General features: G+C 44.9%; 2 protein-coding genes across 3 annotated transcripts; one reads left to right on the forward strand and one right to left on the reverse strand.

Annotated features, from left to right (window-relative positions):
- Positions 1–23,768: 23,768 nt before the first annotated feature.
- TIMM21 (translocase of inner mitochondrial membrane 21) lies at positions 23,769–34,445 on the reverse strand. The gene is made up of 6 exons (XM_012781218.2): positions 33,829–34,445; positions 27,728–27,790; positions 27,532–27,629; positions 24,473–24,546; positions 24,282–24,387; positions 23,769–24,184 (listed from the first exon to the last, which is right to left on the reverse strand). The coding sequence occupies exons 1-6, from the start codon at positions 34,136–34,138 to the stop codon at positions 24,080–24,082; spliced, it is 756 nt and encodes a 251-aa protein (XP_012636672.1). The 5' UTR covers positions 34,139–34,445; the 3' UTR covers positions 23,769–24,079.
- Positions 34,446–35,028: 583 nt separating this feature from the next.
- Positions 35,029–112,448, forward strand: FBXO15 (F-box protein 15). Of its 2 annotated transcripts, none has more exons than XM_075993802.1 (10): positions 35,029–35,208; positions 41,563–41,679; positions 45,817–45,921; positions 48,593–48,835; positions 49,661–49,870; positions 53,290–53,416; positions 54,902–54,984; positions 55,995–56,137; positions 74,629–74,753; positions 112,160–112,448. In XM_075993802.1, the coding sequence occupies exons 1-10, from the start codon at positions 35,069–35,071 to the stop codon at positions 112,172–112,174; spliced, it is 1,308 nt and encodes a 435-aa protein (XP_075849917.1). In that variant the 5' UTR covers positions 35,029–35,068; the 3' UTR covers positions 112,175–112,448. The 2 variants fall into 2 exon arrangements, with proteins under 2 accessions (XP_075849917.1, XP_075849916.1); XM_075993801.1 differs by lacking the exon at positions 112,160–112,448 and adding an exon at positions 82,987–83,390.
- The last annotated feature ends 31,731 nt before the right edge of the window (positions 112,449–144,179 follow it).

Genomic DNA, 144,179 nt, shown 5'->3' on the forward strand with positions numbered 1-144,179 from the left:
CACGCACGATTTTCCAGGTGACAATCCGGGGAAGCTCCTGGGGGCAGAAGGGGCTGAGCCAAGGCCCCCAGCTAAGGGGAAGTCCCTGCAACTGCTCCCTGGTCTGCTCTGGGCTGCTTTATCTTGGGCCCAGCGGCCAGGGCAGAGGGAAGCGGCACACAGGCCAGCCTGCAGATCTTCGGCCTGGCAGGAATTTCCGGGTTCACATCCTGCCCTCATTTGTTTAATGTGCCTTTCAGCTCCCGTTATGTAAAACAGGGGAGTCGTGCTTCGCTTCACCGAAACAGAGGGCCCACAGGGACATAGCAGGCCTGTTTCAGATGGTACTGGCTTCTCAAAGGGGCAGGGGAGGCACATTCCCTGCACCAGGCTACACAACATGGCTTTTGGAGAAAACAGACTTTTAAAAACTCTCAAGTTTAAAAATATCTTTTAAAGGGTCCTTAAAATATTAAGTTTAGCCAGGTGCTGTGGCTCATGCCTGTAATCCCAGCAGTTTGGGAGGCCAAGGTGGGAGGATCACTAGAGGCCAGGAGTTCGAGACCAGCCTGGGCAACAAAGGGAGATCCCATATCTACAAAAAATAAAAAAAAAAAATTGGCTGAGCCTGGTGGTGCACACCTGCAGTCCCAGCTGCTCAGGAAGCTGGGAGACAGGAGGATCTCGTGAGCCCAAGAGTGTGAGGCCGCAATGAGCCACGGTTGTACTCTAGCCCAGGAGACAGAGCGAGGCCTGTCTACAAACAAACAAACAAAACCAGGCAGTTAATTTTCTTATGTGGGAGAAACATTATGGCAAAGTTCACGGGTCCCTTTAGATTCTAATGTGGTTAGGCCTCGCAGATCCCCTCCCCTCCTCTCCTTTTATTTATTTATTTTTTTGCTTTTTTTTTTTTCCTCTGATAAATCCAATGGTGAACAAAGAACTTCCTCTGAGGGAGTGTGGGAATAATTTCACACGTCCTGCATTTCAAGTAATAAACACTGTAAGAACATACAGACTGCTGCACTTGTCATAGTAAGCGTGTGTCACCTTACATGCGTGTCCCTTTTCTGCTCAGTGCGAGGCGTGTCTAGCTGCACGCCCTCCCCCAGAACTGATGCCTCCCCACCTTTGCTGCCTCTTCCTGTGGAGCTCGACTCAGGCTTCTAATTACTTTTTTTGTGCTTCCAATTCTTCTGTTGGACGGAAGGATTGCGTCTTCCAATTTTTTCCGGCCTCGCTGGCTAGCAGAGGCTTACGGAATGCAGGCTGTTATATTTAAGTATTTGTTGACTACTTGGAAGCTATGTAAATAATTTTCTATTTTAATTGGACTTACTAGGGGATCTTGAAATTCAAATAAACTATATAAAAATGAATCTTAAAGAAACAAAGTCTTTAAAAGAATATCACAAATAAACAATTGTCTTGAAAGAAAACCTTTCTAATGTAAGTAATGACCAACTTCCTCCTGCATTTCCTGACTCTCTTAGGCGGATTCTTTATGGTGGTGTCAGCGGCCCCCTAGTGGCCACGAGGCTGAAGCGCGAGTTTTGGGCTCTGGAGACGCGGGACTTCTTTCCTGATGGCCCAGGAAGAAGGTTTCACCAGCAGAGAACCAGTTTGGAGACAGAACAAAACAAACAGGGCAATCAATTCAAGGGTACTTGAATCAATTCAAGGGTACTTTGGCCTTTCATATAGAACCTTTAATGCTCGTCCTCTATTTACAAAACAAGACAGACACCACAAGCCATAGGTGCTGGGGGTGCAATGGCTGGAGCTCCCTCTTCTGATCAAACCCATTCATGAAATTCTGAATTTGGTGCCATTCCTTGAAAAGTTAAACACGGGGCAGCGAGCAGCAGAATGAGTCCTGTCTTCTGTGTCCTCCTGACTCATCCCTTCTTTGGATCAGTGGAAAACATTAGGATGACATTTATTACTCCGCATGTTTCAGGATATTAGGGACGTTTTTGGTTCCATTCTTCATCTTGAGCAATGGGGAATCAATGTATTATTTTAAGGCGGGCAAAGCCATGAGCTTTGAGTCCATGGAGACCAGACACAGCGCTAGGCGGAGCCGTGCAGCCAGCTGCGTGAGCCGGGCCGGTGGCCTGAGAGCGGGCAAGTTCCACACAAACGCCGCTCACACTTCTGCTGCTCCTCCTCCCATCATGACGATGGGTTAAATAACATCGATGATCCCTTAGTAATGCTTCCCACGTTGGGAATTCTGTGATCTTGGAAATAGGAGCATTTATTCCTGCCACCCCCTGCCTAATTTTGGATCATTTATAATTCAGTCTTTGGGATAGTGCGTGTGTGTTTCTCTCATATGTTAGAGATATGTGTGAGTGTGTGTGAGCATGTGTGTGACAGAGACACAGAGACAGAGACTGTGCAGGGGCCTATGCTGACATTGGAGAGACACAGAGACAGAGACTGTGCAGGGGCCTATGCTGACATTGGAGAGACACAGAGACAGAGACTCTGTGCAGGGGCCTATGCTGACGTTGGTAGAGACACAGAGACAGAGACTCTGTGCAGGGGCCTATGCTGACATTGGAGAGACACAGAGACAGAGACTGTGCAGGTGCCTATGCTGACATTGGAGAGACACAGAGACAGAGACTGTGCAGGTGCCTATGCTGACATTGGAGAGACACAGAGACAGAGACTGTGCAGGTGCCTATGCTGACATTGGAGAGACACAGAGACAGAGACTGTGTGCAGGGGCCTATGCTGACATTGGAGAGACACAGAGACAGAGACTGTGTGCAGGGGCCTATGCTGACATTGGAGAGACACAGAGACAGAGACTGTGCAGGGGCCTATGCTGACATTGGAGAGACACAGAGACAGAGACTCTGTGCAGGTGCCTATGCTGACGTTGGTAGAGACACAGAGACAGAGACTCTGTGCAGGTGCCTATGCTGACATTGGAGAGACACAGAGACAGAGACTCTGTGCAGGGGCCTATGCTGACATTGGAGAGACACAGAGACAGAGACTCTGTGCAGGGGCCTATGCTGACATTGGAGAGACACAGAGACAGAGACTGTGCAGGTGCCTATGCTGACATTGGAGAGACACAGAGACAGAGACTGTGCAGGTGCCTATGCTGACATTGGAGAGACACAGAGACAGAGACTCTGTGCAGGGGCCTATGCTGACATTGGAGAGACACAGAGACAGAGACTCTGTGCAGGGGCCTATGCTGACATTGGAGAGACACAGAGACAGAGACTGTGCAGGGGCCTATGCTGACATTGGAGAGACACAGAGACAGAGACTCTGTGCAGGGGCCTATGCTGACATTGGAGAGACACAGAGACAGAGACTCTGTGCAGGGGCCTATGCTGACATTGGAGAGACACAGAGACAGAGACTGTGCAGGTGCCTATGCTGACATTGGAGAGACACAGAGACAGAGACTCTGTGCAGGTGCCTATGCTGACATTGGAGAGACACAGAGACAGAGACTGTGCAGGGGCCTATGCTGACGTTGGTAGAGACACAGAGACAGAGACTGTGTGCAGGGGCCTATGCTGACATTGGAGAGACACAGAGACAGAGACTGTGCAGGTGCCTATGCTGACATTGGAGAGACACAGAGACAGAGACTCTGTGCAGGGGCCTATGCTGACATTGGAGAGACACAGAGACAGAGACTGTGCAGGTGCCTATGCTGACATTGGAGAGACACAGAGACAGAGACTCTGTGCAGGGGCCTATGCTGACATTGGAGAGACACAGAGACAGAGACTCTGTGCAGGGGCCTATGCTGACATTGGAGAGACACAGAGACAGAGACTGTGCAGGTGCCTATGCTGACATTGGAGAGACACAGAGACAGAGACTCTGTGCAGGTGCCTATGCTGACATTGGAGAGACACAGAGACAGAGACTGTGCAGGGGCCTATGCTGACGTTGGTAGAGACACAGAGACAGAGACTGTGTGCAGGGGCCTATGCTGACATTGGAGAGACACAGAGACAGAGACTGTGCAGGTGCCTATGCTGACATTGGAGAGACACAGAGACAGAGACTCTGTGCAGGGGCCTATGCTGACATTGGAGAGACACAGAGACAGAGACTCTGTGCAGGGGCCTATGCTGACATTGGAGAGACACAGAGACAGAGACTGTGCAGGGGCCTATGCTGACATTGGAGAGACACAGAGACAGAGACTCTGTGCAGGGGCCTATGCTGACATTGGAGAGACACAGAGACAGAGACTGTGCAGGGGCCTATGCTGACGTTGGTAGAGACACAGAGACAGAGACTCTGTGCAGGGGCCTATGCTGACGTTGGTAGAGACACAGAGACAGAGACTCTGTGCAGGGGCCTATGCTGACGTTGCTGCTCGAGCGACTGGAACCCCCCCACAGGGGAGGCCAGCCAGGGAAGGCACTTTCTGAAACACAGATTTGAAGGTTGGAAGGACTTTTATTTTTAAAACGCACAGAGCACCATCAGCCTGGCTGAAGGTGCAGTGTCCTGGGGCGGGGAAGAGGGATCCCTCTGTCGGGCGAGAGGCCGCGCAGGAGTGCCCGGCTTCAGCGCAGCGACTCGGAGGCCGAATACTGTGGGAAACAGTTATGCGCGGGAGAAGGGGTTAGGGGATTTCAGAAATATGAGATAAAGGGTTGTGATTTGATTTTGAGAGGCAATTTGGAACCACAGCATATTGCTGAGCAGGATAATAACATGCTTAGAAGGAAAATAAGCAAGTTTATATTTTGGGACCCCCTGGAAAATGCTTGAACTTTATAGATTCGATTCCAGCCATACTTAAAATTTTCAACTTCCCAGGCCCAACAAATAATGAGTGCTCGAATCCGAGCATATCATTTGAAGATAAACCTCTGTTCGTAGGAAATGATTTTGTTTTCTCAGGTACAGACACAAACTCAGACAGCGGAAACCAACATACTGCATGCACAGAATTCAGTGGAACAAAACCAAATATTGGACTTGCTAAAGGCGCACGACAGGTCAGCGTTGCAGCAATTTAATTTTTACCTAACGAGAACCAGTTAGGCACTACTCACAGAAGGCAAGGAGACAAGCTGTAAATCTGGAACTGAGGCTCTTGGAGAAGTAGCTGGTAATGAGGACGCGTGAGCTGTTACTTTGAGTCATACTCGAGAGAGTCTGCCCAAGAGGTTTAAATCACCACCTGAAGCTCATCAAAGAGACAGACTGTGATTGCTTTAGTTGCTTCCGCCTTACTTCACGGTTTTAATCAGGGAGTAATGATTTGATTTGGACTTTAAAAGTATCCCAATGCTGTGTGGGCAACAGATGACAGAGGGGAAGGAGGCGGTGGGGACCAGGCAGGAGGGGACTGGGCAGGAGGGGGCCAGGCAGGAGGGGACCATGCAGGAGGGGACCAGGTAGGAGGGGACCAGGCAGGAGGGGACCAGGCAGGAGGGGGCCAGTAGGAGGGGACCAGGCAGGAGGGGACCATGCAGGAGGGGACCAGGCAGGAGGGGGCCATGCAGGAGGGGACCAGGCAGGAGGGGACCATGCAGGAGGGGACCAGGCAGGAGGGGGCCATGCAGGAGGGGACCAGGCAGGAGGGGGCCAGTAGGAGGGGACCAGGCAGGAGGGGACCATGCAGGAGGGGACCAGGCAGGAGGGGGCCATGCAGGAGGGGACCAGGCAGGAGGGGACCAGTAGGAGGGGACCAGGCAGGATGGGGCCAGTAGGAGGGGACTGGGCAGGAGGGGGCCAGGCAGGAGGGGACCATGCAGGAGGGGACCAGGCAGGAGGGGGCCAGGCAGGGGGGACCAGTAGGAGGGGACCGGGCAGAAGGGGGCCAGTAGGAGGGGACCAGGCAGGAGGGGACCAGTAGGAGGGGACCAGGCAGGAGGGGGCCAGTAGGAGGGGACCAGGCAGGAGGGGACCAGGCAGGAGGGGGCCAGTAGGAGGGGACCAGGCAGGAGGGGACCAGTAGGAGGGGACCCGGTAGGAGGGGACCAGGCAGGAGGGGGCCAGTAGGAGGGGACCAGGTAGGAGGGGACCAGGCAGGAGGAGGCCAGGCAGAGGGGACCAGGCAAGTGGGGGGCCAGGCTTGCTCTCCCTGCAGGCAAAGGGCACTGGTGGTTTGGCCCCAAGAGGTCACAGTGGAGAAACTGAGAAGCGAAGACATCTGGACGTTACAGCTGGTAGAACTCAAGTTGAAAAATGAGACTGAGGTACAAACAGGGAGGATGGCGATGTCACCTACCAAGGCAGGGAAGGCTGGAGGAGGAAATGTTTTGAATGGTGGAAATTCAGTGTTTTTACTTTGCAAGTGTTAAGATTGAAGATGCTCATTGGGTATCCGAATGGGGACGTCATAGAATCAGCTGCAAAAGTCATCCTCAGCGCCGAAAATAAATGAGACTCATTTACTGATGTTATTAAAAGCCACGGGACCAGAGATCAATTGCGGAGAGAGTGTAGACAGAGATGAGAGAGGGCTGTTGGCCAAGGCACGAGGTTTTCCCGCCTTTACAGCAGCAGGGGCGACGGGGAAGGACGGCAGAGAGGTGCAGGGAGCTGGCGAGAACAGCCCTGCGGAGGCTGAGAAGAAGACAGCGTTTCAAGAAGCTGTCACCGGCCACTGTCACTGCCAGTAGATCAGGTATAATGTGGGCAGACAGGTGACAAATGCATTTCACTATACAGAGGGTGGCGATGGCCTTAACAGGCACAGTTTCAGGTTGGGAGTGACGAGGAAAGAAAACTGAACGGAGTGGACCAAGAAGAGAACAGGCAGGCCCGGGAACAATTTTATGATCTCTTAAGCTGGATGATGGGCACGTGGGTGTTTATTATGGTAACACTTTTGTGGGCCTGAAGAAGTCCATAATGACATAGTTTGAAAACAAAGACTGTGTCACTTATTCTAAGACTTGTAAAAAAAATTGTGTGAAATTCTGAGGGTTGGAATTAATGTGAGATGTATAATATAAATTTTCCATCTATGAGATGGTGAGAGGAGGACCAGAGGGAAAGAGGCAGAGCGTGAGGGAGAGCGAGGCAGACGGGGCCAGGGCTTGGAGAGAGCAGTTATCGTCAACTCCAGCATCAGGAAATTACATCTGGGGTCTAGGCGGCCTAGGAATGATTTTTTTAAAAAAAAAATATATATATATATACAGATGTGCAGAGGTGGAATGGGGGGTGGGTAAAGAACGGGCACACTATTAAGGGTGTCCATCCGCACAACCCGATCATAAGCCTGATTCTTGTGCTCCTTGCGACTCTCCCCTGCAGAGACTCAGCGCATCGTTTCATGACTCACCTTTAACAGCCTCGAGTAAACTCTCTAAATGATCAAAATAATCCAAAAGAGCCAGCAAAGGAGAAACATAGGAACAAAAAACGGGGGAGATAAGAAAGAAGGCTGGATGTATTAATATAAGATAACGTAGATTTCAAAGCAGAATGAATCACAAGGGATAAATGAAGTCACTTTTTGATGATAAAAGGGCCAATTCATCAGGAAGACACAACAATCATAAATGTACATGTGCTTGGTGACAGAGCTTCAAAATCCATGAGGTGAACACTGGCAGAATTCAAGGGAGGAGGAGACAATGCCACAGTCAGAATTCTAGGTTTCACAATTTTTATTATTATTTTTTAAATTTTTGTAGAGACGGGGTCTTGCTATGCTGCTCAGCCTGGCCTTGAACTCCTGGCCTCAAGCAATCCTCCCGCCTTGGCCTCCTAAAGGTAATTTTAGGTTTTAATGCTCCTCTCTCAAGCAATTGAAGGAGTAACTGGACACAAGTCCAGCAAAGACACAGCAGACAGAATTCGGCAGGGCCATCAGCACCTTGGCTTATTTGGTGTTTATACCAGTTATGGAAGCAGCAAGGGTGGGCCCTGGCCTCGGTGATCAGCCACTTTGAGGCCCTGGGCTGTGTTCTGAAATCACTGCCCTGCGACTTTCCCTGGCTGCTTCATCGCTCCGCGCCTGGTTTCCCATTTTTAAGGTGAAAATGATGCCGGCTCTGGCATCACCTATTTGTTAAAATACTTGAGATGATGAATAAAAGTCAAGTCGGCGTATGCCTGGACCATATCCGGTGTTCAGTACATGCCAGTGATTATCGTGGCATCAAATAGACACCGCTTGGCTGCCTGGCAGAGTCTTAGGGGACTTTAAAATTATTCAGTCAAAACCTGGACATGGGTCTGCCGTGGGAACATCGTCCTGCCCGGGCCTCTCTGGAGGCTGTGTCCGTTCCCTGCATGCTACGGTGCCAGTTTACCCCCAACACCAGGACACACTCCTGGTACTTTCAACATTCGAGGCAGCCCTGGGTGCCCCAGGCCGAACCCCAGACATTGCAGGTCACCTACGCGTCATCCTAGGAGGAGGGCACATGCTTTTCACCTCTCCCACCCTCCCTCCCTGGGCCTGAAAGGACCCCAGATCACCACCCCCAGGCCCTTCTGGAAGTTTCCACTGCACTTGGCAAAGGGGAGACACCAGCTGCTCCCTGGGATGTCACCCGGGACGGCCCCAGGTCAAACCTGAATTTTCTACCTTTTGTGTTATCAGGACTTTTGAAATTAATACCATGCTTTTGTGTGCCTAATATCATTATTATTTTATAATTAGTGTTCTGTGGTACAAAAATCGTGATTGAATTTAGTCAAGGGTGTTGCTTTTTAAAAGAAACTAAGATGAAATCTTTGGTGAAGGGAGGAATCCTTCCTGTGTTGCAAATCTTCTCTCCCTAATTGGCCCATTTGTATTTCCTTAGAGAAGAACAGTAAATAAAAGAAGTAAATAAAGTTATGCAAATTGCCCCTTTCCAGTCTGCCAGCTGTCAACACCCCCAGAGTGTTTTCTTCCTGTTCTGAGAATCAAGGCTCACTTACTTATAGGTATGTGCTAAAGAGTAATGAGGCAAGCTGAAAAAGATCTTCCAAAATACTGCTAGCAAAATAGAACACATTACCATTACTAAGGACTCGCAAAAATTTAAAGCCATTTCCTTTCATTAAAAAACATGAGCAGCGAAACCTGCTACATTGGCTTTCCACAAACCGAAGAAAAGAGCACTGCTTGGCTAAGTTTCCGTTAAGACCAAAAACACCTGGTGGATTGGCCTCGTTGAGCCGGGGTGGCCGGAGATGTCCCCACAGTGGCAGCTTAGGAAGGGTGAGCCTGCAGCCCGCGTCCGAGCTGGCGCTGGTGGGAAGTTGGAAGGGCCTCGCCCCCAAACGTCCTCCCCACTGGCGTGTGCCTTCTCTCCCACAGTCTAAGCTCCGGTTCTTTGTTTTAAGATTTTAATTTCCCAAACACAAACCATGGGCTTCTTACATGGAGCTGTCCATACACAGACGACAGAACGGTGGCCAGTAAGTAATGTGGAACTCATTACAGAGAAGGAGGTGTAATGACAGCTGGGAAGAGAGACTTAAAAATTCAAACAGGTTTTAGAGGAAATAAAATAGAAATGTAATCATCTAAATTAATTTCAATTGTTGTTAAATTTCCAATTAATTAACTTTAATTAATTTAGCATTATGACCTTAAAAAGAAATATTGTCCCCAGTTTTATTAGGGCCGTGGCCCACTGAGAACAGCAGCCGAGTCAGTGCTGCCCGCCAGCTTCTGTGGGCGCCCAGGGCCCAGGCCACAGGCTCCGTGTTACCACCCCGGAATCGCGCTCCTGCAAAGACGATATATTCCATAGTCTGGCTCTTTCAGTGCTCCCAGGACATAGTACCTAGCATACAGGGCTTTCTGATGGTTTCATTACAATAACTGGAGCTTAAAAAGAAAACGACAACCCTTCATTTAAAGAAGATACCTTTTGGAAAGCCCGTGAATTTGTAATGATGCTGCACAGGAAAGAAAAGCTAATTATCAAATGTACCAAAGAAGCAATGAGAATGCAGTAGGCACGCTTGGTTTTTCATTGGTTTTGAAAAGTAGAGGAATGTTAGCGCACATGTGCATGTGGGGTTTATTCTTTTAAGTTTGCGTGTCTGTTTGCGAAGTATGTACGTGTTAGAGCAGGAGACGAAGGGACGGGGCCGAGACCGTGTGCAGGGGCTCTAAGATCAGGTGCGGGAGTTAAATGAACAACTCGTAAGCAGGGCCTACCTAGAGGGGCTGATACCGCAGACACGACCTGGCTTTGACCCATGTGCATGTGGGGTTTATTCTTTTAAGTTTGCGTGTCTGTTTGCGAAGTATGTACGTGTTAGAGCAGGAGACGAAGGGACGGGGCCGAGACCGTGTGCAGGGGCTCTAAGATCAGGTGCGGGAGTTAAATGAACAACTCGTAAGCAGGGCCTACCTAGAGGGGCTGATACCCGCAGACACGACCTGGCTTTGACCCACTCGTCGGCTCTCTCTGCCGCCTTACACGAACTTTAGCTAATTGCAGTATCATCTCCGTTGTGGTTTTAAAGTCTCTCTGCTCTTGAAATCACCACGACGGTCCCTAGACAGCCGTTTATAAAGTACGAAATGGGAGGGAACCCAATTCTAGGAATTGCCACCCAAATACTTAGTAAAAGCCAACCTCTTGGCCTCAAGTATTCCTCCCCTCAGTTAGTAAGACTACAAAAGATCTAAAACCACTTCTCCCCAGGGCTCTTTCCAGCCTTCCCGCTCTCCTCCCAGAGAGGGTACTTTCACTTTTAATAAAAGCTGTCGCTTGCTTGGCTCACGTGGTGTGTCCTGAAATTCTTTTCTCGGTGAACACCAAGAACTTGGACAAACCTCCACTTGGAGGCTGGCAACAGAGGTGTTCCTGTTTTCTCTGTGTGGGTTGAGGATGGCGGACAGAAGGCACTGAATCGTCTGGTGGAAGGAGGGCCTGTGTGTGGAAGAGGAAGGGTGGCCAGGCACGCGGGGTGGGGCCCGGAGGAGGAGAGGGAGGGGGAGGGGAGAGAGGGGGAGGGGAGGCGCAGGGGTGAGACCGGCACTCAGGAAGGACGCAGTGGGCAGAGGGCCCAGCGGCCTCCCAGGTCAATGGAACAGCTGATTGTCTTAAAGCAGAAAGTGCAGACCAGTCACCCGGGAGAAAGCATTTCTATGCTACCATACCAATTGCCATGAGATGTTAACAAGGCCACCGTGCATTTCTACAGGGCTGACACACCAGGTTGATGTGTGATGGTGGCTGAGCCAGCGTCGCCAGCAAAGCTCTCCTGGGACGGAGCCCATGTTGTCACCAGTCCCCAGGCTGGAGGGCTCCTGCTGAGCTCGTTCGCCTCCCCTGGAGAGCTCAGCCAGGCTGGGGGGTCTTGGGGGACACATCCCCCAGCCCTGCCCCCACCTCGGAAGCACGACTCAGACCCCTGAGGTGGCGGCCTCCTCTCTTACACACCCTGGGGCGGCCTCCTGCCCTTTTCCTTCTCACTTCCCCGCCCTTACTGGTGCCTCCTGGGACCACCTCCCTGATAACCGAGGGCCACCTCAGAGAAGCTCACACCAAAGGTCTCATCCATTTGCGACAAGGGGGTTAAAGAACGCAAGGATGCTGGGCGCAGGGTTGAAAGGCGTCCCCCACCCCTCCCGCGTGCTGGGAAGCGTCGCCGGGCGGGTGAGCCCGAGAAGCCCAAACGTAGCTCGTGTGCTGTGGAGCCTCTGACGCTTGTGCCTGGGGAGACTGCAGTGGCGTCGCGGCCGGGCAGACCTCGGAGAGTGAGAGCAGGAGGAGGTCTTGCGGGGGGCGCGGGCAGGGCCTAGAGCAGAGGAGGGCGAGCAGAAGGCCGTGTGTTCCTCTGGACTGTTCGCAACAGAGAAATGTGTAGGTGGCCTCTTCATTAAAGTCGGCCTCCCTGCAGGGCAGAGGGGGATAATGATGCCACAGCTATATCATGGTGTTCCTGTCGGATGATCCCCCGGGAAGGCGGTGTGTGCGGTGGAGCCTTTTCTGCCGGGCGGGGCCGGGCAGGAGACGTGTGTGGACTCCGAGCAGTGGCGGCCGGAGCCTGCGGGCTGAGGCTGCAGCGCCAGAGCCAGCCCCGCGTCTGGGGACAGAGGGACGCCGCTGCCCACGGGGACGGCTCTGGGACCGGCCTTGCGCTCCACTTCCTCCTCCTCATTTTTCAGTCCTTTTATTACTCGGCACCATCTGTTCCCCAAAGCTGAAGAACATTTGTGTACGGATGAGAATTTCCCTCAAGTGAGGCAGAACAGACAGCGGGCTGTAAATATTTTACACTCGCCAGGATCATTTTCTTTCCGAATATTAAGAATCCCATGCCAGATACGGTGACGGATCGCGGCGGGAACGCCTCGCGGAGTGAAGCGTTTGCCTTGGATAAAGAGAGAGAGAGAAAGAGCTCGGATAAACCTGCAGCTGAGATTTCAAAGCTGCACATCATTTAATTAAGTGTGGGTGAATCGCCTACCCAGGGACAAATATATTAAATGCCCCTCACTGATCATTTTTCTTTAACAGTTTTTTTTTAAATAATCTCCAACTTACAGAAAAATGGCAAGTATTGTATTTCCTACAAACAAGGACGTCCTCCTACTTTTATGGCCTGAGTTGTGCCCTCCCTTGACATGCTGGAAGTCCTAACCCCTGGTGCCTTAGCATGTGACTGCATTTAGAGACAGGGCCTTAAAGAGGTAATTAAGGTAAAATGCGGTCATTAGGGTGGATCCTAATCTAATACGATGGGTGTCCTCAAAAGAAGGAGATTAGGACATGGACGTGCACAGAGGGAAGACCACGACACAGTAAGAAGGTGGCCATCTGTGGTCAAGGAGAGAGGCCTCAGAAGACGCCAACCCTGATGACACTTGATCTTGGACTTCTAGCCTAAATGTTTGCGGTTTAAGCCCCCTAGTCTGTGTTGCTTTGTCAGGGCAGCCCTAGCAAACTGACACACCTACACAGACAGCCACAATGCGGTACTCAGAGTCAGGAACTGAACACTCTGTACAGCTGTCTGGTCTTCAGACGCCCTCAAGCCTTGCCCGTTGTTCCAACACTGTCTGTTGTAATAAGACAACCCAGTTCAGGATCAGGCGTTGCGTTCGGTTGTTGTGTCTCTTTCGTTTTTCTCCATCTGGAACAGTTTCTCAGTGGTTTTTTGGTTTTTTTCCCCCCGTTAGCATTTATGACCTTGATAGATTTGAAGATCCCAGGCCAGTCATTTAATAGAATGTCCCTCAATGTGGGCTTGCCTGATTTTGTGCATCTTCGGTGGGGAATAGTGCAGAAGTGACACTGTGTCCTCTCTGCGTCGTGTCAGGGGCCACGGGACCTCGAGTTGTCCCTTACTGAGCTGTTCCGGGCCAGGCTTCCCCCTGGGAAGTCGCTCCTCCCGCTGTGTTACTTGGAAGTGCTGCATTTTGAGGGACGTACTTGGAGGCTGTGTGCATTTCCCTTTCTTCTGTAAATGTCCCATTTCCTCCTTTGCTTATTTATGTCACTGTGGACTCAGGGTTCTCTGCTTTGTCCAGTGGGTTGGATTCTGCTGCTGTTGCTGTTCACCTTCATGTGCAGATTGTCCCAGATTTGGCCCGGGGGAGTCCCTTCCTGCTGGCTCCTGGGTTCCTTTGACATGTCCCCACCATTCTCTGAACGCTTTCTTGTGTGTTGGCATAATGTGCTCTCAGCTCATCTCAGACCCCGCCTGCCCCAGTCTGGGAATCATCCATTTCTCCAAGAATTCTGGTTCTCTTTAGCCTTTGGTGGGAATCGGCAGCTGGAACCACAGACTTAAACACCTGTTCTGCCCATTACTCCTCAGTTTCCTCCCAGTGGTGCAAGTGAGCAAGTGCATATGTGCATGCATAGGTATTTACGTATTCGATTGCTTTGAATGAATCAAGTGATACTGCAGACTCAGCACAGGTTTTATACTTCATTCCGTTCATAACAGAAGATTTTATTTGCCACGAAGAGTTACTCGCTTTGGGCACCCTTGCAAACAGAACTTGGGGAATAGATATCTTCAACAATATCAAGATAAATGTTGTGAAGTTGGACTGAAGTTGGTAAATGTAGTGAGTGTATGTATAGACAGTGCACCTTCCAAGACAGGAAAAGATGAAGGGTTTGTTGCACAGATAAAAAAAGCATTAATAGATCCAAATGTTCTCATTTCCTTTCATTGTATCTTGGATCAACAAAATCTCTGTGCTCAAGCTACTTTTTAAAGCGACACTTTGCAACAAGTTACAAGTATTGTTAACTATATTTTTGCAAATGTAACACAACATCATCAGTTTTGTAACATGCTAACCTTGAACGATGAGGTATTCAGTATAATTTGCTGTATTATTTCAAAGTCCATTGGCTATCGCAGGGACAGGAATTAGGCAAAATTTTATCTCTGTGAGAACAGACAGTTCAATTTTATGAAGAACAGAACAGCAATGTGGATTATTGAAAGAAGATTTCTATAGGAATGCAGCATTTCTGTGTGATATCATGTCAAGTCAAAATGACTTGCATATTTCTTTGCAAGGTAAAAAACTAGGTCTATGTATGACATGTGGCAAAAAAATCCAAGTATTTAGAAAAAAGCCATCTGTTTTCAAAACACTTCTTCTTTAAAAGGAAATTTCAGATGAACCTTTTCCCCAGTTAGCAAAGGTCATTGATGAGCAGGATGATATATGGGAATAATCTGAAGAACATGCAGCTGTTACAGATCTATTAATTGGAGGACACAACGAAAGGCTCGCTGACTTTGAAAATCATGACATCACACTCAGATTAGCATTTCAGCCTCACCTAGATGATGTCACCAAGGCTCCTAAAGAACTACAGATGGAATTGATCGAGCTCTCAGTAGATGACACTTTAAAGTCATTGTTTGATGCTAAGAGAGATCTGGTTGAAATATGGAAAAATACAATAGAACACCCACACCTTCAGCAACATGCCGGAAAAATGCTTTCTTGCTTTTCAAACACTTATTGCTGTGCATCTACATTCTCCTACCTGACCCAAATCAAGGCACCCGTAAGGTCATAAATGGCTGACACCCAGCTAGAGGGTCATCGGACACTGCGGAACTCCACGCTGCAACAAGGTATTCTCATGCTTTCCAATGAAAACCAGATGCAACAAAGTCATTATAAGATTAGTTGACTTTCAAATTAACAAATAGTTTTTTCACTTTTTGAAATTAAGTACATAGTAGTTAGATTTTTTTTTTTTTACAAAGTAATGTACATTTTTAAGTATATCTAATTGAAGTTTCCTGAATGCGGCCCTTATTTGAATACAGCTGAATGAATGCAGCTCCCAGCATGAGACGTTCCCCACCCCTGATGTATACGATATTCCTGCAGCGCGCCTAGAAGAAAAGCCTCAGGAAGGTGGCAGCTTCACACCTCGGCCTCCTGGCTGGCTCAGCCCTCACGGCCTCAGGTCCAGCACCCTGGGTGAGCGAGTGAGAGCAGAACTGTCTGCTGATGTTCTCTCACACGGGGCAGCAATGACAGGGCAGGGGAAGGCAGGACTCCCACAAGGGAGATCATAGCAATGACCAAGGGCAGGGGAGACGAAGACAGTCGGTGTTACATCCAGAGCACAGCGTATGAGAAGAGACTTCGTGGCATAAAGAGTCCATTTCTCCTCTCAGTGAACAATCCAGGCAATAACTTCTAAAACAATGGTGAACTCCATGACAAGGTTTTAAAACAGGCATTCAGAGTCACTTCAGTACTTCTCCAAATAGTTCTGCTCAGTATATTATAATTTCGAACAATGTTCGCAATGGCACATTAAAAATGCTTTGGAGCTAGGGATTTATTTCCTTTTTGCCATGTAAATTATTTTGACCAAAAAAAAGACAGAATCCAATTAAACTGAACCCTTTAAGCACATTAAACAATTCAATCTTCCTTCTCGAGGTGAAAATATGCTCAAATTTGAAGGCGGGTCTCGCATGAATTGTAATGGACTCTCAGTTTCTGTGAGTACTTCTTCATTTCCTAATCTCCATGAAGAGCCAAAGGCTATTCCAGGGTCCTTTTCAGGTAAGGGGGGGAGGGAAACCACGTCTGGGATTTCCCTCTGGCAATGATGTCAAGAGGAGTTTGTAAGTAGCATCTGTAAAAGGCACCAAGGTGAACAAAGATCTGAACTATCTTGTTGAACAGGAAATTCGCTGCAGCGTCCACCTTGAGCAGGTGGGGCCTGCGGCTGAAACACTGATGAGTCCCTTTGCTTGTTCCTACTGGGGCTCCTAACGTCCCATCAGCCGGATCACAGAGCACCGTACTTGTGGAATATTGCCATCTCTGGTTTTATGGTTTTCAGGAGAAAGAAAAGAAAAGAAAGAAAAGAAAGAAAGAAAGGGCCCCGAGAACAAGGTTTTTGTCATACTTTGTTAGTTATGGGCTGCTCTCTTTCACTTCTCAACACTGGTCTGGAAACGGCTTTTCCATGGGGGGCACAGCGGGGCTGGACACCGTGTTCTCACCTCCACTTGCATCCTCCCTCCGGGCACACGGGCGCCCGGCAAACGCTGCATTGCTCTCGCCAGGCAGAGTCAAATAATGTACCTCTGCGGCAGGTTAACCATTCTCCCGACACGGGGTCGCCTTCTGTGTGCCTGTGTTTGTCACACCGCCGTGCATGTGGTGTTGACAGATGGGAGCGGACGCCTGAGGAGTGTCGCCATGGAGGGGACTAGACTCAGCTAACTGGGGTTCCCGAGAGATGGCTGTTTACGTTCAACCCGGTGCAGCGTCCTTCTTGCCATCGTGCGTTCATCGAATCCCTTCTAGGCCCAGGTCCCTGGTGGAAGGACAGTGCAGTCCGAGAGCCAACGCCAGCGGCAGGACGCAGAGAGCAGCGAGATCTGCCGCATTGAGAGCCAGCGCTGTGCCCAGCCATCCGCGTCACCTGGGCAAGCCGTTAAAACGCGAGATTCTCGGCCCCGTCGTGGGTGAAAGGGTGAACACAGAAGATGACGTCTGCGTTCTAATGTCCAGGCCCCTGTGAATGTGACCTTATTTGGAAAAAACAGTCCTTTGAGGTATAATTAAATTAAGAATCTTGAGATGGGATGAAGCCGGATTAAAGGGTGGGCCCTAAATCCAGTGACAGGTGTCCTTGGAGGGGAAGTGACAGGGAGACACCGAGTGGAGACGGCTGTGTGGCGAGGGAGGCGGGGACTGCAGAGACGCTGCCGCAAGCCAAGATCGCCTGGAGCCACCAGAGGCGAAGAGGCCAGAAGGACCCTCCCCAGAGCCCTGGGAGCCAGTGGGCCCTGCACACACCTTCATCTCACACTGCTGTGCTCCAGCCTGTGAGGAGACGAGTCTCTGTTGTCGTAAGCCAGGTGTGGATGTTTGTTTCAGCAGCCACGGGAGGCTAACACAAGCCCTGCCCCTGGCCTGCTGAAACCACTTTTATAAAGCTCTAAAGTGCTTCTGAAGGTCAGATCTGTCAGGGAGTATCACCGAGTCACAGATCTGACACCCACTGCACACTGAGTTACCAGGAGCTGAAAAGGTACGGACCCAGGCCACACCTCCAGAGGTCCTGCCTCAGGTGACCTGGGGCAGATGACTGCAGCTACAGGAAGTTTGAGAACAGCCTTGGGGGTTGAAGGTCTAGGACGGGGAGCCCCTTGTGCTTCAGGCAGAGTGTTGGTTCTTCTCGACCCTCGGCCCCAACTTCTCTCCGGCTGCTGACACTGGAGGTGGCCGCTGTCCTTTGTCTCTGAGGCTTTTTACCTGCATTGATCACCCCTTTTTTCTTGACATTTCTGTCTGCTGACATTTTTGTTTAAACTGAGGCCCATGCTGCAGAATGCACCGCCTTGCGTATTCAGTCTTCGAGTTTTGTCAGCTGTGGATATCTGCAATCACCCGGAAGGTTCCTCACGCCCTTGCAGCCCGCAGCCCCCGGATGCTCACAGCCTTGCGGTTTCTATCACCGCACGTTAGTTTTGTTTGTTCCGCTAACATAATGTCTGCTTTTCTGTGGCTATTTTAAGACTTCTTTATTTTTGGTTTTCATCAATTTGGCCCTGACAGGCCTAGGCATGGGCACTGCCGGGCACTGCTTGCTGCAGAATCTGACCCTCTCATTAGCTGTAAGGTGGCAGCCAGGCCGGGCACCCCTAGCCTCACCGCGGGCTGATTCCCTCCGTGGACCTCACGGTCTGGCCCAGGGATGGCGTAGAGCCCCTGCCTGGGCCCCGCTCATGGAAACAATCAAAGTCTTCTCCAATCCTGCCCTTATAATAAACCACTCCTTTTTCTTAGTTCCACGGAACTTGCCTTCTCTGTTCGTGACGGTTTCATCCTGCTTTGCTTCTCAGTCCCCGTCTGCTCCGCTGCAGGGCCCCTGGGAAGCCGGGTCTTGCCGCGTGGGATCCCGTCTCGCTGTCAGGGTCTCTCTCACTTACCGAGTGCCGTGTGTGCAGGCCCGGCGGGGCGTCTGCACTGAGGAATTAATATGTTTTCCGAAGAATAGCATGTGCCTCTTCCTTTATTCAAGTCTCTTTTGTTCCCCTCTGGAGAACGTTAAATTGTTCTTGCTGAAGTTCTCGCGTGCTTCTCGATGGGCTTCCCCTGGGTGTGTTATCTCCTGAGCACTCTGCATGCAATTATTTCTCAGAAAGAACTGCGGGATAGGTACTATTATTATCCCATTTTAGAGACAAGGAGAATGCTAGGCAACTCACTGGAAAGTAAAGTGAATTACCTGTCACAGTGGCGGAGCCGGGACTTTAACTCAGCCAGAGCTGTCTGAGTGCCGAGGCCAAACGCGCACTCCGAAGCTGTTCTGCTTCTCTCGAGGAAAGCCGGCTGAGTCTCTGGATGTATTCACTGCAAGTAAAAAAAAACGCGAATGCGAGGAGCTTGTCTGAGAACGAGACAGGGCCCTGGTGCCACCGTTGGGGAGGCCTGGGTCCCCGGTGACTCCAGCCGACTTGACGGAAGGGCCCATTTCCCATTCTGTGCTTCCTGCAACCGGCCAGGCTCAACCTCACCTCTCCTGATCCGCGGAGACCTAAACCATGTGTCCTTCTCGGTTTGAAATCAAGAAGGAACAGAAAGATTTGTCAAGATGGTCTGTAAGTAGGCGTCACAGTCTGTTAAGGAGAGAGAGGGAGTGGAGGGAGGGAGGTGGGGAGTGGGCCCTAGTGACACAGACAGCAAGAACTTGGCAGACTGAGGCTGGAAGGGCTTACATGGGTTAGTCAGAGGCTGCACCTGCTGTTTCCTTGGGACGTGAGCATCTGTGCGAAGGCACTTGGATCCGGAAGTGCTCTGTCCTGTTTAACTATTGTTCAGAGCTCTCCACACACCAAAACCCTGATTCTCTAGTAGACTCTAGGAGTCTGCGCGTGCCCTTTGCATAGGAGGACTGCAAGCTGCCCATGTGAAAAAGCGTCCCCAGGGTTGCAACCACAGGAGCCAGGTTAAGCGTGCTTCAAATACCGGATACGATCAAGCCAAGAGGTCCACTTGTTTCCGAGGCCAGACCTGCTCCCCTGTGCTTGCAAACCAAGCGCACTACGGAGCCGCCGCGGGGGGCGTCATCATGAAGGACAAAAATCTTCCGCACGAGTCTTAGCCAATGCATTGGCGTTCCCGGATTGAATGAGTAGAAATAAAGTAAATAATGAGGCAATCACATTTGATAATGACAAAATGAACATTTTTGTAATTCTTTGATATGAAAGATAATGATCCTATTAGGGTCCAATTATATTATTTGAAACTACTCGAAATGACATTGTTATTTTTGTTATCCCATTTCATATATCTATAGGCTCACTACAAATTGATATCAATGACTGTGATATTTAGCGTAATAAGTTTATGACTTTTATCTGATTGTTCCTAAATAAAATTGACAGCATTTCCTGGCAGCCCCTAACCCACAGCAGCCAGTGGCTTCCAGGAAAAGCAAGTTGATTTTCATCAATCGTGCTAAAGACAAGGGGTCCTGCTTGGTTCATCTAGACATCAATCCGTATTCCTTTAGAAATCTCCTCTATAAGCAGAAAGCCATGTGCCTTGCTGAGCATTTATTCGTTGACAGCTACTTCTCTCTGAAACAGTGCTGATGAATTTGTTTAAGTAAATGAACATTCCCTTTTCCACATTCACACATGGCAGGAACAGTAAGTGAATGTGAAAAATGAGTTCTCATAAATGTGACTCCTGTTTGGACTAGAGTGTCATGACTGACTCAGATCATTTTGGACTTCTCTGCATTCATCATTGTGCCACTCTGCCCCCGAGCCCATGTGACAGCATGTAACAAATAATAGTGACCGGGAGCAGTAAATGCAGCTATTGATGCCACCTGCAAGGAATGAAGTCAGGACTCTCTTTGATGAATTTGCTCTTTTCTTTCTTTTTTTTTTTTTTTTTGAGACAGAGTCTCACTCTGTTGCCTGGGCTAGAGTGCCGTGGCGTCAGCCTAGCTCACAGCAACCTCAAACTCCTGGGCCCAGGTGATCCTCCTGCCTCAGCCTCCTGAGTAGCTGGGACACAGGCACGTGTCGCCATGCCAGGCTAATTTTTTCTATTTATTTTTAGTTGTCCAGCTAATTTCTTTCTATTTTTTAGTAGAGACGGGGTCTCACTCTTGTTCAGGCTGGTCTCGAACTCCTGAGCTCAAATGATCCGCCTGTCTCGGCCTGTCTTGGCCTCCTAGAGTGCTAGGATTACAGGCATGAGCCCCCGCGCCCGGCCGAATTTGCTCTTTTCAACTAAACTTTAATTTGGGTGTGCTTTTTTTCCCACTTTTTATAAATTCCTCAGATCTTAAAGTAACAAACATGTAAAGTAAAACCTATTAAGCATCTTATGATATATTTGCATTTCTGTGAACTGTTTTTAACAAAGGATCATCCCAAATGCCATGAAGGAGACAGGGCAGAGAGAGAGGAGGAAGGAGAGGCATTTTGTGATTTATCAGATTTCAGTGTGGCGATTGCAGATGAGGGAAGCACTCACTAAACTTTCCTAGGCAGGGCGAGAAATCTGGAAACAGATAATGAGGCAGGGTGCCTTGGCATGTTTTGCGGGTATTGGGGAAGTGTGGGGCGTGCCTTTCTTACGAGCTGCACACAGATAACTGACTGCGTGTAGCATCATGTCCCACACAATAGAGAGCAAGGGGGGGCCAAGATGCCACGCTGGACAGTCAACGGATAATCGAGGAATATCCGTTGCATCTGATTAATGCAAATGGTTATTCTGAGCTGTTAAGATGGAGCTTTCCACGTAAATGCCTATACCACTTTGTGGTCAAAGAAATGTTTTACCATGAAAACACTCTTTTCTAAACGTGAGCAAAATCCCTAGGGTCAAATCAATAGATACAAATCATTTACCATGGTTCTAGCAACTATTTGATCAGAACATGATTCTTTTCTTTGCATTTTTGTTTTGTCACGTAATGCAGTAAGTAAGTGGTCTTACAAGGTTCTTACTGTAATTGCTGAAGGCACAACAGTTGAAATGATACCTTCTCTATCTACAGTCTGAAGGGAGGACAAGAATCCACTGGTGGTTGCGATGTGACCGTGTGCTGGCAACCGCTGAAGCATCTTCTGTGTGACCTCGTGTAATCCTTACAAAATCCCTGTGGGGGAGATACTGTCCTCATCTGAGAGGCGAGGAACCTGAAGCATAGAGAGGCAAAGAAACGTGGAAGCAACATTAGGGACTGCTTCCACACCCAGAATTTGAGAATCAGACAGGTCCGGGTGCAAGCCCCTTGTTCCAAGCTCACGTGAAGCATGCGTGACCTTGAGCCACTTACTGCTGTAGCAGACGCTTTCGGTTGCCTCCTGAGTGGTGGCCCCCCAAAGGTGGGTCCCCGTTCTAATCCTGGAACCCGTGAGTGTTATCTTATATGGCAAAAGATGTGATCCAGTTAAGGATCTTGAGGGGATGGGTTATGCAGGTGGGCCCTAAATCCAATCAAGCGTATCCTTGTCAGACACACACACAGAGGAGACACGTGCAGAGGTGAAGGCATGTGACGATGCAGGCAAAGGTTGGAGTGATGCGGCCACAAGCCCAGGAACACCTGGAACCAGCAGGCACTTGAAGAGGCAAGAAAGGAGCCTCCCCTGAAGCTTCCAGAGTGAGCATGGCCCTATGGACACCTTGATTTCGTACTTCTAACCTTCAGAGCTGTAACATAATAGGTTCCTCGTTTTAAGCCACCTGGTTTGTGGCACTTGGTCTGGCAGCCCTAGCAATCCAACAGGCCCCTTTGCTGCCCACTCCTGGCCTCTTCCTTGTTGAGAGGTCACCAGTGCTTTTCGGGTGTCACTCCTCCAGGAAGATGATGCCACCTCTAGCCTAGATGTAAATTCTGACTAGTCCAGGACAATCACGGACACCTCAGTTCCTCTCGGTGAGTAGAGAGCTGGCTGTGTTGTTGCTACTGAGGCTTGGGGAGACGTCAGAAGACCTGGCTGGTGTTTGGGAAAGGTTTCATTTCTCATGTTGCTGTGCAAAATGACCAAAGATGGCAACCTAAGGGGGTGCCGGGTCAAAGTCTAGGAGGCCTGCAAAATGGGGCCACCAGAGCCATGTGGGCAAGGGAAAGGAGTGCTGGTTAAGAAGCTGGGCAGGGTGGGCTGGGGAAGCCCACGTAGGAGCCTGTTGAAGCCAGTGCGGGGCTGGGGGGGATGGAGACCAGCCCCAGCCAGTCTGACCTGAGGGCCAGGGTCTGAGGGGGTGTTTGGTGTTCTTCCTAACCAGCGGGAAGAACAGAGGATTTGCACCAGAATGTGTGCCCGGAGCGGACACAAACACAGAAACAGGCCTTAAAGGCCTGAATGGTAGCACTGCTGTTACCGGGCCCATTTAGACTTCCCGCACGTAGGATGCAGGTGAAGTTTTACTTGTTCTGCCATGAGCTATATGATGGATAATTTTTAGAAAATTTTATTATTGTTCCCTTAGACATATGACTCCCTAAAATTTTCTATGGATTCAATGCAGACACCAAACAAAACCCCAAGAGGGCTTTCCATGGACCTTGATCAAAATGGTGCTAAATTTTATGTGTTGAAGGGTAACATTAGCTTGAGTATTTCCGAATAAAAGCAGGAAGTGTGGATTTGTCTATTAGATGTAAGTATTTACTATGAAGCTTTATACTAGATCTAAATGCTTTTAATTTTCACTATAAAAACACTTAGAACAAGCAGTTAAACCAAAAACTTAGCTAAATAAGCAGGGAGATAAACTAAACAGGGCAGATAAGACTGCTTGGTGGTCTTTGTCACCTGATATTCTAAAATTTTAAGAACACATCAGAAATTCCTCTATGGACAGTTCTGAGGGGGAAGGAACAAACACTTTACAGGGCCTCACACACATACTCAAATGCCTCTCGTTTATTCCCGAGCGCCGTTTGGCAGTGTGAGGTGCCAGTGCGCATTCTCAAGGCTGTCTTCCAGGGTGCAGGCACATGTCCCTCTCACTGCCATCCTAACGAGCCACACAACAGGGAGGCTTGACGTGGCCGCGGCACCTGCACAGGCCCACACCTGCTAGAAAAGGCCCGCGCGGATGTAGAGTGTATGCTTTCCCCACTGCGTGCCATGGCCTCAGTTCACACAGGGGCATGTGTGAGCTAGATTCCTGAAAACCATACGCTGCCTACACCCTTCCATGACGGTGGAAGGACGGGGCTCACCACGTCCCCACGTATCTTTACATGCTCAACTCCAGTCAGATTCCAAAGTACGTGGAGGGAAGCTGCTTCTGACACTTTTTTGTTAGTTTTAATTTTATTCCGCAGCCTTTATACAGTTATATAATATAAAAAGCATAAAATACTAACATCTATTTTATTTACATGATGCAAAATTTTCAGTAACAAATTTCTCATCATGAAAGATGATGTTTAATAGAGCAGAAATATGATTGACAATTCAATAACATAAAATATGCTCTATTTCCACATTTTTTCACAAGAAAATCTCTAGTTTGTCTACATGTAACAAATACTTGATTAAATTCACTTTTATAAGCTGTATACTCTTTCCTTCTTATTCTTTTGAACAGATTCCGGAAGAGAGCTGTGAAGATCAGAGTAGTGAACTGGCACCAATCCACACCCGTCCGGCAACAGCGTGCTTGCTTCTTTTAGTTTTCTTGGAATCGATTATCTTCAACGACAATAGTTCTTCTAGGGTAGGATTCAACTTCTACAAATATGTATCGAATATCACATTCACCGCTTTTTGGGTTCTGAAAAAATGTAGCATTTCCAGGTGTTACTTTCCTTACCAGCGCACAACGACACCAAGCCCAGAGCCACCAGCTCCCCACCCCGTGGTTCTCACACCTCTTTCACTTCCACGTGCACCGTTCCCTGCTTCCTGGGCTCAGAGCCTTCAATGTAGAACTTCACACGCGAGTGTCTTAGCCCATCTTTCTCATATTCAACACAACTGTCAAGAAATGAACGGGCATAAGTCTAAGTTCCTTTCACTTAAGAACGACCCTGAGCTTTCTGGTTCAGGGCGCCTGCAGTACCTGACGTGCTGTCTCCGGCCTCGCCTGGTCACCTCCCCGTAGCCTTTAATGGACTCACCGAAGACGCTGATCACCTGCACAACAAAGATGGGGCTTTACCTCGTGTCATTTTTCTAAGCTTTCCAAGGAAACATTTTTTGACAAAGCTATTTTTTTTTTCTTTATTTTTTTAAATTTTTGAGACAGAGTCTCACTCTGTTGCTCAGGCTAGAGTGTCGTGGCGTCAGCCTAGCTCACAGCAAACTCAAACTCCTGGGCTCAAGCGATCCTCCTGCCTCAGCCTCCCAAATAGCTGGGACTACAGGCATGCGCCACCATGCCTGGCTAATTTTTTCTATATATTTTTAGTTGTCCAGCTAATTTCTTTCTATTTTTAGTAGAGACGGAATCTCACTCTTGCTCAGGCTGGTCTCGAACTCCTGACTTCACGGGATTCTCCTGCCTCAGCCTCCCAGAGTGCTAGGATTACAGGTGTGAGCCACCGTGCCCAGCCAAAGCTATCTGTTACAGGATTTAAAAAAATCAGTAAGCCTAGGACCCTTTCAAAAATGAAGATTCCAATGATGAGAAAACAGAAAAACAAAAAGAAAAGATTATGCAAAAATCATCCCTTAAAAAATTTGAGCCAATATTTCATTCCAAGATGAAAACAGGCAACTTTATGTGGCTTGTAGTTTCAGAACAATGTAGGCTGAAGTGAAGCTGTTCCCACTTCCCTTACAAAAAACAAAATAAACAAAATGTTCAAATATTTCACTACTGACATCTTACAGTTTGAAGATAAAAATGAACATTTTTAATAAAATTTATTAATGGGATCTAATACTATTAATAAAAGCTACGAGATCAAAATGACTTTTTAAGTCACTAAAAACAGTGAGAAAAAAACAAGCCATCATGACATTTAAAATAATCCAGAGCTATGGGTGTGAAGCAATTATTCCAATGGAAAAATTCACGATATAGAAATGTAGTTTTTATTTAATTTAAAATGTAAATACTATGGAACTCTCTCTAAAAAATACAGATTTGACATCAAACTAAACAAACTTGACTCTTTACAAAATTTTTTTTTTTTTTTTGTAGATTCAGTATCACATTTTCCAGGATAAATAAAAGGGCATAATGTTTACGATGACAGATATTTCAGAACTGGGTAGCTGAAACAATGAAATGAGTATCCAGATATACTTGAATAAACAAATCAATATCAGAACATTAGGATTTTCTATTTTTCAAGCAGGCACTGTACCAGCAAAGAGAAGGCCCTTAAAAAATGTTGACAAAATTGTTTAGGTCTAATTATTATTTATGGAGCATTTTAGGCAGCAAATTAAGTTGTAACTTTAAATATCTCACTGTTTATTCTATGCAGTTTTGTTTTATTCAAAATGAGCAAAAAATCTATGAAAAGCTGAGTTTATGAATAACCCAGCAACTCTTTCCGGGGAGGCAACCTAACATCTAATTATTATAGGTTACCACCCATGTGTTTTTTTGTAGTCTGTAACGAGTGATTTTTTTTTTTTTCAGATATAATTTGGATTCCCAATGGCTATACTGGGAAACTTCCTTATTTCCCTAATGATTTTCAACTCACTCAGTGATACGTTTCCCTCCCTGCTTCTTTCTCCATAGTAACTAGACTGCCCAGAGTCCAATTTAGAGAAATCAGTGGATTTAAAAAGAAAGATGCCAGGCCGGGCGCTGTGGCTCACGCCTGTAATCCTAGCTCTTGGGAGGCCGAGGCGGGCGGATTGCTCAAGGTCAGGAGTTCAAAACCAGCCTGAGCAAGAGCGAGACCCCGTCTCTACTATAAATAGAAAGAAATTAATTGGCCAACTGATATATATATATATAAAAAAAAAAAAAATTAGCCGGGCATGGTGGCGCATGCCTGTAGTCCCAGCTACTCGGGAGGCTGAGGCAGAAGGATCACTCAAGCCCAGGAGATTGAGGTTGCTGTGAGCTAGGCTGACGCCACGGCACTCACTCTAGCCTGGACAACAAAGTGAGACTCTGTCTCAAAAAAAAAAAAAAAAAGAAAGATGCCAGAGACTGTTAGCTTCTGAGTTTCCACACGATTAGAGAAACTAATGAAGCACTCCGAGCCAGTGCCCCAGGAAAACCAGTTCAGCGTCTCCTGAGAGCGATCTGTGGGCTCACACCCTTCCCCTTGCCCGAGACTCCTTATTCTTTGTGTCTTTGACGTTACTGCTTGGTCTGGGTGAAGAACAGCCATAATATGTATGATGCTGTCATTACGTTTCAATGCGCAAGACTTAGGGTTTCAGTGAGTGGTATTTTCAATGCTGACACTTCCCACCCAGGGAGTGAGAAAGCTGGCACTCCACGGGCCACACTGGCTGGTGATCCGTGACTAGAAAGGTGCTATGGACCCTTCCTTGTAGACAGTGTCCTTCAAAGAACTGAGGCAGCTTTTCCACACGTCCCCCGGTTCTCCAAGGAACGGCTAAGGCAGGTTGTGCTTAAGCACATAAGATTTGGATCAGAAAAACTCGGATTCAGGTCCTGGCTCTCCCACTTGCCAGCTCAGTGGTCATGGTGAAGTTACTTAATCTCTTTAAGTATCAGTTTCCCCTTCTGCAAACTGGAGATAACGTCGTACCCGACACAGATGATTTCCCTGGATCTTGATACAGACGATGTGCTGAGACACTGAGTGCCTGGCGCACGACACACGCTTGTGAAGTGTTAGCAATTACTAGTATGGCACGAGGCCATGAGTCAGGCTTTTTAAAGACTAGAAACTTATCACATGAGTTTGATATTTTGGTTTATTCTAGGCATTTAGTATCTATAAAAAACCAGTAAAATGACTCTCTCAGGAAAACATTCCTACACTGACCTCTGGGTGCTCTTAACCAAAATGCTTCAAGAACAAAGACGTAATCACATCGTCACAACCCAACCCTGGCGCGTTACCACATGAATCTCACGGGTTCCATAACTCAGGTGCTGGAATTCTGCCCACTTCCTCCTCTCCAACGTTTTCTCCCTATCATCAGAGTCCATGCAACTCGATCTCGAGAACTCACCTCGGGATGTGTTCTGCATTTTTCTAAGGCTTTCCCATATATCTTATTAGGACTGAAGGAAGAAAAAAGTTCTTTGAAAACTGTGTAAAACAAGCCACCTGAAATCACAGAAAAAGAAGATGAAGCAAGGCAAGAGCAGCATGAAAAGGGAAGTTAAAAAGCTATTTGGGGTGTTATACTTGCTGTTTTTTGCAACCTGTAATGCCGATTCCAATAAGCACCACTATTAAATAGGTAAAATCTCTTCCTGCTTCTTTCACTGCAAAGAGAAAATACCAGTCTGTTACACACAGCAGCTACTAGCAGGCAAGCCCTGCTTCTGTGTCTCTCGCAGGTGAAACAGACTGAGGGGCGAGGCGAGGGCTGTGTGTTCCGGAGCAGCTGTTTTAAAACCTCCCTGTGCATCCGATCCGCTCAGAGCAGGGCTGGGGAGTCTATACTTTAATTTAATTCAATATTATACTTCTATTACTGCCTTAATTTCTAGTAGGAGGAAATCCTTTTAGCAAGTGATCCAGTCCCTCACAGTGAAAACAACTGCCACAGACTAGCAGCACCAGATGCAGGTCTGCCATTCACAGATGAATAGCGCTGGCTTCGTCAACCAAAGGGACAGGGACCAAAGGGACAAAAACAGGAGCCAACTCTTAATGCTAACTTTCCCAAATGCCATCCCCTGCCCTGGCACTGACTAGGGGCATAAAAGAAACACAGAATTGAATTCAGAACAACAATGTGGTTGGCCAGAAAGATTTATGAATCAAACGAACTTAGGAAATGAAGAACCTGTATGGAGATCTACACTATTTGTCACACTAATAGAAGACGTGTATATGGATTAAATAGAAGTTCTGAGAGCTAAAGAAACTCAAGACATTGTTACGGCCGGGAGTGGTGGCTCATGTCTGTAATCCCAGTACTTTGGGAGAATGAGGAGTGAGGATCACTTGAGGCCAGGAGTTCAAGACCACAATTTGAAAATTGTGTAAAACAAGCCATAATAGGGCAATAGTGAGACCTCGTCTCTACAAAAACTAGAAAAATTAGCTGAGTGTGATAGTATGTGCCTGTGGGCCCAGCTACGTGGGATGCTAGGTAGGAGGATTGCTTGAGCCCAGGAGTTTGAGGCTGCAGTGAGCTATGATTTCACCACTCCAATCTACCCTGGGTAACAGAGTGAGACTTTGTCATAAAAAAAAAAAAAAGGACATTGTTACAGGACAGAGTAGTTGTGTAAGTATAGCTATATACATTGTATACGTATCTTCATGTCTGCCAAGAGCTGTAACATTTTGATTATGCTACCATAACACTGAAATCACAGCTATGTTTTTTTTACTGATGCTGAAAAAAATGGATATCTTTTGGTATTGTATTTATAGATTAATTTGTTCACAATATTAGAAATCCCAAGTTCTTAAATATAAACTTTTTTTTTTAGAAAAACAACAAAATTTAACAGAGATGATTGTTTTGTTTTTCCCACTTCTTCCTTTTGTATAATATGCTTCTATTACTTTTATGAAACAACACTTGTTAGCCCTGCAAAATCCTCAAGTTTTCAGTATAGGTTCTTACAATAGAAGATATGATTCAAATAATAATTCAAATTACATCTGCCAAAATCTGTGTAATTCATGGAATTGATTCAAATAATTGTCACCACAAATCCAATCTTCTTACCAAGGTTCAGGAGTTGAGGCCTACATTACATTTCATTCTGTTCTCTATTAATGTCACAAAATACACTTCAATAAATATTAATTTTTAGCTATGTGATTCTATCCCAAATTGAGAATACAATATCAATTATACTAACAGGTAGCCACATCTGTCCCTATTACAAACCAGGTCATTGTCCCCAACACCCTAGATTTTTGGCTGTGCCTCCCAACACATTCCTTCTCGCCTTGCTAAGGGTATCCGATAGGTCTATTTGTTTTACCATGAACAGGCACTGTGTGTCTACTGTGTGTAAAGCCCTGTGCTAAGTCCATATCCATATTCTATACATTTTTAAAATTTCTGTTTGTTACTTGATAGCTGTCTCCCATGGAAGCTGCTCATTGCCTACCTTTTTCTTCTTCACTCTTGCAGACCTAACACCTTCATGCAAAAACTCTCATGCCATTTGCTCCTGCAATTCTCTACCCTCCTGTAGTGGGGGCTGTGCTGCAGTGTGCTGTGGGTGCTCCTGGCTGGGGGGGTGTGGGTGGCTGACAGTTCCTCTCGGGTATTCCTGCATCTGAAGAGAGCCTCCTCAGCTAGGTCGGGGCGTTCCTGAGAGGATGAGGGTAACTAATCACCAATGAAGGCGGAAGTGTGAAAGGCAGAAGGCTCCTCCATGGCATGACAAGAGGCTCATCTGTTGCATCCAGAGGGCAGAAAACACAGAGGGTCAGGCTCAGGGCTTAGGAGCAGCAGAGAGGTTGGCATTTCAAGTCCATCAGGGCTCCTAGGCCAACCAGGGCCCTGCAGGGAAGGAAATGGAACCTGAAGCTTGGCATGGGGACAAGAGGGTCAATGCTCTCAAAAATTGTCCTGAATGTCCTGGGCCTGAACAAGTGGCTCATTCCTCTTGCTAAAGGTCAGCGCTTCCATCTTCTTGACAACTGGGGGGCAGGGTTCTGCCTTGCAAGTCAGGAGCTCCCCTCAGGAGGCCTCTCCACCTCCCCTCCTGGCCACGTTACCACGTCCCTGGGCAGAAGGAACAACACAAACACTACTCTGAGGGAAGGAGCCGGAGGCCCACCAGCAGGAGCTGGGAGAGCATACACACGACTGTCTCTCTAGGGTGGGGGGTCAAGGGCACAGAATGCAAAACCAGCTGAGCAAGAGTTGATCGGCTCATCAGCATGGGCATCCTGGCCGAATAGGTTTGCTCTTCGAAGCTTGGGGACAGTGATGGCCCACATTAAGGGAGGTAAAAATGACCGAAAGTGGCAAACTGTGGAGGAAAGTCTCCACAGGCTCAGAGGGTGGGCGTGCTAGAGATAAAGATGCTGTGACATTAAGTAATTAAAAATCTAGGCTGTTTGAACTCAAAATTACTTTGAGCCTTAAAGGAATGTGATTATGGGGTCTGAGTCAGGTGGCAAGCAGCTGTAACCTTTTTCTCTGATTATAGGCTGACCTCCTTCCTGACCTGCACTGCATTGTTTTGTAAAATGTTGTAAATGACTAAAAGGCCCAGGGAAGACCACATCCTGATCTTCATTATAGGTTAAGACACAGCTGATCTTCATTGTAGGTTAACCTCCCTTTTACCTTTCTCACACAAAGATATATGCTGCTATCACACTGTCTTACAATGGAATGTTAAAGATACTCTAGGAAATGAAAACGAGCTATATAATTCATTAGATTGCTGTAACTCATAAACCAGCCATGTATAGAAAATGTTATAATCCTACTAAGTTTATTTTCTGCCTACACAAGCCAGAACTTTACTTTTAACTTTGGGACGCTGATACCATTTTTCTGGAGCCTGTCTCCCAAATGGACATTCCCAGCTTTTCACTTGAATACACTCTTTAAAACTGAATTCTGATCCTTTCAGTTATTTCGGGTTGATAATATAAAGCCTGAAAACCCACCAGCTGCCTACATTCCTATGTTCCATGGGAGGGCTTGAAGGACACTGTTTTCCAAAGCTGTGAAAAGCCATAGTTAAGTCATTACAGAGCAGGATTTCCTGACAGCAATGAAAGAATCCTGAGATAGAGACCAGGTCCTGGTGTTTAACCATCAGAGGCCAAGGTGGGTGCAACTGTCATAATGAGTGGCAAGGCTACAGCGGCAGCCAGGGGTGTCCTGCACAGAGCAACAGAGATGGTCACTAGAACTCAGCGTTCCCAAAAGCAAGACTGGTGGGCAGCTGGCAAGGATATTATTCAATAATATGTTCAAAGAGAAATTAATACTGTATGATCAGGAGACTGAAGGCAGCTGACCTAATGCAAAGTCCTGGTCACTGCCCCAGTTTCTGGACCAGAACCACTTTTCAGACCAGGAACCCATTTACTGAAAAAAAGGCCAGGTCCCTCTGAGAGACGTGAGCAAGTGTGTATGATTCCCCTGGTCCTTTACCAAAGGGACTTATGGTTATCAATGTGCACACAGAGTCTGTGCTGACGGTACCCGAGGATCCAGAGTCATCAAAGGGCTTTGCTGCATAGGAGGCCATGTAATAAGAGTCTAGCTCATAAGTTCACAGCTGGGTCTAAGGACTCATAGTCATTTCCCTTATTTCCAAATGTATAAATGAAAAGCATACACCCAGTAATTGGCAATAACAACCTCTACTTTTAGTTCCTTTGGAAATGGGTTAAGAGCTATCATCATGGGAAAAGTCAAATGGAAGCCTCTGAAACTGCCCCACTGACCAGATAGTACATCACAAACAATATCAAATCTAAGGGGGAATGGCAGAGATAGTGCTATTCTTAAATATGTAAAGATGCAGAGTGGTGGTCCGCAACATATTTCTACCAGTGTTCCATTTACAAAAACCAAGTAGAGGCTAAAGAATGATAATGGTTCACTGCAAACTCAACCAAGTAGTAGCCCCAATTCAGATGCAATGCCAGATATGATAACTTTATAGGAAAGTCACAGTCTCATGGGATTGGTCATTGGTGTGAAGAATGCCTTCTTTTCTATCTCTATTGAGGAGGAGGAATGGTAGTTTGTAGTAACAAGAAACAGATAATAACAGTGTATATTATGGTCTTGCCCAGAATCTACTAATTCTCACACCATCTGTCATAAGAGAGTCTTAAGGGACTGGAACCCTCTGGACTGAGGCTGTTCAAACAGCAGCCACTTACCACTCATGGCTATTTTAAGTTTGATTTGAAATTAATTAAAATTAAATAAATTCAGTTCCTCAGTCACACTAGCAACATTTCAAGTGCTCAATCGCCACAGGTGGCCCATGGCTACCATACTGGACAGCAGAAATATAGAACATTTCCATCACTGCAGTTTTATTTGGACAATGCTGTTCTTGATATTCAGCAGAATATCACATTTGTCAACTCTATCAATGCCACATCATGTTAGAACCAATAAGTAACAAATGGCAAGTGTGTTGGAAGGCTTGGTAAGACATGTGTTCTAAATATGAGAGAGGGACCCAACAAAGATTCAGAAGCTCACTAATCACATCGGTGAAACTAGTAGGGGTACACCATGTGAGACATGCCAGGACATCCCATCCCAAGTAACAGACAAATTATTGCATCCTATACCTTCTACCAAAATGGCTTCTTTAGATTCTGGAGACACATATTCTCTATTTAGGAATACTGCTCCCATACACTGAGTAACAAGATAGGTTGTCACCTGTAAATAGGGTCCAGATTAGGAAAGGGCTCTGAGCAGGCCTAGCCTGCAGTGCAAGTAGCACTGCTGCCTGACCCAGGTGATTTGACACATGCTACGTGAGGCTTCTAGGCCTTTCACCTGTGCATAGGGGCTTTTCCTTCACGCAGAACTACTATTATAAATGAAAAACTAGATATTGTTTTCACATATTTAGATTACAAAACTATTGGCAGGATATAATTCAATTCTTTTGTTAAAAATTATTAAAATGCATGTACATCAAAATGACATAAACCAAAATGTTAATAGTCATCTTTGTGTTGGTATAATCGTGGCTGTCTGAATTGCTTTCTTTGCCTTTTACTTTTTTCTACAAACTAGTTAAATGAAGAAATAAACCACAGAAAAATGAAACTTAAAATACCTATGAAAACGCCTATGACTTTCTCTGACAAAATTACATTCCCCCATCCTCCCTATTTTATATGTTCTTTCTATTACTGCAGGTAACATCTGAGGGCAAGTGATGTTTTGGACATCTTTAATTCTGTAGTCTATACAATCTAACTACATATCTGGGGATAACAGCAGTTACTCAACAGATGTGTTTATTGAGTTGAACTACATAAAGTTTTCTTATTGATTATGGCTGAATAATCTCTGTCTTTTGTATTTATCCTATCCAATTACTCTTTATTATATGTATCAGAACTAACAGAAATTGAAAAGAATTTCCTAGACATAATGCAACAGTTATATCGAATTCAAGATCAACTTTCAAACCCGAGTTTAAATTTGTGAAGATTGTAGGTCTATATTCTCTGGTTCTCAACTGTTTAAACAGTTCCACCTTTTAATTCGTATGAATTGTTTTCCCATTTTTAGCAGCGAACGCGGAGTCATAGGGCATTGGCAGCTCTCACCACCTTTGTTGGAAGACCGATCATTACGTTAAGTATTCCTTTTTACCTTTCTGTGACGTTGAGACAGCAGTTTCCTCTCTCTGACTTCTTTGTACAGACACTTGTTTGCTACTATCCTCCTCCTTTGCTTTCCAGGGCCTCGGTCCCTGAGTCCAGATGTTTTTCTGGGTGACTCCAAGAACACATCTAGGTTGCACGGTTTTCTTCTGCTCTTGAAGCCCCCATCTCAAATTGGACTCAGTCTTCAAGCAAGCCTTGTTAAGCACAAAGTATGGCAAAAACAGTCGCCTTCCTGAGGACTTGTGCAGCTTCTCCGTATACTGTACAGCTCGGAGAAAGGTACAAATCATGTTCATAGGAAACTGCTCCGCTGAGGGACGATGTCAACTACAACCAGCAAAGCTTCACAATCACACTACACACCCAGCGGACAGGTTCACAAGTCAATACACTCACATTACGCAGCGTATTAGGTAAAAATGTTAGCTCCGATATCGTACATTAAGACGAAAAGTCTCCTCAGGGAAGCTGACGTCTACCTTCCCCTCTCTCCTCTTCCCACTTAAACTAAAATGCTCTTTGAGTACCTTCTACGCTGACATTCACATTCTCCCCGCCATGCCTTCGCAAAGTACCCTGGGAACCCTTGAGGTGGCCTGGGAATAGTAGTTTGATGACCTAGCTCCTGACTGAGTTGCCGCGCTGGAGAGAGCAGAAGGGCCTACACTTCCCACAATGCAAGGCGACGGCCCCACAGTTCCCAGACACCTCGGCGCGGGCTGACTGCGCATGCGCAGCAAGAGCTTGGCGCCCCGGGAAGGCGGGGCTGGGTTACTGCATGGTTCAAGAACTTGAAAAAATCAAAACAGCAGTTATAAACTGCATGTTTTCGTGGCCCTTCTGGAGAGCAGTGTGCAAACTAGGAAATTTCCTGTCTGACTGGGGCTTTGCCATTCCTTATGGACAAATGCTTGTTTTTACGGTTCAGTTCTCCAGACAACCAGACAATAGAGAGCCAGCAAGCGAGGTCCTCACCAAGGAGGCGCGACTGTCCTAAACCCCAAGCGGCGGACTTGCCGTCTGGCGTCCTTGGCTTTCTTGGGGAAAGAAGCCGGGACCCGGAAGTTTCTAGAATGCCGCTCCAGCAGTCGCTGTTAAGGCGGCGGGCCGCCCTACAGCACGCGCACGCGCACGCGCACTGCTGGCCGCGCGCCTGCGCACGCGCGCCGGGACCGGACGCGCCACATTTAAGCCGCGGCGCTCGGGGCTGGCCCAGCCTGGTCTCCATGGCGACCGGACGCGGTCGGATCCTGCGGCAGCACTGGCACTGCCTCCAGACGCTGCGCTGTTCCCTCCGCGGCGGCGGCGGCACGGGGCGAGCGAGCGCGGGCCCGGCCGTGGGGCGCGCCGCGGCCTCCGGGTTCAGGTGACGGTCGCGGGACTGCGCGCGGGGGTTCTGCGTGGCGGGGGAGCCCCTCACCGCCCCGCCCGCGGCCCTCTCCCGAGTGTGCCTTGTAGGTCCCGCCCTGGCGCGGGAAGGGGCCGAAAGCACGGGCAGGGGAGACGCTTTCCAGCTGGAAGCGTGGGGTTCCGCGGGTCAGGACGCAAGTGAAGTGGTTTCCCAAGGAAACGCCCTTTCTCCTCGTGCGTTCGGCTGGTCGGCGCTGCGGGGCCGCGGGGAGCCCTGCGCCCCCGGGCGCCTCGCGCGGGCCGGGATGCGCCGCCGCACGTGCGGGGACAGGTGCGGACCTCACCTGGGCCCCGCTCCTCTGTAACCAGGAGCCGCCTTTCTTCGTTTTTAGGGTCTTATAACTCAGGGGAGTATAGATTTTTCTCTCCCGCTCACGAATCGTGCACGCACCATCCCTGAGCAGACAGCCCGGGCAGGCAGGTTGGCCTGGGGCGGCTCCTCCTGGGCTGCACTTTGGATGTCAAGGCCAAGTTGCCTTCTAGACTGCCACACCTTGGCCCTCACCTTCTGACCCTACCCCGTCTTCCAGTCTAAAGGCAGGGGCCTGCGCTATTTTTGTTCTGGTGCCGCAGAGGCTCGCTCCCTTCCATTGCCCTGGGGGTTCCCTGGAACTGGGGAGTGGCCCTCTTCTAAGGCTAGAGAGGCGATTTCCAGAGGAAGAGAAAGGAGCAGGGAACAGAAGAAGCAGCTTCAGTTTAACTCAAAAGAAGTATAAGGATCCAGTGTTTCTCAAGTTTCGACGTGCTATAATGGTACCTTGTTAAATCCCTCTCATTTTATCATAGGAGTTCCTAGCGCTGTATTCATCGCTGTAGTTAGTTTACCGAGTGGAGGGATAATGCTGAGAATGGTTTACGTTCTTGAAAACCTTTTGCTCGTAAGGTTTCCCGGTTTATAGATATAGAAAGAAAGTCATGCACATTTTGCCTTCTAATAAACCATGTGTCTATGTTTAATCATTAAAAAAGGATTCAGTTACTTATTAGTTCAGCTATTTAAGTTTTGTTCCCCCCCCCCCAGTCTCCAGGAATGTCCCATGTCCTCTATAGGTCTCCAATGCTCCACTTACCCTGGTTTTGGAAGCACAGCTCTCTTCCTTAGTGCCATAATAGTCTTGCTTGAATACTTGTAATGCTAGACATACCACAAGCCTTGTGACAAATAAAATGGTGACAATGCCTGCAAAAATTCTATCATGTAGGAGAGAAAGTAGAAATTTAAATAGGAAACTTGAACTTTTAATCCATTTGCCACTAGTACTAAAATTAGTCTTTATGTAGTGCTCTGTTAGAGGGAAGCTGAATGCTTTTTATATGAATATTTTATTCCTTTGTAAGTTGAGTGAACTTCCTGGTGGGTTGATATAATTACAGTGATTGTCATTATGCCTGAAATGGGAACCTGAATTTCAGCCTGTGATTTGGACACGTATACAATCTTTTGGTAAGGAAAAGTCTGGTGCTAAGAATAGAATGATTGACCATGTTCTAAGCAGGTGGTTATTTTTAATGTCTCACTGTGGAAAATTAGATGTTAAGGAATCAATGGTTCCCTTTTGACATAAAATGTGAGTGTGTATAAATGTTATCAACTAAGAAAAATAGCAGAAGGCATATCAGGTTGGCTTGATTTATACCTTGTGTAATTTATTTGAGTTACCAGATATTAAAAATCAGGAACAGAAATTAGATTTTTAAAACATTAGACTTATTCAAAGCTGTCAGGCAAAAAGCTGTCACTTGAAAAAAATGTTTTTAAACTAAATTTGGCTATATCATTAAATGTCTACATTTAACTTTGTAGACATATGTTAATAGATCTGCATGAGGATATACATGGAACTTAATGATTTGTTAATTGTGTGGCCCTTAAAAATGTGCAGTTGTTTTATTTTATGGAGAAATGGAGATATGCTTTCAGTAGTGCCAAAAGTTACATTGGTAAGATTTATAATCTTATCTAAGATGTGGTACAAAGAACAGTTAGGAGATGACAGTCTCAGGGCCTGTCTGCCTCTCGCTTGGGACCTTAAACAAGTTCCTTTAGTTGCCTACTTAGAGCCTTAGTCTTCTAATCTGTGAAATGAGGGATTTTACGATATCTATTTTAATTGTGGAAAAACAAAACAGCAAAAAATAGGCTTTAACATTTTTAAAGTGTGAAAACATGTTTGTAAGAAAATAGCCTTCATGTTCCAATTAAATAAAGGAGGATGAAATAAGTTTTGAAACACTTATCATATTACCCTGCACAGAGTATATGGTTAAGAACTATTTGTAGAATTGAACTAAGTAAATAAACCTTGTCAAATGTTTTCATTAGGGACAGATGAATATCTATTTGTTATAGAATCAGGAATTCAGATTAGGGAAAAAGCCTTTGGTACTTAAAACAACTAGTACCAAACAGGATTTACTAGCTTAATTGTAACTTAATACTATCGTGGAGTGGGAGAGATACAGCATGATTTTGAGGAACCCACTAAGATTATTTTATTTATATATTTATATGCATATACTTTTACAAACCAGGTGACTTTATTTACAGTGTTTTCACAGTAGTCTTTCATAAGTTCTGGACACATAAGTTTTTCCTTAAGAACTCATGGATCAGTTGAGGCAGTAGGTGTTCTTGAAACATCTGGGCACACCCTAGCACTGTGCTTCTCAAATGGGTGGGTGCCAGCAGGCAGGGATGCATAGGGCGTCTTCCTCGTATGTAAAATTAACACAAAGCCTTTGGGGGAAAATGTTAAATAACTCAACTGGTAAGTAATGTAATACATTTTTATGATAAGACAAAGATAAATTATCTAGTAGAATACAATATTTGCATTAATTTTTAAGATCAAAGGAGAGTCTTCTAAGAAGTTTTGAGTTTGCAGGCTGTGTCTCTAGATTTCAGGGGTCCTGGTTTCAACTTCTTTAGGGGGTTTTGTTGCTGGGAATGCCTTTGAGAACCACTGCTCCAGTCTAAACGATTTTGCTGTCAAACTGTGATTCATAGCTTCTTGTGCATGTGCAGTTTTGAAATTAAAACAGTAACTCCCCATAATTTATTACATATTCCATATATTAAGAAAAATTAAAAAATATAAGTTTTGTCCTTTAATCCTCCAGTCCCCTTTTAAAGAAGCCACCACCACCACCTACAAATCAGATGTATTAACTGTTAATACCTTGTCTTTCCTTCTAGACCTCTTTTCTTTGTATGCAGGTGTTTACTTTTTCTCTTAAGGAAATACAAAAATAAGTTTATGTAGTATATACTGACTTTTTCCAATCACCATGTTGTTATTTCAGCAGATATTTATTGAATGCTGTCTGCGTGCCAGGCAGGTTGTGGGTGCTGAAGGATCAGCAGTGAACAAACTTGTGCAGTGTACCTGCCCAGGTGGAGCTTACATTCCAGTGATAGCAAACAGACAGATAAGTAAAATGTGTAGTGTTGGACAGTGATGCGTGCTAAGGAGAAAGAAAAAGAAAACCAAGGATAGGGCACAAAGTCTGTGTATGTGTTAGGGGCTAGCGTGCACTTTTAGTTAGAATGGTCAAGGGAGGTCTCAGTGAGATGGTGACATTTGAATAACTGCCTGAAGGAGGTGAGGGAGCAAGCCCTAGAGACACCTGGAAGACATCCCGGACCTATTTCTAATTCAGACACTTGAAAATGTATATTTTGATTGAACATTGTTAACTATATTAAGGTCATACAATTTAACCAATCCTGATACTGTTTCTGGTGTTTTTCCCAGTGCAGACAACTTTGAGATGGACACTTTTGAGTGAACTGTCTGGGGACATTTTCTCACCTTAGGATATGTTTCTAGAGTGGGGAACTCCTGAGAGATTATTATTTGATGGAAAAATAATAGAAATTCCTTTTACTTAAAGCTTAGCTGTTAGAAACCTTTGTCAGTTGAAGATATTTTATCTTTGAATATGTAATACAGATCAATGTAGACTTTATAAAAATAACCATTTAAAAATAAGTAATGCTTTTAAGTAATTTTAGAGTACATTCTTTATAAACTTAGTTTACTAATGCTTCCCCATCCCCACTCCAAATTTATGTCCACTCGGAACCTTAGGATGTGACTTTATTTGGATATAGGGTCTTTGAAGATGTAATTAGTTAAGATGAGGTCATGGCCCTCAATCTGACATGAATGATGTCCTTATAAGAAGAGAAGCCATTATAGACACACATGGAGGGAGTGAAGAGGCAGAGACTGGACTTAACGCCTCCATGAGCTAAGGAACAGCAAGGATTGCTGGCAGCCACCGGAGGAAATAAGGACGGATTCTTTGCTAGAATATTTAGAGGAAGCATGGCCTTGCTGACACCTTGAGTTTGGATGTCTGGCTTCTAGGGCATGAAACAATACATTTCTGTGATTCTAAACCCCATGGTTTGTGGTACTTTGTTACGGCAGCCCTTGGAAACTAATACAATTAGGAAATTTATTTTACTTCTGACTGCTGTGTTAGGGCCAGGTCAATGGAGTTAAAGTTTTCTCCTGTGGAAACTTTCATTTAAACAAAACTTTCAACAGAAGTACTATAAAAGTATACAACACAGGTAGAATTCTCTGATTGCAGGGAGAGGGGGCACTGTGAAAACTTCCCAGATTAGCATCTCTTCCTGTTCTCTGTCCCTCTCCTTCCTGCTCTGTAGAGCACAGATTGAAAACCACTGGTCTGGCCTAACTTGGAAACATGGGCAAGAAAGTCAGGTAAGACAAAAGCACATCGAGCATCTTTTGCTGAAGCTGGGATGGAGAGGCATGTGCATTCATTACCCTCCAGGGTCTGGGAAAGTTTACCTTCTTCAGCCTCTCCTGTGCTGAGATGCCAGTGGTGCAGATGCTAGCTAGTATTTATGGAGGGCTTACCCTGTGCCAGGGTTGGGCTTGTTTCTAAGGAGAAAAATCTGTCAAAGGAGGAGGAACTCGTGCTGTGGTTGCTCAGAGCATTGTCCCCATGCGCTTGCTGAGTGTGGCAGACAGGTGCTGGCAGGTGTTTTGCTTACTGTCATATGCAGGTTGTGGTCCTGTGGCCAGGGACCATGTGGCCTTGGGTGAGGTCCCTTATTTCACTGCATGAGTCCCCTGATAGCAGGCTGTGCTCTGAAGCATCCTCTGGTTAGATGCGCTCTGTGTGGGTTTCATAATTCCCCTTCCTTCCAAGTTCTTAGGACACCTCAGTTTTGCTCCCTGTTATTATTACTCAGTCCATTTTGAGTGTTATTCCAGATATATCTGGGGAATTGGCCTGGCATGGAAAACTGAGGGTGGTTAAACTCTCAATGAACAAGTATGTATTTGAAGTAATGGTGTTGGTAAATTGAGCATATGGATAACATAGACTCAGATTGTAGTTACTCTTCAAGTAGCTTGCTGGGTGGGAGGTGGGTCAGCAACCAGCATGTGTGTGTTGTACTTCCTTAAAGAAGCAGCTTCCAGACCTTTCCAAGAGAAGGGGCAGATCCACTAGGCACTGTCTGGGTGGGCTGCTGTCTAGATGTGGGGCTCTGTGACTTGCTGGGTGTTTGGGGTGCCCTCCAAGCTGCCGTTACTGGCTTTGAGGATTGATCTTAATGGAAGCTTAGGAACCTCTGAGAAGGACTCATAGCATAAAATATTATACCTATTTAATTGAATCTAAAGAAACATTGATTGTAAGATGGACTGTTATTTTATGTACCACCAAAATGAAAAGATAGCCGATTGAAATATATTTCATCGAATATGAGATGTCAAAACGCGAAAACATTTGTGGATGAGTATTTGGTACTTTGTGGCTGTGACTTAACTGCCAAAGTGAGAGTTGGGACCCTTCCTTATCCCTTAAAGGTCAGCAAAGTCATAGATTATGTTGACAGTTCCAATTCACTAATTTGAAGTTTTTAAAAAAATCTGTTATGCTATCCTTATTAAGTTTCTATTGGGAAACTGGCCAGTTGATACATTTAACTTCAGCCTTTTTGTTTCCATTAAATATATTTTATAGTACCTCTTTGGCATTCTGACAGCATATAATGAGGGCAGGTATCAGTAGACCTTAGGGTGGAAACACATCCGAGTAAGTCCAGTCTCCTTGTTTACTGCCCAGGATGCTGGATGTCCCAGCATCCCTCTATCCCTTTTCCTTCCTTCCTTCCCCTCCTCCCCTTCCTTTCTTTGCAGAGATGAAGTTTTTCAGCAAGTAACCTTTAAAGTTTATGGATCCTTTAGAATTTTGTAGAAGGGAACAGATAATTCACTTCATTGATAATTATATACCTTGAATTTCCCACCTTTATTTTCAGAGAGGAGCCCGAGGTCAAATGTGCTGCTGCGGGCGGTGCTGCTGCTCTGAGGCAGAATCCCAGAGGGGAGCTGCGCCGTGGGAGCTCCTCCTCCAGCTGCTCTGTGCTCCTGGATAGGTGAGCAGCAGAAGCGGACTGTCACTTCCTGGGGCGGGAGGTGGGGTGGGGTGGGGGCTGGTGTGTGTGCTAGGCATGGGGTTATTAGAGAAAGTTATAATGCTGTGTGTTCCAAGCTGCTATTTTGAGCTCTCTTAGAATAGGGCTATGTAGGAAGAATGTACACCATGGGGAGTTTGATGTGAGTCATGAGCCTGTCACCACTTTCCTAGTGAGACAAGTTTATGAAATGAGACTTCTGAAAGTGACAAGTAAATTGAGTTTTCCTTTTATTTAAATGTTCTTCAAAATTATTCACTTTACAGTTGATAAAGGCAAAAAATGATTAAAATGGGTTCTCCTAAAAGCTCGAGAGCTCTCTGAATTTCTTGGCTTTTAGTATTTGGAGAACTTATTTTGTTGTGGCAAGATTCTGGACTGTGACCCTCAGCACCAAGATCCGTAGAAGTTTTTTAAAAAAGCTATTATTTGAAATCGGTGCTTAGATGCCTGTGGATTCATACCGTAGTGATGTGTGGAGCACCAGCTATTGGGTAAGAGCTGTGCGGAGCCCTGAAAGCTTGTGATTATTACAGAGAGACCTTTCTCACTGCAGGAAGTAAGGCCCACGGAGTCTGCACATTGCGAACCATGATTCAGACACGAGTTGCCTGATTCCAAGTTCTGGGCTTTTAATATTAGATCATAACTGGCTCAGCTAACAATGTACCTATTTTTGTGTACATACTTTAATGTATTTTCAAAAAGAAATTAAAAGCCAAAAATAGATTTAATTAGGAATAGTAATTTAAGCTTAAAACCCTATGCTCTGGGAGGAGAGTCTGTCATACAGTTATCTGATATGAGAGGGGGCAAATATTCATTCGTTTGGTTCACCCATCCGTTATCTTCCTGCGGACCTCCTCCGCCAGATGCTGTGCTTGGTATTGGGACAGAATGGTGACCCACTCACATGTGTTCTCATGAAGCTGAGATCTAGGGGGAGAGAAAGATTTAAGTTAAAGCAAATCCTAGCAAATTGGGGTATATGCTGTCAAGAAAACAAATAGATTCCATAATCCAGAATTTTGTGGTGGGGTGGTGAGGAGAGACTCTCTGAGGAGGTGAGGTTCAGGTGAGAACTGGACATTGAGGAGAACGAGCTTGGAGGGGAGCATGCCAGAAAGGGGAGAGCACAGGGGCAGAGGTGGGCCCCAAATGCTGCAAGATCCAGGTAGGAGGGGCCCATCAGCAGGGCTGCCAGGCCCTGGTAAGGGGTGTGCACCTTATTCACAGTGTGGCATCATGTCATTTGGTTTTTACAATTATCTTGTTTACTTATTTACCTGTTCGCTCTAGAAGGAGGGGAGATGGAGAGACACAGGCAAATGCGAGATGTATTTGGAGACATAACTGACATGACTTCTTTGTGAATGACCTTTATGTTTGGGGGGAACAGAACAGCTGTGCAGGTAGGGACCCAGAACTGTGGGCTTAAGCAGCTGTGCGAGTGAGGTGCTGCTGGTAGAGATGGAATGGGGGTCATTGGGGGTCATGTTGATGACTCTGGACTTGCTTGTCACAGCTGAGTTGGTAGGACACGTGCAGAGGAGGGTGCCAGGTGGACAGTGGCTATGGCAGTCTGGTTCAGGGTGAGACCATGCGGGGCTCGCAGCCATGCAGGTCCTCCGGGGCTGGTGTGGAGGAAAGCAGAGGGGGCTCAGGAGCAGGCCCGGGGACCTGGGACAGGGAGAACCACCAGGCAGCCAGGGAAGACCCCCGAGGCCAAGAAATCAAGGAGGGGGGCTCTGTGTGAGCCAGAAGAGGAGAGGGCTGCAGGAACAGGAGCGGGGGGTTCCATGCCGCCCAGAGCGCTGGGCGGGGCAGAGGGCAGTGGGGGTGCAGGGCCCTGAGAGCGCGGTTTCGGGTACGTGGAAGGGAATGGGATGGGTACTTCTTTTCATATTTTGGTGTCATATTTCACACTGTAATGTGAAAAACAAAAGAAAGTGGGAGGCGTAGAAGTGGAGGCAGCAGGTGTAGACACATTTTTTGTTCTTTCCCAGAAGCTTGGCAGTGAGAGGCTGTGGTAGCTGGAGGCTGGGGGTGGGGAGCAGCAGAGGAAGAGCACACTTTCAGCGTGTGAGATCCTGGGAGTGTTTTCTGGGTGGAAGTGAGTGGTGCAGAAGGGTGAGGCAGAAACAAAACACCCTTGAGGACCTGACTGGGCACCTAGAGCACAGGTGCTTTTGTAGGGCCACCTGCACATTCTCCATTGGAAATGGGGGGGGGGGGAAATTACAAATGCAAGAATATTGGAATAGGTCCACGATATGGAAAAGGGGCAAGGACGTGTTCATATCTCAATTCCTATACTACTGAAAATGAACACACACAGATTAAACTTTCTTAGGAGAGCCCATTAGTCTGAAGCAGAGTTTCCTTGTTCTGATATTTTGAATGTCTTTGGTTGTTCTACCTCCCACCTTCCTCCTCCTCTCTCTCCTCCCACATCCCCTATCCCTGCCCCTTGCAACGTGAGGTAATTGGAATCCAGTAGAAAGTAACCCCATAGGGGTGCAGACATTGACTGTACCAGCTTTGAGGAAACCCTATGAACGATAATTGAGAATGTCTTTGATCTCTACTGTTTTAACTATAAAGTTAAAATTTCTTCTTTTGCCAGAAGTACACAGAGAGGATCCTCTTTTATTATGTTCGTCTGGTGGGTAGGAATGTAAAAACCTGTCTTGAGTAGCGTTTTATTCTGGTTAAGTAATTCTTATATTTGTTGGTTACCTTTCTGAAGTGTGGTATTTAAGCCCAACTCTAAATTTTTTTTGAATTACACTGATTTAAAAAATAATTGCTATGAATTTTTGTGAAATAGTTAAATCAAAATATGAGAACTATATACAATGGATAATTCAAATGTTCATGAAAATGAACATTTTCTCGTGTTTTCTTGTAACTTTGCCATCTCTAGCATTAGAGACCTTTTCTCATTGAAAGGGTTTAATTTATTGACTCAATGTAAGGGATTTCTTTAGGGGAGAGATTGATAATTAGGCAAAGCTTTTCGTTAAATTCTCGGAATGTCTCTGGTTAAATATCTCTTATCCCGGAAGCTTTGAGCAGTGGGAGGACTTAGTGACACGAGTCCCATGTGTATGGCATTAACCATCTTTTTTTGGGGGATCCACTTAATTCTTTCTCTTCAGAATTTTAGGACTGATTACTTCCTTGTGAAACATTTGGTAACCTGATTTTCATCATAAAAGAAAACATTTAAAATTGTTAAAATCGCAAGTAGAGAGTATGGGCAAGCCATTTTAAACTGGCTCAAGATCCCCCTGCCCCGGACTTCCTTCCTAGATCCCCTCACCCGGCTCTCGGCTGCGACCCACTGCAGCTCTCTCTTCATTGGCCCTGGTACCAGGGGTTCACAGGGGTCCACAGAGGCTGTTCCTGACTTCCTGATGCTAGTGATGCTTTCTAGCATCTTCGGATTCTTACTGTGTTTTGTAGAATTCTAAGATCATGGAAATAGTTGGAATATTGAGAATACATCTCAATGTCACATTTAGGCACATAAACGAAAAAGACACTTCAGAAAACTTTATGGGGCTTGGTGTTTCCTTGAAGCCCCAAAGCCATCAAAGGTGAGAGGGCATTCAGCAGGGTACACAGGAATGACATGGGTTAGCTGCGAAGTGAGTTGGCGTTTCCCATTACATTTATTTTCGACGGGGGTGGGGAAGGGTCTGTGTTTTTCTTATTAATAGCTAAGAAAGTGTTCTCTGCCTTTTCTTTTATTTCCTTTTATCTCACCAAAGAAAAATAAAATACATACTTTCACACAAGAGGTAGTGAAATCCTGCCTGTTGATTCATAGTGTGTGGACTTGATTAAAATGCTGAGGAAATTAGCTTTTGTACATTTGGGTTCACGTACATGACATAAACCAATAAAGTTTATGTCAGGAGAATTACAATAACTAGAGAATTTCAATCAAGAAAGTAATTGAAGATGAGGGTGCACTTTGACTCTTAGACAGGAGGAGTCTATTTATTTCCATCTATTTAGAGATGAACGGCCAGTCCTTTTCTGGATAATTTGTAGATTGAGCACGGGTTTCTGATTTTCCCCCTCTCTCAGAATGCCTTCGGAAATCTTGCTGAAGATATTTTCCTACTTGGATGCTGTGAGCCTGCTGTGTATTGGCTGTGTGAACAGGCGCCTTTATCATCTGGCCAATGACAAGTAAGAAGCAAACCAAATCTCTGTTAGGTTTTGATGACAGTTTGATGGAAGTCATGAAAACTACTAAGAACTTTTAACCATTTTCTAAAATGGAAGAGAATTAATTTCAAGAGTATTTTTAGATACACAGAAATATGTCTGTTGCTTTAAGTAGTCATGATATTTTCAAATACTTGCATCTGTCTTCTTAGAGAAAGGAATATTCTTTGCATGTACCAAAAATGATCAAACTTGTTATTGTTATTGCTGTTGGGGAATGCAACTTTAACCCCTCTGTTAGCCAGGAGGACTTGGCTGTGTTTGTCCCAGAATCAGACAGTCTTGTCCACACAGTCTCAAGCAGCAGCACTGCAGGGACCTGCCCACATTAACTGTGGCCCTGGCTGCGTGGAGCAGAATGAGTGCTCCCTACTGGCAGTCAGGCAGGTCCTAGAGAAGAAGAGGAAGGGGTGAAAGTAAACTTAGCTCCTCCTCCCAAACTCACCCATCAAATGTATTTGGGAAGAGTGAAAGGGGAGGAGAGAGGCCAAGACTATCCTGTCTTGGAGGCTGTACCCTTGGAAGCAGGGAGCCAGAGGAGAGGGAGTCACCTCCCCCACCTGGGCTTACGAGACATCTGTGGAGTAAAGAGGAGAAATGCTCACTTCGGTTTTGTCGCTGTGGTCTTAGCCTGCAACTCAGAATTTTGTCTTGGAGACATGGTGGAATCCTCCTAACTTCCGGTAAGAATGTCATGGCCTACAACTTAACATTGTGGTGTTTTAGGGGACTTCTCTCTTTCAACATCAAAAGGTCAGACAACTATTGATCCTATGTGGAACCCACATACCAACTAGGAAAGACATCAAGATTAGAGGGAATGCAGATTTTAAAAATTTTTATTTATTTATTTTTAGTAGAGATGGAGTTTTGCTTTTGTTCAGGCTGGTCTTGAACTCCTGAGTACAAGGAGTCTTCCCACGTCAGCCTCCCAGAGTGCTAGGTTTATAGGTGTGAGTCACCATGCCTTGCCTGGAATGCAGGTTTTAACTGGTGGTTTTGTTTACTAGATAAGGAAATGGAGGATGACAGAAGGACAGCCGTATATTATTATATTTAATCCTGGACCATGGTGGGCAGGGAATATTTTCTGGTATGGTGGTTCTCAAATGCCTGTCCATAGAGGATTTCATCAGAACCAGCTGGGAAAGTTTAAAAAATGTGGATCCCTAGCCTGCATTTCTAGAGATTGTAATTCAGTGCTCTGGAATCTGTATTTTTAAAATTCTCTAATGAATAGTCAAGTTCTGAAATGACTAATCTAGTGCATCTTTGATGATGGATGTCTGCCACTTAAGTGAGGAACTCAAAACAGCCTTCAGATCTCATTAAAGCTGTAATCAACCACTTTTATACTCAGAAGGGGATATATACCATTCTCTTGTTGGCAAGGGTGGTTTTTCTTTTCTTTCAATTTAAAAAGATGTTTCCTGCACGGAAGAATATATGTCTGTCTGTCCATCTGTGTCAATATGTACACACACATATCGTTAAATGAAATAATGAATCATGTTCTTGAAATTAGTTGTAGTATGAATGTAGAGTAATTTTTAAGTGTCTCTTTCCTATTGACCTCATAAGAGATGAAGGTGCTCACCGGAGCAAAGTACAGTGAGGCATTCGTCAAGGAAGGAGTCAACCAAATGTCTAAATCTGTAGTGTTCTCACTTTATTTAAGGATAGAACTCAGAATCTTTAGATAAGCTGATAAATTATAGATTTTCTAGTTTCTTTACATTTCACCTCTCTCCACTTTACCTTGATAGGCCCAGATGGTGCAGGAACTAGGCCTTTAAGCAGATTTAGACATTCTCTGTTGTTGAAGGCTCAGGGAATAAGAGTGTGAGCTCTGATTGAGGCTGCGTGGATTCAAATCCCAGCTCCCCCACACACGTGAGTGCACAGACCTGGGTCAGATCCCTTTGCACCTGGGCCTCAGTTGCATCATCTGTACCATGAGAACAGTAATAGTGGCTACTGACTGGGTCTGTTTTGAGGATTAGTGAGTTAATGTATATGAAGTGCTTAAACAACATTTGACACATAGTAAGTGCTCAAAAACCTTATGTTAATTGTCATCGTTAGTTGTCATTATAAATAACCTTCACTTTTTTCTCTTTGTGAAAGCAATGCATGTTCCTTGTTGAAAAATTAAAAAATAGGAAGCAAAAGTACAATTCAGTTTTCACTGTTATTAATAATACTTTGTGTATATATCCTTTCTGATCTTTTAAAAATCATGCATATATTTTAAAAAAACAAGGTAATAACCACATTGTATATACTTTCTATTTTTTTTTTTTGGTAATAGACCTCCTATTCAGTTATTGATGTAGGAAGGCAGTGGTTTGGATGATCCTAAATATTAATAATATAAGATTTCTCTCTTTAAACTTGACCCTGGGAAACAGGCTTTTCCTACTTTTATGTTTTTGGTATTAGTGAGTCTAAAACAATCAATCTCTAACTGCAGTTCACTTTAACACATGAACAGCTACAGATGTTCAGCTTGACTTATTCATGGAATTGGACTATTTAAAAATTATTATGCATTTCTTATTTAATATATTGCTACTACAGGTACATGAAAATGTGTCTTAGTTAACATATTTTTTCTCCCCTGCCCCCACAGTTTTATTTGGATCAGAATCTACTCAACTGCTTTTCCATCTAAAAAATCTAATTGGAAAGTTAATACAGTAGAGGAGACGGCTGTGTCTATGAGCGTACTGTCAGTTGAAGATAAAGAAGCTGGATATTGGAAGAAAGAATATATCACAAAACAAATAGCATCTGTAAAAGCCACACTAGCTCAGGTTCTCAAACCTGTCAACCCTTACACAGGCCTTCCGACGAAGACCACAGAGGCCCTCAGGTATGCAGTGTGCTCCTGAGCAGCGGCCATCGGCTGCTTGACAGCACTGTAAAATGTTTCTGTTTATAACCAAAAAAGGACGATGGTGTCAGCTCAGAGTATTGTATATAAAGGACATATGTGCAATTTAGATTGTGGGGGACTGTCTCTGATATGTTTGTGTTTTTGTGCATCTATAAAATATATAGTATTTTCCGATTCCACGTACCGTTAGCCTTCCACATCCACAGACTGAACCAACTTCAAATTGAAAATATTAAAAAAATCCAAACAGTAAAAAAAAACTACACAACAATAAAAATAATACAAATAAAAAAGGCAATACAGGGTAACAACTATTTACATGGCATTTCCATCGTGTTAGGTATTATAAATAATCCAGAGATGGCTTGAAAGTATAAGGGAGGATTCCTTAGGTTGTATGCAGATACTGCCCCATTTTATTGTTAGGGACTTGAGCATCCATGGACTTTGGTTTTGTGGTGGTCCTGGAACCAATCCCCCAAGGATACTGAGAGATAAATAGTATACAGCCTAAAGTTCTTAGGAAAAGCAGATAAAACCTAGTGATCTGCTCTAGTAAGGCAAGAATGTTCAAGGTGCCCTTTCTTATGTATGTATTGCCATACCCGGGGCATCATAGATGTCCAGTGAGTGTTAGGAGAAAAAGTCTAAAGAGAAAAATGTTGGTGAGATGAAAGTTATATCAGGCATGTTCTGAGAATTTTGACTTTCACTTTAGAAGTGATATATAAAATTGGCTTCAGCTTTTTTTTTTTTTTTTGCTATGAGGTAAACATTTTTAGCTTTCTTTTCTTTCTCCAGAAAATCTGGCTTAGGTTGGGCAATTATATTGAAAGAAAAAAGTGGAAAAGAATATATCATGGAGCATGTTGATCTTTCCATAAATGACACATCAGTTACTGTTCTGTGGTATGGCAAAGACTGGCCGTGTCTAGCGTCATTGTCAACCTTAGACTTGTGTGGTGTGACACCAGTTTTTATGGACTGGTATAAAACCCCCACCAAAAATAGGTAAGTACTAATTCAGTAGAACTGTTGGGTGAAAGTGTCTTGTATGTAAATATTAGTTGGCATTACTTTTGTAGTTCAAAAATACCACCATTATATTTTAATTTGACTATATCTTAAAGATTTTTCTATCATTCTGCAGCACTATAGAATAGGAAAAGAATGGGTTTATCACATTTCTGATTAGGTCTAAATTTAGGTTCCTTTTATTTTGGTTGTCTATAATGGTGGGGAAAGATATTGTAGTTAACAAAATTTCCTGGATGATGGCTAAATTTTTCAGGTTTTTAGTTTTAACCATTTTTAAGAGAAAGATACATAAAACGATTATATTTTCCTTCTTTAATAAATGGTACGCTAACTGTAGTCTGAATATGAGGTCTTGAAGTCATAATTATTACTTTGCCTTTCTCTTAAGCTTACTAGGTATGTGGCCTTATACAAGTAACTTTTTCTGTGCCTCCATTCTCTCATCTGTAAGATGGGATGATGCTGATGTAGTATTTAGTATGTGTGGCTGCTGTGAAAAATATCAAAAGATACCATTGTAAAATGCATAGATCAGATGTGTGTGCATCCCGCTGCTAATGCCTGTTGAGCCCTCAGTACTACTGTGTCATAAGGTGGCTGTGTGCCGAGTCCACACTCATTATACAGCTGGCACCTGCCTTTCCCAGCACATCTCTCGTGCTCACTTTAGTCGTCATTGGGTGTTTTTCCTAAAAGCTGGATTGTGACATGGAAACCTGAGCAGGCTGTCATTTCTTTAATAAAATTTATTGTAAATGCAAAGGTGGCATCTGCCTTCCCCAGTGTTGGTTTCACGTCCTCTCCCATCTCTGGTGTTTGACTTTCCAGCGGCATTTACCGTGTCATTTTTCTTAGCGTCCCTGCATGCTCTGGTCCCGCCCATTGGTTTCTCACATCTGTCCTTGCTGTGGACGGTGTTGAGACAGCTGGCATCAGTGCCTGCAGTCTCCATGGAGGGACAGGTTCTTTCATGGTTTCCCTGGATACAGATGCGTTTTGTGGCCCCTCTGTAACTGGGCCCCTTGTTTGAGGCCCCTCTCTGGGGTGCAGGCTCTGAGGGTTGTCAATTGATCGCTGAGCTCTCTCCCCATGCTGTGAACGTGAGAATATTCAGACCTCTTCGTTCTGTTAAGTCCAGGTCTTATTGTATTCTCAAAACATCCTTAATACTGTGATGAAAAAACTGTAAGTTATTTTTCCTGATTATATTACTGAAGATATTTTAGAAACAAGTTATCTTTTTAAAGTGGTATTTTTATTTGAATAAATCTTTGCAATTCATATGATATAATATGATAGATACCAGATTTTTCTAATGTAATAGGTTTTATGCATTTTGAAATTATGTTTGGAGAATGAACCCACAAACTCTGTACTAGTTTGAACAGTATATTACTTGGCATATCATGAAATGTTTATAGATGTTAGGATAAATGCTTAACAATTAAAATGATCATGAAAGACTAAGTTAAATGGATAATGTTGAATTGTAAAGTTCAGTTAGAGATGGTATATTCCTGAAAATTGTCGTCAAGGTCAGGAATGCTAGATACCACATAGTGACAAATGCTGGAATTCATTGGAAAATTAATTTAATGTAATTTATGTCCATCAAAACTCAATGGGCTTCAGCCAGCCTTTGAAAAATGGTGATAAACAAAACAAAATGTTTTTTTAGGAATCTATTTTGATAGGCATTTTTATTACAAGTTTATAAGTGAATGCTTTTATCATGCAGGCATATAAATCCTAGTGTGCATTTGTGTGACAGCCAGGAAGAGATTTTGTGGTTTTTATGTGGGTCCTTTTGTTTCCTCTAGGAGAGTTTTTTCAAGAACAGTGAAAGCCTTATTGGTGTAATTTGCAATTTGAATTTGTCTGTAATTTATATATACTTTTCTAGTCAGCCTCTAAATTTTCTTGCTTGTCAGTGTTTTCCATTCTGTAGTTTATGCTGTCCTCCTCCAGTGTGCGATAACTGTCGGGGAAATGTCAGCCTTAGTTTCTCTGCAGCGGCCTGTAAGCCCAGCACGTGAGGACTGAAAGTCCTCCTCAGGGTGGACTGAAACACCTCTACGGCCAGGAGTGTGTTCCAGCTTTGGACACATTGAAGAGTGAGGGAAGAGGATTTTTCATGTCCTTACCCTCCGTCCACATTAATAGTGATACTATCCACGACCACCGTTTATTGGGCACCTGCTGTGCGTTGTAATGCTCTCGTCCCTCTGAGGAGGCCAGTGATCTTTTCACACACAAAGAAACAGTCTGTGGTGGCGTGGAGTCACTGTAGTTTGGAGCTGAGGTTTCCCCGAGTCCACAGTTAGGTTCTTACCCCTATGTTCATCCTCCTCCAAGTATATTCTATATGCACTGAGTTTATTTTTAGTTTATACATCACACACATGCTCACCGACCACCTCTCCTTACCCAGTTGTGTTTCTCAGCACGAAAAGTTCTTTTGAAAAGTTGAACATGGGACTAGGGTGTTTTGGTAGCTGGGGATTTAGTTTTGATGCCTTACAGCCGCTCTTTTATTTGAAAGAGTGCCACAGCTGGTATCCTTTTTAATACTTAACGTACATTTGAACACCTGTTGCCTGCCAGCTTGTGCATTAGGTGCTGGAGGCCAACTCCTTAGAAATTTTGGTCTGTGTTGTATTCATTGACCATTGAGATCTCGTCTCCTTTATAATTTCCTGAGTGATCTCTAGGGTCCTGGGCATGACAGACACCTTTGTCTGCTATTATAGTATAGTGCTTATAAAAGGTTTCATTGTAGATGATTTTAAGTCTTATAACGTTGTCTTTTCTTACACATCTGAGTATTTACTCTTAGTCACTAAGATAGATTTCCCAATGTCTTTCCTTTATGAAAACACTCATGATTTTGAATTTATTTTCTAATGTTTCAATTTTCATCATCTCTGACTTACCCTTGATAATAGCTTTAAACGGCACATCTGCTTTCAGACAGCCCACTGAGACCACCTGCTTTTATGTCATGTAGAATACTTTGTCTTTGCTTGTGCATTGTGCCACTCACTGGTGAGGAACAGACTGTAGTGTTGTGCTGGGTTTGGGGGAAGGAACAGAAGATGGTTCTGCCACTTCATCCCTGTCCTGATCCTTCAGCTTCCTTCTGGCTGGGCAGAAGACAGCGAGAGCAACAGGGAGGGAAAGGAACAACAGTTGGATGGGACATTTGAATGTATCCACTTTGCCTTTTGTTTGTACCAGGCATTTGTGTCCCCACCTCACCAGTGTGCCTCTTAGTTGAGCACATTGTTAACAAGCTCTTCAAGTGTATTTTTAGATCTATTAAGGCGAACTGGCAACACTCCCCATAGAAAAGCTCATTTCTCTCTTTCCTCTTTTGGCATGAATGTTCACAGACCTCGATGGCATTCTTTAATTACAAAGTACAATCTGAGCCATTTAACTGAATCCACCATGCTTGGCTGGGACAGACTCGTTCGGATCTTCTGCCTAAGCCCTGGCCTTCTGGTGGGGCTGTGGAAGGTAAGATTCAAGCCCCTGTGTGTGCATCCTTTCCCCTCACAGTCAGTAAGAGATCAGATGGGAACTCCTTTGAGGCCTTTCAGTATTTGCATCCCATTTTACTGCCCTGCCAACTCCGTTTTCTGGTGAAAACAGTCCTGTCCATGCCATTGAGGTTGCTCTGCTGTTCTACTGTCTCAGATGACAGAGCATCTCTTCCTGCCTTCGTGGTTGTGTTCATGTTATTATTTTAATGTTGTGGGACTTTGCCCTTTCCCCTTCCAATCAGCCCCTGTTCCTTATTGTGTTCCTTTCATGTCCTTTCTCTGACAAAACCTGTTACTGTGTGTTCAACATGCTAGTGTCTCAAGCCTGTTTCTGATCCTGTAGATGTGGTGTTGGTTGAGTACAATCTACCCTTCAGGGTAAAATGTCTAAGAAGTTATCCTTTCTCTCTGCATAAGGCTCCTTGTTCCTCCAGATCAGGCTGATGACTAGGTCTCTTCTCTGGGGGCTGTTTTCTGGGCGGTCACTTCAGTGAAAAGTAGCACAGTAGGATGTCCCTCTCTGTACACTGTATAATGCAGGTTTAAGTCTGTGGCTTTGGTCCATGGATGTCTTAAGATAGCAGTTCACAAATTCAATTCTGAGACTGGGAGTGTGCACCTGTATGCAATGACGAGACAGAATCAAGACCTGCAGCTTCATTCAGCATCATCCTCTTTTACCTTTTTCTTCCCTCAACCTACGGTGTCAGTTTTCTTCCCTCCTTCCCTTCTGTATGAAGGTGACTTGTGGGTGAGGCCACACTTTGCCTGCTGTGTACATCATGACTTGAGTTCCTTGGTCTGCGCTGGCCTGCAGAGTGACAAGGGCTGTCCGGTTGATCGGTTGTCCTCTGCCTGGCTGTTGGAGAATGCACCTTCAGGTTTAGCACTGGGGCCATCTCTACCAGTCAGGGTCAGCTGTGGATCTGGGGAGAAATGATCAGTTCCTGAATAGTTACGTTTTCTGCTGTTCAACCTGATGGACAAGTGAAGAAGTTGAATGTAATTATTCCCACTGCGTTTGCCAAATCAAGCAGTTACTTGATAGAGGAATGTTTTGCCAGTAAAGTTCAGTATTTGTGGAATTAATCTGGGATCTGTGGAGGTTTTACCAGTGAAAAGATTTTGAGATGGCCTGGAACTAATAATGTATACTTTTGCAGTCATCATGTATAATACAGTGTTTTGATATTTCACAAGTGCTAGGATGTTAATTCTTCTGGTGTTGCATGCTCTGTGTGTTTGAGTGAACTGTGATCCCGCTGTCAATATGAAATACAAGCCTTATTAGATGGTAATAATATATTAGCAGTAATAATGCATTAGCACTGTGGAGATCTTATAGTTGTAAGAAACTGCATCTATCTGCAAGATGAATGTGCTGCAATCTTCACAATGACCTTGTGAAAAATTAAAATATTTCAGTTGAAAAATGTATTCTTTTTAATTAACTTTTCAGAAGAAGGAAGAACTGGCTTTTGTCATGGCAAATCTTCATTTCCATCACCTTGTGGAGAGGAGCTCATTAGGCTCGGCCACTACGTATGTATTTGTGGGTGTATTAATTTTTCGTATAGTCAATATTAAGGATTAGGAGTTGATGCCGTCTTAATATCCTGAGAATGGCTGCAGAGAGATTCTGTTTTTAATCAATAGACACAAGCCAACAGGCATGATTACTGTTATAAATAAATAAATTGCAGGCATAATTACTGTTGCTAAAATAATTGGATTATTCATGAGTACATATCTGCTTTACTTATTCCAGGTTGAGGGGTGTCTACCTAGAAGAATATTGTTTATAGGGCAGGATAGCTTCATTACTATAAGATGCCACTGCTGTCCCTGCATTGCATTTGCGGGAATTTTCATATCTGGCAAGGCGTGCAGACTCATAGCCCTCGGGCTGATTTTGGCCTGCAGACGAGTGTTGTATGGTCTGGACACTCTGTGACTTTTAATGAATTTGAACATCTTTGGGTGGGGAACATGCTTCCCATTTCACCACAGCTCTCCCCCTTCCCTTGTGGACTTAGACTCTCCTGAACTCAATTTTTTCTTACCTGAAAAGCTCCTGAATGTTTTTGAGTTTGTCTCCTTATGTAGTAAGGCTTTTCTTACTGAATAAAGCTTTATTTATCTTTGCTGTGGGTCTTCCGCCCAGGATGGTAACCTAGAGATGTGTTGCTTGGCGCATTTTCCTGCCGAGCACTTCTGTCCTCTGGACATGGAGAAGAATGCCGAGGGGCAGAGCTGCCTTTGTAGCACTGCCGTCCTGCGCTCGGAGCAGGAACTCGTTCACCTGTGGCCGTCTGTGCTGCCTGCAGACTCATGTCTGCCTGTGTTTGTAGAAGTTGCTAAAAGGAACATGGAGCAGTCCCTTTGAGTTCACGCTATTACGGGAATATAGTTCATGCTATTGGGAATCCTATAGAGTCGCATTAGTAGGAAGTAGTGCTTTGAATGGATGTTAACTTTTCTTTTAAAGTGTGTTCAATCCAAGTGTGTTGTCTCTTGTGCTGACAAATCTGTGTGTGCTGTTTGCTTTCCAGCCCCTACGAGCCGCCTCCTCACAGCCCCTTCCTGGATGACAGCCCCGAGTACGGCCTGCACGGCTACCAGCTGCATGTCGACCTGCACAGTGGTGGGGTTTTCTTCCTGTGTGGTAAATTTCATGATCTCTTCACCAAGAAAGGTGAAATTAATTAGATTTTTGTTTCATTGTGAAATTGAAAGGTTGGGGTCAGGGAACCAATTTTTCTGTTTGAGTTAAGGACTCCTAACTGGTCACTTTAGACTCTGTTGGCAGGTCTATCCTCCCAGACCCTGGATGGCTCCAGCACTGGTAGAATTCCTCAGCTGGCATCCCTTTGGTGCTTAGCCCTGCCTCCCCTCCGTCCCTTTCTACCCTCTGGGTATAGTCTTGCTCATCTTTTCTACTGATACTTCCTTGTTGTTTTTCCATGCCCCCCCCCCCCGCCCCCACCCCAAACTTCTCTGCTTTCTCAAAGCAATTTGGTAAATTTGCCAACAGGGCCAGGGTAGCACTGTCCAGGATGAGAATACAGAGAAACCTGCCTTCCTCTGTCTGCGCTGCATCCATGTTTGTCGCTTAACAGAGCTGAGACAGAGGCTGGGGAGACAGAGGAAAGGGGGGGACTTTGGCCAAGCGAGAAAAAGGAGGATTGTAGAATGCCCCCTGCTCAGATTTGTCTGATGATTTCTTCCTTGGTACCATTCTTCTGTGTCCTGTAAACTTGTAGTTTGGGTAAAGACTTGCTTAGATTCAAGTTTAACATTTTTGGCAGGAATATTTTACAGGGGAAACTAGGTACTTCATTGTATATCATACTAAGAAGCATATCATGTCAGGTTATCTTGCTCTTAGTAATGCCAGGTTCATCATTTGGTTAAGGTGGTGGCCGCTAGGTATCTTCATTGTAAAATATTCTTTTCCAAATACCCTGTTCCTCAAAAGTCTTTCACCTAATGAACTTGACATCCATTAATGATCTTTGCCTAAATCTAAAAAATTTTTGTTTGAATTTAGAAAACGTTTTTTCTAATTGTCATCATTTCTATATTTATTGGCTGAGCTTTTGTAAAGAACTTTCTGTCATCACCTGCGCGAATCCTATGAAGACATGACAAATACTTAATTCTTTTCCTTTTAACCACCAATTTTCAGATTAATAAATTGATGGTAATAGTTGCCTCCGGTGGTGGAAATGATTTTTCGAGTGCTCCTTTTCTTTCCTGTTTCTCCGTTTCTTTTCTCCCTTTCTCTTTCTTGTTTAGTGTCACTTTGGACTCTTGGATAGTTATTTATTCAATAATTTATAATCAGGTACAGAAATTATTCTTTTTGAAGCTAAAATTGTCCCCAGTTTGGTCTGTGGGATCTACTTCAAGCTGGCTTCTGAGCCCTTTAGATACACGCTAGTCTTTGTCTTTATTTCTTAGCTCAGGAAGATTTCTAGGTTTTCCAGTGCTTCTTGGTATTTTCTGTTAGAATGAGATCAAACATATATATTAATCTGCAGTGAATTGACTTCTTTGTTGTTGAATTGTCCCTCCAAGAATGTGGAATGTTTTCGACTTGTTAAAAAAATACTTTTATGTCTTTTAGGAGTGTTTCAGGATTTTCTTCCTGCTAGTTTTGCACATTTTTCTTTTATGTGTTTTTTTAAATTTCAGAATATTATGGGGGTACAAATGTTTAGGTCACATATATTGCCTTAGTCCCACCCGAGTCAGAGCTACAAGTGTGTCCATTACCCAGACAGTGCGCACCACACCCATTAGGTGTGTATATACCCATCCCTTCCCCCTCATCTGCCTGACACCTGATGAATGTTACTACTATATGTGCACTTAAGTGTTGATCAATTAATACCAATTTGGTGATGAGTGGTGGTGCTTGTTTTTCCATTCTTGTGATACTTCACTTAGTAGAATGGGCTCCAGCTCTATCCAGGAAAATACAAGAGGTGCTATTGTTTTTTATGGGTGAGTAGTACTCCATGGTATACATATACCACATTTTATTAATTCACTCATGTATTGATAGACACTTGGGTTGTTTCCACATCATTGCAGTTGTGAATTGTGCTGCTATAAACATTCTACTGCAGGTGTGTTTTTATAGAATGTCTTTTTTTCTGTTGGGCAGATGCCCAGTAATGGGATTGCTGGATCAAATGGTAGTTCTACTTGTAGCTCTTTGAGGTATCTCCATATTACTTTGCATAGAGGTTGTACTAGTTTGCAGTCCCTTCAACAGTATATGAATGTTCCTATCTCTCCAAATCCATGCCAACATTTGTGGTTTGGGGACTTTTTGATAAAAGCTATTTTCACTGGAATTAAGTGATATCTTATTGTGGTTTCGATTTGCATTTCCCTGATGATTAGAGATGTTGAGCATTTGCTCATATGTTTGTTGGCCATTAGTCTATCTTCTTTTGAAAATTTTCTGTTCATGTCTTTTGCCCAGTTTTTAAGGGGGTTGTTTGATTTCTTCTTATTGATTGTCCTGAGTTCTATATAGATTCTAGTTATCAGCCCTTTATCGAATGTGTAGCATGCGATATTTTCTCCCATTCTGTAGGTTGTCTATTTGTGCCTAGGCTGATGTCTATAAGAGTTTTTCCAACATTTTCTTCTAGAATTCTTACAGTTTCGTGCCTTAGGTTTAAGTCTTATCCACTGTGAGTTGATTTTTATGAGAGGTGAGAGGTGTCGATCCTGTTTCAGTCTTCTACTCTAGGGTATATCACACTAATGGTATAAATTTAAGTCAGCTAAGATAATCCTTCTCTGTGTGGTTATGTTATCACCTTGACATACAATGAGAGCAATTTGTTTTGATTCATCTTTTGTTCAGGATTTCTTTGCTTCTATTTTCGCATTAAAAAATTACACACCGCATTTATGTGGTTCCAGTGTTGAAACTGAAATAAGCAATTCAGAGAGGTTTGCCTTCTGTGCTTGTTCTCTCTCCCCTCTCCCTCCCCTCCCTCAAAGGGACCTGTTTATATTAGTCTTTGGCTGGGCTTGTTCTTCAAATGTTCTTTTTGTATATGCAATGCAATACATTCACATATTAATATTTCTCCCCAATTTATTTTTAAATGAGGCATAAGATACTCCTGCTTAAGTTCTTTGCTTTTTCTCAATTAATAAAATATTCTGGAGATGACTCTTCAGTGTAGTTTACAGTGATCTTTATAACTTCTCGTTTTAAACAGCTATGTGGGCAGTTTGTTAATGGCCTTTTCTTTGGTTTCCAACCTTTGCAATTACACATAGTGGCTCACAGTAAATAGCTTGTTCATATATCATTTTATATTTTGCTGGCTTATCTTTGGGATACCTTCTTAGAAATAGGAATACCTGGTGAAAGGGCAATTGCATGTATAATTTTGAAAGACACTGGAAAATTCCCCTCAATTGCATTTGAACCATTTTGTGTTTCCAATTTAATGGGGATATTTTAAATGTTTTGTTAGTGAGTATATTTGCTCAAGGTTTTTGTTATGTATTCTTATAAGTTAAGGAAGTTTCTATTTCTAGGTTAGTTGAATTTTAGTTTTTTTAAAAAATCAGGAATGGTTGTTAAATGTTATTAAATGTATCTTTGGGGAACTATTGATGATGTAACTTTTTTTCTCCTTGGCACTATCAACATAGTGAATTTCATTAATGTATCTTCTAATGGTAACTATCCTAGAATCTCTAAGATAAGTTCTTCTCATCATATGTATGTTTATTTATTTATTTTTATTTTTATTTTTTATTTTTTTGAGACAGAGTCTCACTTTGTTGCCCAGGCTAGAGTGAGTGCCGTGGCGTCAGCCTAGCTCACAGCAACCTCAAACTCCTGGGCTCAAGCAATCCTTCTGCCTCAGCCTCCCAAGTAGCTGGGACTACAGGCATGTGCCACCATGCCCGGCTAATTTTTATATATATATATCAGTTGGCCAATTAATTTCTTTGTATTTATAGTAGAGACGGGGTCTCGCTCTTGCTCAGGCTGGTTTTGAACTCCTGACCTTGAGCAATCCGCCCGCCTCAGCCTCCCAAGAGCTAGGATTACAGGCGTGAGCCACCGCGCCCGGCTGTGTGTTTATTTTTAAGCTGCTGGTTTCAGTTACTTGGTATTTAGTGTGTTCCCACTTTCATTCATAGATATTTGAGTGTCTATAGTTTTAATTTTTTCTTATTATTCAATCATAATCAAGTTTTCTACTTTTCAAATTTCATAATTATATGGCTTTCTAGAAAATCATATTTTCTTTAGGTGTATTTTGATCTTTTTCCAGCTTTCTCAGTTGATGGCTTAGATTGTTTAATTTTCAGGCTTATCTTTCTCCAGTGCTCTTTCTGCTATGCCCAGAATCTTGAACCCACAGGATTAGGAAGGGACTGAAAGGGAGTCTGGAGAATGACCTTTCCTGGACTTGAGTGTGCTCTGCAGCCGCCTTGGCCTTGGGTGGCCACTTGCAGGTGCTGGCAGCCTCCTGATTAGGTGCCCTGCCCTGGGAGCAGCTGCCTGGTTGTGCAGAGGTGTGAAAATTCTGCCTTTTAGTGAGCCCATATTGGTTTTGTGCACCTCAGTCCATTTGCCTTTATTCTATTATTTGGGGTCTCACAGACAAAACCTCATCATCTTCCAAGTTTATGCTGCCGATGGAGCCACCAGCATGCCCGATCTCTACCCGGGGTGCCCACGCTGTGTCCTCTGTGCTAGTGCTGGCAGAGAACTTAGTCTTGCTCTTCATGGCTCCAACCCTTGTGTCCTCAGGTGCCTCCAGACAGAGAGTGGAGTTGGGTGTCCAGCCTGTTCTGGCCCCACCTTCCTGAGCAGCCTGCCTTGGTGATAGGTGAGCAAGATGCAGTTTCCACAGTGACAGGGTGCGGCAGGGGTCCCTGTCACAGCTGCTTCCCAGAGCTCTCCTGGCCCTCCAACCTTGTGATCCCCCGTAAGTCCTGTGTAGCTCTACTCTGCCTCCCTGTGCCCCACGCTGCTGCTGGCTCTCTCTGGCCTATCCCTTTCATCCACGCCCCAGCTCTGCTCCAGCCATGATGGCTTCCTTACTGTTCCCAGACTGGGCCAGGCCTGCTGTGTCCTCGGATCCCCCTCTGCCTGCAGTGTCATTGCAGGACATCTGTGCCTAGGCCTGCTTCAGGCCCGGCCTTACTGCACCTGGAAGCTCTTGTTCTCCAATCTCCCAGCTCTGCCTGGCCTGATTTTTCTCCATAGCACTATCACACTATTCAATTTTATTTATTTGGTTGTAGTTAAATTTTACTTTAATTAAAGTAAGCTCTGCAAGGCAATATTTTTGCCTATTTTGTTCAGTGTTATCTCTCAGAATAACAGAATCAGTACCTGGCATATAGTAGGCATGCACGTAAGTATTACAAAGAGAGTGGATGGTGAGCTGCCTGCTCCCAGGGGCATGCAGTCGAAGGGTTCTTAGATAAACCGTCCTGGGCCTGTTATCTTAAGGCTCCCCTGTTTCCTTAGTCAAGGGATTCTGAGCTGCATTGGCAAGGATCTTTTGGGCATAGCTCTCACGGTTCTTTGTTGCCTCTAGAGGAGAAGGCACAACTTCATGATGCTGCAGAGCAGAGCTGCAGGCCGCCAGCCTCCTTGCTGGCAGAGCAAGGGAACAGCTAGTGGTTGGGCCTCTGCTGGGGCGTGAAGCCCTGCCCTCTTCCTCAGGCCTGGGTCTCAGGCTGCCTCATTTCCTTTACTCACAGCCCGGGAGAGGGGCGTCAGAGCTCCCCTTCTAAACTAACCCACTGTCCCCCTGGCTCTGGGAAGAGAAAGCCTCACACTTCACCTTCTGGCAGAGCACTTTGTATCTCTGTACCTAGGGTAAGGTACTTTGCTACATAAATAAAAGTTACTTGAAATCTGAATACAGATACTAAGTATCTTTCCCATACTTTCCTTACAAGATAAACAACTGGAACTTCTTATCCAACATGGTTTATAAGACACGGTTTTTATAAGTTACCAACTAATCTGTAAGAATTGCTTCTGATACTCATAAGTTAAAAATTTTTTTATTTTGAAATAATTTCACATTGCACAAACACAGATAATTGCGCTATACCCTTTATGTAGAAGTCACCAATTGATAACATTTTTGCTATATTTGTGTTGCCATTTTCTCTTTTTACATATGTAAACATACATATGCATACACACAGGATTAGTCTGATCACTCTATTCTTGAGGGTTAGGCCTGTTGGGTACTAGGTCTGTCTTAGGGGATATTTAGAATGCCCTTAATAATGATGAATGTGATAGTGATGTGGAACATTTATAAGTATTCATTATGAGTTCTTGCTAAATGTTTCATACTTAAGTTAATTATTTAACTTACTCTTATAGCAAGCCTGTGAGATAGGTACTCTTATCTCTCCTGTGTTATTTGATGAGGAGTCTGGGGCTGTTGGTGTGAGTCAGGTCTCTAATTCTGCAAAGCCAGCATGCGGCACAGTCCCAGTCAGCACTTGGGCCATGGGACTGAGCTGAGAGTCTTAAATGCCTGGATTTCCGTAATGCACTGCCTGCGTGTTTTTGCCTTTTAATGATATGCTTTTGGAGTGTACCTTCTTGTATGTGAGACTGTAACTGTCTTTACAAAGTGTGGGCAGGGAAAGGTGCCTCTCTGGTGATTTGCTAACGTAGCATTTAAGTCACTTCGGTATTAATTCGAATAAACCCCTTCGAAGGTTATATGATTGTTACTACATGTAAGAGGTTAAGTTAAATGAAGGAGAATGGGAAACCGAGATGCCTTTGTGTTTTTTTTTCCCCCAATAAGAAGACTTGATACAATAAGACAACTTCCAAAGTGGATTCAAATGCATTTCTTCTTCACATGGTTCTTCTATTAATCAGCAGAGGGCGATGTTGCCATCAGAGTGTCTTTGTAACATTTTAAAAAAGTACGAACAGAATGTCCTCTGCAGTTTTTGAGAAACTCTCTTGTGGTACCATGTGGTATATTTAGAAAATTTCAGCTATGTCATTGCAGTTGGGGATGACAGCACTTTGCCCCTATTTTTTTTTTTTTAAACTCTTTCTCCCCATCAAGGATAAAATGTTTTACCATCATGTCCCTAGAATTTTGGAGACCCTGTGTTCTGTTTGTGAGAGATGAGAAACCCGGCCTGACACTAATGAGGCAGTCTGGAGGGCAAGGCAGGAAGAAAAAGGACGAGGCTGGTTTGTTTGTTTGGGTCGCTCATTAACAAACAGTTACTGAATGGGGAGATGTGCTGCCAGGGGTAGACATGCCTCAGATGGGCTCCTGCCCTCCAGAGGTCAGGGACAGGGGCACCTGGTGATCCAGCACAAGCACATGCCGGGAGGGGCGAGGACACAGCGATTATTGCAGTGCCCAGACTGGTTGGTGGGTGTGTGGAGGGGGCCCTGTGTTAGCGGTAAGAACACTTTAAATGGGACATCATTTATAAACAGAGCCTGAATTTGGTCATTTTGTAGGGCCTTTTCCAGCATTCTGTCTTTGAATAAGGACTCTGTGTATGTACCATTTTAGCTCACAAAAATTCATTGCAATTCTGTTAAAAAAAAATCCCAATGGGAATTTATTATGAAACTTGAAAAGATGAGTCCAAAATCCATTTGGAAATATACATATGCATAGAAAATGGCTAAGAAAATTTACTTTAAAATTTTAATTATGAGATCATATAATCTTTTCTGTATATGATATGTGTACAGGTTACAGAAAAACAATAAAAAACCATGTTTAAGTTTAAGAAACAGGCCATCGCCTCAAATTTTCGGCCACCTGTGTGTGCCCGTTCCTGCTCTCCTCACCTCTCTTCCTGCCAGAGGGAGCCACTATTCTGTACATTGTGTTAATTGTTCGCCTGCTTTTCTCTCTTTTTTGGTAATTAATCCTCTTTGTTTAGTGAAATGACACTCAGAGAAATGCATAAAAGATTATTGTAAAGCATACACCTGTGTGATCACCATCCAGGTCCTGATAAAATCGTGGAAATGAATAGGGAGGAGGGGCCAGGCCCAGCAAGTGTTAGACACACTAAACTATGATAGCCACGAAGGGTACCGTTATCATGGTATCATTCAAGGACTAGATATCCAGGGAAGTTCAGCAAAACACCTTCATATCTTATGCAGTCCCAGATTATACATAAGTCCTGTATTCACATTCTGATAAATATTGGACTCATAGAAATGCAATTAGTAGCTATTTTAATTAATTGAATCATGATTTATCTGTATATCTATCTGTGTATGTCTTCATTCTTTAAAGGATATTTATTTATTTATTTAGAGTGTTAGGATATAATGCATTGTGTAGAATAATTTGCCTAACACTGGCTGTAAGGATCTCTAGAATTGAATATGCAGGAATACAGATAATCAAAGGATTTATTGTATGTTTATTTTCAGACAGAACAATCCCAGTGAAATATTCAGAGTAAGTTCTGGCAATTTAATGCTGTCTACCTCTTGGTCACAATATTTTCTCTGAACAAAATATCCCTTTGTTCTATTCACTTAACTCTGTCCCATGTACTTTTCTACAAGGTCCTTTGATTTTTTTTTTTTTTTTCCTTTCCAAGGTCTGTTACTAAAAACAAACCAGAAGAACCTAGTTAGCTCTTGGTGCCTGGGGTTAGGTTCCTGAGTCACAGAGGGGGAAGAGTGCATGCACACTGACTCGGTGGTAACTACTCAGGGATAGGCATCGCCTCATTGGCTACCGGCAGAGTACCCTGCTCAACCAGGGCTGCCTGGTCCGTTCTGATGCTCTTCTAAGGCTGCCTGGCTGTGAGCCCCAACACGTCTGCAGTGGGCTCAGCTCCCACTGGTGGAACTAAGTCGTGCTCTGCTTTTCTGCCTTCCCTGCCCTTCCCTTTCAGACCTGAGTGTGTTCTATTCTGGCGTGGTCAGGACCAGCCTACATCCTCTGATTTCATAGTCTGTTGCTCATGTTTCCATGCATTATTCTCCCTGAGTAAGAAGCTGTATCTGGGGGAAGGTTTTTCTACCTCTGAGTACTGCCTGCTAGTGAATAAACAGGATCTGTGTCCTTCCTTCTTTCCTTCCAGATTTGACTCCTTCCCCTTGGAATTTCCCTATGCTCCTCCCCCAAAGACCTGGGAAATTTTCTGTCTTTGTATTTTTATGTGTTCTGCCACTTTGACGAGTTGGCTGTATTGAGAATTTTTAAAAAGGATCTATCTAATCTCTTTTCAAAGAAAAATTTATCCCTGAACTTGCACATATTTGTTTCCTGTTTCGTTGTGTATTGCCACTAAAATTAAGCTAAAAGGAAGTTTAAGTGACTAAATATTTTGCTACCTGAATTGGATTTATGAGGGACAAAAAAAAGGGGGAGTGATAAACAGTGAAGGAAATACTGAAAGAGTAATTTCTAAATGAGTACTGGAGGTGGCCTTATAAAAGTGCCTGACGGGTTTTTCTATATATGTTTTGTTTTCTATTCCTTTGGAAATGTAAAGGGACTGTTGGTATTGGGTCCCCAAGACCAACTCAACTTCAGTGATTCACTAGGAGGACTACAGGCCTCAGGATGTAGTTGCATTCATGGCTAAGATTTATTATAGTGGAAAGATACAGTGCAAAGTCAGCAAAGAAAAAGTGCATGAGATGAAGTCAAAGGAAACCAGTGCGAGCTTCCCACTGTCCTTTCCCTGTGGAGTAACACAAGATGTGCTTAATTCCATAGCAACACCTTGGCCTTGCTACCACACGTATGAGATGTTGTGTACCATTAAATAACTCTAATTGGAGCTTGTTAGAGACTCAGCACCCAGGCTTTTTATTGGGGGCTGGTTACACAGGCAGTCTCTGCCTGGCACTACCAAAATTCCAGACTCCAGAAGGAAAGAGGCTGTTCAGCATTAACCACATGGTGAACTCTTTTCTGCATAACTGTCCATTAATCCTTTGATGTGATTATGGTACAGTCTAGTGAAAGAGAAGAAAGGAAATAGTCCAATTGTGCCTTTGATGTGCAAATTGAGCTTGCCAAAGGGCCTGATCAGCAATGCAAAGTATGAAGAAATGTATATTTATTTGATCTTTATATCAAGCTAATTATTACCAATTTTCAGAAGCTGAAGGAAAAGGTTTTGCATAGTATGTTGTAGTCTTTTTATCAGTTTTGAAAGGGAGAGTAATATTTAAAGGGAAATAATATTTAAATAACAAAGTATGCTGCTTTTATGCTTTCAAAAGAAAGTATGGTTTATTTATTTGACAGTTTGTGTTAAGTTGTTGAAAATAGAATGACTATAATTACTTTTGAAAACACTTTATTTTTTCTTTTGCTGGAATTGATTTTTTGTTACTATGTATAATCACAAACATTAAAAAAAGCTAATTTCTCATAGTGGTGGATCTGTCCATTTCTGATAGAGGGGTGTTGGAGTCTCTGACTATAATAGTGGGTTTATTTCTTTCTTTTTGCAGTTCTGTCAGCTTTTGTCTCAGATGTTTTGATGCTCTGTGTGGTTAGGCACATACACATTAAGGATTGTTATGTCTTTTTTGGAAAATTGATCCCTTTATCATTATCTAATGCCCTCTTTATCCCTGACACCTTTCTTTGCTCTGAGGTCTGCTCTGTGCGAAATGAATACAGCTACTTCCAATTTCTTTGATTGGTGTTAGCATGGTATATTTTCTTTATCCACTTACTGTTACTCTGTGTGTGTCTTTACATTCAAAGTGGATTGCTTGTAGACAACATATAGTTGGATCTTGTTTTTTTCACCATTTCTGACAGTTTCTGTCTTTTAATGGACATATTTATATTTAGACCATTGATATTTAAAGTGATTATTGATATAATTGGATTGATATCTACCATATTTGTTACTGTTTTCTATTTGTTATTCTTGTTCTTTATTTCTATTTATATCTTCTCTTTTTCTGCCTTTTGTGATTTGAATTGAGCATTTTATATTATTTAATTTTCTCTTTCTTAGAGTAACAGTTTTACTTCTTTTTAAACTTTTGTAAGTAGTTGCTTTAGAATTTGCGATATACATTTATAACTAATCTAAGTCCACTTTTAAATAACACTGTACCACTTCACAGTGCAAGTGACTTATAATAACATTTCTAATTCCTCCTTCTCACCCCTTGTATCATTGTTATCATTCATTTCACTTATTCACACCCACATATTCATACATATTTGAATACATTTTTGCTGTTATTTTGGACAGACTGTTGTCTGTTAGATCAATTATGAATAAGAAAAGTGAAAGCTTTTAACTTTCATTTACTCTTCCTTTGATGCCCATTTTGTTATGAAAATGTAAGTTCCTTGCCCCAATATAAAATTTCATACATGAACTTTTATAAGGGATTTATTGATTATTTTTATCTACATATGCTTTTAAATATATTTAATATTCACTTGGCTATGTTTTAAAATGTATTTTTTGGGTTTTGAGCAGATTCATATTAAATCTGTACATTAATTTGGAAGAAATTGACATATTTTTATTTAGAGTTTCAGTCTATCTCTTCCCTTACAAGCATACCTTGCTTTTTTGTGTTTTGCTTTACCGTACTTTACAAATACTGCATTTAAAAATCATTTGGAAATTACCTTTTATTGACAAAAATTAATTTTTAATTTAAGTGATTGGATTGTACGTATTTTCATAATACAGTGATAATTTAATACATTCATATAATTTGTACAGATCAAATCAGTATACTTGGGATATCAATTACCTTAAATATTTGTTTTTTCTTTATGCCAGAAACATTTGAATTATTCTCTTCTAGCTATTTTGAAATGTACAATAAATTATTGTAAACTATAATCACCCTGCTGATCTATTGAACACTAGGTCTGTCAAACACTAGGTCTTTTTCTTCTATGAAACCGTATATTTGTACCCATTAATCATCTTCTCTTTACCTGTCCCCCACCTTTCCTGTCTTCTAGTAACCACCCATCTATCTTCTCTCTTCATGAGATCTACTTTTTTAGTTCCCACATATTAGAATATATGATACTTATCTTTCCATGGTTGGCTTATTTCATTTAACATAATGACTTCCAGTTCAATCCATATTGTCACAAATGACAGGATTTCATTCTTTTTTTGTAGCTGAATAATATTCCATTGTGTGTGGAATATACCACATTTTCTTTATCCATCTGTTGATGGGCACTTAGGTTATTCCATATTTTGGCTGTTGTGAATAGTGCTGCAATAAACCTAAGAGTATAGATATATTTTTGATATATTGGTTTCCTTTCTTTTGGATATATAGCCAGTAGTGGAATTGCTGGATTATATGGTAGTTCTATTTTTAATTTTTTGAGGTACCTCCGCACCTTGAGCAATCTTCCCACCTTGGTCTCCCAGAGAGCTAGGATTACAGGTGTGAGCCACCGTGCCTGGCCCTTACTACAGTTTTGTAGTAAAATTTTGAAGTCAGGTAGTGTGATGTCTCTCGCTTTGTTCTTTTTGTCCAGGATTGCTTTGGCTATTTGGCTTTTGTGATTCCATATAAATTTTAGGATTTTTTCCTCTTTCTGTAAAGAATGTCATGGGTATTTTTATAGAGATTGCATTGAATCTATAAATTGATTTGGGTAATAGTGTCATTTTAACAATATTAATTCTTCTAATCTATGAGCATGGAATATCTTTCCATATTTTTGTGTCCTCTTCAATTTCTTTCATCAGTGTTTTATAGTTTTCCTTGTATAGAACTTTTACTTCTTTGATTAAATTTGTTTCTAGGTATTTCATATTCTCTGTAGTTATTATAAATGGAATTGCTTTCTTAATTTCTTTTTCAGATTGTTAGCTGTTGGCATATATAAATGCTACTGATTTTGTATGTTGATTTTTGTATGCTACAACTTTATTGAATTTATTTATCAGTTCTAACAGTTTTTTGATAGTCTTTAGGTTTTTTCTAAGTATAAGATCATATCTGTGAATAAGGAGAATTTGAGTTCTTTCTTTCTAATTTAGAAGCCCTTTATTTCTTTTGCTTAATTGCTCTGGGTAGGACTTCCAGTATTGTTAATAATATGGTGAAAGTGGGTGTTGTTGTCTCATTCCAGATGGAGGGAAGGCCTTTACTTTTTCCCCAAATCAGTATGATGTTAGCTGTGAGTTGTTGTTTATGGCCTTTATTATTTGCTGTATGCTCCTTCTTTACCCTGTTTGATGAGGGGTTTTATCATTAAGTCATCTTTAATTTTATCAAATACTTTACTTGAATATTTTAAGCCCACTGTTGAGACCTACTTCTCAGAATGAAAGATTCCTTTCAAAATATTACTGTTCATTGACAGTGCACCTGGTCACACAAGAGCCCTGATGGATATGCACAAAGGGATTCATGTTGTTTTCATGCCTGCGAACACAGCGTCCACTCTGTAGCCCATGAGTCAAGGTTAATTTTGACATCCAAGTCTTATTTTTTAAGAAATGCATTTCATAAGCTGTAGCTGCCAAAAATAGTGATTCCTCTGATGGACCTGAACAGAGTCAATTGAAAACCTTCTGGAAAGGACTCATCAGTCTAGATGCCATTAAGAACATTAGTGATTCACAGGAGGAGGTCAAAATACCAACATCAGCAGGAGTTTGGAAGAAATTGATTCCAACACTGATGAATAACTCTGGGGGGTTCAAGACTTCCGTGGAAGGAAGGGACTGCAGATGTGGAAATAGCAAGAGAACTAGAATTAGAAGTAGATGTGACTGAGTTGCTGCAATCTCATGATAAAAATTGAATGAAGAGTTGCTTCTTGTGGATGAGTAAAGAAAGTGGTTTCTTGAGATGGATTCTACTCTTGGTAAAGATGCTATAAACATAGTTGACGACAAAGGATAAAGTATATTACATGAATCGAGCTGATAAAGCAGCAGCAGAGTTTGAAAGGAGTGATTACAATTTTGAAAGTTTTGCTGTGAGTAAAATGCTATCAAATGGCATTGAATACTAATATATTATACAGAGAAATCTTTCTTGAAAGGAAGAATCACTGGATGTGGCAAACTTCATTGTTGTCTTATTTCAAGAAATTGCCACAGCCACCCCACCCAAGCCCTCAGCAACCACCACTCTGATCAGTCATCAGCCATCAACATTGAGGCAAGACCCTCTGCCAGCAAAAAGGTTATGATCATCTGAATGATCATTGCATTTGTTAGCAATAAAGTTTTTTGAATTAAGGTATATACATTTTTTAGACATAATGCTATCACACAGTTCATAGAGTATAGTTTCATGTGAACATAACTTTTATAGGCACTGGGAAGCCAAAAAATTTGTGTGATTGATTTATCGAAATATTAGCTTTATGTGGTAGTCTGGAAGTGAACCCGCCATGTCTCCTGAGGTATACTTGTGTTTATGTTTTCCTTTACTATCAGGAAAAATGTTTTAAGGTAGATCCTGCACCTTTTTCAATTATTAATAGTTAGCTTTTGTGTTGCCTTTGTGAACAAATTCTTCTTGTGTTTCCATTGTTTGCTAGATTTTCTCTATATCATCCTATAGAGTTTTGCAATATACTTTCCATCAAAATACCGATTAAAAAATATTCAGTGCTTATTCTGTAGGACACAGTAGAAAATGTTGAGGGGATACAAAGACAATATAGGCCTTAAAAGCTGCTTATTTTTAGTGCCAAGAATGAGATTGTTTAACTCTTCAGCAGCAGAGCCTGATAAGCCCAGATAACCTCTCTTTAAGAAATTCTTCTTTTAAAGTTTTTATTGTTTGTTTCATGTTTTTGTATGTGTCATATTATTTACTTTTTATTGTTGTAAGTCCAAAAACACATGGGTTTTTGTTTCTTCTCTTCCTTGATTTCTTTTTAAGTTTCTAGTTCAGATTATATTTTCTAAGCTTGTATCAGGTAAAGCATTAGAAACAATATAGTCCTTTTTAGGTGGTGATTACCTAGAAAACTTAGAACAGTTAATTCATGGTTGTGTCTTTGTCAGTGGTTAGTACATTTTTTCCTATTTTGTACATCTAGTGACTCATTATGGAAAATAAGCATTACAAATTACTGTTTCTCATTTGATAAAATATTCATTAAGTTTTTACTGTATTATTTTTAAAAAAACTTTTCTACTAGGTTACAAAGATATTCTCCTTTGTTTTTCTTGCAATATTATGCTTTTACATTTAGGTTTGTTATCTGTCCCTAACTGATTTTGTGTAGAGTATGAGCTAAGGGTTGAGTTTTTTTTCCTGGTGTGGATGGATATCCAGTTGTTTTTGTACCATTTGTGAAAAGACTTTCCTTTCCCTTTGAATTATGTTGGTGTCTTTGTCAAAAATCAGGTGTAAAGGTGTGGTCTATCTCTGGACCCATCTATTCTGTTGATCTATTTGGGTGTTTTTATAGGCAATACCACGCTGTCTTGATTGCAGTAGCTCTAGAGTAAGTCTTAAAGTCAACTTTTTTCTCCCTTTCAACATAGTTTTGGCTATTTTAGTAATTTCCATATGAAATTTAGAATCATCTTGTCAATTTCTATTAATATTTACTTACAAATATTATTTATAAACTAATTTTTAAAGTACTTCTGGGATTATGGTTGCGATTGCATTGAATCTATAGATCAATTTGGGTAAATGGACATCTTAACAATATTGAGTCTTCTGATCCACAAGCATGGTACATCTTTACTTTCTGCTTAGCATCAGACTTGGCTCTTTACGTAGGGTATTATTATTGAGATGATGCATATAGAGTGCTTAGCACACTTAGCTTGGCATATATAATATACTCTCCACTTTGTAATGTTAATATATATTATTAGTGCCTTTAATCTTCACAAAGCCTTATAAAGTGCTATTGGTATCCTTATTTTACTCAGTTTGGAACTTGACCATGGTTATCCAGCTAGTAAATGGGTTTGGAATGAGGTCTTTGTGACTCTAAAGGCCATGCTTGTAGGCACAGTGCCACTGGGAGCCAAAGATCATGAGCCTCAGATTGTATTTTGCTGCATTTTGTGGATGGTTTTATGTATTGGTAGATTAGGTTAGAGTCTCCACGAGGAGAAGAATTTATTCTGAACTGTGTAAGGAGCACAGGACTCTAATAAAAGATAGGCTACTTCAGAGTCTCTTCAGGAGAGCCAGACTCTGCATTTGTTATGCATGTGCACAGCCACACTGTGTGGCTTCTCTTGTGAAAATATCACCGTTCTATACTCAACAGTGGACTCCAGGGCTCTGCCCTGCCAGCCCAAGGAACAGGCCCCTCTGCCACTGGGTGTGCTAGCAGAGGGCTCTTCCCATCCTCTGCGCCTCCTCACAGTGCTCACTGCTGCCCCCAGGTCTACAGGGGCTTGTGTGTCATCACAGGAACTGATCACTCGTGACCGAGTTATGAGGCATGCTGGAATGAGAGACGGTGAGTGTGGGACTCACAGACCGAGACATTACCCAAAAGTTTGGGAAGCCATAAATGGTTGCCTAGTGTATCTTGTTTGCTAATTTATAAATAGGTTTTTCTCTTTTGGTAGTAACATGAAAACAAAGCTTCATGAGTTTTAATCTACATGATAAATTCTTAGGTAGTATGTAAACTAATAGGTGAGCATGGTTCCCCTGCTTTGCGTATGTTTTAATCTATTGTTACATAGACTCTAGACACAGGGCAGGGTTTGACTCATGTTTCTGCCACTTAGTTGGTGGCATGACCTTGGGCAACTTAGTGTCACTCTCTCTGCATCAGTTTTCTCACCTATGAATTCAGAAAATTATAATATCTAACTAATAGCATTATTTTAAGGTATTCTTTTAAAGTATTCTAAGCTACTATACAGAATGTGCTTAACTCAGTGCTTGGTATACAATGAGGACTCAAAAATACTACTTATTTTGTACATGCACACTTTCATATGTACATTCCATGTGCAGATTGTTTAAATGTGGGAAGAGCTTAACCTTTCTCTGACTTATAGATAGAAGCGGTTGGAGAGGGTTGGGGGAAAGAGCTCTGACCTTTTGAGATACAAGCGTGATAACTGTTCTGAAGTGGGAGAATATTTGGTAGTAACAAAACAGCAACATTCCTTGCTGCCTACAGGGATTTCTTGTTTATTAGCTCAGAAAATCGCCGTTGAAGGTTATTGGCTGTTGTACTTTGGGGTCCATTTTCAGCAGTGTCCTGAGGACAAGCCACATGGAAAATGGACTCCTGGTTTCCCGTCCTGCGCCGTTGGCTGCCTGCGCACACACCTGCCTTTGCTGTGCAGGTCGGAGGTCTCTCTCAGCTTTGCACATGGCTGGGCGGTAGCAGAGAGCAGAGCAGAGTCACATCTGGTCCATTTGCAATGTCATTACTGCACCTCCGCTGAGGCCTGGCTTTCACTGACTTCCTCCCTGCTTCCGCCAGTCCCTGCCAGGGGGACGGTAGAGCTATTGCCTGGGAAAGGCTGGTGTCATTTGGCATTCATTCCTACACCTGGGGAGAGTGGAGAGAGCGCTGCATGGTTCTTGCTAATTACTCCACAGCAGAGAAGAAAGTGTGGGCTGTGTCCGTCCTTGGAACAAAAGTAAGACTCTCAGAAGGCAGCAGTGTGGCCAGCGAGGCCGAGAGCGCCATCCCACAGGGCTAGAAGCCTGCCTGATGGTCTCTCTCGCTTAAAGCACATTATTTTGTCACAAAAGAGTCCCCTGGCAAAGCATTAGTTTTAACCTTTTGGCTACACTTAAGTTGGAGAACACTGTGGAATTTCTAGAACAGAGCTTTGGCTCCCAAGGCAACTTAGCTTTGGTTTTATTTTGTCCCATGAAATAAAAGGGCCAGAGTGCATTGCTGTTCTCTGTTCTTTTTCCATCTCTTTGCCTCATGACTTGCATCTTACCCTTATTCAGGTGTCTGTCTCTGAAGAAATCTTGCGTACGAGTGAGGATGCCACTGTGTTATCACACTTGATAGTTGCCTTTTGGGGTATGTTAAAATGGAACTGGGAGCCCGGAGAGTGCTTTGGGCTCCTTCCCTGCCCCTGTGCCCCCTGCCCCATCACCAGAGGCCCAGGAGAGCAGAGCAGAGTGCGGCTTGGGTGGAGCGGCCCCTGAGCAGTGTGAGGTTGGGGTTGCTGTAGCCGCCTTTGAGCGCATGCAGAGTGGTGTGTTTGTGTCCCGTGCTGGGTTCCTGCCCAACCTCCGCATGTCCGCCTGCTCTCTAATCCCGGGTTTCCTGGGGCAGCTTTCTCAGTGCTTCCTCTCATTTGATTTCCGTTCTTTGCCGTTTCTGCCTCTGCTTTCTTTAGTTCTGTAATTCTGGTTTTCTGTTGCTGTCACTGTTGGCTTACCCAAGTCAGAAGAATCTGTGTCTCCACACAGTCTTGGCATCGTGACAGGTGGGTGTCCAGGCTCCCCGCTGCTTTGCCCCACTCGCCTTTGGCGTCACTTTGCTGGAGCACATGTTGCTCTTTCTGTCTCTGGGGTTCAGATATCCTGGTCTGGCCTCAAGCGAGGGGCCGTTTCTCTGCGCCGTGTTGGCCCCACCAGTGAAGCCAGTCCCTAGCAGGCCGAGCCGTCCCTACGGAGCAGCTGCCCTGAGATGATTGTCGTCTGCATTGGCATATAGTAACTTAAAAACCCCTACATTTTTTCAGGAAACATTGAAAACGGATATGTGAAGCTCACTGTTATAAATTCGAAAATTAACAGAGAACACCTACCTCTTATCGGAAATGTTGGCCTCTCTTGGAGAACTAATGTTCTTGATGGCTGTATAAAGGTAAAAAACAGCTGTTTTCTTCAAGTAACCTGGTTTCTGTATAATAAAAAAAAGTCTGATGATATGTATATATAAGTATGCTTCCTTTGAAGTTCTGGGTTTATCATTCTGGTTTCTGAAGATTTGTGTACATTCTCTTAGCCATTGGCTGTCAATTCATTCATCAGTCCCTATTGAGTGCCTGTTGTTTTCCCTGAGTGGGTGGAGGGGGAGTGGTAGCAAACCTGCAACAACGTTTCTGGATAGCATCACCCCGCAAAGGCCCCTATCTGTGTGTGTTATGGAGAGAGAGGGGGCTGAAGGTTGGACCAGGCAAGTAGCATCTGCTCAGAACAACACCTTGATCAGTCATATGCCAATTTAAAATTCATCGCAATTGTAAGTTCTTGTTCCAGGATATAGGTGTATTTCCTAGAACAGTTAGGTAAAAACTAGCCACGTGGGTGGGAGAGTTGATTTAGAGGTTGGGAATTGGCAGGGGTGGAGGGAAGGGAGGGAGGAGAGAAGAGGTGTTCTCACGTAGTTTTGTTTTCTTCTGTGAACCCTGTTTCTATGGCTATGCCTGGTTCTCATCATTCTCCATGTTTGTTTTGTGGGATGAACAGGATTTTCTTAGTCACAGGAACCCATGGGATTGGTCTCTTGAGACTGGGGGCCCCCTGTAACATAGCTCTACTCTTTCCTACGTGTGCGGGTGCCTTGTTAGAACTATTAGTGATATGCCTGAGACCAAGAGCGTTATCTCTTGAGCCACTTGATCCTTGATACAATGAGATGTTTTACTAATCCTATTTGTAAGCAAATGTTTTAAACTTTGGCAAAAGTGATGTTTATCACACACACAAGAATATTATTCCATGCCTTTAAGAGCACAAACCTGACTTCTTTATCTTTCTTTGATGGATTTAGATAGGGCTTATAATAAAAATATGCACTAAAATAAAATATTAAAATCAAAATAGATCTTGAGGACCAAGAAAGACAGAATATAAATATGACAAACTTTTAAAGAGTCAGCATAATTTTTAAAAATAGTATGTGTTTTCTAGTAGTTTAGAGCAAGATGAAAGCAGTCATTTAGTTCTCATTGGGGAAAAAAAGGGAAGTGTAGTAATTATAGGAAGAAACAGAGCTTTATCCTAGCTCAGATCATTAAAAAACAAAGTCTCCAACGGGACTGTATATAGGGCAGACTGAGCTACATAATGGACCAATCCCACGTAGCATTTCAGTGGCAGATGCACTGTAAGATTTCATACAGCAGTTCTCATGGAAGCAGAGGATGTAGTTTCAAGATTGGACTCAAATGAGCTCTAAGTAGTGATTCTGTAGGTTGCTGAACATGTGACTTAAGTATATAGGCTTCCAGAAAAACAGCTTGATCTGAAAGCAGGATTTTAAGTCTTAATGTAGGGAATGGGTTGCCTGTCCCTGGACAATTTTCCCCATAAATTTCTCCTCCCAGATGAGCTTTGGGAGAAGACAGAGAATAGCTCAGAAGCTTGTGCCCTTCCCCTTGGCCTGGAGGGTGGTGTGGTTGATTTGCATTTTGCCATTTATACTGTTGGGTTCAGTATTAAGACTAAGCTGTCCTTAAAGTTCCTGAAAGGAAAAAGTCAGGTGAGTGATGTCGTGTTTCCTGTGCAGGTCAGGAATTTCCCTCCAGGAATCTGACGAACCTAAGTATAGTGAAATGATGACATTTATTTTAAGAAATTACTTTCAAGAAGTTAAAAACTTTTGTTTTTAATATAAAGTAAGGTCAGACGATAGAAAAGGTTTCTTAGGTGCATATGACTATTAAAAACAAAAATAAAATAAAATCCCTGCTTCTCTTGGAAATTGTAGAAACAACTTCTGGTGAGGATCTAATACTGTAGCTTAGAATGCCCATCACAGCAAAGGCTAGTAAGAAAGTATGTCGCCAAATCTGATTCTGGTCACAAGGACAAAAAAAAAAAGAAGAAAAAATAATAAATATTAATGATAATGACAGAGGACACTTGTGTTGCGTTGTATTGTTTGAAGTGATGTGTGGTCATGGAGGGGGTGTCTGGGGTCCACTGGATCTTATTGTTCCCATAAAAATCTTCTTCCCTGGAGCTCAGAGGAGAGTGACTCTGACACTTAGCTGGTATGGAGGAAATTTAAGTGGAAAGGGTCTTTAGCTCGACTCCCTGGAGTATCACTTCAGCAGCTTGTAAGTTTGTATGGTAGATTATTAGACTTTAAAAAAAAAATCACATTACATACAACTTCAGTTTTTTCTTGTTTAAGTCTGGTAATGATATCAAATATATTTTAAAGATGCTTCCAGTGACTGCATGTTAGTCGTGAATCCAGACAGGATGGTTGCTCTCTAAGGGGTTGCCCTGGAATTTTACAAAGTCATTTTGAATAGCTGGGCTACCCTATCAAGGTAGCCTTGCTATGATATTCAGTATAATTCAAAATAAAATACTCTTGTGCTCTGTCTTCTCTCAGTTCCTATCAGAATTTCTGATTGATAGATTTTCTTTTGGTAAGGCTTTTCTTATTGTGTTCCTTTTACTTTGTTCTTTCATGGTTTGGCATTTTTTTGATGTTATTTTGACACTACTTCTAACGCTATATAGGGTTTGGCATCAGTTTTAATTTAAACTAGGCATATCTCTGTGGTTCTGCTTTATGCGAGAAGAGTTGAGTTCAGCAGAGCCTGCCATGGGCACACCATAGTCCGGCATGCTGTGGGTGGCTGTGCCCATGAGGAAGGCACATTGGCCACTGGCTGCTAAGCACTGTGGCTGTGGGGTTATTGAGTGTGCTGATGCCACTGAACCAAGCACCTTAGGAAGAACAGGATATTCCTGCATGCCCAAGGGCCGTATTCTCCCCAGACACTGAATTTTGAAGCTGGTGCAGTTCATTGGTAGGTGGACATGCAGGTTTGGACAGTAGCCCATTCCTGGGGGGAAGCTGAGGTCCTCTGACTGCTCAGATGTGTACCTGCCGGATGTCCACAGTGATAGAGACTGATTTAGGAATGGATTGTTGGAAACAGCTTTCTGTAGGGCAGTAGGAGGAAGGTTTGAGGTAGGTTTAAAAATACATCCCCCTCCAGAAGGATGGTAGTGATATGTTGTAGAGGAGGAACCGAGTGAAAAGGAGATGCCTTGGACACGATGGGGGTGAGAACAAGGTGCTAGAAATGTCCCCCATGCAGCAGGGGTGGGTGGGTACCGCATATAGGTGAGGAGACCACTGGCCGCACGCCTGGTACCAAGGCTGTCCTTCCTGCCTCACTGTTGTGCCTGGCACCAGCTAGCCAGGGAAGCGGAAGGAGTGTGATGGAAGTGGGGCCTTGAAACCCATAGGGAAGAATTTGGGTTTTGGTTTAAGTGTCCCTGGAAGTTGTTAAAGGATTTGATGTGCCTGTTGTGTGCTAGGCCATTTTATAGGTTAGGAAGGAATTGGGGAATGCTGGGCTTTGGGAACGAGAAGGGTCTCGGGAGCTGGTGGGCTGTCTGCTCTCTCTGAGGCAGCTGCGGGCTGGGAGAGTAGAGGGATTAAGTTGCTGGTTGAAGGTGGAGGGCCACCGAGTGGTGTCCTTGTCAGGGAGTCCTTGTGCCTCTTTGACCATTCTGCCTTGGTTTCTATTAGGGCTGCTGCTTCTCAGCCATCTTGCAGACGTGGAGGCCAGGGGTTTTGCCTTCTTCCTCCATGGCTCCTTGCTCAGGGCTCTGACCACTGTCTCTCTGCTGGTGGCTTTGGGTGAGGTTTTAAGTAACAAAACCAGGTGACTGCTAACCCAGTGGTTAAGATCATGATGGGGTGAGAAGAGCTTGGATTCGTCCCACCACTGTACTGTCTTGGGACTTGCTTAGGCCACAGAGCCTTTTCTCTGAAATGCTGTAGTGATGACTCCTTATTCCAGAAGGGCTCTGGCTCCCTGGGTGCAGCAGAGACGTCTGCTAGAGCTCAGCCTTGGCCTTGACTCCCCAGTCTCAGGCCTGGCAAGGTCGCATCATGCGGGCTCCCTTCTTCCCCTCCTTCCTGGGCCCTTCTTCCCCTCACACATGGGCTCTGTGCTGCAGGGGTGCAGGGCGTGGGCCCTTGCTGGCTGGTCTCCACTGTTCTAGGACCGCCACTGTCAGTCACCTAGAAGAGGCCCAGGAGTGAGGTCAGGTGTCCGGGGGATTCCTGGGCATCTCGCTGTGCAGCCTCCCAACATGGGGGCTCAGGCTCGGGGGTCACCGCTGTCATGGATTAGGGGTATTTCCATTTGCTGGTCCTTCACTCAGGTCTCCTGCAAAGGTGGCAGCCAGTTCATATCACTTACTTACTACACCATCTCATGTTTTCAACTTTTAGAATGTTTTTGCTCCTCAAATTTCCTAAGATACACATTTATTCAGTCAAGACTCTTTGACCTGATTATACTTAGGTGCAAACGGTCAGCACTTTTGGCCACATTAATTAGTTATCACTTCTGAAACAGTGGTGTATAGTTGCTCAGTTTATGCTGATATCTAGAGTTAAGCATTTAAATTCCAATTAATAGAACAGTAATGCAGGGCAGAAGTCATGGCAAATACAGAGCCACACTGAAAAGGTGAGCGTTGAAAGATTTTATCCTTGACACTCCCTCTTAGCTTCATTAGAATTAAATAGTTTATGGAAACTGCTTAGGTTAGTGTCTGGTACACAGAACCTGTTAAAAGACAGCTCACATGGTAGTTCTTGGTTCATATAGGTATTATTCACAATATTCAAAAAATGGAAGAAACTCAAGTGTCTGTCCACAGATAAATGGATAAACAAACCGTGGTCTGTCCTTACAACAGAACATAATTTAGCCTTTAAAAGGAGGGAAATTCTGACACATGCTACAATATGGAAGAACTTTGAGGACATTATGCTGAGTGAAATAAACCGGTTCACAAAAGGATAAATACTCTATGACTTTGTTTATATGAGAGTCCTAGAATTGCCCAATTCATAGAGACAGAAAGTAGAATAGTGATTGCCAGGGGGTTGGGGAAGGAGAGTGGGGAGTTAGTATTTAATAGGTACAGATTTCAGTTTTACAAAATCAAAAGAGTTCTGGAGGTAGATGGTGGTGGTAGTTATGCAGCAGTGTGTATATATATAATGCCACTGAGCTGTACGCTTAAAAATGGTTAAGGTGGTTTGTTTTATGTTATGTTTATTTTACCACAATTTAAAAAGTAAATTTTAAAATGTAGCTCATTAATAATATTAATAATTATCAGTGTCTCCAGCTGTGACCCCTCCCCTGCTCAAGTCCCCGTATAGTCACCTGGTGGATTTAGGTGCTTGGGTGCCCCGTAGACATCTAGATTCAGCATGTCTAGAACCTACATGTTTCTTCCCCCCAAATCATCTTCTGCGATGGGTGAGAGACTAGGAGACTAAACCCCCTATTCTCCCATTCAGATGTAAGATTCTGCTCGGTTTATCTCGCCAGTGTTTCTACCATCTCTTCTTTCCTGTTACCACTGATACTGTGGGGTTTGCTTCGGGGTTTTCTCCATGTCTGTTAGTGTGTGACAATAACCAGTATCTCCGTCACTGTTCTCACTGCCCCTCCGCACTTTGCTGCCCCCACGTGTTCATTCAGCACGTGTTGGTGGAGGCCTGGTCACCGCAAGTAGGTGGCCAGAGGTGTGACCCTGTGCACAGCTGAAGCGGGTCCTGCCCTGGTGGTGCTCAGGGTCCTGCTCTGCGTGCCTGGCTGTGCTGACTAGTGTCAGTCTGCAACCCCGGCAGGTCTGCCAGGCTCTTTGCATGTGCTGCTCCCTATTCTTTGCTCTTTTGCTTAATTAACTCTTGTTCATCTTTTATGACAAGGCTTCATTTATCATTCATTCATTCATTCATTTATTCATCAGGAGATACTGGTTACTAAGTGCTAACCGAGCTAGGTGCTGGGGGACTGTGAGGTGACTCCTCCAGAAGTGAACACTCGGTGGTGTGTCTGCCCGCTGGGTGCGAGGCCAGCTGAGACTCGAGTGTCGGGGAGACTTCCCCAGGAGCTGACACCTGGATGACTCTGGATGCTGAGACAGACAACGGGGAGATGGAGAGGAGCGCTCTCAGGCTAGGAGCCAGGGTGGCCCTTGTTCAGGGGGCAGTGTGGCGTGTTCAAGGGACTGAGAGGTCAGAGTGGCTGGAGCACAGATGGCAGGAGGGCACATCACGTGCAGTGAGCTGGGATGGGCAGGTGGGGCCAGGCCTCACAGGCAAGGGGAAAAAATGTAGCTCTTTTCTGCAGAGCAGTAGAAAGCAGTCACAGGGTTTCAGGCTGTGGGTGACATAATTAGGCTTGCATTAGAGGTTTGTCTTCCAAATGTGGAGCATGGATGAGAGTGATTGGGAGCTCAGTCTGATGGCTGCCATTGTGGTGCCTTAGGGAAGAAAGGTAACCTGGTGCCTTAGTCCATTTGAGTTGCTGTAACAAAATACCGTAAGCTGGGTGGCTCCTAAATAATAGAAACATCTTTCTCCCACTTCTGGAGGCTGGGAAGTCCAAGACCAGCAGATTCAGTGTCTGTGGAGGTCCCCTTTCTGATTCTAGACAGTGCCTTTGCGCTCTCTGGGGCCTCTTTCATTGGTGCTTTAAACCTATTCATGAAGGTGCTGCCCCATGACCCAGTCACCCCCAGAGGCCCCTTCCTGACACCATCACATTGGTGACAAGGTTTCAACATATGAATTGGGGGGGGCACAAACATTCAGGCCCTGACACCTGGACTAGAAGCAGTGGCAGTGGAAATGGGACAAGATAAATGGACCGGAAGTGAGAATGGACAGGGTAGCTGGCACATGGAGGGAGAGTGGGAGGAGGTGCCTAGAATGACGCCTGGGCTTGTGCATGTGGACTGGACAGTCAGGGGGCTAAGACCAGTCCCTGGGAAGGGGAGTGCTGGGAGAGTCTCCGGGTAACGAGTGTACATTTGGATATAGTCGCACGGGATTTGATGGACTCTTGCATCCAGGATGTGGAGCAGCACTTGGCTATGTAGGACTTGAACTTAGAAAAGAGGTTCGGCCCAGAGATATACTTCTGGGAATCACAGGAATGTTGGTTATGGCTTAAGTTGTGGATTCCAATTAGGGAGAGGAATTATATATGGTGAAAATGGGCTTAGGACCAGGTTGTGAGGAGCCCCGACAGTGGGGGCTGGTGGAAAGCTGCCAAGTGGCTGGGTCTGGAAGCATTTGGGGAGATGGTTTTTCAAGAAAAGAGTGATGAGTGATGGACGAATCACGTAGGACAGCTTGGGAGGGGTCTGCCTGGGAAGGGAGGAAAGAGCAAGGGGCCTGTGGGGTTCAGGGAGGTTGTGTGTCCCCCCCTGTGAAAATACCGGGCGAATGTGAAGTACAGATGTAGTGGAGTCGTTGAATGAGGAAGTGGAAGACGAAGAGGCATGGTTAGAAAACGGGGCTGAGGTGTTGACTTTGGAAGTGATATATCCAGACGTGACACTGGGAATGAGTGACTGAGGAGATCGTGGGGTTGTGTAGCTCAGGAATTGCGAGTCCAGGGTATCGGGTGTCTCCACCGGGGTCCCCAGGGGTGTTGGAGTCACTTGATGGTGAGACGTGGGGGCAGATGAGAGAAGGAGAGAGGACGGAGAGCGAGACACAGACTGAGAGGGAGACGGTGAATCTGGGGCCAAAGTCTTGGGAATGGGGGTGGGCAGGGGGTTGGCATGTGACAGCAAGGGTGAGGGGCTGGAGATTCTGAGCCTCAAAAAAGCAGGTTCTACACAAGATGGGGAGGGATGGTCTGCTGGTGGCAGTGAGGGGCCGGGAGGACCGGGCTGCTGTCTGGGCGATGCCTCCCCTCACTGGGGAAGCAGTGGCCACAGTTGGTGCGAATTTGCGTAGCAACTGTTGCCTCTGGACCGACCGTGAATTCCATGAGGACAGGGACGATATTTATTGCATCTTTCTCTGAGATCCCAGCTCTGAATGCTGTGACTGCCCTGTGGGTGCTCGTATACTGTATTTGAATAGGAATGAATATTAGGTGATAAGACACATGGAATCCTAACTGTAGTCTACTCTAGAATATGAAATAGACCGTGAAATACCAATGACAGTTTTCTGGATTTTGATGCCACAGAGAGCATTTTAGTTTTACATCAAAGTTTTCTGTGAAAATCAGGCCGAATCGGCCATTTTATCCATATGCTTGTTTATTTTGTTTACTGTGTTTGTTTTGTAGAGTTGTTCTATAATGGACGTAACTCTTTTGGATGAGTTTGGGAAACCCTTCTGGTGTTTCAGTTCCCCGGTTTGCATGAGATCTGCCACACCCTCTGATGGCCCTAATTTCTTGGGACAGACGTTCTGTGTGGACTACGTGGACGCAGAAGGACAGGTGCACGTGGAGCTGGTGTGGATGGAAGAGACCGAAGAGTACTTTATTGTCAGCTTGGTCCTTTACCTTAGCATAGGAAAAATAAACCACTGGTTTGGGACAAAATACTGAATATTAGCAGTAGGTGGCAAGTTACTGTTGCTATTTAGCTGTTTATTTTGGACTGACTCGCTTTGTTCTTAGTGTTAGAAGTTAAAATAAAGCATATCTGCCGGAGTCTATTGGTGCCTTCTTATTTCGCATTAGAAATTAGGATTTGTGTGTCATTTTTAAGTTAACGTTTGAAGGATTAAGTTACCTTCTAAAAACGAGCAGCACAATCCAATGTAAATTCATATGAAATAAAAAGAAAAATATCTTCTCCCTGCCCTTAGTTAAAAACTAAGACTGTCTACTGGAGCATGTCGTCACTGGGGGGAGGGGGTGTGCGTGTGTGTGCTGGATAAATAAGAATTCTTTTGCTTAAATAGTAAGAAGCCCAAATGAGAAGATATACTTAAATGTAGGTGTTGTGGTATCCGTTAGAATTGGAAAGTGCTACATTCATGACATTCAGCAGCCATGTTAGTATTTAATAAAGTAAAATTGACAAGTGGCCTAATTCAGAGGGAAAGATGAATGTGAAATCATCATAAGGAAATTGTTATAACTTAAAATAGCAAGGTGTGGTGCAACTACAGTTAAGACTCCCAGCTCTACCTTAGAGGGCATAGAGACGGATGGGTTATCAAACTCTTCCTCTGCGGAAATACTGTCGGAGAACTGACAGATGCCTGGAGTTCAAATAGGTAACGTGTATCTAAGCATATGTAATTGGAGGGCATTTGGTAAATTTGGTTTAGATTGTATTGATTATGTTTTTCTTTTTTCTTTTTGAGATAGAGTCTCATTCTGTTGCCTGGGCTAGAGTGCCGTGGCGTCAGCCTAGCTCACAGCAACCTCAGACTCCTGGGCTCAAGCGATCCTCCTGCCTCAGCCTCCCAAGTAGCTGGGACTACGGGCATACACTTACCATGCCTGGCTAATTTTTTCCATATATATATTTTTTAGTTGTCCAGCTAATTTCTTTCTATTTTTAGTAGAGACAAGAGTCTCACTCTTGCTCAGCCTGGTCTCAAACTCCTGAGCTCAAATGATCCACCTGCATTAGCCTTCCAGAGTGCTAGGATTACAGGTGTGAGCCATCGATTATGTTTTGATCATATTTTTACCTCCCAGTTAAAAGTTAACTCTCAGCAGTGATTTTTGACGTCATGCAGCGTTTCTGCTGCTCGGGCATGCATGCTTAAACACACCCTCCTCTCTGTTTTCATTCTTCTATTGCATTATCTGGCCAGTTTTCTCTTTTGAGTTGTGTGTATGATAATGTGCAAGAATGTAGAATAAAGAGCTTGAAGACAGCAATAAAATAAAGATTTGGAGCAGATAGTGGGGTTCTTTCCTGAAGAACTGAGAGAGTAGAAAGGATTTCTGCGCTGGCACCATTCTCCACCCTCCGGTCCTCCAAGACCTTGGGCCAAAGCCTGTGGGAAGAGAGAAAATGGAAATCTGTAGCAACTGTTGAAGGCACAGGGCGTGTTATTTCATGGCATCAGCCAAGAGGGGGCGTAGAGTGCCTGCCCGGCTTGAGGGGGAGACTCGGGGGAGGAACGTTGGCCTGAGCAGGGAGCCCAGGCCTGGATGGGGTCAGGAGAGGGAGGTGGCCCCACTGAGGGCTCACAGGGCTGAGTCAGAAACAGCCTTGAGACACGATGTGTGTGTGTGAGGGGGGTTCCCTGCACTCACTGGGTTAAATTGTGAGGGACTAGATGTCCTGAAAATACTGGAGGCGTGGCAGGGCCAGGGAAAGAGTCCTGTTTTCTTTCTTTCTTTTTTTTTTTTCGAGTCCTGTTTTCTTTACCCCCTGTTTAATAGTGTTTGGGTGGAGCTGGGGAAAGGAGGAACTTCGTGAAGACAGTGCACTGGGGAGGCTTTTAGGCGGAGCTTATGGTGGCACTTGGCAACATGGATTTCAGTACATGCCTAACGCCTGCCTTTCCTGCCAGGCTGCTGGTCCTGTGAGCACGGACAGCGTCGTCGTCTTCACTGCTGTGTCTCTGGCACCTAACAGGCCCGTAATCAATACTCAGTAGCTATTTGTTGAGTCAGTAGAAGCTGTTATATAAGGAATATAAAATACCAGCAGCCGTGGGGGTCATGAAGGAGGCAGGGACAAATTCTGACTCGGATGAGTCTGGGAACCCCTCCGTGTCCCAGGTGGCATCTGAGCTCACCTTTGCAGGGCAGTTTGCAGGGCAGTGAGGGGAAGTCGAGGCAGGCAGAGGAGACAGTGTTCGCAAAGCCGTGCGTTTTACGTGTCTCTTTAAGGCGGGCGTGCACACCACACGACCAGTGGTGCTAGAAGGCCCGCCCTGCCCCCTTGTGCCTTTCACCTGTCCGAGACGATCAGCTTTGTAAAGCTGTTCCTTCTCATATTGACCTCCGTATTTCTAAATATATCTAAAATGTCAGATAATCTATGATTTCTACTTTTTGTTTCTCCCAGGCTACATCATTTTTCCGGAATTCTGCCTGCGTTTGCTTTAAACTGCCTGCTCTCTCACCTTGCTGGGCAGCTGCCATCCTGGGGTTTCCTGTGTAAATCCCCCTGTGCCCTCGGCCCACATCCTTTTTTCAGTGGTATACATTCTCTTGTAGCTTTCTAAGAAAGATGACATGGGAGATACATTGTGATTCTGTGAATTTCTGAAAATGTCTGTTAAGTAGTTTCATTGGTTACCAAATTGTAGGAAGGAAAGTATTTTCTCTTGCAACTTTGCTTTTTCTTCTTCTGCAATCTGTTCTTTTTCTCTGCTCTCTCTGGAAGCTTTTAGAATTTACTCTACTCTTCTGGTATTTTAACATTGCAAGGTGATGTGTCTTGGAATAGGTCTTTGCATTCATTATGAGTCATTTTAATCTAAGAACTTGTGTACTTAAATTCTGGATTTTGTTTTTAATCTGGCATTACTTTATTTTTTTTTTCCACTAACTTTTATTAATCAACCATCATTCTTTCTGTATTGATTCTCTTAAGTCTCTTTTCCATCCCATTTTCTATCTTTTAGTCTTTTGTTCTGCTTTTTGGAATATTGCTTACAATTTTGTTTTTCAGTTCTTCTATTGAATTTTCTTTTTTATTTTGATGATCAAGTTTTTACTTTATAACAACTCTCTTTTTTTGTCCCTTATAAAACATTTATCCCTGTTTTATAAATGTAATATTTTCTCTAAAGCAGGTGTTGGTGCACTTTTTCTATAAAATGCCAGATAATAGCTTAGGCTTTGTGGCACATATGGTATCTGTTGTAAGTACTCAACTGTGCCACCGTAGTGTGAAATCAGCTATAGATGATACACAAATGAATAAGCATGGTTGTGTTCCAAAAAAACTTTGCTTACAAAAACAGGCAGCAGCTGAAGTTACCCTCCAGACTGTGGTTGGCCAAGTCCTGCACAAGTCTCTAGGTTTGCAGTTTCAGTACTCAAAAAAGTTTTCATCTCAACCATTTGGCAAATCCATAGTAAGAATAGTTTTGGGCAAAAATAATCAGTGATGCTAAAATGCGTAGGTGAAAAGTATGAAGAGAATTGAGATACTGACATAGTTGCGAAGGTTCATGCCATCAGATACTTATCAGTTACAAAGGAAGGAATGGTTAAGTTCACAGTGAAGGAACCGGAAAAGACAGCGCCGCCACAAGTGGTTGACATCAGTGTCATCGCATCAGTAATGGACAAATGATTGCCTCCTGCGTACGCCATGGGACAGACACATAACTTCTGTGACATTCTTACTCCAAACGCACAACCCGAATTATGCATGGAGAAATGACAGACAAATAGAAGTTGGGGTGTGTTCTACACTTGTATTCGTACTTGTAGTCTACATTCCCCTTCAGAAGTGTCAAGGTCATAGAAGACAAAGACGTCTTCTAGACCGGAGGGGTCTAGGGAGTGGGGTGGACGAAGGCAACGTGTGGTCTCAGACTGGATCCTGGACCAGAAGATGACTCTAGTGGAACGAGAGGTGAAATTTGAAGAAGGGCTGTAGATTAGATGATTTTGATATCAAAGTGTGACATGTACACATTTGAGGAATCTGAATGAAGGGCATATAGGAAATCTTTGACATCTTTGCAACTTTTTCTGTAAATCTTAAATTATTTAAAAATGAAAAGTTAACATAAAAAAATCAAAAGTTTCCATGTCTTCCCATGTCGTTTGTCTTGTCTAATCTGTGTTATCTTTGTTTGCCTTGATCTCTGGCTTGCATGTTGGAGCCTTTGCTCTCTTGCTCATATTTAAGACTGAGGCCCTTAGATGCTGACCAAGGAGCTCTGCCATGGGGACTCGCTTGCGAACTGATGGCTACACTGGAGTAACTGGACAGTGTGCTGCCTTAGGTATTGGGACCTCCAAATGTGAGCATAGGAAGTCTGTTCTCTAGGGCGCCAGTGTCTTCACAGGAGAATTCTCCAACCCCGGGGCCCTAGCATTGTGCAGGAGCATGCCGTGTGAAGGGGAGGGAGAGTGTTCCAGCCTGGGGGAGGCAAACCTGCACTAGGTCGGCCTGGGCTGTGAGGGGACCGGTGTGTTGGGATAGAGCTGGACGGCATTCTTTAGGTGACCGGAAACCCTTAAATGCCTTGCTTCAGGCTGGGTGTTGTCAACCCAGCACTTTGGGAAGCCAGGGCAGGAAGATCCCTTGAGGCCAGGAGTTCAAAGCCAGCCTGGGCAACATAGCTGGACCCTGTCTCTACAAAAAATAATAAAATTAGCCAGCTGTGGAGGCACATGGCTATAGTCTTAGCTACTCTGGAGACTGAGGCACGAGGATGGCTTGAGCCCAGGAGTTTGGGGTTGCAGTAAGCTAACGTTGTGCCACTGCCCTGCAGCCTTGGTGACAGAGCAAGACCTTGTGTCTTAAGAAAAGTTTTGTTTTCATATGCAAAGGTAAGAAATTCAAATAGTAAAGGTACATATAAAGCAGAGTATAAATAAAAAATTTCTTTCTGCACTACCCCTACTCCCATTAGCTAGAATAGCCTGTTATTGGCTTGATGTGTGGTCTTCACACAGAAGGGGGGTTGGGTTGGAGCAGGAGGACGTGGAGGTGGGGAGGGTCACTGTGGGATCCACGTGGAAATAGAAGTTGTGTTCTTTCGGCCTAGAGGTGTGAGAAAGAAATGGACCAAGACGTGCAGGAAATGACCCTGTGGGAAAGGATTTACTCTGGTATAGATGTCTTGGTGACCAGAGTTTTCCAACCGTTATCAATTTGGGAACAACTAGTAAATCTACTTTGGGATACCCTTTAGAATGTCTTTTTCCAGGTTCCTAAAGGACAAGATAAAATTTTTTAAATCAAGGGGTTCAGTTTGATATTATTTTTAGTTTTTTTTCTTTTAAAACACCCTCAGACTTCGAGAATTGTTCCAACTACAGTTCAAATAACTTGTGTTTTGACTGAATCATTGGAGAGTAAGTTGCCAACAGGATGCCCATTACCCCCGAATGCTTCCACACATATTTTCCTGCAGACACGGATAGTCTCCTCATGCCGCAGACCCAGCCACTGCAATCAGGAAATTAACTCTGATTGACTGTGACTATCTACTTCTTAGACCCCGTTGCCAGTTGTCCTGACAATGACCTCAGAGCCCATTGCCAGTTGTCCTGACAATGACCTCAGAGCCCAAAGGTCCAGGTCAGGCTTGTCCTGCGGCTTTCTTCTCTTTCAGTCTGGAGCAGCTCATCAGCCGCCTTCGCCGTTGTGACCTTGGTCCTTTTGAGCATCACAGGCCAGTTATTTAATAGAGTGGTCCTCAGTGTGGGCGTGCCTAATGTCGTGCATCTTTGGCAGCAATGTCACAGAGTGGTGCTGTGTCCTATAAGAGGCCACACGATTTCAATTTCTCCTCTCGCCAGGCTGTTCCCTGCAGCCGCTGGATGATGGGGGTGTCTGCCAAGCTCATGCCTCGGAGCCCTACGACTCCTGCGTGTGCAGCCTGCTCGCTCGCTCTGGCCTGGAAACCTCACGCTAGGCCACAGCTCCATACACTTCAAAGATTCCGTTGATGCCCACAACACGGTGACGCTCAAAGGATGAGAGACAGAACTCTTGGCTATGCACGTCTCCAGGCAGGGCCACTCGGGGGTTGCCTGGGGTCGGGAACAGCAGGCTGGGGCTGTAGGGGCAGTTATGTATGGGGGGCGGTAAGCTAGGTTTCCCAGCCTCCCTGGGGACAGCTAATTTGAATAATTCTGTGGGATGGAGGCAAAGCATCTGTTCTCAGTGTCAGGTACCTGGCCTTGGGGCCATTACAGTGAGACTGAGAGCCATAAGGGAAGCGGTGGGGCGTGGACTTAATCAGCTGAAGGAAACTGACCACACTCCAGCCTCGCAGTGGGGTCAGGGTTGCATTAAGAAAACAGCAAACTCACAGCTACCCCTCTGTGTGGACGCCCTCACTCCCTCCTCGGGCCCGGCTCCCAGACCAGGCTGCCCGGGGGCCAGCGCCCTCATCACCCCACCAGGCTTTCAGGACCCCCTACCCCGCTGCAGGTGCTGCCTTGCTCTGCCCCACTCAGCAGCTTTAGGAACTGACAGTGGGGCAAGGGGACATTTCTCAGGGATTAGAGATACTAACGTTAGTTCTCTGTGTCATAAATGTTCACAAATTATGCACAGTATAAATAATAGCCCTTCTTTTGGAGCTGGCCATCTTAGTATTGTATATATTGAAATTCAGTTGTCAGACTCTAGAAATGAACTCATTTACTAATCATACTCCTTCCACAGAGAAAGGCTTTTGTTTGCAGAGCAAGAGGGATTCCTGTGCTGGGTGTCAGAACTACAGAGAGAACCATGGAGCAGCCTCACTGAGTTACATCAATTCGAGAAAAGTAACAGGTGCAAACTCTTTGTTCTGCAGCTGGCAAAGAAAATAAGTTTGCATTACACAAAAAAAAGTGTATCGACCACCAGTGTAGACTAGGGTCTATTTTTATTTTGACTGGGGTCAAAATATGACTGGGGTCATATTTTTATTCCCAGTATACTCCAGATGCAAAATCTCATCTGGCTTAAAATTAGGTTGAAGATCTGACCAGTCTTTGCAAAGTTGATTTTTATTTGTAACTTGATAGTTGCTTGTTGTTTTCATTAACATCTACATATAAGTCTAATAATTCAGAAACAAAATGATCACACAGGAAAATCTATGTAAACTGTTTTCCCCAGACTTGTAATGTGAAGAAATTGTGCCTCTCACACACTGTACATAAAAGGGTTGGTCTTAATCACCAGTGTACCTTTTGTGTGAGGAACAATATGGCATCTACCTGCAGCCTCAGGAGGGTCTTTTGTGGTTTCCTGTGGCTTCAAGGAATAACACCTGGATTCCGGTGAGCACCAGCCAGTGCTAGCCAGATCACAGCTAGACAAGTGCCAAACTGCAGAAGCCTCTGGGGCTGAAAGGCACAGTCCCTGAGTGCAGCTCGGTGGGATAAAACACTGGGTGACAAAGGGGGACTGTAGGACGCCCAGGGAAACAAGGGCTGCTGCGGAGAACCGAGAATCACTGAAATACACACTCGGGAGGGCTGCGGACGGGCCCTGCCATGCCCACTGCGCCGGGAGGTCCTGCAGGCTGGCCAGGAAGATCCTGGAAGAGCAGGCTGGTCTGGGGGCAAAATGGCATAAAGGCATGTCTAACAAGCCGGGGCCAGGCTACGCCGCTAGCAAAAGAGGAACAAGTGTAGGAACAGGGACGGGAGCTCACACACCCAGCGCCGCAGCTGCAAGGCATATCCCGGGAGTCAGTTCATTCCTGAAAATGATGTGCAGAGATGAGCCTGTGCTCTGAGAAATGCACAGAAGGTGGAGATTTGCCCTCGAATGTCAGGTTTTAGGGCCGCGTTGAACCGTGAGCCACAGGTCCTCAGCTTGCTTCTGCTGGCTCGGGCTGGACAGCTGCGTTTGCTGACCTCACTTTACCTTCTGGCCTCTCTGTGATTGTGAAATGAACTCTGGAATTGCCCCAAAGGCAGATGTGTGTTGACAGCTTGACATACAGTCATATGACTGGAGTCACAGTGTAAGGGGCATAAAAAACACTTTACTCTTTATGTGTCTAATTCAGAAAAGTGCCCATAGACATGAGAGGGGACACCTGTGATTTCTTGCTGACTTAATGCTCGTTGGGGAAAAAGTGAAAAATTCACCATAAAATGATAACAGTAGCCAATAATAGTAGCTTTCATTTTAAAAAACTGGGAGCTTATTGTGCGCCAGGCATTATGCAACAAGCTTTAGCTATGTATCTTTTAAAATCTTCGATAACTCTGTGGGTAATAATGATAATGACATGATTACAATGAGGAGCTGAGCTTGGAGAGGTTAAATAAATGCACGTCCGGTACTAGAGGAAGCTAGGATGTGCCTGGTTCCAAAGCCCGTGGAGCCCTAACTGTCGCTCCATCCCTGGACATGTGCCTGCAGCGCTGGGGAGGAAGGTCCATTCTAACACGTGACATACAAGAAAACGTAATCACGCAGGTCTTTAGCAGAGCGTAAGCAAACATGCAGCGAAGCACGTTCTGCCTAACAGGGAGGAAACTGCTGAAAGAAACTGTGCCTTAAACCAGCAGAGCCGGCGTGTGCTACACAAAGGACTGAGAATTAACCAGGTCACTTTGAAGAAGCACAGGCTCACCCTGCCACACGGAGGGCTCTGTAGCTCCGTAGGAAACGGGAGAGTGCCCTTTGGTGCAGGGGACGAGTAAGTCGGCACATGGAGCAGAACACAGCACTCAGACGCAGACGCACACAGACGGACGTGGCTTCCTGACAAAGGTGGCGTCGCAGAGCAGCGGGGGAAGAATGGGCCTTTTCATAATGATGTGGGGACAGTTGCGTAGCCATCTGGAAGACATAAAAGCAGACCTGCTTCACATCATGCGAGAAACGCATTCCAGGTGGATTATAGACCTAAATGTGGAAAGGAAAGCAAGAACGATTCTGGAAGACAGTATGGGCCCTCTACCACTTAGTAGCAAAGGGACAATTAACCTTTGAAAACGGGCAAAAGACTTGAATAGACATTTCTCCAAAGAAGATATGCAAATGGCCAACAGGTATATAAAAAGATCCTCAGCATTGCTAATAATCAGGGAAATACAAATTAGAACCACAATGTTAAATCTCATACCTGCTAGGATGGCTATTAGCAAAAGAACACAAGACAGCAAGCGTTGGTGAGGATGTGGAGAAATGGAAACCAGTGCACACTGTGTGACTGTAAAATGGTGCAGCTGCCATGGAAAACAGCCTTGGGGCTCCCAGAAAATCAAAAATTGCTGTCATGTCATCTAGCAGTCCTACTGCTGGGTATATACCCAAAAGAATTGAAGTCAGGATCTCAGACATCTGCATTCCCATGTTTATTGCAGCTCTGTTCCCACCGGCCAAGAAGTGGACTCAACCTCAGTGTCCATCGCAGCTGAATGGATAAAGAAAATGTGGTATATACACAATGGAACACTATTCAGCCTTAAAAAAGAAAGAAATCCTGTCATTTGCAACAACATGGACGAACCTGGAGGACATTAAGTTAAGTGAAATAAGCCAGGCACCAAGAGACAAATTCTGCATGATCTCACTTATATGTGGGTACTAAAAGTAGTTAAACTCATTCAAACTGAGAATGGAACAGTGGTTACCAGAGGCTGGTGGGGAGGGAGAAGAGGAAAGTTTCTGTTCAGGTATAAAGTTTCAGTTATGCAAGGCGAGTAAGTTGTAGAGATGTGCTGTACAACATTGTATAGCGCTTGTAGTTAATACCGAACTGAGCACTTACAATTTCATCATGAGGGCAAATCTCATGTTAAGTGTTCTTACCACAAAGAAAGAAATAAAAAAGGCAGTCAGGGCAATATCTCCATGTGCCCTGACATGGAAGGAAAGACCTTCACTTGTTTTTTTTGTTTGTTTGTTTGTTTTGTTTTTTTTGAGACAGAGTCTCTCACTTTGTTGCCCGGGCTAGAGTGAGTGCTGTGGCGTCAGCCTAGCTCACAGCAACCTCCAACTCCTGGGCTCCAGCGATCCTCCTGCCTCAGCCTCCCGAGTAGCTGGGACTACAGGCATGTGCCACCATGCCCGGCTAATTTTTTCTATATATATTAGTTAATTTCTTTCTATTTATAGTAGAGACAGGGGTCTCATTCTTGCTCAGGCTGGTTTCGAACTCCTGGGCTCAAGAAATCCGCCCGCCTCAGCCTCCCAGAGTGCTAGGATTACAGGCGTGAGCCACCGCGCCCGGCCCTTCACTTGTTTTTAAAAAGAAGGAAATGTTCTTTCTTTCGATAACTCCTGCCGGCACATCCTCTTCAAGTTGCACCAGCTTAGAGGCAACACCTGCCTAGAAGTAAATGTCAAAAAACTATGACTCCTTTGTCCTATTTCCCTCCAGTGGAGTTACATAAAATAATCTAATCCCACCTGGCCCCACCGCAGTTGATTTTAAAGGGGAAGCGAAGTGTCAGCTGAGGAAGCTAGAAGAGTGATGTGTGCTGCGTCTGCTTAGTGGACCTTAGTCGTCTGCAGTCACCCCATGAGAAGCAGAAGGAAAGTCCTGTTACGGACGTGTATGTAAGCAAGGCAGGACGGTGGACTCTGCCATCTTATGCTTGTTGTGTGCAGGGTTAAAACGGAAAATTTAGGAAAATCTAGACTTAGTGGAAACTATAAATGCAAAATAAAACTGATAATAGCTAAAACTTCACATAAGAACATTAGAGTTGGCAAAAATAATGGTCACTTAGGAAAATGCCCAGTGCCAAAAATGTTAATTAGTAAAATCTCATAGGGACCAAAAAATAATCAATGAATCAAACTTGTGTTGTGAAATTTACATGGACAAGAATTGGTCCTAACGAAAATGAGAAACTGTGAACAGGTCACTCGTGCAGTCTAGACAACTAATCAAAGGGTTGTGTTGGTTTAATGGCATTTAGTGTTGCTGTAATTCTGAAGAAAATGTTTTAATTGATAAAATCTAAACATCTTCTGGATTAAAATGGTGGGGTTACAACATTCTGAACATTCTGTATTGATTTAAAATATCAGCTACTTCTGAACTGCATTGTACTTTAAGCTAAGCAAAAATTATATATTTTTGTAAGAGACTAGAAGTAAGAATGGACAAATAAATGCAGTTTGATTTGTTGAAGTCATGGGGTTATGAGTACATTTTATTTGTGATTCTATTGATGTCCCTATAATAGAATAAAATATTTAAAAATCTGAAATTTAGTTCACAGTTACATTAATTGTACTACTAAATTCTGATGTAACCAGACTATGGAGCCAGCAAGAACAATGATTTGATCCTTTATTTGCATACCGCCTACATCATGGTAGTACTCCGTTGTTCCTGATGCTTGTGCTTGTCAACACATGCTGACCTCTGCCGCATTAGAGCAAGAATTGCGGTCGTCACAGAGTAAGATATTAAGTGGTATCTCTTTGCTTGCAGATTTATTATAAACCCCATCTACCCATTAACCCAGAACAACATACCGTGTTTCCCGAAAATAAGACCTACCCATGAAATAAGCCCTAGCAGGATTTCTAAGCATTTGTGCAATAGAAGCCCTACCCCGAAAATAAGCCCTAGTGACGGGCGTGGCCACGCAGCGCATCTGCACAACCCATGCGTGTCGTCGCGGAGCGGGAAAGGAGACGAGCAGCCCTTCTCACCTGCCCCATCGTGACAGCGACTATCCCAGAGGTGACCGGGAAGGTGTGGGCAGCCCCACCAACAAGGTCGGCTCCCCCTGTCGGGTCCCAGCCATCCTGTGTGTGCTGCAAGCTGAGGCTTTGAGGGGAAAATAACACATCCCCTGAAAATAAGCCCTAGGGTGTCGTCTTGAGGAAAAATAAATATAAGACCCTGTCTTATTTTCGGGGAAACACAGTACTTTCTTTCTGTAATAAGTTTCTGTTGGCCATTGTTTTGCAACTAATTTGCTAATCTGCTCTATTATTGGTTCTGCTTAATTGGAAGAATTGATCATGCAAGAGAAATACGGTTCTGAGGCAGTGCTGCAACACGGCTTTGCTGATGTTTCTATTCAGCACCTGCTACGTGGACAGCTAAAACAGACCTGTGTGATCCTGGCCTGAAATTGTAGGGGTTTGCTCTTCTCTTTCACAAAGAGACCATTATGGTACATCTGTAACTGTTTTAAAAAGAGATTCCCAAAGCAATATTACTGCAGGAAAAAATCCTCAGATGGTAAAACTTTGTTTCATGGAGGGGCAAAAATGAAAAACCTTTCACACTGGCATTAGGAAAATGTTAGATGTTTCATTCTGGAGCAGACGATGCCACATAGTCTCATGAATTTATGTTGCCATCATGTTTATTCCTCAAGGGTGTTATTAAATTAGGAAGTATGACCATGCATTTTAATCACTGTGATTTATGTTAAAAACCTGATAGCAACAGAGCATTACTTCTGTGTGCAGAATCTCCCTCCCACCCACCTCTGGATGTGGGAAAATTGTTCCCGTATTTTTGCATACTGGTTTGAAACTGGTTCCTGCATCAGGGCTTAAATACGGCTTCTTCGACAGAATATTCAGGATAGCCTTCAATTATTTAAAATACATTAGGCTGCCTGTGAAAATAGTGAGATGATTGTGTAGCGGTTGAATGCAAACCCTTTGCTTCAGACTTAGCACGAGCTCTGGGGTCTAGACTTACAGATTCTCCTGGAGCTGCTGCTCATGCTTTGCATTGGAGCATCGGGTTCTTGTCCACATTTCATGCCATCTATCCTAAATCGCAGGTGTGAAAACTTTTCTCTCCCTAACAACAGCCAGCGCCCCTAAGAAGGAAATCAGCAAGCACTTACTGTGCCTTTATTCAGCACAAGGCAATGGCCCGGGTGCTGTGGATACCAAGGTGAGAAGACGTGGACAACCAGATAAACGGATCAAAAAGCATCCCCTGACCCTGTGCTCTTTGCCAGGGAGGAAGGGGCATGAGGTCTGGCGGGACTTTGAAATACAGGTTGGGTTTGTTGAGGACAAACCCAACTCAGTTGTTGAGGACAACTGAGGTTGTCCAGTTAGGGAGAAGAACATAAGATAGAAGGGAGGAAAGAAAAAGGAAGAACATGTGGGGGAAAAAAAAACAGTTTCTTTTTTTTTTTTCCAATATTCAATAACCTGGTTTTTTAATTGAGTGGCGAGCATGACAGTTTATCCCAAGGCGTGAGTTCTCAGCACGGTGTGGAAAAGGGAAGGTGGGAGCTAAGTCACAGGAGGGAGAGAGGTGTGGGTGGAGCGGGACGAGTGGGAGGAAGGGAGCTGAGAGAAGGAGGGGGAAGGGTCGGACTCCGGGCAGAGGCTGGAAAGAGACCAGGAGGGGCTGGGGCTGTGGAGGCCGTGGAGCAGGCCCTCACGCCCAAGGCCCTGGGCTTTCCTCTTCTTTGCCTCAATGGATTCGAATATTAAGTGTCGCTGTTACTGTGTCTTTTCACCCGTGCTTTCCCTGTGGGTGTAACATTGTTGATTTCTTCTTCGTCAGTCATCTTGGCCGGTTCACTTTCTTAGGGGTGCTGCCCCCCTTTCGTTTCTGCCATAAAGTGTCACCTCTTCTGGGCCCGTCCCACATCCTACCTGGTACCTGTCTGTCCCTGCCTCCACCTCTCGTTCTCTCATTCTCTGTCTCTCTGTATTTGTCTCTCTTATCTTTTTGTCTCTGTCTCTCCCTCTCTTGTTCTCTCTGTCCACCTGCGGCAGCTCTGAGGCACGTGGTGACATGTAGACTCACCTGCCTGTCGTGTCGCAGTGCAGCCTCCGATTCAGCAGGCCTGGGCCGGCCAAGGTTCTGCATTTCTGACGAGCTCCCAGGGGGAGCCCGCTGGTCCGTCAGGGACGGTCCTGGGGTGGAGGGGACCGCTGGGGTGGAGGGGACTGCTGCTCCGCTGCTGCTGTTGCTCAGAGCCAAGGGCATTGCTGGCCTGGTGCCCATGTTGGTCAGGGGCAGGGTCACAGTGGCTTAGAATCAGGAGCCCAGGGGCTTGTCACCCCTTTGTTGCACTTTCTGCCTCAGAACCAGACGGGATGTGGGCTTTGGGTGAGATTGGACTCGAGTCCTCTCCTCTCCTTCCCTCCTCTGCACAGACATTGAGCTGGGGAGGGGACGGGGTGTTCAGAGCTTGTGACTGGCGCCCTGAACTTGCCGTCTCGGGGCTTTGGGGAGGGAGGGGCAGATCCCCAGCTTAGGCCACATGCTCTTACCGGGCACAAGTGCTTCTTACTTGCCGTGTGTGTTGTGCAGTGTTCCCTGACAGGTTAGCTTCCCAAGACAGTGTTGGAGTGGAAGGGCTTGTCCATTCTCGGATTTTTCTGGGAAAGGAGGTTATGTATGCCTCCCAACACAGTTCCTCAACAATGTTTTTGTTTTTTTTGTGTGTGTGGGGAGGGAGATTAATATAATTAATTGATCAAAGTATTAGACACACTAATGAGGAACATAATGTATTTTTTTTTTTTTTTTTTTTTGAGACAGAGTCTCGCTTTGTTGCCCAGGCTAGAGTGAGTGCCGTGGCGTCAGCCTAGCTCACAGCAACCTCAAACTCCTGGGCTCGAGTGATCCTCCTGCCTCAGCCTCCCGAGTAGCTGGGACTACAGGCATGCGCCACCATGCCCGGCTAATTTTTTATATATATATCAGTTGGCCAATTAATTTCTTTCTATTTATAGTAGAGACGGGGTCTCGCTCTTGCTCAGGCTGGTTTTGAACTCCTGACCTTGAGCAATCCACCCGCCTCGGCCTCCCAAGAGCTAGGATTACAGGCGTGAGCCACAGCGCCCGGCCAACATAATGTATTAATAAATATTTCTCAGACTTGGATTTGGTTAGTAATGATACTAATGACCCTCAAGTCAGAGATTCTGTCTTATTCATGTCCCCGGGGACTGATTTAGTGTCTGGTGTCTGCTCAGTAAATATTGACTTCAGTTACTGGTGTAGGTGGTGCTACGGGCTGAACGTTTGTGTCCCCCCAGAGTCACACATTGAAGCTCCAGTCCCCAGGGTGGTGGCACTTGGGGTGGGGCCTTCGGGGGGCAATTAAGTTGTGATGGGATCAGTGCCCTGCTGAGAAGAGGCGTGTGAGGACAGTCTTTTCTCCGCCATGTGAGGACGCACAGAGGAGGCGACTCTCACTGGGAACAGAGCTGGCACCTTGATCTGGGACTTGGAGTCTTCAGAAATGTCAGAAGTACTTGTCTTCTGTGTAAGCCACCCAGCCTGTGGCGTTTCGTTGCAGCAGCCAAGCTGACCAGGACAGGTGGCAGAACAGAATAACTTCACGTTAGCTTCTGGCCAGGTGACCTTATGATGAAACATGATGCTTCTGCCTTTTTTGGGGACTGTCTTCTGCAGTCAGTAATACCCAAGGGCTGGGCCTCTGGGAACTGTGCTTAGATTGGACTGTTTCATCTAAGGCTGGTCCTCAGAAGACTTCTCTCTAAGTCAAGTCTGTGACGGGCCGGGCCGCAGCACTCAGTGACCTCGTCAGACACAAGCCCAGGGCTACTGTGGAGCCCTTTCATGGATGTGTCACACCCACCGCCAGTGGGCTCTAGGGAGAGCCCCCTCTGCCATCTGGACCTTGTCTAATCACTCCAGGGCCTTGACAGCAAAACTGGAGTTTTCCTGGGGAAGAAGGAATTCTGCCTTGGGACTGTGGCATGGGCTCCTGCCTGAGTTTCTGCTTGGCCAGGCTGACCGCCAGCAAACACGTGGGCCGATTCCTTGATACCCCTCTCCTGGTGGTTCTGCTTCCCTGGAGAATGCCACCTGATGTGGTGTCCCCACCCCTGTCCCCTGTCCTGATGCAGTGTCCCCGCCCCTCCTCTGGGCTCTTTCTCTTTCCTCTCGGTGCCCCCGGCTCCCTGGCGCCCCTCCACCACACTCCTCCGAAGTCCTCTCCCCTGCCCAGGCGGGTCTCAGAGGCTGTGCGGGCAGAAGCTCATGGGTAGAGTGGTGGTCCCCAAGGTCTAGCTCCCTCTGAGTCACATGCGGATCACCGGGGCCCAGCCCCAGAGTTTCTGGTTCACAGCATCTGTGGTCATCCCTGTGTAAAGATCTGGAGGGAGGCAGATGCTCGTGTGGATTTTAGTAGCTTGCAATGACAGACACACAATAAACCTCTTAATGCACAAAGCTACATTGTGCCTGCACACTCCCTGGCCCCTTTCTTTCTTACCTCCTGAAACTTTAACAGGGTTAATTTTCTGGGAAAATACTCCACAAGAGCTCTGAATCGTAAATCAAGGCCAGCAGGAGGACTTCACCCTGAGGTGGATGATTGTGTTCTCACTCTCCCATCGGCGCGGTGCACAGAATGACAAATCGACAGGAAGGAGAGGAGAAGTCCCTTGTGGAGCTAACGTTGTCCTCAGAAAGTCTGGCAGAGGACGGTTCGATGCTGAGAACTGCAGCTAGGAGAGAGCACAGGGAGCTACTTTTATTCAGCTCCTCCCCAAGTTATTAAATTCAGTTCGACAAATATTTACTGAGTACATAGCAGGTGTAAATTATTAGCTGTCTCTTTACAATATTTGCTCTGTCACACTCTATAATAAGATTTGTCTATGATTCAGCAGTAATTTCCCTGTTTTCAACCCTCAGCCGTCTATTGAATGTGAAGATACGCCTAAATTTTCAGAGCCCAAATTAAAGTTCCCAGGCAACTTTCAATGAGGAATTAGACACTTCCCATGAATTAAAAAAATGGGTTCCTGGCTCCGTTTGTCACCTGCTGTGTTGGAATCTCGGAGAAGTGTTCTGTATGCAGAGAAGCTGGGTATGCCCATGCTGGGGTCGGCGTGACCAGCCGCTGCAGGAGGCATTGGATGCTGTGCTGCAACCCTCTCCCTTCTCCATGGCAGCTGCGCTCCCGAGTGCCCAAAGGACGAGGTTGTTGCATGTGCGGATGAGGAAGGCAGGGTGCAGCCGAAAATGCCCAATTTTAGAAAGTTCTGAGCGTTGTGGCTGCAAAGAGGTGACAGCATTTACTGTAACCATCTGGGCGTTAGAGAGAGTAGACATTGTGTCCTGGTTCTAACTTTGAGGTTCGCTTTCAGGATGCCCCTTAGGATGTCATTTAGAAAATCTTGCTGACCAAGTTGGCATGCTAAATAAAGCCCACGAAGAGAGCATGTTGGTAAAGCTTCATCCTTCATTAAAGTTTGCCAAGGGAGAGAAATTGCAGTCATAAACGGATGTCATCCTTTACATGGTAGATAGTCAACAAATGTCAAATCCAAGCAACTTTGTTGAAGTGAATACAATTACACATCTTCTCTTGACTTAACTTGAATAATTAAACCACTGATATCCATTAGAAGAGCGGTGCTCTGTTTACATAATTAGGCAAGTTATTTTTAGAGGCAAATGAATACTAGAAATCGTGCCTGAGTCTCTGCCCATAGGATATTTTTACAGCTGTTTGTGCCCAGAGAAGGTAATAGCTTAGCTTTGGGGATGTAGCTTCTGTGAAATTCCTCAGCCAGAGCCCGTTTCTGGAAGATCTATATAATGGGGATGGAATTAACCTAAGGAACATTGGCACAAGCCCTCTTTTTATCAATCTGAGAACCTTAGAAATGATAAGTCACCCCTTCTGTCATTTGTAGAATTACCTTCCAGTCTGCGAACTCTGCAAACAATGTGAGAGAGGGAAGAAGAATTTGTTAGTCAGGGAGCTTATCTGTCTTGTGAGAAGTAAAAAAAAAAAAAGAAAAAAGAAATTGATAGTTAAGTACTGACTTTTAAGTATGATGTTTTCATTAGTGCTTGCCCTATAGTTTAAAATACAAGATAAAGATAACTTGAGACCATGTGTTTTACTACTATTGAAAATAAAAACTGAGATGCAACTATGGCAAATATAAAGTAAAATATTGATAGATGACTCTTGGCCAAAAAAAGCAAATTAAATCATTTTCCTAACACATTGCGTTCCTGCCATCTCTCACAGAATATTAGAGTTTCGTGAAAATAGCTTAATCCGCTTTCTCTTATATCTGGGGGAAGTGGCCTTTCTAAACATGTCCCCCCCAGATTTTGTCCCAATACCAAGGTAATCCCAATGACTAGTGGGGATGGAAACAGGAGACACCGTCCTCAGGAGACGAGAGAGTACTGGCGGGACAGAGCCCTCGGGTGGGACCGTTCCAGCCTCAGGTCTTCGGTTCCCACCGTCCAACCCGAGAGACAAGCAGACCCTCCAAGGCTGGTGCCTCCAGGGGGCAAGACGCCAGCATGAAGGGGGCACTGTTTCCTGGGGGAAATGTCCTGTATGCACACTGTCTTAAAGAAGTGCCACCGCACAAGCATTTTCGTGTACAGAAGTACATTTTAAGTAAATCTGATTTGTGAAACCTTGGGTTACTAATTAGATACATGGGGGGGGGAGGCTTTTGCTCCATGACGTGCTTCTTCACATCACTGAAAGAATTCTCGGAGGTCTAATTTTTTTCTTCCAAAAATTGAAATAGATCTCTTAGATTTTTACGGATTATAAAAGTAATACATACTCTTTGCAGGAAATTCACTAAGTGTGAAATGAAGTGCAAGGAGGAGAATGAAAATCACCCCGAAGCGAGCTGGTAGACCAGTATTAATAATGAGACAGTAGACATAAGTACTAATACGGCAGAAACTTGAAATAGGAGAGTGATAGCAATAAATTGGTTTCAATGAAAAGCATTTTAAAAATGTAAATTGAAACCTGCATAATATACCATTTCATACTCTTCAATTGACAAAAATGTAAAAATCTGGCAATTCCAAGTATCGGTCAGGCTGTGGATCATACAACTCCTGTGCCTGCTTATGGGAGTACAGATTGGCATAGCTACTTGTAAAGATAACTCTGCATTCTCTAGTAAAGTTCTTTTTTTTTTTTTTTTTTTTTTTCTTGAGACAGATTCTCACTCTGTTGCCCAGGCTAGAGTGCTGTGGCTTCATCATAGCTCACTGCAACCTCAAACTCCTGGGCTCAAGTGATCCTCGTACCTCAGCCTCCTGAGTAGCTGGGACTACAAGGCACACACCACCACACCCAGATAACTTTCCTACTTTTTGTAGAGATGGGGTTATCTCGGTCTTGCTCAGTCTGGTCTTGAATTCCTGGTCTTGAGTGATCCTCCTGCTTTGGCCTCCCAAAGTGCTAGGATTATAGGTGTGAGCCACTATTCCCAGCCTCTAATAAAGTTCTAAATGTGCCTAATTTACAATCTAGCAACCCCATTTCTAAGTATGTATACCAGTGACGGCTTGCACACCTGTGCATAAGGAGAGATGTATAATGTTTACAGAAATATTGTTTGTAATGGCAAGAGATTAGAAACATCCTATATGTTTGTCAACAGGAAAATGAATAAATTATGACATAGTCATAAAATGTAAATATCAATACCATACAGCCAAGTGAATGATCAGAACTACATGCATGAATCTGGATAAATTTCAAAAAACATAGCATTACGGTATGATATAATTTATGTTAAGATTTAAAAACCTTCAAAACCAACTCTCAATGTGTTTTATGGAAATATGCATTTACAGTAAAATCAAGTGAGAGATTATGTTTGGGGATGGGCGAATGGAGGGAGTGTAATGGGGCCGAGAGTATTTTTTAAAAAAAGTGATATGAAGGCAATTTGCCAAATGTTAAGAAGCTACTAAGAAGGACGGTGTGCTTGAAATTTTTCATATAGACATGAAAACCATCATCAACAAGTACTATCATATCACTGTGTTACATTTTAATATGTAAACAGTGTTCCTTAATAAGGACAAATTTCACAGACATATTAAACAGTGATTTCATGGTTATACTTATGTACATAAAGTTTGGGCTTAGTTACATTTTTAGGAACCAGTATATTTAAATAAACCCAAATATGCAATATGTAAATTTACATATACCTATAACCTCATTTACCACATCAATGAGCAATTCTCAAGAACATCATAAAAAAATAAAAAGTGGACAGAGGTTGTTACGTCTGGCCTTCGTCCAACTCCCTCCTGAGCCATCACCGTGCCACTGCCTCGCACTCGAAGGTCTAAGCAAAAGATACTGTGAGCGCAAGTGAAGCCTCAGATGTGAAAATGGGGTTTAGGAAGTGTCTGTGGTCTGTGTTTTAAAATGTTAACGTGTCAGGCCAATAAGAGAGTAATGTCAGTGCAAACACCTCCATCCCTTTCTTTGATGTGCTTTTTTTTTCCATACGTGAGGTTGCTATACGTTAGACTACGTGAGTAGTGACTTAGTCTTTGGTTGGAAGAGAATTACTTTATGTAGTTCTAGAATGAATGAAAACAATGAGTAATTCCTGCTGTGAGAAAGTAACTAGTGGCTCTGGCTAAGTCTTTCCTTCTTATAGTCTAAGCTCTTTTGTCATTTCCAGGTTGGACTGGGAAGAATGACAAAATCCTACCCTAATGTCTTAGTCTTCCTGGGCTGCTATACCAAAATACCATAACTGGGTGGCTTAAGCAACACACATTGATTTCTCAGAGTTCTGGAGACTGGATGCGCAAGGTCATGCTCTGGCATATCTGGTTCCTGGGGAGGGATCTGTCCCTCGCTGGCAGGTGGCTGCCTCCTCACTGTGTGTTCTCATGGCCAGGAGAAAGAGCAAGAGCTCTGGTGTCTCTTCATATAGGGACACTAATCCCATCAGATCAGGGCCCCACCCTTATGACTTCCTTTAACCCTAACTTCCTCATTCCAAATACTGCCACTCCGGGGGTTAAAACTTTAATATATGAATTTTGGAAGGACACATACATCAGTCCACCTTACCAACTAAGGCAGTCATTGTCCTGGAGTCTCCCTGGGGCCAGTTGTTAATATGCATTGTTTGCAGAACCATCGAGGTGATGGATAAATGAGCTGGGCTTGTTCTGAGTGCTACCCCTGGCTAACTTCCTGCTGCTTTCTTGTTAGAAATGCACACCAAGGACATTGGCACCACCTTTGGTCTCTAAAAAGAGGTTTGAAAATAGAACCATGCCATCTTGCAGTAGAAAGATGGAAATTTAGGTGAATATTTTGGAAAATATCAAAGCTAATACCTACTATTGCAACTGTTAGACAAAAGATGATGCTGAATAGTGGAGACAGACAGGATATTGGGCCTTTTGTTGCCCCCCGGAGCACTGATAAACCGCAGTGCCTAGAACACATTGAATACCCAATAAAATGTAATTAGCTTAATGAACAAATAAATGAAAATCCGTTACTGGTTTGCCACCATAGCCCAACTTGGCCTAGTGGGTGGCTGGTTAATGGCTTTTATGTCCGAATCTACCACTGCCTGTTTACTATGCTTGGCAAGTTCCTTAATGCTCTTCTACTTTTTGTAGGTCAAGAAGGCAATTGCTGTTTAATATTTGAAAAGCAAATAGATGTCTTGGCTTTGTGAAGGACAGTCCTGAGGCTTTTTATTTATAGCTTTAGTATCCTATGTCCCCATTTTATTCTTCAACTTGTCCTTTTGGTTCTACCCATTATGTGCTCAGTGTGAATCAGAAAGCCCTAGAGAACTTGGGAAGAAGCAATGAAATGATGTCTCCACTGGGCAAGTGCTTTGGAGATGATAAAAACATTTTGTAAGTGCAAGGTTTGGCCTTATACTTTTGATTACCTATTTTATTAGCAGCAACATAAAATAGGGGGAGGACCATCATCATTTGTTTCTGGTTGCCAGGACCTGCAAGGGGGCAGGTGTGAGGAAGAGGAGGTTGGGCCAGGCGTGGAGAGAGGCAATGGGAAGTGGGGTCTGAGGAGGACCTAGCCAAGTAGGGTTCCGACTAGAGGGTAATAATTCAAGACCTGAGAGGGAACTGTTTTTATCGCCTACCTTGGCACTTTGGTGACGTCTGTTGCATAGGTTAAAATAAAGCCACTTAAAAAAATCTGAGTTTAGGAACATGTCAGGATAGGAGCATCACCACGAACACTCTGGAGTTAGACCAGTCCAGATTCCAGTCGGCCCCTTCCCCCCGCCAGGTTTGAGGGACATGGAGGCTGACACTGGCGTGGATGCCACCAAGTCACACAACTGCCTCCATCAGCTGAGCTCTGTGATTAGCACTCGGAGAATTTTAGAGACATATTTTCACAAGACATAAAAAATTCTTAAAATATTCTAAAAATATTCTTAAAATATATTTTATAACTGCTTTTATGGGGTGGTGTTTAGAGTGGTCTGTCTGTCATAATTTGGTGTGATACTTCTCGTTTCTTATTAGGAGACAAGATAAGAAAATGAAAATATGGAGAAGCGGCAGGGATCAGTGTCTGCGTTGGAGAGAAGGGGAGAGAGAGGGAGTGCAGGAGGGGCGAAGGGAGAAGGGAAAGAAAGAGATGGGGGCGAGGGAAGGATGAGGGGGAGGGGAAAAGAGAGAATTTACTAGAAAACATATTGACATCTTTGGAGAAGAGAAGGAAATATTTAAATGTTTTGAGAGAAAAACACATGATAAAATTGAAAAAAATTGGTCTCCTCATACACGTTTTCTCCCTGAGTGTTTAGAGAAGTTTTATTATTATTATCATTTTAAGATTATGTTGCGGTCTTAACGTGGTGATTTAAATAGAACAGGATAAAGAAAAACGTGACAGATGCCAGATAATTAAAAAAGTTGAAGTGTCTCTTCTCTTTTGAGAGAAATCACTCATAGCCTTTCAGATTTGGTTCATTGTCACTGGCCTCACCATGTGCGGGCCAGTGCCATGGCTCCCAGCCCTGCTCCTGGCATCTGATCGAGTTAGATTCCATTCTGCACTCCGCCATTAATTGAGTAACCTTGTGTATGTGATTTAATTCTCCGTCTCACTTTTGTCATTTGTAACATGTCATCTGCATAACAACTGAAGGTTTCCCACAAGACTGCTGTGCTAAATGAGAGGAGCAGCACCGGGCACAGAGCAAATGTCCGGCTGATACAGTTATCATTTCTGTGTGTTCATACTGAACACGGTGTCGTAAAGAATCACATCCGTGTGTTAGGACTTAGCAGCGTGGCTGAAATGTGAAAGGCGGAGTGGAATTGGGAAAGTTCAGGTGCAGAAGCTTGGAATTTACATATTGCAAAGGACTGGCATCATTTCTTGCTGTTCTTCGTTTCTCTTCTCATCCTGTTGAGTCATGTCCTTGGCAACTGAAAAGTAACCTTATCCTAAAACCTAGGAAGTGCTAGTGGCACGCACATACAATGAATACTTCTCCTAGGTTTTGCACTCCTTGTGATGTAAAATAAGTTTTGATTGAAAGGTTTGTTTTTCTGGTTTTCCGTTCATTTCTTTGGTCATTTCGGCAAGCCCTTCCTGAGCACTCACAGTGTGGCAGGCTCCCTCGCAAACCCCAGGGTACAAGAGCTCTGCAAGCCCCTGCTTGTGTCGTGTTTGCTAACGCCATACCAAGGAGAGCAGGGCCAGTGGCCAGTCTGGGAGACCACACAGGGGGGCTGTGTACCCTGGGGGCGCGATTCACTGGGGCCTGTTGCCGTAGTAACGATCACAGACGCCCAGGGGACTTCTACATCCCGCTGCCCAAACAGGTGGATGTCCTCATATGTGAATCTTCCAGATCTCTTTGAATGTTTTTTTTTTTTTTTTTTTTTTTAACCTGGAAAATACAGCTAGGAGTGGCGTGCTGGGTGCTGGAGCATCTTTAGACGTTCACATCCAGAACTGCAGCACTGGTTTACACCCACCAGTGGTGCACAGAGTCTCCACCTCTCTACTTTCTCACCAGTACATGATATTATCCGTCTTACTAAAATGTTACCATTTTGATGGTTGTAAAGTGACATTTATTAAACATTTCTTTGATTACTTGTGTAACTTTTCATATGCTTATTAGCCATTCAGGCTCTTCTTTCTATGAATTGTATATTCATATCCTTTGCCCATTTTTTGGTTAAGTTTATTTTTGCTTGTTGATTTGCAGGCACTCTTTATATATTCTAGGTATTATGTTTTACAGTCCCTCATCTGCCAGCTTTTCCCCCACAGTTTGTATCTTTGGGCTTTTTAAGACGTTTCCCCCCCTCCCCACCTAGGTCATAAAATGATCCTGCTACGTTTACTTCTATTAGCCTTTTGGTTTTACACTTTACATATAGGTCTTTAATTTATATGTGGTGTAAAATAGTAATCCAGCATTCTTATTGATGATTTCTGAAAATCTGCCCTTTATCAGTTTTGCTCGCAAAATCACAGGCAGATTTGTGAGCCCGTCTTTATCTCATGGGAATACGTGTCTGTCCTGCACTGGGGCAACCCTGCTTCTGTGCCGCTCATTCGTGGTGTGTTTTCATGTCTGGTAGGGAGGGAGTGTCCTCTGTTTGCTCTTCTTTTTAAAAAGCTTATTTAGGCTGGGCGCGGTAGCTCACGCCTTTAACCCTAGCGCTCTGAGAGGCCGAGGTGGGTGGATCGTTTGAACTCAGGAGTTCAAGACCAGCCTGAGCAAGAGTGAGACCCTATGTCTACTAAAAATAGAAATAAATTAATTGGCCAACTAAAAATCTATAAAAAAAATTAGCCGGACATGGTGGCACATGCCTGTAGTCCCAGCTACTCGGGAGGCTGAGGCAGGAGGATCACTTGAGCCCAGGAGTTTGAGGTTGCTGTGAGCTAGGCTGACGCCACAGCACTCTAGCCTGGGCAACAGAGTGAGATTCTGTCTCAAAAAAATACAAAAAAACCCACAAAACTTATTTAGCTATTTGGGGACCTTTATTATTATTTATTTTCAATATAATCTTGTTCTGGAAGGTTGGTTGGGATTATATGGAATTTATAGGTTATTTTAGGGGGGGAAAATTAACATCTACACATGGCCATAATAATGAAAGCAAAATGGTAGTAGCAAGAAAGGGCAAGAGAAATCGAAGCTGTAATTAAAGCCATTACCCCTAATGTCCTTGATTCATGGGTGAGTTTTAACAAAGTTTCAAACACATATGTTAACTTACTCTGTTTCATTATGTGTCAATTTTGTCACTTTATAGTTTGGTAAGAATTATCAGTTTTTTTTTCTCAGTTATCAAATTTATTAGCATGAGGTTGTTTAGGAGGTTCTTAACAGCTTGTCTACATAGTGTATTTTCCCTCTCTAGTCTGAATCCTGCTTGTTTTCATCCTTCCCTTTTAAAAGTAATCTGACCAGAGGTTTTCCTGTGTTTTAAGTGAATAGGTCTTGATATTGATAATCCGTTCTATTGCCTTTTATTCTTTATGTCATTGATTCTGACCTTACATTTAAAAAATTTTTTCTTCCTCTTACATTTATTTTAGTTAAATGATCATTTAGAAACTTTCTATTTTTTCCCTATTGTCAAGGCTGTGCGTGCTCAGTGGAGCGTGCTTTTGGTACCACAGCCAAGAATTCTTTGCCAAACTCAAGGTCGGAAGATTTTCCCCAGTGTTTTCTTCTAGAATTTTTATACTTTAAGCTCTTACCTTTATTTAGGTCAATGAGGCATTTCGAGTTAATGTTTGGATGTAGTGTGTGGTAAAGGTCTACGTTCTTTTTGCACATTGATATCTAATTATCCCAGCACTAATCGTTGAGAAGACTGTTTTTTCTTCCCATTAATTATCTTGGCACCATTGTCAAAATTAAACTGACCATTGCATAAGGATTTATTTCTGGACTCTTAATTCTATTCCATTGATTTATATGCATATCCTGTGCCAATCCACACTGTCTTGATTAATGTAGCTTTTCTGTGAGTTCTGAAATCAGATAGTGTAAGTCCTCCAATGCTATTCTTCTTTGTCAAAATTGTTTTGGCTGTTGTAGGTCCTTGGCATTTCCATAAGAAATTTACAGTTTGTATATTTCTACAAAAAAAAAGCCTGATGGGATTTCAACAGGGATTGAGGTAAATTCGTAGATCAATTCTGGGAGAATTGCCATCTTGACAATACGGAATCTTTTAAGGCTTGCACATGGAATGTCTCTCCATTTATTTAGCTCTGCTTTGATTTCTCTCAGCATTGTTTTTGCATTTTTTCATGTGCAAGTCTTGCACGTGTTTTGTTAAACTCATTCCGACTTCATTTTTTGTTGCTTTTGTGAATAAAATTGTTTCTTAAAATTTTATTTCCGGATTATTTGTTGCTAGCGTATATAATTAATTTTTGTATCTTGATTTGAGTTCCATGACCTTGATATACAACTTATTTGTGTGTCTGTGTGATTTCCTTGGGATTTTCTATATCTAAGATCACAAGTTAGTTTTAATTCTCCATTTCCAAACTGGATAACTAATTTTTTCTTTCCATTTCTTTTGTTTTCCTCTTCATCTTCTCCTCCTTTTCCTTCTCCTCCTCTTCTCCCACCCCTTCCTCCTCCTTCTTTCACACTTCTCCCTTCTTTCTCTTCCTTTATATACTCCTCTTGCTACATTGGCTAGAACCATACAATTCAATGTTGAAAAGAAGTTTCTGATCTTGTTCTCAAACTTAAGGGACAAAGCATCCGGTCTTTCACCAATAATATGATGTTATAATAGCTGTTGGGTTATCAGGTTGAAGAAGTTCCCTTCTATTCCTGTTTTGTTGAGAGTTTTTTTTTTTCTACCATGAATCAATTTTGGATTTGATCAAATGCTTTTCTGGTATCTATTAAGATGATCATGTGGTTTGTCTTTTATTTTATTAATATGGTTTATTATAGTAATTGCTGTTCACATGTTAAACAAACCTTGCATTCTTGGGAAAATATCACCTGATCAAAATGTATAATCCTTCCTGTATGTTGGTAGATTTGGTTTGCTAATATGTTGTTGAGCATTGCTGTGTCTGTGTTCATGAGTCATATTGATCTATAGTTTTCTTGTCTTGTGACATCTTTCTCTGGCTTTGTAATGTTAGTAGGTATTACTAGTATAGTAGGAGATCGCTGGTCTCGTTGACTGATTTGAGAAGTCTTCCCTCCTCTATTTTCTGAAATTGTGAAAGACTAGTATTATTTCTTTAACTATTTGATAAAATTCACCAGTAAAGTCATCTGGGCCTTGGCTTTTCTTTGTGGGAAAGTTTTCATTACTAATTCAAATTCTTTTCTTATTATAGGTTTATATTAGAATATAAATTTTACATTTCTTCTTGAGTCAGTTTTGGTAGTTTGTATTTCTAAGAATTTGTCCAGTTTCATCTAATGGGTTTCTCATTTGTAGCATATCATGGATCATAAGATTACAATCCTTTATCCTTTGAATTCCTCCAGATTCATTAGTGACATCCCCTCTTTTATTCTTGATTTTGCTAATTTGTGTCTTCTCTCTTTTTTCCCTGGGCTTAGTTGAAGGTTTGTTAATTTTTAAAAAATTTTTTTCAAAGAACACATTTTCTATTTTATTAATATTTTTCCTATGGTTTTTCTGTTTTCTGTGTCATTGATCTTTGCTCTAATTTACTGCTTAGTTTCTTCTTCCTACTTTGAGTTTAGTTTGCTCTTCTTTTCCTACTTTCTTAAGGTAGAAACTTAGGTGGTTTATTTGTGACATTTTTCTTTTCTGATACAGGGGTTTAAAGCTCTAAATTTCCATGTAATTACTTTTTATGCCCCAAATATGATATTTTAAATAAATAAAATATTTTATTTATTTAAAATGTTTTTATTTAAAAATTTATTTTAAATAAATACATTTATTTAATTAATTTATTTAAATTATAAATTTTTATTTATTTTTATAAATAAAAATTTATTTTTATACATTTAAAATGTTTATTTTAAATATTTATTTAAATATTTATTTTTAAATATTTATTTCTTTAAAATGTTTTCTAAACATTTTATTTAGATGTTTTATTTATTTAAAAAATATTTATTTATTTATTTATTTAAAATGTTTACTAATTTTACTTATGATTTCTTGTTTAACCCATGGGTTATTTAGAAGTGTGTCTTTTAATTGCCTAACGTATGGGGATGTTGCAGATGCAGATTTTCAATTGTTGGAGACTAATTTGTATCCAGTTTTAATACTATTGTAGTTCGAGAAGATACATTGTATAATTTTAAGCCATTTAAATTCTTGAAGACTTTTTTCTTTTTGAATAGCGTATGGTCTACTCTGGAGAATGTTCTGTTTGCACTCGAAAAGATTGTGTGTTTTGCAGTTGCTGCATAGCATGTTCTATAAACGTCACCGGTGTGGAATTGGTTGATAGTAGGTTTCAAGTTTTATATATTTTGATAATTTCTGTCATAATATTATAGTATTAGGAGTGAGATACTGAAATCTTTACCTATTATTGTGAAATTATATATTTCTTTAAATTCTTGTCAGTTTGTGTTTAATGTATTTTGAGGTTCTGTTATTAGGTGTGCATACATTGTTATATCTTCCTGATACATTGACTCTTTTATCATTATTAAATGCTCCTTTTTGTCTCTAATACTATTTATTGTCTTGAAGTCTATTTTGTCTGATCTTAATATAGCTTCTCGGGCTTTCTTATAGCTTCGATTTGCATTGAATATCTTTTCTTACCCATTTATTTTCATCCTGTTTATCTATTTGAATCCAAGGTGTATTTCTTATAGATAGAACATAGTTGGATCTTATTTTTTGTCCAGTCTGACATATTTGCCTGTTGATTAAGGGTTTTGAACATGCTTGTTGATAGGGCCGGATTTACATTTGACATTTTTGTTATTTTTTTTCTCCAAGCCTTCTGTCTTTTCTGTTTCTCTCTTTCTCCCTTACTGTTTTATTTTGTACTAAATAAATATTTTCAATGTATAATTTTAGTTCTTTTGTTGATTTTTTATAATTTTTTACTTTTAATATTTTTGTGATTTTTAAATAGTTGCTTTGGGGATTAATTTATATGTTGTAATTTCTTACAGGCTATTCAGATTTAATTGTGGCAGAATTAGCAACTTCGCTGCAGTGTGGCTCCATCACTCGCCCCTTCCGTGGGCCGTGATTGTCATAGACCCGGCAACATGATGCTTCAGTTACTGCTTTGAGCCTTCTAATGTTGGTAAGAAGTTAAAAAGAACTGGGAAGAAGTATATTTATGGTTTTTTTGCATTGACCCACACACTTACCATTTCCAGTGTTCCGTGTTGCCTCCTGTAGGTGGAGGTGAATATCTGGTGTGATTTCCCTTCAGCTTAAATCTTTGTACGGTAGCTGCTTTTTGGGGAAAGGATTTGTGGACATTTTTAGTTGGCCACAGCCAGAACCACTCTTAAATTGTGCTTTCTTCCTTTCTTTCTATGTTACTTTGCTTTTTGGTCTTTGTATTCCAACTCCTTGAGTTGAATACTTAGTCCATGCGTTGATAAAATTTTCAGTTTTTTGATAAATTTATTTAAAGCTATAAGTCTCCCTATAAATAATTGCTCTTTCTGTGTATCACAGAATTTGGCACGCAGTATTTTCGAGGTATTCAGGTTAAATAGATTCTTAATTTTTCTTTTCCTTTCTCCTTTAACAAAATGTTGATTGACACGTTGCAGTCGAGGACAGACTGCATGTATGACAGTGGTCCTGTAGGACTGTAGTGGAGCTGGAAACTTCCTGCCACCTGCTGACCTTGCAGCCATCACGGTGTTATGACATAATGCATTACCCACACAAATCCATGATGGAAAAAAGAAACAAGCTAAGCAAACCACCATGGAGGTATTTCTGAAAGGAGTGACACTTCCTGGAGAAGAAGAAAGGTCCTTCAGGAAGAAGGTCCTTCAGGAGGGATCCCAGAAAGCATTGTCCTCACAGGCAGCGGCAGCTCCGTGCGTGTCACTGCCCCTGAAGACCTTGCAGGGGGACACGGTGTGGAGGTGGAAGACAGTGACATTGATGATCCTGACCCCGTGTGCACCTAGGCTAATGTGGACCTAGGTAGGTCAGCTGGTGGCCTGTGTTTGCATCTTAGTTTCTAGCAAAGAAGTTTAAAAGGCAAAAGACAATACAAATGTTTAAAAATAACAAGAAGCTTATAGAATAGTTATATAAAGAAAGTATTTTTGTACAGCCATACAATACGTTTGTGTTTTAAGCTACGTGCTATTACAAAAAAAAGTCAAAGTGTTAAAAAAAATTTAAAGGCTTATAAAGTAAAAAAGGTTACAGTATACTAAGGTTAATTTATTATTGAAGAAAGAATTTTTTTTAAATAAATTTAGTGCGGCCTAAGTGTCCAGTGTTTACAAAGTCTGCAGTAGGGTGCAGCAACGTCCTCGGACCTTCACCCTCACTCGCCACTCGCTCCCTGACTCGCCCAGAGCAACTTCCGGTCCCGCAAGCCCCATTCATGGCAAGTGCCCTATACTGGTGTGCCATTTTTTATCTTTTATGCTGTATTTTTACTGTATTTTATCTTTTATAGTAGGCCGTACCATCCAGGTTTGTGCACGTGCACACTCTGTGATGTCCCTATAAGCAGGAAATCCCCTAAGGACGCGTGAATGTGTCCCCCTCATTAAGAGATGCAGTCACATTGGACTAGGGCCCACCCTACTCCAGTACAGCCTCATCTCGATTATCACCTCTGCAAAGGCACGATTTCCAAATAAGGCCACATTTCGAGGTTAGGGGAGTAGACTCCAACATCTTGGGGGATGCAGTTTAACCCACAGGAGGCAGCACTGCTGCTTTTCAAGCTCGTGGTGGTCAGAGGCGGTCAGCCAGTGGCCTGCCCAGGGCAGTGTGACAGGGCCCAAAGAGCAAATCCGGGAAGCCTTCCCCCCAGCTGCTTCCCGCCCAGCTTCTCCCCACGGCAGACAGACGTGCTACCTTCTCCCCGGGAGTTCACATAGAAATGACTTAAATAAAATAGAAGACAAAATCACCTAAGCAAAAGTCATTTCTTTCATAAAAGCTATTTACAGTGAAGGAACAACTGATCCTTTCTGGTTTACAAAGAAAACTCATGAGAATTTATGCCTTTAAAGAATAAAAAAGAAGACAAAGATGTAAAATGGAATATTATTGCCAGAGCCAGAAATTTTAAGTATGACACCCCCCCCCGCCCCCCGTTAGAATGACAGGTTTTTTAGAGATTGAAAGTAGCAGTCACAGAACGCCCCAGCGATGCCTGACTCTGAGTGTCCTACGAGATTTCCTTGCTAGAAATAACCTTTGCAAGGGCAGTTTCGTAATGCAGAATAGAATCTGCATTTCTTTTTTTTGAGACAGAGTCTCACTCTGTTGCCCAGGCTAGAGTGAGTGCCGTGGCGTCAGCCTAGCTCACAGCAACCTCAAACTCCTGGCTCAAGCAATCCTCCTGCCTCAGCCTCCCGAGTAGCTGGGACTACAGGCATTTGCCACCATGCCCGGCTAGTTTTTTGTATATATATTAGTTGGCCAATTAATTTCTTTCTATTTATAGTAGAGACGGGGTCTCGCTCTTGCTCAGGCTGGTTTTGAACTCCTGACCTCGAGCAATCCGCCCGCCTCGGCCTCCCAGACAGCTAGGATTACAGGCGTGAGCCACCGCGCCTGGCCGAATCTGCATTTCTTTAGGTGAAGGAACAGAAGCAGCACTTCAACTTATTTTATTGAGATTTCTTTCCCCCACAGTTGGTAGCTACATTTTCTCAGCCAGACACTGGAATTAGAATAGTTAGACCACTGGGTGGGTTGCTGGGTGGAGTGTGTGTGGTCGAGAAAATACCTACCTGCAACATGGAAGGATACAGAGCAGAGTGGAGTTAGCAATTGGAATATGGGGCGTGCAGGCTTTTGCATCTGCATAATCTTTTTATTTTCTGGGTACTGGAACTTTATTTTTGTGAACTCTCTAGCATTGGACTAGGGGAAGGAATCCACATTTCATGCTAATTCGACATCTTGTCAAGAACTCAAAATCGTCCCTATAGATTTCTGGATACATTTTCCTCAACATTTTATTCTAAAAATGTTCAAACTTGTGGAAATGTTGAAAGACTTTTACAGTGAACCCCAATGTATGCAGCACCAAAATTCCTTAATTCATTATTTGCTGGATTTTCTTATATTTTATTATTGTTCCCCCTAAGCTTTGACAGATGTGTTGCCAGTACTTGATTGGACAGAATTTTTAGCAATTCATGCTTAAGGGGTTTTTCTAAACATTTAGATTTACAGAAGCAAGTACTCTCCTCTTAGGCTTATATTCATATGTCATTCATGTGGGTTAGAAAACCAGAATTTCTGTACCAACACACCTTTGGGACATGGGATATTTCGATCTTGGAAGGGGCTGTTTCTTGGCTGGTGTCCTGGGGGGAGCTCTCTGGGAGGCAGCACAGGTGATCTTAGTCTGAGCGTCTGCAGAAGGACCGGGAGTGCCAACAATCTGCAGAGTTGGTTTTTCCGAGGTTGGTTAAGAGGATTTGTAGCACAATTTCACGGGTGGGATGTCCAGTCCTGAGGGTTCAGTGCTAGGCTCTGTTTAGTTTCTTGTCTTTCCTTCAGACTGGGGTGCAGATGCGAGGTGAGCACACCTTCCCTGGCAAGGTGTGCTCCTCTGAGCAAATTATTAGAAACGTGTGCTTGCGTGACCCACAAGCACATACACATGTATGTCAGAGATAGTCAGAGACAGTCCCTCCTGAATGGGCATTTAGAAAGAAACAAACAAAATTAACCCCATGACACCCTTCTGCAAAGCCAAAGGCACATTTGCATTCCTTCGCCAAATAATATGTTTAGCGCCTGGGCCTCAAGAGCCCACTTGGGACGACATCCCCTGTTCACCGGTCTCCCGCGTCGAGGGCGAGATCCCCGCCGCACACTCGCACACTCGTGTGTCGCTGGAGTCAGCGCAGACGCCTGCTGTGCTCCCACGCCGAAGCCGTCACAACCAGAAAAACTAAACACTTTCTAACTCCAATGTTTTCACTATGGAGACGCCACACTCAACTACAGAAGAAACCTGCAGGCCATTGACGAGGAGCGGTTTATCTGCACATCACAAAGACTACTGTTGTCATTCAGGTCCTCCTCATTTTCAGCTTCATATTCACCTCTAGCTGTGCCATTATTGCTTCTGATTGCTTTTAGCGGCCCTTGGTCTCCTGCTCCCTACTTTGCCATCCTCCCAGCTTTGTCTTTGCTGTCAACGTCCTGATAATAATCCTCCAAGGACCACACAGCAAATGCCACTGTCCTCTGGCCCAAGGTGACGCCTCCTTTGTGCTCCTGCAGAACTTGGAACCTGTCCAGTCTACCCATGTTAATGGTAGCTTGTGTGGCTAACTGTGCTCCTGTTCTGTGATCAGCTCCCTGTGGGTATGGACTGTGACCTACTCATCTTCACTTTGTCCTGGCAACTTCTCTCCATGCCTTGTACGTAGCCGCTGCTCAGTTGTTCATTTGAATCACGTGCCATTTACTAAGGGCGTTATCATAAAGTGTCCTTAACTCCTGGGTCCTTAAGTATCCGTAGTGTAAGAGCTTGCACATTTAGGTGTAGAAAAACTCACCTTTATAATATATTTGCAGAAATCCTGCTGATCAGTAGTTATGTTAGCTGGACACGTGTCAGACTTTTTTCTCTCCACAGGGAAGCTAAGCCATAAAGCTCTTCCCAGGGCAAACATCTACTGGGGTAAGTAAATCCACAGTCTATCAGTTGATAATATTATATCTGAATGACACCTTTGAGAGAAGAAGGCAGCAACAAGACTCTTGGTATAATGTTGAAGTTTCTGGATTGACGTACCACTTGAGGGCTTTCATGTCTGATTTGGAATGAAACATAGCATGCGGCTGTTATGTACTGGAAAATAGTCCATGCAAAACAAGCCGTTTATTATCACGTGAGTTGCAAAATTGTTGCAGATGATTTCTTGGTTTGCACCTCTGACATGAACAGAATGGCAAGAGAACTGTCCAAAAGCACACTTTGCAGAGAGTGGCCAGTTTCAGCATCTTCCTGTACCTGGAGGCTTAGCCAGACTCCCACACCCAAGCCAGGGGCTGGGAGAGATGTGCAAACTCTTGTGCTGCTCTTACAGCCTTGGGGGTCCTATTGCCAGGAAGTATTGTCACAGTCATGGTGTAGCAGAATCACCACAGTCAAAAATTTAAAATCTTCTGTGAAAGAGGACTTCAGAATTACTTATTTTTGTTGTTGTTGTTGGAATAGCTCATAATTATACCCAGCACATAATTTTCTGAATTGTCACCAAAATGATCACTCTTGGTAAAAGGAAATTGCCCGCACTTTCTGAACTGCCGTGATGACTGTTTATCACCGGACTCCGTAAGGGGAGATGAATGTATCTATCCAAGACTCATTATCCATGTGACATTAGCTGTTGAAGTAGAAGAATACGAAAAAGTTTCAGATGCTTCATTTTTACTTGCCAGGCCATTAGTTCACCCACCAGACTTTGGACAAACATTTGCACTCCATTTTGTACTGGACTATAGGAAAAACATGGTTAAATAAAACAATCTGTCCTTCCAGGGAAATAATAACCCAGATGGAAAGATGTGGCGTGTTCCTAAAAGATGATGACACACGGCAGAGCCACGTAAATACCATAAGGAAGGTTTGGACCAAGTGCTGTCGGACTTGCAGGAGCAAATGTTTTCTTCTAGCCAGGAAGGAAGGACTCGTGCTTACCGAGCAGATGGCATGGACCGAGGAACCCTTAGCCACGTTATCCGGGCCTTAACAGACGGAACCCATGCTGACGGGGAGTGTTGGGGTTAGAAGGAAGAGGGGAGTCCAGTCGGGGGGATGCAGAGGGCAAAGTCCTGGGGTCGTGCGGGGGGTGCAGTGTGTAAAGGCGGGCAGGTGTTTCCAGAGATTAACAGGATGGAAAGGTTTAGAACAAACCTTAGAGGGCCTTAGGTACCAATATATTATTTGGACGTTACTTGTAGGAATTGGGAAACCAACACAGCTTTTTAAGCGAGAGAATGAGGTGATCCAAAGGACATTTTAGGCAAATTAATTTGTGTGAACTCTGAGTTTGCGTAAAGCTCCTTCTTGAGGTAGGGGAAATTGGAAATGAGCTAAGAAGATACTGGAAGCAAACAAACACACATAAAAACAACAACAAAAAATAGCTCTCCAGGCCGGGCGCTGTGGCTCACGCCTGTAATCCTAGCTCTTGGGAGGCCGAGGCGGGCGGATTGCTCAAGGTCAGGAGTTCAAAACCAGCCTGAGCAAGAGCGAGACCCCGTCTCTACTATAAATAGAAAGAAATTAATTGGCCAACTGATATATATATAAAAAATTAGCCGGGCATGGTGGCGCATGCCTGTAGTCCCAGCTACCTGGGAGGCTGAGGCAGAAGGATCACTCGAGCCAGGAGTTTGAGGTTGCTGTGAGCTAGGCTGACGCCACGGCACTCACTCTAGCCTAGGCAAGAAAGCGAGACTCTGTCTCAAAAAAAAAAAAAAAAAAAAAAATAGCTCTCCTATGTGGGGAAGACGGTACAATTTAGAGTGGCCCTTGCCTCCGGATGGCCCTGTGCCATTTCCTTCATGGTACTGATTCATGGGTGTCATTGCTTGTTTACCTGCTTGCTTGTCTCTTCCCCACCCGCACCCCTAGAATAGAAGCCCAGGGACCTTGTCTACATCGCTCATGCTCAGTGCCAGGGACGGCACCTCACATGCCAGAGACAATCATTTTGAATGAATAAAGATGAAGAGAAGACAGGGAGGGGTTAGAAATACCCAGCTCCTAGTTTGGTTTGATTCTCTCCAGTAAGAATGGGCTTGGAGACTGATGTGGAGAAATATCAAATTCCCGTACACAGCTGTACTGATTTCAAAGGGCGCGCACATGTATTATTATTCCTCCCAACAGCCACAAAAGGCAATCTGCAAGGTAGTTGTTCATTCATTTGACATTTATTGAGCCCTTACTCTGCACCAGTTGTTGCACTGTGTGTTGTGTTTACAAAGATGCATTTGAAACAATTCGTGCAATTGAAGGTCTCATAGTCTGATGGGGAAACCAATATACACAGAGAAGTATAATACAGTGTGTCTGTATTAGTTAGGGTTCTCCAGAGAAGCACGTGTGCGTGTGTGTGTGTGTGTGTGTGTGTGTGTGCATGCCACATGGGGAGAGACGGGGATTTATTATAGAAATTGGCTCACCTGAGCGTAGAGACCGACAAGTGCCGAGACACGCAGGTGGCAAGCTGGAGACCCAGGAGGGTCCGAGTTTCAGTTTGAGTCTGAGAACGGGAAGAAACCGAAGTCCCAGCCTGCAGGTGGCGGGCAGGAGTCCTCGCTGACTCAGGGGAGGTCAGCGTTTTGTTCCCTGGAGGCCTCAGGCGCTGGCGTGAGGCCCGCCCACACGGGGGAGGCGCCTGCTTTACACACCCGGGGCTCCAACGTGGGGCGTCCAGAGACAGCCTCCCAGACGCCAGCACAGTGGCCTGCCCCAGCGCCCGGCTCCCGTGGCCCAGGCTTGTCACACGTAACATCGGCCCTCACGACGTCCCTTGTTGTCACAGAGATATGCACACAGCTCATTCGAACTAATCCCATCGTGGACAATTAGTACCATGTTGGCTTTGTAAAGGAGGTAACAATAAAAATACTTGACAGATAACTGCCATCATCTCTATTTTTAAAAAGAGGAAGTAGAAATTTGGGAGGCTAAGTGAGTTCCCGTCACACGCCGCCAGGAAGCGATGAAGCCAGGAGCTGAGCCCAGGTCTTCTGGCTCCAGATTTTATGCTTTGGTATCACCCAGGAGGAGCAGTTCCAAGAAGGGATTGTATTTTAGGATAGTGAAAGATCATCCAGTTTTTAAAAAAACGAATCTGGGATCCGGGTGTTAGTTCAGTCACACCCTCGGTTGCCAAAGGGTGACTCGGGGTGGGGGCGGCTCCCTGCAGGTGCCCCTGGGCCCAGCTGCACTGTCCCCGTGGCGGGGGGCGGGGCGGTGGTAGCGTCCGCCTTTGGACCTGGGGGTTTCACAGTCGTCCTGGTGGTCAGGCCAATGGGGGTCGGTGGTAACGACACAGCGGAGCCTCGCAGCTCCCGGCTCTGGGACCCAGCAGTGGTCCCGTGTGTCCTCCCCGGAGCCGCATTTCTCTCGTGCGTCTCCCTTGCGTCGATTCCGCAGACTGGTTTCTCTGCGAGCTTTTTAGCTTTCACCTCCTCGTGACGTCACTCAGTAACCAAGTGGCCTTTGGGCAGGAGACGCGTCCTCGTCTCTGCACGCATTTACGCAGTCAGCTCCCAACACAGTTTAGTCCAGGTGGAGTTTTATTCCCTTTTCATTCACATTCTTTCATTGAAAAAATAAAAATTCTATATATTTCTGGTGTACAGTATGATATTTTCAAATATGTATCCATTGTGTAATAGCGAAATCAAACTAATTAACATATGCATTAGCTCACGTGCTCACCGTTGATTTTGTGGTGAGAACACAAAGTCCACTCTCTCAGTGATTTTGAAATATACAATACATTGTTATTAACTGTGGTCACCATGGCGTATAATTGATCTCTTTAATTCATTCCTCCTAAGTTAAAAAAATTTTTTAAACTTATTATAATTAACAAATAAGAAGTGTATGCATTTATGGTGTATAAGGTGATAATTTGAAATATGTATAGATCATGGGACAGCTAAATCAAGCTAATTAACATATGCATTCCTTAGAGTTTAAAAAGAATTCTATTCATCCACTTTGGGGTGTACCCACCTGGCACACCGCTCACTAGCCCACCCCAACACAGAATGTGGGAGTATTCTAGAGAAGGGGGAGGGGCTAAGCAGACATCCCAGGTGTGTTTTCTACAAGAATCCTACTTCTTCTTTTTTTTTTTTTTTTTTTGAGACAGAGTCTCACTCTGTTGCCCAGGCTAGAGTGCCGTGGCATCAGACTAGCTCACAGCAACCTCAAACTCCTGGGCTCAAGCAATCCTTCTGCCTCAGCCTCCTGAGTAGCTGGGACTACAGGCATATGCCACCATGTCCGGCTAATTTTTCTATATATTTGTAGTTGTCCAATTAATTTCTTTCTATTTTTAGTAGAGATGGGGTCTCGGTCTTGTTCAGGCTGGTCTCGAACTCCTAATCTTGAGCGATCCACCCACCTTGGCCTCCCAGAGTGCTAGGATTACAGGTGTGAGCCACTGCACCCAGCCAAGAATCCTAATTCTGACCTCCTGTCTGGGACTCCACTTTGCTTATGTCTTAGTGACTGATTTTGTATGTGACCCTGGGAACACAGCAATTATGACTTTTGTACCCACCACTCATAGAGTCCCAAAGAAACCATGGTGGCCTGTAGGATATTACATGCATCCTGCTTAAATATGGCTAAGTTACAGAAGGAACAACTGCATAACTTCTCCTCCCCTCAAATCTGCAGTCAAATCACTTCCAAGACTGTTCTTGGTGTGCATTTTCAATTGCCATCTGAAAGGCGCGTTAGTCATTTTAATAACGTGAATTAATCATCAGTCCAGCCTGCTGGACAATATCGCAATCAAAACAACAGAGACTGAAATGTTCCAGCCAGAATGAGAACACATGAGCATAGCTTAACTCAGAAATACTGCAGCTGCATTCAACAAACTTCTAATCAAAAGAGACCTACCAGTCGTGTTTAAAATTTTTTTGGCTGTTAAAGTGCTTTTGTCACGAAAAAGATGTTAGCGGTGTGATTTCAGATGCAAACAAGGAACAGAATTGCAGTAATTATGGACATTTTGTGACCAGAACACTTCCAGGCAAATGATACATTCGAAGTCGTATCTTTTTGAACAAATTGAGTTCTTTCCTATAGATCAATTTCTGGAGAACATAATTGTTATTAATAAGACATTAACAGGATATCCTTTCCTTTGACAATAACTTGATTGCTTCATAAAAGTGAGTTATTGGACAATTAGAAATTGCATTAGAGTCTTCAATCTAGACAGGATTTTTTCCCTATTTCTGACACATTTGATGCCTTTGAAAATGTGCCTAATTCTCCCCCCCCACCCCAGTATGTTTTAAATTATATGGGAATCAAAAACTGCCCCTTTGTTCTTTTTGAAGATTTTATACCAGATTGCTTTTTGGCATGACTGTGCAACTTTGGAACACTGTGTTCTCCTTATTGCTAACCAGGATGTGGAGCTGAGCAGAGAAGAAGAGACCCTCAGCCTGTGTGCCCGGCACTGTGTGGGTGCTGAGAGATCACGCGGCTACCTCAGTTGTCCCACGACGGCACTGGGACGTAAGTATTGCTCCTCCCACTGTTGCAGATGAGGCAGTGTGTGACACTCAGGTTATCTGGCTCCCCAGTCCAGCTTCTTTCTTCTACAACATTCCTCTTTCTCTCCCCGCCTCCAGTTATAAGTAATCACTGAGCAATGGCAGTCTCGCTTAGGTCACTGTACACTCACTCGCCTGGACACGGAGTGCAATAGATGAGGCAGGAGGAAGGGGTGTTCGGCTGTCTCCCTAATCCCAGACCCTCTCCCAGAGGGTTCACTCCACAGGAAGAACTTAATCTAAGTCCTGGTCCTCCTCCCAGTCACCACGCGGCCTCTCAGCGTTGGGAGCGAGTAGAGCACTCCGGTGGTACTTCAGGACTCAGCATGGCAGTGGGGATCCCTTGATGCCTGGGACACAACCCGTACCCCACTAATTAGGGGAACGCTCCTCTCTCTCTGTGAGTCCTGGGTTTGCTGGCTCGGAGGGAGACGCACTGACCTCAGGAGTTAACTCACATGGGGTCTGTGGAAACTGTTCATTGGCACAAATACAGAAAAGAAGGTGCTCACAAAGGATCGTGTTCAGAGCTGCCCACAGGAGGGGATCTGTCCACCTCCCCATCCCCTCCCCCTGCCCCACCCCTGCAAGGTGGAGACCGGCAGCTGTGGACATCAGTGCTGTCTGGAGCTGAAGGCCACACTCGGGGTTCTAGGATTCACGCTGGGTCCACTGCATGGATCTTCCTGGGCCAGTGGGCCTAGTTTCTCAGTGGGGGCTGTGAAGTTTTTGGACGTGGAGACTAGGTAACGGAGGTCTTTAGGCGTTTGTGCAAAACTCTGAGGGTAGGTGAGCCGCCATCTTGGTTTTGTGTGTGTGACGCCAAGAAGCCTTTATTTAGGGTCCTTTTCTTATGGGGGCCACGTGTCACTTCTACATTGTACTTTTCCTTCGACATTGCCCTTATCCTCAGTAACAAAGTCTGCCCCTTCCAGCACCATTTGGGGTTTTCATCTCGTGGCGGCTGAGAGACAGGGTGGCGAGGGGCGTGAGGACCTGTTGTCATCTCTCGAGACCTCCCGGTCGGGCAGAGACTGGGGGTGGCCCGCAGGGCACTGCTGGCTTCAAGGGGAGCTCTGGTGGTGCCAAGACCCCATTCTCCATCAGCAGAGAAATCTTAAGGCCGTGCCTTCTTCGGTTAGTCCCAGAGGTCAGGGAAGTCTGCCTTCCTGGGATGGGGGAAATGGAAGGGCTCCGTATTCACGGACCGTCACCAAGAGGGAGTCTAGTGCTTTGTAGGCGCAGTCCTGCCAAACCCGGGGGCCTGGAATAGGGAGCCCATGAGCAGTGCACAGTGTGTGTCTAGCAGCGTCCTGGGAAAGGTAGCCTGATGGCCCTGCCGGCCTGGCGGCTGTGTCCCTAAGGCGGACACCAGCTCGTTCCAACTTGCTCACAATGCACGCGTTCCTGGGCTGGGCATTTTTTTTTTTTTTTAATGCTTGTTTACTTAAAAACTCATACGTTATAACCAACTTTTGTGTGCGTGTGATAGTGAAGGACTTACAATGCCATTTCCATGGTGCCGATGGCCTAGACTGGCTTCGCGCCCACACCTGCGGCTCAGAGACCAGCAGAGGCTGCTCCCGGCCAAGGAGAGGGTGACCTCAGCTCGCAGGGGGACCGGGCAAGGCCGGGGTGACGGTCATCTTCCCTCCGTCTCAGGCGCCTCCTCGGTGCTTCCGTGGTGAAAGCCGGGTGGGGGAGGGCTTCTCGGCCTCCGAGGTGTTTTGACACACTGGATACCTGGGTGTGCTCTGCTCCGAAACGAGGCACATCAAAATGACAGATAATTAACCCGAGGAAAGTGAACTTTGTAGTAAAGAAAAGTGAAAAGCTCAGCACTCGCTGGGCGGTGACCCCTGCCTCGGGCAGCGGCGTGGTGGGGACCGGGCGTCTGGAGGCCCCGGAGCCAGGGACACAGGGGTGCGTGCGTGTGCGCGGGGAACACGCCCCCTAAGCTGCGCTGTGGGAGAAGCGAAGGGGGACAGAGTGCGAGGGATCGGGAGGGAGTCACTTGGGAGGCATCGTGGCAGTGGAATTGATAAAATTCTTACCCTGACTTCCCACATGGGAATTTTTACTCTGATTACTTCCCACATGGCGTTCCGCCTGCTCGGACCTTCCCGCCCGTGTCACCCCCTCCAGGTCTCAGTTTGGATCTCACTTCCTGCTGTCCTGGCCACCCACCCCTGCGGCGCCACCACCCGACCCCCGTCTGTGTCCCTCGCGGTTCTTTCTCACCATCCGTACAGTGGCTTTGGTGTCAGTGGCGATGGCCTTTGCCGCCTTCCCCGTTGGAATGCGAGTCAGTGAGGGGCTTGTGTGCACAGAGACGTGTCCACGTGGCACAGTGTCGAGGGCACGAGTGTGCGGGAGGGCGGGGCAGGGGCGGTCACGGGGCCCCTGGTCTCGGCGCGCAGTGTGGGTGCCCAGAGGCAGCAGGCACGCAGAGCCGGCGGCAGGCTCCTGGGGAGGGGCTGTGCTGGCTTTCAGACACGCTGCGTCGGCGGGGGTGCCTGTGGGACACCGGGTGGCGATGTCCACTGGGGGGTTGGATGCACAGGTCTGGAGGACAGAGGACTGGGGACAAAGGTGCGGATACGGGCACTCTCTGGCTGCCCAGAGTGACACTGACTCTGTGGTGCCAGTGCAGTCGGAAAGAGAGTATTTTACGACGCAGGCGAGTTACTTAACCTCTTTTTAACTTTCAGTTTCTTCATTTGTCAGCCGGGGATCATAACAGCCCCCTCAGGCTATTGTGATTATTAAACATCTGCAAAGAGTGATGTCTGCAAGCAGCTCAGCCCGGTGTCTCGCGCAAAGCATGCAAATAGGAGATACACGCTGGGAGCACGGGGCAAAAGTAGAACCAGGGGATACTTACTTAACGGGTGGGCAGGGAGGAGGAGAAAAGAGATAAAAAGTCAGGAGGAAAGCTAGCAAAAGGCGACTTGCTTTTCTCCTTAATAATGACATGGAAAATGCAACTTGATTCTAAAGTTATGTTTGTGACAGTCCCTGAGATAATTACTTTAAGTGAAATTTAAGTATTTAAATCTTTTAAGCCATCTTTTTATTTTCTGTCATTTATTATATTTCAATGAGTGAAAAAAAAACCTAAGGAAACATTTTTGATGAAGTTATAATTTAAAAAAATTCTGTCCTTATGGCATGTCACAGTATAAATGATTTTTGCTCAGGTCCGTGTGATGATACGTGCTTATCTTTAGCAACTTTTCACCTATAGGATCTCTTGAGGGCTATAGGCATATTTTATTTAATTGGAAATTAAATTGGGTAGAAGATTTGAGAATTAATTCCTATTAATAAAATTTATCAGATAAACTAATTGTCTTTGAGGTTTTATCAGGGTGAGATTTATTTTCACAATTAATGGTTTGCTCGAGAAGTGATTTACAGCTTCCTATAAACACAGGTAACAAACATGAGCGGCAGGTACAAATGCTCTAGAAATGTCATCATTAATCTATGTGATTTTAAATCAATGGATTGTGAAATTCTTCTGTCAGTAAAATGGATTATGACTCTTTAGGCCCTACCGGAAAATTATCCTGCCATCCACTTATTACGGATATTCTTTCCATCATACAGTTTTCATAGTAGCCTCGCCCGTTTAACCTTGACTGTCGGACGACATTACGTATGGCCTTCTCATACAGGCCAGGCAGCGGGGTGCGTGGGGCGGGGCGCGGGCATCTGACCCTCATTAATGAAAGGAAAATTAAAACAATGGTGAGAAACCATCTTTCACCTGCTACATTGCAAGAGAGTAATAAAAAAAAATACCTAGTGTTGTTAGGTCATGTGTGAAGAGATTAGAGTGTTTGTTTGCAGCTGGTGGGGGTGTAATCTGGCCAGAACTATAAAAATATTTAATGCTTTGTTGCTCTGGTCCCATGGCCAGACTTCTTCCAAAGGATGTAGTTAGGTATCTGTGCACGTGTTTGTGCACAAGAATGCTCACTGCAGGTATTATGAATAGTAGTGAAAATGGGGAAGCCACTTCATCGCCCAGCAAGACAGAACCATTGCATGAACGACAGTACCTCCAGGCGAGGAGACACTTTGTGGCTGTTAAGAAGTCCTGTTGCAGAAGACCGAGACTATTTAATGGACATGAATACTGCTTCCAGGTGAAAAGAGTAGAGTGCAAGATCGTTTTGAAATGAACATAAACATAGGTTCATGTATACGGAGAGTAGCTATAGGGACGAAGGCTTGGTAGTTATCAATTGCTATGTAACAAGACACTGCAAAACAGTGGTTTAAAACAGTAATCTGTTATTTCGCCTGATTCTGCAGCTTGACTGGGCTGCGCTGGTGGTTGGGGTGGGGTCCTCTGCTCCAGGGATTTGCCCGGGGCCCTTCCTGGACGGTATTCAGTGGGGGCGCGGCTGGGCTGTAGGTCCAAGAAGGCTTCGCTCACAGGCTCTCCTTTATGCACCTCTCTCTGAGGGTTCCTGAAGGTGAGTGGGCTGGGGCAAGAAGAGCTCTGATGTAGCAGCTGGCATTGCCCAGAAAGAGAGGCAGAAGCCGCCAGACCTCCTGCAGGCCAGACTGAAGCTGGCTTAGAATCGCCTCTGCCACGTTCCACTGGCCAAGGCGAGTCTAAGGCCAGACTCCAGGGGAGGCGGAGCAGAGGCACCTGCGGGGAGAGGAGGAACTGATGGCTGCCGTCTTTGGAGACTCAGCCACAACCTACATCAGAATTTTAAAAGCAGTTCTCTCTGGGCGGTGTGATTACCTGTTTACATCCCCACTCCACCCTTACGCTGTCTGTGTCCTTCAAATTATTTACACTGAATTTCTACTTTATCACCATCAAAAACAAAATGAAACAAACCCCCAAACCCCACTCTACCAAGTTACAATTGCATATATTAGGGCATTATAACTGGGTTTGAATTCCAGCTTTAGTACTTACTGCACATTCAGGATGGTTACTTATGTTTGCTTAATTACACTCACTTCGTATGTTTAGTAGGGATAATAATAAGACCTCGTGAACACTGAATTGCAACCAGCACATGCTCACCTAAAAGGTAGGTGCTCAAGAAATACTATTTCTTTTTCTTCTTGAAGTGACATCTTTTCCTAGAGCAATTGTCATAGTTTCACATTTTTCTGCTTTTTTTTAGCTCTGTCAGATTGCATGTCATTTTATTTATGATATCGAACCAATCCAAACTCAGCAGATTTATTTGCTTAAACTGAAAAATATTTTTTTGGTCATGTAATACTTCTTGATTGGAGAGAAATTGGAGAATTCAATCTCCACCACCAAGTACTATTTGCTCAGGTCTCTGTAGACCTGTCTAGGGAACCACAGTTTTCTCTCAATTAACACTACAGGTGTTAATTGCAAATGCTGGGCTGTGCAGAACACGTGTGAACTGTACAGGTGGTCACGCGAAGGGGTCTGGGTCTGGGGCTCAGAAGACCCAGGTGTTTATCAATATTTTGGTTCTGTAGCTAAACAGCTATATGGTTTTAGGAATGACATATTCTCTGTTTTGGTTTTAGAATATTTAAGATGAGAATCATCGGAGTAGGGCAATTTCGAAAGCTTCTGTCAGCTCTAAAATATTGATTCTATGAGTTTAAGTTCATGTCAGGAAGACTAGATGAAGCATGTATAGCTCTATTTCTCTTGAGAGAGAATTGAAGGCTAATGCTTTCCAAGGAGCTGGCATCATCTGATAGATGGGGCAGTAATGGGGCTTTGGACATTTAGTGTCTCTTTTAAATATTGCCACCAACCTGCAGGTTGACCTGTGGGAAATGAAACCTACCTGTGTGCTTCAGCTGCCTATGGCTCTAAGAGCATTTTTCGTCCTACCTCGAGAGGTTATCATGAGGTGACTATATCCAAAGAATGACATTTCCGAAAAAGAATGATGTTTATAGTGGCTAAATGATAATGTTTTACTATTAATGAAGAATCTCTAAAAAAATGACCGAAAGTTAAAGCCATAAACATGAATCGACACTCACCATTAATCTAGAAGTGTGTTGGCGTAGTATGTGTTTCCTACAAAATCTCCAGCTCAGGTGTGTGTCTTGTAACTCTGATGCTACTTAGAACTTATAATTTTGCGTGGAAATAAATTCTGAGCGTCACTGGGCATGGACAGTGTTGGAAAGGCTGCTGACAAGTTCTCTCACTCGGAACTCTGCTCATCCCATAGTGACAACTTTTGAGATATAAAACATTAACATCAAATCATATTGTCTGATGTTTTTTAAAGTTGATGTTTTAAAAAGTTTAAAAGTTGAAAAATCAACGAATGAAAGTCATAAGTAATGATAGTGGTGGCATTAGATGAAAATCAGTCAATAATTCTATTTATCTTTCCATCCAATGAGACACAATTTCACATCCAGCAGACTGACGAAAACGAAAGTTTCTGGTGATATCAAGCTTTGGTAAATTTGAGGAGCAGAGGGAACCATTTATACATTGGTGGTGTAACATTAAATGTAAATGGGTATATCCACTTTCCAAATAGTTTGCGTCAAAGAAACATACATTCTTTCATTCAGCAATTCCAGTCCTGGGCATCATAGAGAAACTTGTGTATAGGCACCAAGAGGCATGCATTACTATGCTTATAGCTGCATTGTTCAACTCTGCAAAACTCTGGAACACACCACCAGTAGCAGAATGGACAGATAAATTTCAGTGTACTCGGATAGCAGTTAAGATTGAATTATAGGTACACATAGCAACCCTCAGATTCTCACAAAATGCTTATGTGAATTTGCTAGAGCTGCCCTAACAAAGTATCACAAACCAGGTGGCTTACATAAAAGAAATGTATTGTCTTACAGTTCTGGAGGTGAAAAGTCTGAAATCAAGGTGAAGCAGGGTTGGTTCCTTCTAAGGGATGTGAAGGTAGAACCTATTCCAGGCGTCTGTCTTTGGCGTGTAGATGGCCATCTTCTCCATACGAAATATGTTTCTTTATATTATCTTCCCCTGTGTGTACCCCTGTGTCCAAATTTCCCCTTCTTATAAGGCCCTTGGATTAGGGCCCAGCTTAATGACCTTATTTTCACTTGATTACCTCTGAAAGATGCAGTTGCCAAATAAGGTCACATTCTGGGGACTAGAGGTTAGGACTTCAACATGTGAATTTGGGGAGACATGATTCAACCCTGAACAACTATTGTTTTTAGTTTATAATTAGGTTATGGCTATTTATTTGTGTTTACTTAAGATATGTGTGTACATTAGTCCACCACACTGAGGATGATGTCTGTGGCTTTCAAAAGATTCTTCTTTTTTTTTATTTCGGCATATTATGGGGGTACAGATTTTAAGGTTTCAATAAATGCCCATTTCCCCCCTCCCCCCACAAGTCTGAGTCTCCATCATGACCATCCCCCAGATGGTGCACATCTCACTCATTATGTATGTATATACCCGCCCCCCTCCCCCCTCCCACCTGCCCAGTACCCTATTACTGTAGTACCTATGTGACCACTTAGGTGCTGCTCAGTTAATACAATTTGCTGGTGAGTATATGTGGTGCTTGTTTTTCCATTCTTGGGAAACTTCACTTAATAGTATGGGTTCCAGCTCTAACCAGGAAAATATAAGATGTGCTATGTCACCATTGTTTCTTAGAGCTGAATAGTACTCCATGGTATACATATACCACATTTTATTAATCCATTCTTGGATTGATGGACACCTGGGCTGTTTCCACAGCCTTGCAATTATGAATTGTGCTCTAAAGATTCTTAACAAGGTCTATAACTTTCAAAATGTTAGGAATCACTTTCAGATTAAAAGTAGAATGTCTACCAGGAAGGGTTGCTAAGTTCTACTGAAGCTCCTAAGGAAAGCACGTAGAGTCTTATTTGTGGGGCTTTAAAAAGAATATGACATTTTTGTTTAAATATATTATGGTGGGCAGCTGTTTGGATAAAGTGTCTAGTCCACCTTCCTGTCTTTAAGAAGGGTGGTATTTAAGCCGTTTCAGATATGTAGTTGCCCAACTTTCCAGGAAAGCTCTCCTGTAGCACATCGTGTGCCAGCCAACATGCTTGCTTTATCGTGTGCTTTTGGACATAGGAAATGTTTAAGACAATATGAGGGACATAATATGGTCCGTAAACTTCCTACCAGATCCTCCTGTGCAGGGCTCTGTCCTCAGTGCCATGTTTGCAGCTGCCATGAGCAGCAGCAAACCCAGGGAGAGCGACCTCAGTAAGTCTCACTACCTGGGGCTGTGTCGCTTTGGGATCTGCGAGTCTCTGCGGTCACAGCCAGGTAGGCGCCTCCCCGTCGGGCTTCTGTGTGTCGGCAGTCCTGGGGCCAGGGTTCTTTTCATGGAGATTTTACGAGAAAGGCACACATATTTGTCGAGAATGATTAAACTCATATTCTAAAAGAAGAAACGTCTACATTTTACTATATGGTAACTTAACCATATTTATAAGCACTATGAAGATTTCCACGGGGTTCTCACATAAAATGTCTATTTCCTTTCCGCTAAAGAAGGCATGAGAATGCTTAACCAGGACGATGGGGACAGGGCTCCACTCTCCCCGACTGGCCTCCGTCCCTCTTCCCATGTGCGGAGCCTGCTAGCCACCTGCCGACGGAGGGAGGGACTTCCTGTGAGGTCCCGGCTGGACACAGTCTCTTCCACTGGGTGCCAATCTCGGTGTAATACCAGTAAACGTTGCCTGCAGCCAGCAGCAGCTGGGGCTGGAATCCTAAGCCGCAGAATTATTTTTAAAAAATTTAAAAAGTAATCCTCTGTGAAAAACCCGTGACACTATTTTGGAGGCAGATGGTGTATGCTGCAGCATGTGGGGACAGGGACCTGCCACTGGGCTGTGGCTGTCACGGCAGCCCCATCCTTGAGAAAAGAGGAGGGTGGTGGTGCCGTCACGGGCGAGTACGTCGGTACCGTCAGCACAGTCGGTACCTGACAGCTGTTTCCGTGCGCTGCAGCGTGGCCACTGTCGGAAGGCACCGAGCTGCAGTTGCACGTGTGTGTCCAGGTGTATGTATGTGGACGTGTGGCGGCACCTTGGGCTACAGCCTTATGCGTTTGCAAATTTCCCCAATAGGTATATTGGGGAAAATAGTTTTTGAGTACCTTATGATGTATCAGCAAGCCAGATTCTCTGCTTGCACGCTGTCTGCTGTTAAGGTTAAGTGTTGGAAAGGGGGCCGGGTGTTGCTGTGACAGAGAGGTCACGGGGTCGGGGGAGGAGGGTGGTGGTGCAGGAGCAGTCCCTGTGGGGAGGCGGGGGGAGCCGCACTTTTCCATGGGCGTGAAGGATGACGTGGGAGGGTGAAGGGGGTGACAGAGAAAGGAGTCCTAGTGTTTCCACTTTTATGGGCCTAATTCCTGAAATGGAGGAAACAATGGCAGAAAGACAGAAAACCATGACAGAGTGGCATCTGCTCGACTCTGCATCGGGAAGTCTGGAATGAGGGGGCCCCTTGGGGTGCACTGTACCCTCTGGGGCAGCCACGCATGTAGAAGTGACCGCGTTCGGTGGGGACAAGGCTGGGGTACACGGGCTGTGGACATGGCAGACGCACCTGCATCCTTCCCGGGGGAGATGCAGGAGGGCTGAGAGTGGAGACCCGCACAGAGCACGTGGCCAGGGGCTGTCCTGCTGGGAGCCCGCCCCTGGCAGTGCCCCCGGAGGAAGAGGGGGCCGAGTCAGGACCTCCACAGTGACTGCGGACCCAGAAACCCCACGTCTGCCAGCTTCAGACATCAACCCGGTGCCAGGGCACAGGCGGGCAGAGCAGCACCCCACAAAGGCAAGTGAGGTATGGGGGGGCTGGGGCCCCAACCAGCACGTGGAAAGAGCCAGGAGGAGAAGGGGATGGAGAACGCCTGAGAGCTGAGCGCTTGGCCTAAGACTACGAATTAGAAGCAGAGTTTGAGATGCTAGTTCCAGTGGTTCTAGAAGCTGAAACAAACCCTCACATTTCAAACGGTTAACACAATGGGCCTTTGTTGCTTGACCTCATCACACACCCACGTGGGTGTTGCTGGGCAGACTGTGTCTCTCTTCCACGCGGTGTTTCAGGGACCCAAGCTCCTTCCCTCTGAGATCTTCCAATCTCCCGGGCCCTTGGAGGCCTCTGCTTCCAGCCAGCAGAAGGGAAGCGAGAGTGGACTTCCGAAAACTCTGGCCTAGCAGTGACGTTTCTTGCACTCACATTTCACTGGCCGGAACACGAGTCAAGCCCCTGCACCTGGATGCCGTGGGGTGGGTGAGTGGAAACACCGGTCCCTGACACCTCCTCCACACAGCTCCCCCCTGAGGACAGGGCACAGGAATCCCTGCGGTGGCCACCTCTGCCACAAACACCCTTCACTGGGTTCAAGACATTGCCCCGAGCTTTATGCTTTGCTACGCAGACTGATGATGTTTAGGTCAGAAAGAGAGAACTAAAGGGAGTTGTAATTTTTCACTTCCAATATGGAGCTTGTAGGTCGTACCCCGCTACGCATAATATCTAAATTCTGCAAATGTCACGAGTTGGGGATGTTTCAGTCTGGACATGTTGGGCTGTATTAGGTTTCTTTTCAAGATTATCAAATCGGACCGCATGTGAAAATGGTATCTGTGTTATTTTACTTACGCAGTCAGGAAAGGCGGCGTTGCACACTATGCCTCTGTGGAAACATTCCTCCAGCACGCGTTCAGTTTACGCACTCGGCCGCCCGGGTACCTGAGGGCTGCCCACTGTCGGCCCCGGGCTTTAGCCTCCAGGGCGGTGCTTTTATAGACCGAGGGTCGTGGCTCACTGGCGGGTCGTGAAACCAATTTATTAGGTCGCGACCAGCACATTTTAAACGATGAAATGGAATTGAAGCCATCAGAAAATATCCCTTGAAAAGTGAAGAACTGTTTAGTAAAAATTTAATGTGTGTGTGTGTGTGTGGTGTCCGTGTACTGGGTTGTGGTGCAAAATGTGTCTCTTATCATGGATGACAGTTTAAAAAACAGTGAGGCCACTGATCCAGGGTAAAGTGCAAGGCTGGGTCCCCCCTGAAAGGCGAGGCAGCCTGGAGGAGGGGAGGGGATGGTCGGGGTCCCCTCTGGGTTTCTTTTCTTCGCTCCTCCTCTCAAAGGCGCTGGGGCAGTGAGACAGCCCTGCCCGCTTCTCCCCGTCTTGAGGCCACGTAGGAACGCGATGGACCTGAAAGAAGGAGGCGCGTGGCGGTCCCACTTTCCCCTGGGAGCAGGTGGGGCCCCGGATCTCCCACGGGACCCCTGGCTTTACCAGGACAGGAGGCTCGAGAGGCACAGGGGCCACAGTTCCAGCCAGCAAGGCTTTGTTTAACTTAACTTTTTTAGATTTCAAAATTTTAATTAAAGGGGGTACAAGTGTTTTTGTTGCTGGGATATTTCGTATAATGCTTAAGCCGGGGCTTTGGTGTGCCCATCACAGAACAGTGCTCACAGGTAAGTTTTCATTCCACACCCTCCCTTCACCTGGTTTTGTTAACCGTCTGGCATGCTCAGGAAAGCGTGGCCATGGTTATATCTGGTCCTGGATTTGGAAGTCAAGGCCACACATGTGCGAGAATTCTCAGCAGATACATAGCTTGTAAAAGTATGTGGGTTTTTTTCTCCCCTTTGAGAGTTTTCCTCTAAGCTTTGAAAATCATACTAATCACCTCTTACCAATCCGGAGTGGAATCGAGAGGTCGTCTATCCTGTGCTCACTGTCCGGGGGTGGGGGCGGGGGGGGGCAGCAGGGGAGGGGGAGGGTGTTCACGAGACTGTTTCCTACCTGTGGAAGTGGATGACGACCCCCCCACCAACGGGAGAATAAACCGGAGATTTGCCCGATTTACCCAGAGGTACCGAGAGGAGTCAGCCTCCCTCCCTGGCGTCTGGCAGGTGGGGGGCTGGGAGGGTTTGTACTGCAAAGGGGGGCACCAATCTGGGCCCGAGGGGCTGGGGCGGCTGACAAGCGGCAGGGCTGTGTCGTGTTTGTGTTTGGCTTGCTCTGGCTGGTTATGAACTGGACGCAGAGCAAAACAAACAAACAAACAAACAAAAGGGCAGCTGGCAGGTGTTGCCCAAGTCCAGACCTTTCCGGGTGGGGGGCTGTAGAGGGTGTGGAGACATCTGCCGATCTGTTGCCGTGTAGGGTCCAGCCATGGCTCCTCTGCGTGTTTAGCCTGTCCACCTCATTTCAGTGGATGAAAATAATCCGTCGTTTGCACGGACGTCGGATATCATTGTCCTAATCGCCGCAGGTTAGGACTAGGGTGCATAATGAGGAGTAGGGGTGAATGACGAAACTTACAATTTTGGAGGGGGCTATGGTGGGTCTGGTGGGCCTGGACCAGGAAGCCATCAGTGAAACACCCGGGCCCATGTGTCAGAGCCGAGCGTGTCAAATGTGTGTTGACACCATCATACGCAAACTGGTCCTATGTCTAATTTACACCTGCCCCCTCGGGCTGTAAGTTGTTCTCATTTACAGCACGAAGGCCTTTGCTGAATTCCAGTATCTTTATTTCATGTCTCTCCAATGGTAACAAATTCGATTCATCCATACTTACCAAGGGTATCATTTGGAACTGTGCTGGTTACAAGACGCTCGTCATACCAGCAGAGGCACGACAAGGCAGCGCTTGGGCACGGAGTGCCAGCCCCGGCTTCTCATCAGCCTCCCCCTCTTGGGCACGGATCCTGCCCTGACCCCTGGGTCCCTCTGGGACTGACCTGAGATGACACAAGCCTTTGTGACTTTTCTTCCCCTTGGTCTCTTCTTACGCCTCTGCATGGCTCGGCCCAGTGGAAATGTTGGGCAGTAGGTAGAAATGGAGAAGGGAATTGGGGGGTGGTGTGGACGGGAGGTAGGGGTGTACCAGGCGTCTCTAGTTGGTTTTACATTATTCCTGGGAGATAATTAATCTCCTGGTCTTGTATATGCAGATGACAGGTGGACGATAATACCCTTGTTAAATTCATGGAAAGTTTCTAGCTTGCAAAATCATGTACATCCTCATCCAATATTGTTAAAGAATAAATTCACTTGCTTTATGGATGCAGTTGTATTTTAGGGAAGAAAGCTCTCTCACAGCTGTGGAGAAGAAGAAAAATCTAAGAACTATTGTAGAAAAAAAATGAAGGAATTATATTCTTTGTTTTAAGCTGTAGGAGAAAACTAATGTTTTAAACATATGCACTGCTGAAAAATCATTGTATTTTAAAATGAATCACTGTATAATTTAATCGTTACTAATCTAGAACAGAATAAATTTTGAAAGGCTCCCTGCCGCTGACACTGTTTGGTTTAGGATTTACTATCTTTTATTATCCTTAGAGAGAAGGAAGTCTGCATAAATTACCTCTACATTCGGGGCCTCCGCTTTCTAACTTGCTTTGCTTCCTTTTAATTGGTCTTAGAAGAAAGATAAATAAGTTATTTGGATGGTTCACACTGCATGGGACGCATGCTTCATTCTCGGAACCTAGGTGCCTGTGGAATCTCACTATGGCTTAACGACGTTTGGGCGGAGTTTGTGCCGACTGTCAAAGGCTGCGCCTGATAGCGTTGCCATCAGAGAGTGGGAGTCCGTAAGTACTGCCGACCGGCTGAGTAACCGACTTACACACTTAAAAGTAAGTTCCGTCTGTTGGCAGTTGCGGTTGAATTTCCTTTAAGAGGCGATGTAGCCGGCGTCTGTATACGCGGGGACAAAGATTCACGGAGTGAGTCTTCCTGCTGCTGGCAGAAGACAAATGTCTTCGTAGGTGGTTTGGAGCGCCAGGAAGCTACAGCCCGATGCCTGCGGTCCTGAAAGCACACCATTGAGAGAATTTTTTGCTAGTATTAGGGCACATTCTGTGTTAAAGTACAGACATGGCCAGGTTCAGTGGCTCTCGCCTGTAATCCCAGCACTTTGGGAAGCTGAGGCGGGAGGATCACTTGACGCCAGGAGTTCAAGACCAACGTGGGCAACATAGCGAGGCTCCATCTCTACAGAAAATGTTGTAAAAAAAAAAATTAGCCAGTTGTGGTGGCACACTGGGAGTCCCAGCTATGTGGGAGACTGAGGCAGGAGGATCACTTGAGGCCAGGAGTTTGAGGCTGCAGGGAGCTGTGATTGTGCCATTGCACTCCAGAAAAGTACAAGTACATCTGTGAGGTGGCAGGCTCTGTCCAGCAGTGAAGTCTTTGTGTGAATCGGTTGTCAAATCCTTTCTGAGGCAACATCTTGAGGGCAGGTTGTGAAGAGAGAGGAGGGCAGAGACAGCCTTGGGACAGGGGACCTTGTACAGGCTGATGGTTTACGTGCCACGCCGGTCTGTTTCGGGGACTGTGTGTGCTGGAGGGGTGGCCAGGACATGACCCTGCGACAGGAGGCACAGACTGGGACTGTCTGGCTAGGATGGACATTGCTGGGATGTCACACTGTTTCAACCCCACGGTTCTGCCAGGCCGCATTTTGGGAAGCAGAGGTGGGAGATGGAGGCCCATCTGTGTGGGGTTCTCTGTCCAGATGTTACACAGCTGGCCCAGGTGGCCTCGTGGGTCCCGGCACAAACAGGTTGTCCGCACAGGTGGGGCCTGAGCTCCCAGGACGATGTCATGGCTCCTGCTCGGTTTCTCCGTTCAGCAGGTGCGTTCTTGTTCCTTCACTTGCTCACACCTTCAGGGTCTGGCTTCTTCCACCGAAACAGAGCAGGGACCTGTGTCCGGGTTTCTGCTGGGTCTCCAGTCCCAGCACAGGGCGGAATCCTGGTCATCGGGCCACTCAGCTGAGCCGCATAATCCCTCAGGGTGGGGCGGGGCCTGGCGGGGGAGCCGGGAGGGGAGGGCCCTGCGAGTCACGGGCTGGGGCTGCCTGGTTGGTGCTGGGCAGCCAGGAGCTCACCACGACCCTGGGCTGGAGGAGGACGGCGATGCTCGTCCTGCGGTGGGGCCGCCTCCCGACCACTCCTCCTTCCCCCTTAGAAATTATGCCTGCCTTGGTCCATTTCTTTTTAATTTTATTTGTCTCATTGTGGTTAGAGCTGTTAACCTGAGATCTACACTCTTATCAGATTTGTAAGTGTATTGCCTTTAACGGGAACTCCCCAGTGCCCCTGAAATAAATGTTTTGTGAGCACGGAGCTCCACGGGGCTCTTTGCAGGAAATCACACGGCGGCTGCTGAGGGCGTCATTTACGGCTCTGCGGCCAGAGGTTCTGCAGGGAGAGAAGCACCACGGACTTAGCATCCGAAGCGTCTTTGAGATTAAATCATCAGACTCTTTGTAAGTCTGGACTTGACACCTGCAAGCAAAGAAGAAAAGCACGACACGAGAAAATTTTGCAGTGAATCGTTTTTAATGTCAGGATGGGGGTCTTAGCTTGGCATCCTCAAAAGTGTCTGCGTGGACAGCGTCTCTAGGAAGTGTCTGTACACTCAGCACGTGTGAACGGCCTGGCTGCCCACAGCCGTTGCTGCAGACGCTTCCATGGGCGAGCAGACCTCCGAGTCAGCCCCTGTTACAGACAGCTGTAGGAGCATCCGTCCTTGGGACAGGGCGTCCTTACACCTGTCGAGTGAGTGCTGGTGGCTCCCAGGCAGAGTCTGTCAGGACGTAGCAGCGTGCGGCCCAAACCCCTGCTCCCGTGAGCTGGAGAGCTTCCTGTGTCAGCCTGAACGTAGTTTCTAAGGAGAGCTGGAATCCTTTTAGGCCAGAACTCGTTGTCAAGTCGCTGCCGCCACTTAATTCCGACGAGCACAATTGGTGGCTCTGCAATTATCTCCCCACATCAGAAGACAGACCGTGACGCCGGCGTTCACTCCTAATGAGCGCTTTGTAGAGGTGGTGGGAGGCGAGGGCTTGGAATATTTATGCAGCTCCTTGATTGACTCTTTCACATTTATTCTCAAGTGACAACTCAGCTTCGTAGCTTCGTACCAAGACAGCCAGATAACTATTTCAGGGAACACCTTATTTTTGGAAATGTTAATTTTTTTTTTCCTAAAAGGGTAAGAGACTATAATGACTTTTTTTTGTTGTTCCTAGAGAACTTTGTCAGCTTGATGATGGTTTGACAGGTGCAGTTTCAGCGAGGAGTCTGGGGCGTCACTGGATCTTGGAGCTGGAAGGGACCTTAGGATCATCCATTCCAGTTGTTCCTGTGCAGATGAGCAAAAGACCCACTGCAGGCAGGAGAGTGGGTCCCTCCCGGGTCCCCTGGTTGTGATGGGATGATGAGGGGGCAGAGACGATGCCGCCTGGCCTCTCGAGTTCTTGCTACTCATTTCCCAGAGTGTAGACTGCGTTTTCCTTCCCTGCTGCAGGACAGGTCTCCAGGTGGCCTGTCCCCCCCCCCCCCGCATTCTCGCTCCTATTTCTCAAGAGTAAGTGCAAGGTGTGCTGGGAACAGCAGCACAGCTAGGAGGGGCTGGCCAGGCTCAGTGTGCAGCAGCCTGAGCTAGGAGGGACTGGCCAGAGCTGTCCGGGCTCGGTTCCCATGCACCCTAGAAGAAGCAGAGGGTCTTTTAACACTTTCACCTAGTGATTCATATGACCCTGGGGGTGCAACCGAGGGTGGGCTGCTTTGCGGGGTCCCCCATATGCAGTGTGAGTGGGGCCTGCGCAAGTGCGAGTCCACCCACCCTGGGCAGCTCTGCTGAGCCTTGGAGAACCGGCTGGCGGTGACTCCTGCGTGTCCCTTGCTGCCTGCCTGCAAGCAATAAACCCGCGTCGTGTGACTTCGCGGTTCCCTGTCCCACCGGACTCGGGCAGGTTGGTCACCAGTGCACAGCGACTGGCTTCACACCTGCTGGCCCCGACTGCTCCCTCCTTCAGATTCTCTTCGTACGTGTTAAATGCGGGCAGAGCATCCGAGGGGCTCCGGGAGTTTCCTTCAGATGTGGCACTGTGGGAAGTAGTCGCAGATGTGTACAGGGGTGCATGGTCTGGGGAAAGGGCCTACGGCATTGACTACGTTCCCTCCAAGGAACGCGTGACTTAAAAAACCCTCACGACTCCTTTTCACCGGGCTGTCCCGGAGCAGGGAGACGCAGACACGTTCTGCCCTGTCACTGCTGTCCTCGGGCAGCTTCCCCTTAGGTGCTGACCGTGTGTCTGGCCTTGCACCAGGCTGATTGGTTCTCCTGGCAAAAGACTGAATATTGTCCCACACTGGACAACCTTGAGTTTAATTGCTCTCTCTTACTGCCATTCCCGATCACTCTACTGGAGGCAGTGTTTCATTTCGCCGGATGGAGGAGGCATCCTTAGGAGAGGATGCAGCTCCAAACCTGCCTGTTTCCTGGTGAGCACCCATACGGAAAACGCTGGAAAAGCCAGAGGGTGGGGCTCCTGGCCTCAGTGTGCCTGCTGCCCTGCAGTCATCCTAATCCCGACCGTCCTTGCTGGGAAGGAAGGAAGTGCCACGTGCAGTGCGGTGGCCGTCGGGAGTGAGGATGCGGCGGGATTTGGCGTTGGCTCCAGAGTGGACGTTGCAGGCAGAGACTCGACGTGGAGCAGTCTCGGAGCGTGACACGGAGTCATGACCGTTGAGTGCTTCGTTCTGTAAAATGTTAGATGACTTCCAGCTGCCAGATTTGGAGTTCACTTTAGACGCTTCTGGCCTGAATTCAAGCTGATGAATCAGAGATTTATAGATTTAGGCTTTGGCATCGGCTTCCTTGACATCTCAAAATCCTTTCAGAACTCTTTTATCTTACTTTCTACAGAATTTTAATATAAATTGGTATATTTTGAAAAAATGTAATGTGAGTATCTTAGGGGTTGTGAGGAGGCACATGAAATACCAGATATTTCTGTTCGTGGGAGCCTTAGACTCATTCCAACCGATCAACCAACACGTGTTTATGGAGAACCTGTTATCGACTGGGATTATCTGGTGAGTAAGACAAGTATTTGCCCCCACGAAATTTACCTCTTATGGTGAGAATTAGGTAGTAAACGTGTAAACAAATACGTAAGCTAGATACTTTTCGGTAGCGTTAAGTGTTAACACGAACCCGTTGGAGTTCCTGGTAGCAAACAACACAGATTGGATGCGTATGAGGCGGCTCGCAGAATCAGCTGGAAGACTTGGTCAGCAACAGAGACGGGCAGGTGCAGCCCAGGTGCTGTTCTAGGACAACGAGCAGAGGACGCCCCTGCAGGTGGCTCTCTCTGCCACACTGTGGGGCTGGACACTCGCCCCCACCGTACCCTCGACTCTGTACAACCCACACCGGCCTCTGGTGCGTCATCTCAGGCCCCCGTGGGTGCCGTCCCGATGATCGCGGCCTCGGCTGTGCGTGCTGGGGCATGCGCTCCTGTTCCAGCTCCCCGTGGACCAGAGAGAGAGCATCTCCTTCCCCCCGTGCCTTTGGCTTCCTTCCGCAGGAGATCTGGACGCTGGCAATGTCCCGCGACAGTTAGACGGTGATTGGAGGGGGTTTACGTAGTCTCCGGGGCCTCTCCAAGTGGGCAGCATTTGAGCAGAGTCCCAAGCAACGACAGGGGGTGTGGGGTGAACCTTCGGGGAATATTCCAACCCTAACGTCCAGACGGAAGGGAGCCCAGGAGAGAAAGAGACAGAGAGAGAGATGGGGACGCTGGTGGGAGAGTAGGTAGTAAGCAGGACGTGGATGGCAAGGCATGCATTTAGAGGCTTGCATGCGTGTTTTTTTTTTGTTGTTGTTTTTTTTTTTTTTAATGCAGGGCCTTGCGAATTCCAGCAAGAGGTTTAGCTTTTACTCCGTGTGTGGTGCCAACCGTTGGAGGTGTAGGTGTTACTTTATTTGGGAGGGAAACACTCACCAGAGGATGCTATGAGCCAAATCATGTTTCAACGAGACCACGATGGCCTCGTGCGGCAAGCAGGCTGTCCCAGCCGTCCAGGGAGGAGACGGTGGCAGCTCTAAGTAGGTGGCCAGAGGCGGGACGATGGGACGTGGTCAGCCCGCGGCACGGGCACACCTGGTCGGGGCTGGCGTGGGCGGTGAGGTGGAGCCAGTAGTCGAGTCTTCTCCTTACTGGGTTGAAATCACTGTTGCCCACTCAGGCGGAAATGCTGGCGGCCGCAGATGGGTCTGTGTGTGTGGAGTTAAGGGAGGGAGCTTGGTGACTCAGATTTAAGAGCCCTAACTGTGTAGATGGTATTTAAAGCCACGAATAGGATGATGTCACCAGGAAGAGAGCTCAGGCAGAGAGGAGGGATGGGGGAAGCACGCCGGCTTCCAGAGGCTGAAGAGGACGGTCCCCAGGGGGCCCAGAAGGAGTTCCTGCGACACAGGAGACAGGCTGAGCGGGGGTCGCAGCCCGGGGAAGTACGTTTGTCCTCCACGTCGAGAGCACTGCTTTTAGCATAAAAGATGCAGGTCACGTGGCAGCATTTCGAAGAGGCATTCCACAAACATTTGGTATTTTTTAGGTCACGAAGTTGTTTTCCCTCCATAGATTTTATGTATTTATATTTACATTGCATTTCTCTCCACAAAAGGATTTGAGGGAATTTGGTATAAACTGATATTTCTGATCACCTATTAAAGCAGACAATTAAGATGCAATGGAAAACAGAGGAAGCCAAATACTCTTTGTGCTGTTGTGCCGCGCCTGGTTGCCATGACTGAACACTCCATTTCCTCGGTCTCCCGGCAGCCGACGTCCAGAGGAACAGAAGAGGTTATATAATCATCTCCTTCAGATGCGGGGCACATTCCAGTGTTAGGGAGACAAAGGATTTCCTATACTAAATGCTAGAAAGGGAGTTTATTTTGAGAGCCATCACATACATAAAGATGAACAATATGCCCAAAATAAAAAAATAAAAACAAACCAACCTCAGTGCCTATTGTTATTTCATTCTAATGGAAGCTTTCTGAGGCAGTTCCCACTGTCATCCCCACTCTGTAGGTGACGGGGCTGAGGCCGGGAGCGGGTGGAGCACTGCCCCAAGTCGCGTAGATGAGCAGTGGTGGAGACAGGGTTAGAACTCAGTTCAGTCTCAGCCCAGGGAGTGGGGATTCTTGACCACCATGCTGCACTGCCACCACCCTGTATTGTCACCACGCTGCACTGCCACCACCTTGTATTGTCACCACATTGTACTGCCACCACCCTGTATTGTCACCACACTGCACTGCTACCACCCTGTATTGTCACCACCCTGTATTGTCACCACGCTGTACTGTCACCACGATGCACTGCTACCACCCTGTATTGTCACCACGCTGTACTGCCACCACCCTGTATTGTCACCACGCTGTACTGTCACCACGATGCACTGCTGCCACCCTGTATTGTCACCTTGTATTGTCACCATGCTGTACTGTCACCACCCTGTATTGTCACCACACTGTATTGTCACCACGCTGTACTGTCACCACCCTGTATTGTCACCACCCTGTATTGTCACCACGCTGTACTGTCACCACCCTGTATTGTCACCACGCTGTATTGTCACCATGCTGTATTGTCACCACCCTGTATTGTCACCACCCTGTATTGTCACCACGCTGTACTGTCACCACCCTGTATTGTCACCACACTGCACTGCTACCACCCTGTATTGTCACCACGCTGCACTGCCACCACCCTGTATTGTCACCACGCTGTACTGTCACCATGATGCACTGCTACCACCCTGTATTGTCACCACGCTGTACTGTCACCGCGCTGCACTGCCACCACCTTGTATTTTCACCACGCTGCACTGCTACCACCCTGTATTGTCATCACGTTGCACTGTCACTGCGCTGCACTGCCATCACCTTGTATTGTCACCATGCTGCACTGCTACCACCTTGTATTGTCACCATACTGCACTGCTACCACCTTGTATTGTCACCACACTGCACTGCCACCACGCTGTATTGTCACCACGCTGTACTGTCACCGCGCTGCACTGCCACCACCTTGTATTGTCACCACGCTGCACTGCCACCACCTTGTCACCACGCTGTACTGTCGCCACGATGCACTGCTACCACCCTGTATTGTCAACATGCTGCACTGCCACCACCCTGTATTGTCACCACGCTGCACTGTCACCACCCTGTATTGTCACCATGCTGTACTGTCACCACGCTGCACTGCCATCACCCTGTATTGTCACCATGCTGCACTGCCACCACTCTGTATTGTCACCATGCTTCACTGCCACCACCCTGTATTGTCACCACGCTGTACTGCCACCACGCTGCACTGCCACCACCCTGTATTGTCACCATGCTGCACTGCCACCATGCTGCACTGCCACCACACTGCACTGTCACCAGGCTGCACTCTCACCTGCTGGCCTGTCACCATGGTCTGCTGCCATTTCCGGCTGGAGCTGCCTTCATGAAGGCTCGGTTACAATTGCTAGCTGGATCTACAGCTAAATGATTACTGGTGTCCCATATTGAACTTCTCCCAAACTTTCACTCCTGGCCTTCTCAGACCTGTTCTTCGTACATCCTGGGTCATTGCCCCACAAGCCTGGAGGTCATCTCTGAATCCTCACACTGAGTGGTGTCTACAACGTTACCATCTCACTCCCTCACTGGAGCGTGAACTCTCTGAGGGTGGTGACCTGGGATTAGTACTTGTCTGTCGAATAAATAATATGATCACACGCCGAGTTGTGTGCCGCCCAGCACAGTGTGCGGTGTGGGGAGAATAAGGAGAGAGATGTTGGCAA

This window comes from Microcebus murinus, chromosome 17 (genome assembly GCF_040939455.1).
Source record: "Microcebus murinus isolate Inina chromosome 17, M.murinus_Inina_mat1.0, whole genome shotgun sequence".
NCBI classification, from domain to species: domain Eukaryota; kingdom Metazoa; phylum Chordata; class Mammalia; order Primates; family Cheirogaleidae; genus Microcebus; species Microcebus murinus.

Bases quoted from the DNA above. Each gene is read 5' to 3' on its own strand.
- FBXO15 (XM_075993801.1), top strand. From the start codon at position 35,069: ATGGCGACCGGACGCGGTCGGATCCTGCGGCAGCACTGGCACTGCCTC. The intron at 54,985-55,994 runs GTATGTATTTGT...TTTGCTTTCCAG, and splicing joins TCATTAGGCTCGGCCACTAC to CCCCTACGAGCCGCCTCCTC. The intron at 74,754-82,986 runs GTAAAAAACAGC...TTTGTTTTGTAG, and splicing joins TTCTTGATGGCTGTATAAAG to AGTTGTTCTATAATGGACGT.
- TIMM21 (XM_012781218.2), bottom strand. From the start codon at position 34,138: ATGAACATGATTTGTACCTTTCTCCGAGCTGTACAGTATACGGAGAAG. The intron at 24,547-27,531 runs GTGAGTTCTCGA...TTTGTTGTGCAG, and splicing joins AATGCAGAACACATCCCGAG to GTGATCAGCGTCTTCGGTGA. The intron at 24,185-24,281 runs GTGTGAGAACCA...ACATTTTTTCAG, and splicing joins TGCACGTGGAAGTGAAAGAG to AACCCAAAAAGCGGTGAATG.